Raw genomic sequence first — 144,179 nt, 5'->3', positions numbered from 1 at the left:
CTGACATTTTAAAATGTATTTGCTACCCATCTGTCTATTCTGAGTACCTCTCTGTGATTCTGAAACCTTCTCTAGTTTTCCAAACATCATACATTTCCATTGTCATTGAATTTAGATATCAAACTCCTATGTTTAAATCCAAACCATGTTTCCTGAGGATAAGAATTGACCCAACATCGGACCCTGGCATAAACCATTTTCCAGTTTCTTTACTATCAAAGTGACGTCCATTATTCCTACATCGTTGATTCCTGTCCAACTTCCAAAGCATACTTTTAACTCATACCACTGAATTATTGTGATGAGGCTGCTGTAAGGCACCTTATTAAAAATCATATATACATAACATCTACTGTTCACAAATTTCTATTTGTTATGTTAAATTTGACTTGCTTTTAACAAATTTACATCTGTTACCTCGCATGAAATTTTAATTTTACCTTGCTTTATGGATTCTCAAATGTACCCAAAGGGTACATTGCTGATTATTACCCGATTTATCCTCCTTTTCGTTCTGGGACAGAAGTTTCTTATTTGTCATCCAAATTAATACTTTGCAGAGATATGAACAAGATAAATGGATGAAATACATGGTTGTAATGAGCTGGGGAGAAAAGTAAAGGTGATAATTAGCTGCATTTGCTGAATGAATCAATAATACAATGCTTATGTTCCAAGGATATGTTCAGTAGACACCTGTAATATATAGTCAAAAGGTGTGGTCCTGGATATATAAGCTGGTCAAATAAGTGCAGGAGATGCTCACATTGAATTCCTGTGTGTTCAAAAGTTACATGTTTATTCATCAGTAAATGTAATTGTATATGTATGAAAATAATACCAGGGGAATACAAAAATGAGCTTTATAAGCAGTTAATGAGAATTGCATTAACTGGAAGATCTAATTGTAGGCTACAATAACAGTGTTTACAAGCAGCCTGGGTAGAGGCAAGATGATGGCCTTGATTCTGTGGGGAGGCAGAGGAGTGGGAATGGTTTCTGTTCAGCGAGAACAGAGTGGTCGATATTGAAAAGCTGTTTATTATTTTGAATCTTCACATACACATTTCCTTTTTGGTGAATTGTGAGCAAGTGTCATTGGACCAAATGTCAATCCATTGAACCACATGAAGAATGCTCTTTCACAGCTAACAAGCTTGGAAGTGACACTTGAATCGAAAGTTTGGCTTAAGGTGGGGATGCATTTGACAGGAGCTCACGTTTAGAACTTGCTGACCAACCTACCCACCCACTCCCACCCTATGCCGGTGAGATTTTGTTACAGTTGCACATGTGAGTCCTTCAAGCCCAAAGTGGTCTAACATAGAAAAGGATGCTGTAGGAACAAAGTTGGACTTGAAAGCATTAACTGATTTTGCTTGGCAAGCTTCACTTATCAAGCATAAAAGGACTGTTCCTGAAAGACATTAACCAGTGTCTGAACACATTCCTGAGTCATTGTACTTTGTATTAAGAACCTGACACTAAAGTAACATATATTTACTCTTGTGTTGACCTTGAAATTTTGTGCCCATCACGTAACTTAGAAGTTATATAAGTAGCTATTGAATTATACATAGTAATCCTTACCTGTTTAATTATGATTGAGTTTCTGTTATGATTATGTTTTCTGAGTATAACATATGGAAATCCTTCTCCACTTGGTACCAGTAGCATGACAAATGCCAGAAAGAAGGATTAGATGTCTTGGCAAATCTAAATGAGATAAACAACTGGGATCAAATGAATCTCTTGAAGAATGTAAAGAGTGTAGGGGGCATTCTTAAGAGGAAAATCAGGAGAGCAAACAGGGGATTCGGGATAGCCTTGCCAGAAGAGGTTAAGGATAATCTGAAAAGATTCTACAAATATTAAGAGCAAGAGAGCAACTAGAGAGAGAGTAGGGCTTTTTAAAGATCAATTACATCACCTTTGAGTTAAACCACAGGAGATAGGAGAGATATTAAATGAATATTTCATGTCAGTTTTTACTGTGGAGAAAGAAGTGGAGGCTAGAGAACTCAGAGGAATAAATATTGATGTTTTGTAAACAGTTCACGCTACAGAGGAGGAGGTGCTGAAGGTCTTAGAAACAAAAAGGTCGATAAATGTCTAGGATCTGATCAAGGATATCCCAGGATGTTGTGGGAAGTTGGGCAGGAAATTACACGGTCACTAGCAAACATATCTGTATCATCTATAACTAGGGGTGAAGTGCCAGAGGACTGGAGGTTGACTAATGATATTCCTTTATTTAAGAAAGGCTGTACAGAGAATTATAGACCTGCAAGTCTGACATCCATGCTGGATAAGTTGTTGGAGGTGATTCTGAAGGAGAGGATTTACATTCATTTGGAGTGGTGAGAGCAAATTAGGCATAGTCAGCATGGTTTTGTGCAAAGGTAATCAGGTCCCACAAATTTGTTTGAGTTTTTTGAGGAAGTAACCAAAAAGACTCTTGAGGGTATAGCGGTAGACATTGTTTACTTAAACTTTAGAAAAGCCTTTGACAAGGTTCTGCACAGTAGACTCATCAGTAAAGTTCGATCCCATGGGATTCAGGTTGAGCTTGCCAATTGGATACAAAATTGGCTTTACAGTTGGAGATGGAGGATGATGGTGGAGAGTTGTTTCTCGCACTGGAGGCCTGTGACCAGTGGTCTTCCACAGAGATTGGTATTTGCACCACTTTTGTTTGACATTCATATAAATGATTTGGATGAGCGTAGAGAAAGCATGTTAGTAAATATAAAATTGGTGGTACAGTGGACAGTGAAGAAGGTTATCTAAAGTTACAAAGAGATCTTGATCAATTGGGTCAAGGGGCTAAGGAGTGGCTGATGGAATTTAATTTGAATAAATGTGAGGTATTGTATTTTGGTAAACGAACAAACAGGGGCAGGAATTAAACAATTACTACTGGGGACCTGGATAGTGTTGTCAAATAGATAGACCTAGGGGGTACAGATTCATAATCCTTTGAAATTGGTCTCACAGATACCAGGATGGTTAAGAAGGCATTTAACACATTTGCCTTCATTGCTCAGACCTTTGAGTATAACAGTCAAAAGGTGTGGTGCTGGAAAAGTACAGCTGGTCAGCTATGATGATAATGAATGGTGGTGCTGGCTTGAAGGGCCGAATGGCCTACTCCTGCACCTATTGTCTATTGTCAGGCAGCATCTGAGGAGCAGGAGAGTCGACGTTTTGAACAAAAGCAATTCATCAGAAATGTGAGGGGGTGGGGCCAAGAGTGCTAAGAGATAAATGGGGGAGGGTTGGGGCTGGGGTGAAGATAGCTGGGAATGCGATAGGTAGATGAAGGTCGGGGTGATGGTGATAGGTCGGAGAGGAGGGTGGAGTGGATATGTATGAAGGAAGGGTGACAGATCGGACAGCTCAAGAGGGCGGTGCCAAGTTGGAGAGTTGGATCGGGGATAAGGTGGAGGGGGGGAGATGAGGAAACTGTTGAATATAGTTTGAGTTTAGCAGCTGGGATGTCATGTTGCAGTTGTACAGGACATTGGTGAGGTATCTCCTGGAATAGTGTTTGCAGTTCTGGTCACCATGTTATAAGAAGGAATTACTAAACTGAAGAGGGTTCAGAAAAGATTTACTAGGATGTTGAGTTATATAGATAGGTTGGAAATATAAAATACTTACCTTATGAATCAGCGGAATCAGACATGGGGGCTGCTGGGTAAGTGAACTAATATATTTTTGCAGTGGCGAAACCTGAAACACTATACGTGTAGTGTCTCTCATCCATCCTTCCCCTCTAACCGAAACAAAAGCTCTGGAGGGTTGGTAAGGTTTTTTATCTCTTTTGGCAATTTAGAGCAGAGGGGATGGAAGCTAGGGTAGTTGCATGCTCCTCTTGCAGGATGTGTGAAGGAAGGGTCACTATGAGTGACCACGCTGACTTCACCTGCAGAAGTGCATTCAACTCCAGCTCCTCACAGACCGCGTTAGGGAACTGGAGCTGCAGCTGGATGAACTTCAGATCATTCGGGAAGCTGAGGGGATGATAGAGAGGTGCTATAGGGAGGTAGTCACATCTAAGTTACAGGATAAAGGTAGCTGGGTGACCATCAGGAGAGGGAAAGGGAATAGGCAGACAGTGCAGGGAGCCCTGTGGCCATTCCCCTCAATAATAAGTATATGCTTTGGATACTGTTGGGGGTGATGACCACAACCACATGCCAGGACTCTGGCACTGAGCCTGGCTCTGTGGCTCAGAAGGAAAGGGTGAAGAATAGAGAGCGATAGTGATAGGGAATTCAATGGTTAAAAGAACAGACAGGAGATTCTGTGAACACGAACAAAACTCCCAAATGGTATGTTGCCTCCTGGATGAGGGATGTCTCGGATTATGTCTACAGGATTCTTCAGGGGGTGGTGAGCAGCCAGAAGTCATGGTACACAATGACTTAGCTAGGAAAAGGGGTGAGGACATGAAAAGTGAAGAGAAGGTGTTAGGTTGGAAGCTAAAAGGCAGGACAAGCAGGATAATAATCTCAGAGTTGCTACCGGTGCCCAATGAGTGTAGGAACAGAGAGCGAGTGCAGCTGAATGTGTGGCTGCAGAGCTGGTGTAGGAGAGAGAGCTTTAGATAATTGGATCATTGGGATACTTTCTGGGGAAAATGGGACCTGAAACTAGGAGAACAACTTATGATTATTTGGAAAAGCACAGCTAGACTAGAGATAGTCAGCATGACTTTGTGAGGGGCAGATCTTGCCTCACAAGTTTTATTGAATTCTTTGAGGATGTGACAAAAGACATTGATGAAGGTGCAACAGTGGATATGGTGTATATGGATTTTAGCAGGACGTTTGATAAGGTTTCCCATGGTAGGCTCATTCAGCAAGTAAGGAGGCAATGGATGCAGGGAAATTATGTTGTCTGGATACAGAATTGGCTGGCCTATAGAAGACAGAGAGTGGTAGTTAATGGAAAGTATTCAGTCTTGAACCTGATGAACTGTGGTGCTCTGCAGGGATCTGTTCTGGGAGCTCAGCTCTTTGTAATTGTTACAATAACTTGGATGAGGAATTGAAAGGGTGGTAAGTTTGCTGATGACACAAAGTTTGGTGGAGTTGTGGATAGTGTGTGTAGGATTGCTGTAGGTTGCAATGGGACATTGACAGAATGCAGAGCTAGGCTGAGAAGTGGCAGATGGAGTTCAACCTGGAAAAGTGTGAGATGATTCATTTTGGAAAGTCAAATTTGACTGCAGATTACAGAGTTAAAGGCAGGATTCTTGGCAGTGTAGAGGAACAGAGGGATCTTGAGGTGCACGTCCATAGATCCCGCAAAGTTGCCACCCAAGTTGATAGGATTGTTAAGAAGGCATATGGTGTGTTGGCTTTCATTAGCACAGGGATTCAGTTTAAAAGCCACAAGGTTATGCTGCAGCACTATAAAGCCCTGCTTAGACCACACTTGGAATATTGTGTTCAGTTCTGGTCGCCTCATTATAGGAAGGATGTGGAAGGTTTAGAGAGAGTGCAGAAGAGATTTACGAGGATGTTGCCTGGACTGGAAGGCAGGTCTTATGAAGAAAGGTTCAGGGAGCTAGAGCTTTTCTCTCTGGAATGAAAGAGTATGAGAGGGGATTTAATAGAGATGTACAAGATGATGAGAGGCATAGATAGAGTGGATAACAAGAGACTTTTTCCCAGGGTGGAAATGGTTATCACAAGTGGACATAATTTTGAGATGATTGAAGGAAGGTTTGGGGAGATGTCAGAGGTAGGTTCTTTACACAGAGAGTAGTGATGCAAGGAATGCACTATCAGCAATGGTAGTAGAGTTGGATATATAAGAGATATTTAAACAACACTTGGATAGACACAAGGATGATACTAAAATGAAAGTAAAATAGTTTGATCTTAACATAGGATAAAAGATCAGCACAACATTGAGGGCAGAAGGGCCTGAACTGTGCTGTAATGTTCTACCTTCTATGTCCTACATTCAAACATCTGAAGTCTATGTCTGTATCAAGTAAATCTGATAACATCTTTACAAAGACTAATCTATTCACCGAGCAAAATCCTGCCAAAATGGCCACTTGGGATATATGTGATTAGTTAACAGTGTCCTCCACTCTTCAGCTGAAAAGATATTCATGCATTCATTGGCTAGAGGTCTGAGCTGAAAATAGTGTAGAGCTCAAGGAGAACATCTTGAACCTTGATAGATGTTGACACAAAAAATGCATCACTTTAAGCAAAGTGATTTCAACCTGGATCTTTCTCCCGTGTCAGGAGTACAGAATCTGGACAATTCCCTCCTTGGCGGGCCTGAATTGAAATAAGATGCCCCAGAGATTGGGATTCTCATTCTCGGGTGACAGGATTCTCTGAGAGTTGACTCCAGAATAAGTGCCACTTCCCCTAAATCTCTGACATCCTTTCTGCCTGCCTCTGCACCTCTACTTAATCCTTATAAGACTTCAAATTCTCCTTAGCAAACTACGCCTATGTATAAAACCACCATGACTACTTTTGTCAACCTATGTCTTCTAGTCAACTATCATAATGCCAATCGCCCCCATGTCAATTATGTCTGTCTGCCCATTCCCCATGGCCCTTCACAAACCCAATGTCCAATTAATATGAATTCAAGCAAACTCACCAGCCTTTGTCCTTATAGCGACCATTTGAACCCATCTAATGTCAACAATAAGCAAATGTCAAGACTCATGCAGAGATGAAATAAACTATTGTTCTAAGTATTTGTTGCACATTTTTGTTTTTAAATATGAAGCAATCTAATTCATTAAAAACAAATTCACTACTTTTATCATGCATTTAACTGCATAATACCCAAAAATTAACAATATTTCATGTAAGTTCTTTACAATAATAAGAATTAGCATTCATAATCCCATTTCATAAATCCATAGCCATTTGTAGCTGTCAGTCAAACTGTAAAATGAGAGGCAACGCAATAGTGTGATAATGAAAAGTAGTGAAATCAGTCATGCAGCACTTGTCTAATAATGGTGGCTTTCAGACTGGCATCAGAGACAAAAAAAAACTGCAGATGCTAGAATCCAATGTGGACAAACAGGAGACTGGAAAAACGCAGGAGGCCAGGCAAGATCAGGAAGTGGATAAGTCAACGCTTTAGATATAAACCCCTGTTCAGGACTCTGAAACATTGACTTCTCCACCTCCTGATGCTGCCTGACTTACTGCTTTCTTCCAGCCTCCTGTTTGTCTACTTCAGGCTAATGTCAGCTTACTGAGTGACAAAATAACATTTTTAAATAAAAGTTCAGATAAGCTTTTTTTCAAATGTTTAAGGCCTGGAATTTTATATGCCTTGACACTTCTGACAGTTCCACTTGTCAGTTCATCTTGACATGTCCTCTTGGCATTTTTGATAATCTTTGACAGTTTCTCTCGGTATTTTTGCCAGTTCACTTTACATGTTCTAAAGAAGTTATGCCCATTTTATTCACCCATTTTAACAATTCCAAGAGGCACCCTAGCTGTCCTGAACAGCATTATACATCTCCGAAAGAGCAGCTGACTTTCTGCAAAGGTATTCCAGAAACATATCCAGAGGGGCATGATACCTCTAAAATGGTACCCTGGCTATCCAAACTAATTAATAAAGAACAGATCGGCTCCTGTTAAGTCCAACCTGCACATACAGCGTTTTACACAGCCTGGTCAACAAAATCAGACAAGAATGGAGGCAGCTTCTGATTGAAATGGTCAGTTGCTTCTGAAATGTGTGAATGAATGAAATACAATCAACTTCCATGCCTGCTCCCACAGCAGTGGTAAATGCCCTTCAGCAGTTTTCAAAACAATGAGGAGGCAATCTGTCACCACCAAAATCCAAACCTGAAAAATTGAGAAACAATTGCAAAATCAACAGAAATTTAATCAAATCAGCTACATAAAGAGAAATAAAGAGAGGGAAACAATCATTGAACAAGAAAAGCAACAAAGAACATTACAGCACAGGATCAGGCCCTTCGACCCTCCAAGCCTGCGCTGATCCAGGTCCTCTATCTAAACCTGTTGCCTATTCTCTAAGGATCTGTATCCCTTTGCTCCCTACACATTCATGTATCTGTCTAGATACATCTTAAATGACGCTGTCATTCCTGCTCCTATTATCTCAACTGGCAATGCATTCCAGGTACCCACCACCCTCTGCATAAAGAACTTTCCACGTATATCTCCCTAAACTTTTCCCCTCTCACTTTGAACTCATGACCCCTCGTAATTGGGTCCTCCAACCTGGGAAAAAGTTTCTTGCTATCCACCCTGTCTCTACCTCTCATGATTTTGTAGGCCTCAATCAGGTCCCTCCTCAACCTCTGTCTGTCCAATGAAAATAACCCTAATCAACTCAACCTTTCCACATAGCTAGCACCCTCCATTCCAGGCAATGTCCTGGTGAACTTCCTCTGCACACTCTCCAAAGCATTCACTTCCTTTTGGTAATGTGGCAAACAGAACTGTACACAGTATTCCAAATGTGGCTGAACCAAAGTCTTATACAATTTTAACATGACCTGCCAACTCTTGTACTCAATACCCCGTCTGATGAAGGAAAGCATGCCGTATGCCTTCTTGACCACCCTACCGACCTTGTTGCCACCTTCATGGTACAATGAACCTGAACACCCAGATCTCTCTCTACATCAATTTTCCCCAGGACCTTTCCATTTACTGTATAGCTTTGGATCTTCCAAAATGCTTCACCTCACATCTATCTGAATTGGACTGCATCTGCCATTTCTTTGCCCAACTCACCAATCTATCTATATTCTGCTATATTCTCTGACAGTCCCCTTCACTATCTGCTTCTCCACCAATCTTAGTGTCATCTGCAAATTTGGTAAACAGACCACAAAATCATTTATGTATATCACAAACAATAGTGGTGCCAGCATGGATCGCTGTGGAGCACCACTGGTCATAGTTCTCCATTTTGAGACACTCCCTTCCACTACTACTCTCTGTCTCTAGTTGCCCAACCAGTTATTTATCCATCTAGTTAGTACACCCTGGACCCCATGCAACTTCACCTTCTTCATCAGCCTACCATGAGGAACCTTATCAAATGCCTTACTGAAGTCCATGTATATGACATCTAAATCCCTTCCCTTACAAATCAACTATGTCACCTCTTCAAAGAATTCTATTAGGTTGATATGACCAGGTATGACCTTTCCTGCACAAAACCTTGCTGACTATCACTGATAAGCCCATTTTCCTCCAAATGGGTATATATCCTATCCCTCAGTATCTTTTGTAGCTTCCCTACCACTGACATCAGGCTCACAGGTCTGTGATTACCTGAATTATCCCTGGTTCCATTCTTCAACAAGGGCACAACATTAGCAATTCTCCATTCCTCTGGGACCTCCTCTGTGTTCAAGGATACTGCAATGATATCTGTTATAGCCCCAGTTATTTCCTCTCTTGCTTCCCTCATCAACCTAGGATAGATCCCATCTGGACCTGGGGACTTGTCCACCTTAATGTCTTTTAGAATACCCAACACTTCCTCCCTCCTTATGTCAACTTGAACTAAAGTAATCAAAGATCTATCCCTAACCTCAACATCTGCCATATCCCTCTCCTCAGTAAATGCTGATACAAAATATTTGTTAAGAATCTCACCCATTTTCTCTGACCTCACGCATACCTTTCTACCTTTGTCCTTGAGTGAGCCAAACCTTTGCCTAATACCCTCTTGCTCCTTATATATGAATAAAAGGCTTTGGGTTTTCCTTAACCCTTCTCATTAAGGACATCTCATGACCCCTTTCAGCCCTCTTAATTCCTCATTTCAGATTGGTCCTACATTCCTGATAGTCTTCCAAAGCTTCACCTGTCTGTAATCACCTAGATCTTATGTATGCATCCTTTTTCCTCTTAGTTAGTCTCATATTTTCACCTGCCGGCCGTGGTTCCCTAATCTTGCCATTTCTATTCCTCATTTTTAGTGGAACATATCTCTCCTGAACTCTGATCAACTTCTCTTTAAAAGCCTCTCACTTATCGAATGTGGATTTCCCTTCAAACAGCTGTTCCCAATCTACATTAACCAGCTCCTGCCTAATCTTGGCATAGTTGGCCTTCCCGTAATTTAGCACACTTCTTCTAGGACCATTCTCGTCTTTGTCCATGAATATTCTCAAGCTTATGGAATTGTGACCACTATTCCCTAAGCAATTCCTTACTGAAACTTCAACCACCTGGCCAGGCTCATTTCCCAACAGGAGATCCAGTATGGCTCCTTCCAGAGTTGGACTATTTGCATACTGCTCTGGAAAACCCTCCTGGATGCTCCTAACAAATTCTGCTCCATCAAGACCTCTAACACTAATTGAATCCCAGTCAATGTTGGGAAAATTATTTCTCTACACATTTGTAACTCTTTCTCATGCTCGTGTTGGGAGGCCTGTAGTACAGCCCCAATATTGTTTCTGCACCCTTCCTATTTCTGAGCTGTGCCCATATTCCCTCATAGCTTGAGTCCTCCAAAGTGCCCTCCTTCAGCACAGCTGTGATATCCTCTCTGGTCAGTAATACAACTCCTCCACCCCTTTTACCACCCTGTCTAATCCACCTGAAGCATCAATATTCTAGGATATTTAGTTGCCAATCATGCCCTTTCCTTAACCAAGTCTCATTAAGAGCAGTAACATCACACTTCCAGGTACTAATGCAAACCCTAAGTTCATGCCTTACCTAACACACTTCTTGCATGAAAACAAATACACCTCAGACCACATCCCTCTGTGTTCATCATTTACTCCCTGCCTACTCTTCCCCTTAGTCATGCTGACTTCATTGTCGAGTTCCTTACAGGCTTTAGTTACTACCTCCTTCCTGTTCAGTAACCTCCTCTTTTGGTTCCCATCCCCCTGCCACATGAGTTTGAACCCTCCCAGCAGTGTTAGCAAAAGCACCTCCAAGGACATTGGTTCCAGTCTGGCCCAGGTGTAGACCGTCCAATTTGTAATAGTCCCATGTCATCCAGAACCAGTCCCAATGTCCCAAAACTCTGAAGCCATCCCTCCTGCACCATCTCTCAAGCCATTCATTCATCCTGCCTATTCTTTCATTTCCACTCTGGCTAACGGGTGGCACAGGTAGCAATCCTGAGATTACTATCTCTAAGGTCCTACTTTTTAACTTGGTTCCTAACTCCCTAAATTCTGCTTGTAGGACCTCATCCTGTTTTTTTTTTAACCTATACCATTGGTATCTACATGCACCATGACAACTGGCTGTTCAATCTTCCCTGTTGAGAATTTTCTGCAGTCAATCTGAAACATCCCTGACCCGTGCACCTGGGAGGTAACATACCATTCAGGATTCTTGTTTTCGACCACAGTTACACCTATCTACTCCCCTTACAATTGAATCCTCTATGACCATAGCCCTTCCACTCTTTATCCTGTCCTTCTGAAAGCGGAACGAGCCACAGTGCCATGAACCTGGCTACCGCTGCCTTCCCCTAGTGAGCCATCTCCCCCAACAGTATTCAAAATGGTGTACCTATTTTGGAGGGAGATGACTGGAGAGGACACCTGCACTGCCTTCCTCCTCTTTCTTTGCGTTTTGGTCACCCATTCCCTTTCTCCCTCAGCAATCCTAATCTGAAGTGTGATCAATTCACTAAACATGCAATCCATGACCCACTCAGCATCATGTATGCTCCAAAGTGAGTCCATCCACAGCTCCAGAGCCATCACGTGGTCTAACAAGAGCCCCAGCTGAACACAGTTCCTGCACGTCAAAGAGTCAGTGACATCAGCCGTGTCCCTGAGCTCCCACATTGAGCAAGACGAACATAACATAGATCTGAGATCTCCGACAGTTTTTACTCTTAAGCTTTATCTAAATTGAGACTAAAGTTATGAAAAAGGAATGAAAAGTATTTTTTTGCCAATCACATGATAATATTTTTAAAAACCCAGAAAATCCTTACCTTATCAATACACCACAGAGTCCTTTATTTTGGTTAGAGGAGGAGTGTAGGTGGGAGACACTACACAGGTAGTGTCTCGGATTCAGCCACTGCCCAAATATTTTTTAAAAGGTTTGTTTACCTTCCTGGCAGCCCCCGCTCCTCGTTCTTTCCGCCCTCGCTGCAAACAAAATGGAAGCCACAGACTCATGAGGTAAGTTTTTAAACAGTTTGCTTACCATTGGATTGAGATAAGGAAATATGACAGAAATAAACACTAGTGTTCTTTCTAACATAACTTTGTTTTAAATCTTTAGGAAGAATTTAGAGTTTGCAAGAATGAGACTGCAATTTTAATTGTTGCTTTTCTAGGTCAGAGATATCAAACGTCATCAGGTTAATTATCACATGATTTAGAGAACACTTAGTTACCAGCTTTAACTTAATATTGTGTCCTCCATTGACAATTAATGTGCAAATTCAGCATCTTTTAAAAAAAACAAGGTGGTTTAAGAGATAGATGCCTTTTTTTTGTGTTACAAGTGTCAGAGCGGTGTAAATTGACAAACATGTTCTTGAGCTTCACACAACATGGCACATTTTTTAATCTCTTGCATATGCTGACTGATTTATCACAGCAATGGCAGGATTCATCCAGAACTCCATTATTTTTCCAAACAGATTACAGATTATCTGTCTATCAGTTCCAGGAGGAGTTTTAATATTGTGTAGCAATCATAAAGTCAATCAATCAATCTGTCAAGACAACAACAAAAATAGATGTTTCTAAATTAGAAATAAAGCAAAATACATACATCTAAACAACCTATTTTTTAAAATAGAACTTTGGGTAAGAAATATTGTAATACCTCTAAAATTGTTGCATTGAATACTTGATAACAAATACTCTGAAAACAAAACCAAGGAAAGGCAAACAAGCAGTCCTGAAGATCGATGAACAGGGATGGGAAAACAGAAAAGGAAATAAAAGCAAAAGCTGCAAAGTGAAAGAAAGGCGTTAACTGTGAAGATGACATGAGAATATTCTGCTTGGTGAAAAGAATTTGATGTGCAAAAAGGATTCCAGAGACAAGTATTCTCAAAGGAGATTTCTGAGGTCCTGTAAGATCATCTTGCCCAGCTGGGTACCTATTGGGTACCACACTGTCACTTTGTGGTGAAGAGGCATCTGGATTGGGGTCAAGGTACCTTGTCCCTGTTACCTTGCTCTTTGAGCAGAGCAGTAATGGAGACCAGATCTAAAAGTTGAAGTTCCAAATTGGAGAACTGCCAATGATGGTATAAGGCAAGAACTTTCGAAAGCTGATTGGGGGCAGATGTTCACAGGTAAAGGGACAGCTGGAAAATGGGAAGCCTTCAGAAATGAGATAACAAGAATCCAGAGAAAGTATATTCCTGTCAGGGTGAAAGGGAAGGCTGGTAGTTATATGGAATGCTGAGATGACTAAAGGAATTGAGGGTTTGGTTAAGAAAAAGAAGGAAGTATATGTCAGGTTTAGACAGGATAGATCAAGTGAATCGTTAGAAGACAATAAAGGAAGTAGGAGTATACTTAAGAGGGAAATCAGGAGGGCAAAAAAGGGACATGAGATAGCTTTGGCAAATAGAATTAAGGAGAATCCAAAGGGTTTTTGCAAATACATTAAGGACAAAGGGGTACCTAGGGAGAGAATAGAGCCCCTCAAAGATCAGCAAGGCAGCCTTTGTGTAGAGCCACAGAAAATGGAGGAGATAATAAATGAATATTTTGCATCAGTATTTACTGTGGAAAAGGATATGGAAGATATAGATTGTAGGGACATAGCTGGTGACATCTTCCAAAATGTCCAGATTACAGAGGAGGAAGTGCTGGATGTCTTGAAACGGTTAAAGGTGGATAAATCCCCAGGACCTGATCAGGTGTACCCGAGAACTCTGTGGGAAGCTAGAGAAGTGATTACTGGGCCTCTTGCTGAGATATTTGTATCATGGATAGTCACAGGTAAGGTGCCGGAAGACTGAAGGTTGGCAAACATGGTGCCACTGTTTAAGAAGGGCGGTAAAGACAAGCCAGGGAACTATAGACCAGTGAACCTGACCTCAGTGGTGGGCAAGTTATTGGAGGGAATCTGGAGGGACAGGATGTACATGTATTTGGAAAGGCAAGGACAGATTAGGGATAGTCAACATGGCTTTGTGCGTGGGAAATCATGTCTCACAAACTTGATTGAGTTTTTTGGAGAAGTAACAAAGAAGATTGATGAGGGCAGAGCAGTAGATGTGATCTATATGGATTTCAGTAAGGCGTTCGAAAAGGTTCCCCATAGGAGACTGATTAGCAAGGTTAGATCTCATATAATACAGGGGAAACTAGACATTTGGAAACAGAACTGGCTCAAAGGTAGAAGACAGAGGGTGGTGATGGAGGTTTGTTTTTCAGACTGGAGGCCTGTGACCAGTGGAGTGCCACATGGATCGGTGTTGGGTCCTTTACCTTTTGTCATTTATATAAATGATTTGGATGCGAGCATAAGAGGTACAGTTAGTAAGTTTCCAGATGACACCAAAATTGGATGTGTCGTGGACAGCGAAGAGGGTTACCTCAGATTACAACAGGATCTGGACCAGATGGGCCAATGGGCTGAGAAGTGGCAGATGGAATTTAATTCAGATAAATGCGAGGTGCTGCATTTTGGCAAAGCAAATCTTAGCAGGACTTATACACTTAATGGTAAGGCCCTTGGGAGTGTTGCTGAACAAAGAGACCTTGGAGTACAGGTTCATAGCTCCTTGAAAGTGGAGTTGCAGGGAGATGGGATAGTGAAGGCGGTGTTTGGTATGCTTTCCTTTATTGGTCAGAGTATTGAGTACAGGGTGTGGTGGAGGCTAGTACAATTGCAACATTTAAGAGGCATTTGGTTGGATATATGAATAGGAAGAGTTTGGAGGGATATGGGCCGAGTGCTGGCAGGTGGGACTAGATTGGGCTGGGATATCTGGTCGGCATGGATGGGTTGGATTGAAGGTTCTGTTTCCATGCTGTACATCTCTATCACTCTATGACTCTATGATGGAGTCCAGGTCCCCGTTGGTGAAGAGAAATGCCATCTTCCCTTTTTCAACAACGCCTTTAGATTTGTGCAATACATTATGGATGGTGGTTGACAGCTTGTACTGTTTCATCTGATACACAGCTGGGAATTAAGTACGCTGTCAGTGGTGTAAATCCCAAAAGGCTCTTTGGTGAGTACTTCCATTCATGATGAGGTCAAGATATAACTTGATCGAGGCATGGTTTGGGCAGTGGAATGAGATAACTCACTGCCGCTCACAGAGAGAAGAATTGTATGAAATTGCCCAATATTGATAATTATCCCATATTTGTTAAAACTGGACATTCAATTCAATGAATAAAGACTGGACTTGAAAACTAGTCCCAGTAATAGTATCCATGAAATAATTATTGATTGTCATGAAAACCCATCCGGTATCACTATAATAATTTCAAGAAATAAATCAGAAAGAGGTTAACTGTTCACTGCCCTCTGAAGTGGCCTGAGCAAGCCAGTCTTTTCAAAGGCAATTATGCACACAGCATCAAATGCTTGCCTTTTCAGTGATTCCTGCATTGACATGAAAAAGAAGAAACAATGCGAGAATTTCAACAACCTATTTCTATGATTCTCACAACACCAGAAATCATAGGATTAACTAATTTGATTCTTCGTCGGTGATACACTGTGTAAATTCAACCTGTAATGCTTGAGTTGCAATGTGAAGCACAGAAAAGGTTCTTCTCCAAAGCCAATAAAAAATATTGATCGCACTCTAACAGGAAAGACCCTTCCCTGCTAAGGCTGTACATGTGTATCAAGAGAATAGCATTTAAATGTCAGAGACAGCCACAGTATTGATTGTCACTGTGATAAATGGATCAGACTTCATACATCCATCATTATCACTAACCAGCAGAAATGTCAATTTTCAGATGAATTATCCTCCTTGGATTGACAGACGTCAGTGTGTTTTTCAAAATGTCAACATTTCAGATTTGCAAGTCTTAGCCCCTCTCAAAAGGTGATTGCAAAGAAACACTGCCCACTGTCAACAAAATACTTGGCTCCTTTTCATTTTTTTTTGATTCAGAAGGAAAAGTGACCTGAAATAATCATAAACTGCGGTTTGTGATTGGAAGCCAGTGAACATGCAACCCTTGACCATAAACATAGAAGAAATATAGGTCAGGAAAGATGGTTGGAGATTATGAGTGGTAGAATCAATGTCAAATTGCAATTTTCTTAACAGGAGCCTGTTATTTTCAAGGGGGTATGGACAAGAGCAATTACATAACAAAGCACCTTTGGAGGTGTTTAAATGCAGCTGATGAATCTTCTCTCGTATCATTTCCATCTTTGGTAAGTTATGATTTGGTAGGTGGAAGTGGCGAGCAGCCTTCCACCACTGATTAAGCATCTTCTTCATCTCACTGCTATGGATCAGACAAAACACTCTCTAAATATATCAAGGAGATAGCCTCAACCCTAACTTTAATCTTATTTACGGGCAAGCGGAATGTGTTCTGCTCCAGATGTGATTCGATTGGTCACATTACTAATCTTTAAGCAAAATACACTTTATTCTTACAGTACAGTTAAAATACAAACAAATAATAGAAGAATTGATATAACTTTAACTCTATTAAAATACTTAGTAAATAATAATATATAATTTAACTACTACTCACCAACTATTCCAATTTAACAGCATTCCATAAACACAACCTTGGTAAAGGTAAATTCAACAACAGATTTCCCTCATTTGTTATCTCATCCAATCCAAGAATTAATCTAACAGCTGAGAGACAGCTCAAGCTTTTTGCAGCAGCAGAGAGAGAGAGAGAGAGAGAGAGCTGTATCTAGCAGCTTCAACACCAAAACTCCTACTTCAACAAATGAAAGCAAATCTAAATCTTTAGGTCCATGTGAGCAAGACTCCACCCACTTATGCTTCTTTTGTCTAAGTTTTTTTAAAAAAGCAATTTACTCTGCTCCCATGGAGCAGACACCTTGGCACCAGATTGACAACATTCTCTCTTCAATAGAAATAGGACAGAACAAGCCATTCTTAAATCTACCAGCTGAGTGAAATAACTCTCACTGTGTCAAGAGTCCTCATTGATATTAATGAAAGCTTTCCAATAGTTTATTCATTATGAATAGATTGCTGAGAAGAGTCACAAGTCCCACTATAACCTGGTGATATACATTGGAGTTGCGCCAGAGGTTGACAGCTTCCCAGTCACAGAGCATATGGCTTAATACCAAGGGATTGTGCCAAAATTTTTTAAAAAGCTGGATGGGTATTACACATCTATACCCATTACTCCAAGTGAATGTAATGATAAGAAATATCGAGCCAGCTAGTGATTCCACTGTGTCAGATTGTTTTTATATATATACATTATACAGAGGCCAGGTCTGCTGTTCTGCTGGGTAAGGTTATTGATCTCCAGTATTTTCTGTAAGTCATCCTAGTTTCTGCTTTCACCATAATCTGACTAGTTTCCTTAAAAGTCTACTTTCTTTGGAATGAAATAAATCTGAAATAACTTTGTTTTGGCTGATGTATAGTTTGTTTTTTACTCATCTGTAAAGGAAATTGATGAAATTTTGTCTGGTATATCACGGATGCTGACTGAAAAGTCTTACTCTTTTGAGAATTTTATTTATTCTCATTGAACTAGTTATCAAACTCTGGTAGAACTTCTTCAAAAGTATCAAATTCAAAAGATAAGCCTTTTATGACAGAAATTAGGAGGATTTCTTCAGCCAGAGTGTGGTGAGCCTGTGGAATTCTCTGCCATAGGAAACTGGTGAGGTCAAAACAATGAAGACTTTCAAGAAAGATGTAAATTTAGGACAATCATTGCAAAAAAAAATCATCAACCAAGCCACACCAACATGAATCATACTCTGCTCACAAAAACAAGAGACGATTGATGAACATTCTAGCACAGATAAGCAAGGACAAATGAACTAATAATTTGATGCAGGACAATCACCCTTTGGATTCATAAATTTATAAAACTGTGAATAGCAGCAATTTAATAAATTATACTGCAGTGAGCACACAAGACGAGTAAATGATTGGATCTTTCATTCTGAAGAAGGGTCACTGGAATCTTAACTTCAGAAATGGTTATTTTAGTTCTCTCTCTCCAGATGCTTCCAGGTGCCCTGAGTTTCTCCAGCAATTTCTACTTCACCTTCGGCTAACTTGTTAGATTTTTCAGTTCATCTCTGGCATCCTTACCTTAAATGCTTGTTCACATTCTAATGCTTGTTTTGAGCTTCCCTTTCTCTTTCCTGAAACTTCAGCCATATTGTCACCCTTTCTGTCTCTACCAGCCATAATTAGTGTTGGGTAATAACTCTTGGCTGGCTACTTCAATCAGTTTCAAATTCTAATTCCTCTTGTTCTTGTTTCGCATATGGACAGAGTTCCAAATGCTTCATCCTGGTAACACAGGCTGCTTTGTCTTGTTGGGTACTTTTATTTGTATTCTCCTAATTACAACTCTCAATTGTCCAGTGCTTCATTGATCCTTCCTTAGTTAAGCCTTAACTTTCTGAACACATCTTTGTATTGAAATTTACTATATTGAGGGAAATGTCTGGAGTTGTTTCCTTTTTTGGAAGATTATTTCAAATACTGCAATTTCCCTCTTAGCTTCCAATTGCTTTTAACATCCAATTCAGCTTATTTCTAAAACTTGGACTGTAGTGAGATCTGTTCTTCAGAAGTGTCACTGGACCTGAAATGTTAACTTTGGTTTCTCTCCACAAATGCTACCAGACCTGCTGAGTTTTTCAGGCAATTTCTCAATCTGTGCCAGTTTTTGGCTTGTTTGTAGAGAATCAATCCTTTGATATCGATAGATAAGAGAGGTACATTGAACTATTTAATTTTTTTTTGCCTTTGTTCGCTCTTTCCTTTGTCATCAATCCCTTAAGGGGTTTTCATATTCTGTTCTTTGACTGCAATGGGAGTTGTGAAATTCCAGAAGGATGGATTCCAAGCTCTGTCCTTGTAACTGTTAGATCCGAATGAGATGGGCGGGCACTATTTCGGTCAGATAATTGATTATTTGGTTAATTGATTCAATGCCTTTCCGCCCTCCGTTCAGGAGGCTAGGCAGCAGCACATCGCATATGAGACCCCGCCTGTCCCCCATGCCCTGTCTGTCCCCAAGTCCCGTCCAACACCACCTCCTGCACGCCCCCAAACTCCATCCAATACCGCCCCCACCCGCCCCTGCCCCCGCTCCCCACCCTTCCCAACCCCATCCAATGCCACCCCCCTTACCCACCACCCCCAACCCTGTCCAACGCCGCAACCTAACCCCGTCCAACACTGCCCCCCGTCCACCCCGCGCCCTCTCTAGGGGAGATGGACTGGGCACCTACAACAAGATTGAGTCTCCAAATAACTAACACACACACACACACACACACACACCTTTTTACTGCAACCTTTTGACAGGTTCCACCTTTGCCCTGTACAGGACAATGTGGGAAAGATTATCTGGGGAAGTGGGGTTTCGGGTACACGCCTGTGTACAACTCCATGAAAAGTGTGGGGGGGGGAGAGAGAAAGAGGGAGGGAGGTCAGTTGTTTGGAGGTAGTGCCTGGGGTCCCATTGATATCCAGGACTGTTCTCGGCAGCATTTCAGTAAGCTGAGTTTACTTTTAATCAATGTAAATAAAAGACGCCACTGGCGTTGGAAGCTTTCGATGTAATGTTTCTATCAGGACCTCAAGATCTCCTTCGGATAATCTGATATCCAAATAATTGATATTCTGATAATTGAGGTTCCTCTGTACTCTGTATTCCTGATACTCCTTTCAAAGTGAATTACCTCACACTTTTCCACATTAAACTCCATTTGCCACCTCTCAGCCCAGCTCTGCAGCTTATCTATGTCACTCTGTAACCTGCAAATGCTTTTTGCACTATCCACAACTCCATTGACCTTAGTGTGATCTGTAAATTTACTAACCCATTCTTCTATGCCCTCATCCAGGTCATATTTAAAATGACAAACAACACTGACCCCAAAACTGATCCATGCGGTCCACCGTTAGTAACTGAACTCCAAAATTAACATTTCCCATCAAACACCACCCTCTGTCTTCTTACATCTAGCCAATTTCTGATCCAAACCGCTAAATCACCCTCAATCCCAGGCCTCCATATTTTCGGCAATAGCCTACCGTGGGGAACCCTATTTCTGAAATCCATATACACAACATCAATTGCTTTACCCTCATTCACTTGTTTAGTCACCTTCTCAAAGAACTCAATAAGGTTTGTGAGGCATAACCAACCCTTCACAAAACCATGTTGACTATCCCTAAACAACTTATTCTTTTCAAGATGATTTTAAATCCTAATAAGGCTCACAGGTCTATAATTACCAGGGCTATCTCTACTCTCCTTCTTGAACAAGAGGACAACCTTTGCCATCCTCTAGTCTACTGGCACTATTCCTGTAGACAATGATGACATAGAGATCAAAGCCAAAGGTTCTGCAATCTCCTTCCTAGCTTCCCAGAGAATCCTAGGACAAAACCATCCAGCTCAGGGAACTTATCTATTTTCACACTTTCCAGAATTACTAATACATCCTCGTTGTGAATGTCTACCCTGTCTAGTCTAATAGCCTGTATCTCAGTATTGTCTTCAACAACATTGTCTTTTTCCTGTGTGAATACTAATGAAAAATAATTATTTAGTGCCTCTCCTATCTCTTCACACTCCCCACACAACTTTCCACTTACTGTCCTTGACTGACTCTAATCTTACCCTACTCATTCTTCATTTCCTGACATACATTTAGAAAGTTTTAGGGTTTTTCTTGATCCTACTTGCCAAAGACTTCTCAGGTCCCCTCGTGGCTTTTCTTAGCTCTCTCTTTAGGCCTTCCTGGCTAAATTGTAACTCTCAAGCACCCTAACTGAGCGTTCATGTCTCATCTTTATATAAGCCTCCTTCTTCCTCTTGACAAGAGATTCAACTTCTTTAATACACCATGGCTCCCTTGGTCGACTGCTTCCTCCCTTCCTGACAGGTACATACTTATCAACAACACACAGTAGCTGTTCCTTTAATAACAGGTGAATGAGGGTAAAGCAGTTAGGGACAGCGTGGTGGCTCAGTGGTTAGCACTGCTGCCTCACAGCACCAGGGTCCCAGTTTGATTCCAGCTTTGGGCAATTGTCTGTGTGGAGTTTAAACATTTTCCCTCTGTCTGCGTGGGTTTCATCTGGGTACTCTGGTTTCCTCCCACATTCCAAAGATGTGCAGGTCAGGTGAATTGGCCATGCTAAATTGTCCAAAGTTGTTAGGTGCATTAGTCAGAGGGGGGTGGGTTACTCTTTGTAGGGTCAGTGTGGACGTTTTGGGCTGAAGGGTCTATTTCCATACTGGAGGAAATCTAATCTAATCTAAAAAAAAAGCTCCACATTTCAATTGTGCCCATCCCTTGCAGTTTCCTTCTGCATCTTAAATCTTGCCTATTCACATCATAATTGTCTTTCCCCCAGCTATAACTCTTTCCTGCGGTATATACCTCTCCCTTTCCATTGCTAAAGTAAACTTAACCTGAGTCTGGTCACTATCACCAAATACCAAATCCCATGTGGCCTCACTTCTTGTTGGCCTATCTACATACTCTGTCAGGGAACCCTCCTGCACACATTGGACAAAAACTGGCCCATCTAAAATACTCGAACCATAGCATTTCCAGTTAATATTGGAAAGTTAAAGACACTGATAACAATTGCCTTGTTACTTTCGCTCCTATCCAGAATCATCTTTGTAATCCTTTTCCTACATCTCTGGAACTATTAGGAGGCTGATAGAAAACTCCCAATAGGATGACGTCTCCTTTCCTGTTTCTAACCTCAGCCCATACTACTTCAGTAGATGAGTCCTCAGGCATCCTTTCTGCCACCGTAATACTGTCCTTGTCTAACAATGCCCACCACTCCCTCATTTACCATCTCCCCTGATCTTACTGAAACATCTAAATCTCGGAACCTGCAGCAACCATTCCTTCCCTGCTCTATCCATGTCTCTGAAATGGCCAAAACACTGAAGTCCCAGTTACCAACCCATGCTGCAAGGTCATCCCCCCTTTTCTGGATGCTCCTGATGTTGAAATAGACACACTTCAAACCACCTTCCTGCTTGCTGGAACACTCTTGCAACCTTGAAACCTGATTCATGACCTCACTACTCTCAACTTCCTGTAAAATGGAGCTACAATTCAGGTTCCCATCCCCCTGCTAAATTAGTTTAAACCCTCCCAACGAGCATTAGCAAATTGGGCCCCACTCCCTAGGATATTAATACTCTAGGATATTAAACCATCCCGTTTTTAGATGTCCCACCTACCCCAGAATGAGCCACAGTTATCCAGGTATCTGAATCCCTCCCTCCTGCACCATCCTTGTAGCAATGTGTTCAACTCCTCTGTCTCCCTATTCCTCGCCTCATTAGTACATGGCACAGGTAACATCTTTGTAATCCTTTCCTTACATCTCTGGAACTATTAGGAGGCTGATAGAAAACTCCCAATAGGATGACAGGTAACTCTCTTTGTTCTGGGTCTAAGCTTTTACTCTAGCTCCCTGAATTTCTGCCTAATATCTCCATCCCTTTTCCTACCTGCGTCGTTGGTGCCTATGTGGACTACAACTTGGGGCTGCTCCACCTCACCCTTAAGGATCCCAAAAACACCATCTGAGACATCACGAACTCTGGCACCTGGGAGGCAACACACCAACCGTGAGTCTCTCTCGTTCCCACAGAATCTCCTATCTGTCCTCCTAACTATGAAGTTCCCAGTGACTAATGCTTTACTCCTTTCCCCCATTCCTTTCTGAGCAACAGGGAAAAACACTGTACCAGAGACCTGTAACCCATGGCTTATCCCTGGTATATTATCCCCTTCAACAGTATCCAAAATGATTTACTTGTTATACAGGGGAACTGCCACAGGGGTTCCCTGCACAGACTGCTTCTTACCTTACCCCTTTTAACAGTCACCCAACTATTTTCATTTCATTTTAAGATGTTTTAACAACAATATATTACATAAATCTAAATTATTGTGAATCCAATCTTCCTTCTTCTTACGTTATTTTTCTGTACTAAATTGGAATCTGATACATACCAAAATCCCCCATCATCCGACTCCCAGTTGTCATTCTCTGTTTCCTTCTCATGGTGTGATTTCCAAATACTCAAGCTAAGGTCCCTGATGTCCCATTATCTTTGCCATGCCATTATCAGTTCACACTTTGTCATAGAGTCATAGAGATGTACAGCATGGAAACAGACCCTTCAGTCCAACCCGTCCATGCCGACCAGATATCCCAACATCATCTAATCCCACCTGCCAGCACCCGCCCCATATCCCTCCAAACGCTTCTTATTCATATACTCATCCAAATGCCTCTTAAATGGTGCAATTGTATCAGCCTCCATCACTTCCTCTGGCAGCTCATTCCATACACGTACCACTCTCTGTGTGAAAAAGGTTGCCCCATAGGTCTCTTTCATATCTTTCCCCTCTAACCCTAAACCTATGCCCTCTACTTCTGGACTCCCTGAGTCATGGAGGGAAAAACATCTTTTAACTAAAGGGTGCAGGGAAAAATATAACTCATGCCATACAGTAAGGGTCCTTTACTTCAACTAGAATTGCACTTAGTACTCTTGAAACAGACTTCATAACTTTAATAACTCAAAATACGAGAAATCCAATTTTGTTTGAAATGTTCAGTTGTATTCAAGCACTGGAAGTTTTTTTTCTTGAATTAATACAGGACCGTTAGCAAAAGAAGGAGGCAATTCAAACCCACTGGCCTGAGGTAGAATTCAATTTAAATCATGGTTGATCTACATCTCAGCTTCATTTTCCTGCATTCACTTGATAATTGAACTAAATTGTCCAAAAAAAACTCAGCACTGTACATACACAACATTGCTTTCATAATACAGCAAGGTTTTCAAATGCTCAAACCAATGAAAATCATTCACGTTATTGGGTGTTAAATAAGGAACATTAAAAAAAACCATATTGAAACATAGTTATGCAAATATACGAGCTTCTCCTTTGGAAGAAAATGAGAAAAACCCAAACTGATCTGTCAATAATTTCCTCAGTAAGATTAAATCACCAGAGAATTGAAATAAGTTCATTCATTCTTCTAATTAATGTTCATTTTTCAGCATTGAGTCACATCTATTTCATTGAGTAAGATGCCAATAGTTAAAACAAATACAAATCAAAAATACTAATTGAAATCTCAGGGGGTCTCTTGGTGGTTGACAACTGTGAATAGCACACAGCAGTCTGAATTTACCAATATGCAAAGATTCTGTGAAGCAGTAGGTGCTGCAAAGAAATAATTATTCCTTTATTAAGTTACTAAGGACTAATTTACTGAACTACTTGCTAATTTACTGTTCAACACTTCAATGACTGCATGAATATTCTGATGTGTTAAGGAGATGGAAGATGAAGAGGATGTTCAATTGGTTGGCCATGTTATAAAACACAAACATCAGACATGGAACAATATGTTGATTAGTGTTCCTCATAATTTCCTATTGGGTTCTCTCAGCCCATTTTCTGATCCAGGACTGAATTTTGAATATCAGTATTGCAAGTTCCAAATGATACTGCACATTGACCTTGATGGTACATTTCATGAGACTCAGAAAATAAGAAAAATCATGGATGAGAAAATATAATTCAAATCATTGACATTTATTCCATTGCTTGCACAATTCTTCTATTGCAGTTCCTAATGCATTTAGAATGCCTGTAATGGGCTTAATTGTAGCATTCTGTCTTGCTAATATTGCTAACATGTATTACTATTTGAGTAAGGGTTGTTGTCCTTAAATTTGTCTTAAGATAAGTTATATGTTATAGAAAAGCAAAGTCCTCTCATGGCAAACATTAGAGTAAATGAGTTTCTGTGTGTCCAGATGATTTAATATTTTATATGTTTCTGTTGGATCCCATTAATTACCTTCTTTTTGAAGAACAATTTATTTCTTTAAGATTTCTTTAAGACTGGTATCAGTTTTTACTCTTTCTCCAATGCACATACAAATATATTTTCTGGATTTTGGGCAAGATTGGATAGGTTTGGCATATGGATTGTAAAGTTATATTAAGGCTACATCTCTCAACATTCTATTCTCAAAATTTTAATTATTTTGCCGTATTGCCAAGAAATTGAAAGTGATAAGTCTACCATGATTCTCAAATTACTTTCCAAGTCTTTCCATGCCAGTTAAATTCAATTCAATGCGTAGAATTAGCCACTTTTCCAACTATTGTGCAACCTTTCACAAGCATCAAATTTAATTCCCCTCATACTTATCAACTTTGTTAACCAATGCAAACCCATCTGCAACCCTATTGGCACATCTTAAGTCCCAACAAATCTTCTATTCGGGTATTATAAATCAACTTTTACAAGCTATATTGGTTTTCATATCCAAGGCACGAATGTAGTTTAGAAACAATAATGCAGCAAATGCTGACAACTGCAACTTTCTCTTTATGAATCAATGCTGTTTCTACTTAGGCTCTTGTTATGTTGCTACTTCTTCAATAATAACATCTTGGAAAGATACAGATAGTTTGTTTGTTTTCTAAATCTATGTTGCTTCTAACTACATTATGATATGGTATGCCATGACTAATCAATTTCATTTCATAACTATTTTTGAATTAGGGGATCAAAGGTGTGCATGGGATCCAATGGCATGGGCTGGGTAAGCTTCCAATATGTCTCTCTCTCATTCTACTTCCTCATGTCATTTTTTTCTATTGACACAAGACCGAGTTATAGGAATTACCTAGAAAGAAGGAAAAAAGAAAGAATTTCACTTTTCATAGCCACCAGAGATCTCTAAAACTGCTTTACAGTTTATAAAGTACTTTTTGAAGTGCAGTCAATACTGTGGGAAACACAGCAGCTAATTTGAACTCAGTAAATTCCCATCAACAGCAATTTAATAATGATCAATTAATCTGTTTTTTTTTCTGATGTTGGTTCTGGGATAAACATTAGCCAGAATGCATCAACATATTATCACTGGAGTTGATCATTTAGTTTCTAAAGCCTGTTCTGCTGTCGAAAGCTGATCACCTACCTTCATACTTTTATCTCACTCCATGCCTACATTTCTTGTCATTTGTGTCTTGAAATCTATCATTTGTTTGCCTGACACTTCCTCAATCACTGAGCTTCCAAGGTTCTCTGGAGTAGAGAAGCTGAGCGATTCACAACCCATGTTTGTGAAAAGAATACATCCTCCTATCATTCTTAAATAGCTTGCTCCTTATTCTGAAACCATGTCCCTTTGTTCTGGATCCATCTCCCCAATTACTTTGTCTGCATCTTTGACATCACCTTTAATTCTTCCAAACTCTAGTGTATACTTGACCCAATCTTCACAATCTCTCGTCATCAGATAGTTTCACCATCCTGGACTCTCTTGTTCTTCTTCAACATAATGTTATTGGATCTTCCACATCAACCAGGGCAAATGGATCCTGGTTTAACATGTCATCCCACTGGATTATCAGCTTTGATTTATGATCCAGCTCAGCAGTAGGTCTTACTGCAACCTTGTAATATAGAAATGGGAGTGCTACAGTATGAGCCACAGCTGACACACAAGCTTAGCATGTGTCCCTTAATAAACATAAGTTCAAGATGATCTGCGAGTGAAGAACAGTAATTATGTTAGCAGAAATGGGCGAGAGGAGATTCATTCAGGATTTTTAAAAAGATTGTTAAGTTTTGATAGTCTAAATAAAAAGGAGGTTATTTTGGTTGGAGAATTGTAAAGGCGATTATTAATATAAATTCTTATATAAAGTGAGGTGGGAATTTGAAGGAAGCATCTTTATTTCAAACCGTTAAACCATGAAAATCATTACCTCCGGAAACGGTGAGTTTGAAATCATGCACCTTTCGAAGGACTGATTAGATAATAATTTGTGATTGGGGGAAATGTGTGCTAATGAAGAGATTACAGGGCAGTGGGATTTATTTTGCATCATTCTGGCACAGAGCTGTTACAAAGGGGATGGGCTGACTGATTTTATTCTGCTATTACCTTCATGGCTCTCTATGCCTCAAAGCTCTTACTACTATTTTACTGAACAAAAATAGTATTATGTGTCTGGTCTCACCACCTCCACAATACCTGTCATCACCAACTCTGTGAAAGTACAAGTCAAGGAAGATGAACGATGCTCTGTTCAGGACACATTTGGCATACCTGGGTCCTCTAGGCACAAATCCCCTTTCGGTTTGCCTACCAAAAACTCCAAGGTCAACAGGTTCAAAAATAGGATGGGCTCCCTCCATTCCAATTGGACAGTTTGAGACTGCAACATAGGATGTGGTGGTCGAGTAAGGGAAAAATAAAACTGTATAAGCTCACATAGGTGACACAGGTGAAAGCTTAGTGTAAATATATTAGTATATTTTTAAATATATGCGTATTTTCATGAGCACGTTACTATTATTTTAGTTGCAGTGGCCAAAATGATTGTGCATCCTAAGCACCATGTAATGTTCTAAGCTTGCCTGTGCAATAGCTTTCCTTTCTACAGCGCCCAGACTAACAAGAAACTTTGTCAAGAGGGAATGAAGGACCAGCAGGTATTATGAAGGTTTCATCAGCATATGACCTTAACTGTTATAAACAACAGGAAATGTGCAGAAAGACCAAATTGGTAAGCTGTGTTTGAAGTTGTATTTAAACAGGAGATGCTGGTCTCAGCAGCATCAAAGTATTTACAGTCAGTGAAAGATGAGTTCAAGAAATTCAGTTCCATTAAATGAGGTTCATAAAGAAGTCCCACTGCAATACTCTGCAGGTTGCTGCTGCAATCTAGTGTGTAGATGCTGTTCGTTTTGAAGAATTTATTGTCTACAGCTGTCATATATCCTTACCAACTGTCACATAGCTGTCTTATGTCCTGCAGCTGTCCAGAGCAAAGCATTCAAAAATTAAATTGCATCCTCTCTCTGTATTGTGCTCTGTCAAACCCCAGACCTGACCTGTGTGGGAATCCAATGTGGAGGAGACTTCTGATCATCATTGACCATAATGGATAAAATTATTGCACTGCAGATACTCTGGAGATCATAATATAGCACTATTTGTTGATAACATGTGGCACCATTGCCTGGCTTTTTCTCATCTGAAGGACTGGAAGATGAGGGACTGTGGGATCTCCTGTGTTTTCTGTGCATCACCAGAGCATGCTTTGCTCAAAACTCTGCATTGAGAGGCTGCTCTGAATCTGTTGGATGTTGATTCTGATGCTGGGCTTCAAAATACATGTGCTCCTCATCCATTTCTGTGATCACTCTTAATGCAGTGGCTTTGTAGATGAGAACAGCTGCAGTGCCTGGATCTATTGCAACTAGTTCCAAAGAACCTTTTGTAGGCAACAACGAAAAGAAAGCAACTGTTTTGTAATCTGATCCTTCAGTCACAACACACATAAACAACATTTAAACAATGTCCTCAAGATATTGGGGCAAAGCGCTATCGCATGTAATGTGTCTAGATCATTGAAGGTAGTAGGAGAGATGGAGAGAGTAGTTAATGAAGCACATGTGTATTTGGCTTTATTAATAGGGGCACAGAGTAAAAGAGCAAGGAGATGATGTTTAACTTGTATTAGACACTTGTTAGACCTCATCAGGAGTGTTATGCACAGTTGTAGGTGCCTCATAATTGGAAAGATGTGAATATATTGGAAAGATGCATCATTTCTGCCTACTCTTGCCTACAGAGCTGATTTGTTCACTTAAAAAGGCTCCTCAAACATTTATCCACAACTTTATTGTTGTTTCAGCCACTGCAACATTTTCCAGTTTCCACTGCCATCCTCCCAAAAATGATCTGAAAACTATCCAATTCTTCCTTAAATGAAAATCCGATCAGTCTCTAGCTTCTTCTGTCCATTGAACTTGCTCTCACATTGAATAACTTGTCCTTTAAGTCTAATAATCTTCCCTAAAAGAAGAATTTTCTAATGGTTGCTCCTCACTCATCATCGACATACTGTTTCTTTCCCCCTTGATTTCTCTGTGCAAAATCAGGAAATGCAACATCTGCCCTTTTGCTTTCTCTCCATCATTCTTTTTCCAAAGGAGACAACAATTTATTGTACTTGTTCGAATTTGTTGCACTGTGTCTGCTGCAGTGGATATGGTTTCCTTTGGGGAAAACAAATGCAGATTTGCTGATGACTTTGCATGATACTTCGAGCAAGTAAAACAGAATGATACTGAGCTTCCTGAGACTGCAATTCTCGGCACTTTCCCCACTCAAAACTCTCTGTCTTTGTCATCTTGCACTGTTCAACACAGCTCAATGTAAGCTCAAGAAAAAGTGCTTTACCTTGCACACAACATTTAGTTCAACAACTTCACATCAAAATCACAATCCAGGTTTTCAAAACAATTGCTGATAAAAGCTAAATGTAATGATTCTGCTTACTCCATTCTCACCTTCAAGCTGATTGGCTTGGATTTTTATCTTTGTGGCAGGTGTCTGGAATTTGAAAATATCCCTGCTAAACTTGCCCAATGGGGGAGAAAGGATTTTTGACAAAAAGTGTGGTGCGGGACAAGCACAGCCAGTCAGGCAGCAGCTGAGGAGCACGAGAGTCCACGTTTCAAGTGTAAGTTCTTCATAGCGTATGCATGAAACATCAACTCTCCTGCTCCTCGACTGTTGCCTGACTGACTTTTCCAGCGCCACACTTTTTGACTCTGATCTGCAGAATCTTCACTCCTTACTTTCTCTGAGAAAGGATTTTTATTTGGCGTGGGAGAGTAGATGCTAACAGGATTTGATCCTACCACCTGTCTGTCAGGGCAGCCTCAGTGGTCTGGGATTTTGCCAATGTTGTAATGGTGACAGCTCGTTCAAAATAGCCCTGTAGCTCTCTCCTGGCTATCCTCACCACCCACACACTGCCTGTAACCCATTTAAGACAACTCATGACTCACTCTCCTTCATAGCTTTAATTCTAGCCATACCAAGCCTTGTCCCTCCACTAACCTCATGGCTCTTTACAACATCCAGACCAAGCTGTGATAATTCCATGCCCTTTTGCTCCATTCACACTTATATAGACCAACATAGTCTTTAGAAACAATAGAATTGGTTAAAAAAAATGTTTTTGGACTGTAGTTATTCATAACTACTTACAAAAACAACATTCATCACAACCCTCTAAAATTGTCAATCATCCAGACCATTTCAAGTACCGATTATAGATATTACATCTGCTTGATTAGATTAGATTACTTTACAATGTGGAAACAGGCCCTTCGGCCCAACAAGTCCACACCGACGTGCAAACCACCCATACCCCTATATTTACCCCTTACCTAACACGATGGACAATTTAGCATGGCCAATTCACCTGACCAGCACATCTTTGGACTGTGGGAGGAAACCTGAGTACCCAGAGGAAACCCACGCAGACACAGGGAGAATGTGCAAACTCCATACAGTCAGTCGCCTGAGGCGGGAATTGAACTCAGGTCTCTGGTGCTGTGAGGCAGCAGTGCTAACCACTGTGCCACCGTGCCCTCTTTAGCCTGTGCAAATCAACTCTGTACAATTGACAGAATAAATAAAAGAGATAAAGTTGCCAATTAACAATGTTATCCCTGGGATGTAGCTGTTTCAACACTCTAGTGGGTATCTAGGCTTTCAACTTAAAAACTGTTGCTTCTCGAACTATTTAGATGTCTGGTAAAAAACCATGAACCTGAAATTTTAACTCTGTTTTTCTGTTCACAAATGCTTACAGATCTGTTGATTATTTTCAGTCTTTTCTGTTACTTCTTATGCATCAAGTGTTATTCAAGTTTTATTTTTGAATGTAAAATTCCAAAGATTCATGACCCTTCAAGAAAAGAAATTTAGTCCTTATCACCATCTTAAATGGACAATCCTTTAGTATTTCTCGGCCAGAGTGGAACAGCCAAAGAATGTGCATGAACATAATGATGGAAATAAAACTACATCGTATCATGATAATTTATATTGGAGAGTGATTGCATAGTATTGGCTGAGAGCTGCACCATCAACTTGAATATAGCTGTGTTCTCAAAGTTCAGATAAATATGTCAAAATAGTGTAAATTTAACAGTTATTATATATTCAGTGAATTATTTCAGCTGGGACCACACAGTGATGCACATAGGTTGTATATTATTTCAATTTATTGTCTTTTTCCCAGGTAAGTGAATCTCCAAAGGAACATGATCATGGCCTTCCATATGAATCAATCATTTAATTTAAAATAGTGATTCTCAGGCATAGAATCACAACATTAAATGAGGACGTTCTCCAGGTGGAATCCTTGATTATTCAAAGTCCATCAAACTGTGGCGTAAGTTGCAATTTTTACAATGGTGCCTGGTGAGGGGGCAGGTCCTAAATGTCCTTCTGCTGAAATGACACCCCCACATACTGTAGGCATTGTTATGAAACAATGGTTGTTTAGGCATAGTTATCCGCACACCCAAAAAAAAACTCCCCCTGCGTCTCTGCATCCCTCTCCCCAACTAGGTGGATATGTTCCTTTAGGAGTCATCCCACCAAAACCTCGTAGAATCATTACAAATTCCCATACTTTTACACTCTACCCTTCTTGCTATAAAAACCAACATCCCTTTACCTACTTGTTATATGTGTCTGCTAACCTTTTGTTACATCACACGTGAAATAAAGTGTCAAAGCACACTGGGTGCCATCAAATTCTTTGATACAGCAAAGCCTGACAGCTTTCCTGGAGGTCTGGGACTGAATGGTTGTCGAGAGCACCCTTCCAGGTCATGGTTCTGCTGAATGGGAATTTGTTCACATTTGACTTTAATCCATCTATGAATTGCAGTGTGGCTGTCAGATGTAGCCTGTGCTTCAATGAAGCCAGACGTTAAAAGTTGAAGGTTGCAGTGAGCTTATATTTACCACTTTATAGCTGTCAACCTTCTGGGATTGTCTGGAGATCTGCAGAAATGAAATATTAACCTACAGAACTTGATTGGGTGCAACCTAGGAGAACGATTACAGCAATACAATATAAATGGAGCTTTTGGCTTCAGTTCCTTGAATGTTTCCATTTATTGACTGTAACAAGATTGGAGATCAGAAAGAAAAACATCTTGACAACCAAGAGTCATCCAATCGGATAATGAAATGTCTGTTTCCATTTGCGTAAGAAAGGTGGCGAACCATGAGATAGAGTGTTTCAGGTCTCCAATCGATTAATATTGGATATATGACGGTGCAGGCTGAGAGAATTGGGGTGGTAGAATTGATGGAGGGGGAGGACCAGATGGAAGAATAAGGTTAGTTGATGAAGCCTCGATCAATACAGAGTTAGCAGCTGAATCTGTCAGTAGAAATGACTTTCCACAATCAAGGTTTCCACATCTCCATGGCTACTTATTTGTAAATCCCTAGCCTGTCTCAGTAGATCCTTCTCTAAAATTGTCAGGTAGCTATGGTGCAGACTATGGAAATGATTAGTGAGGAAAACTGGATTGGTTTCAATGATCTCTGGTAGTTTTATCCCCATCTCAAACTCCCCAGTTCCCTTGAATGCTTCACAGCAGCCAATCTTTTTTCCACTGCATTCACTCATTATGAAGCCATTACACTACTTTCAAAGTTTTGCCTTTCTAATTTACACAATGGGAACCTTATGAGCAAGGGTGAATTTTGCAAGTAGGCTGATAAAGATAAACTCTACACTGTTTGAGCTGCTAAGATAAAAAGAAAAGCCCTGTCATTGCTTTTGGAAATTGTCCCAGTTTTCAACTCAAACATTGCCTCAAGCAGAAGCATAATTCACACTTGTTGTCTGTTTAAGTGCTCTTTGGATTTTAAAATGCTTGAAAACAAATTAATCAATAATGCTGCAGAGTACAGAGTAGCAGAATGAGTCAAAAGGAAAGATTGACAAGAAATATACTCTTTGTCATTAAGCAGATATATTGGCAATAAATGTAACCAAGACAAGGTCTCAGAATGTTGTGCAATTTTCATCCAAGTATTGTGCTTGCAATTGAGTGAAATTTGTTATTTTGACAGCATCACTATGTCAGCAATCGAGGGTCGATCAATATTTTCACAGCAGTGCTGTGTGGTGAATAAGTATGGGTCCTTATGTTCACAGATGAAGTGTGCTGACATTTGAGAAGATTAGTATTTTTGGAGCAGGGCTAGATTAGAAATCATTAAATCGTGGTCTGCACTAATGATTACTTCTGATCTTATTTCACAACCACCTTGCAGACTCCAGATATTATCATTTACACTGCAAGCAAAATATATGCTTCTTTTATAAGACGCTGTGATCCTTAACAGCTTCTTGTCTTTGTTGTTTTTTTCTCATTTCTGGAAACGCTGAAGAAATTTATTCAATTGGTATGAGTAATGTGTAATTAGAATTGAATAGATAAATACAATAGAAAAGCCATTTCTTCTCTTTTGTCTTCCATTCATCACTACAACACATTATTTTCTATAGGGTAAAAACAATGACTGCAGATGCTGAAAACCAAATACTGGATTAGTGGTGCTGGAAGAGCACAGCAGTTCAGGCAGCATCCAACGAGCAGTGAAATCGACGTTTCAGGCAAAAGCCCTTCATCAGGAATATCCTGGTTTTCAGAACTAAGTATCCAATTGTCATCAGCTTACTGTCTGTTCAGGCACTGTTACTTGAGTATATGGAAGCATCCCAGTCTTATCTGTACGTGATTGGCAGGACAGTTCCTTCTCCTGGAGCCTCACAACTACTGTTATACGTGGCATTGTGACTTAGTGGTTAACAATGCTGCCTCACAGTGCCAGGGACCTGAGATTGATTCCAAACTTGGGTGACTCTCTGTGTGGAGTTTTTATGTTCTCTCTGTGTCTGCCTCGGATTCCATCAGGTGCTCCAGTTTCCTCCCTCTATCAAAAGATCATAGAATCCTTACAGTATGGAAACTGGCCATTTGGCCTATCAAGTCCACACTAACCCTCTGAAAAGCCACCCAAACTTGCCTCAACTCTGTCCCTATATTTCCCATGGCCAGTCAACCTAGCGTGCTCATCTTTGGACTATGAAAGGGAACCAGACCACCCGGAGGAAACACACACACACACACACAGTCACCCAAGAGTGGAACTGAACCCAGGTCCCTTCCACTGTGAGACAGCAGTGCTAACTACCGAGCCACTGTGTACTCATGTACTCTCATAGTAACTCAACAATCAATGTCATTACTTTGATCTTAGGGTTTTAGAGTCATAGAACTGTAGAAAATTGGTTTAAAATCACACCACTGCAATACTGGGAATCGAACCTGGGTCAACTACACGAAAGGCAGCTATGCTCCCCACTATACCAGCATTGCACAGCCACACACCACTGCACATCCTGATGTGCTGGCTAAGTGGATTGTCCATTGTAAATGGTCCCACAATGTGCAGGCTAAGTGGATTAGGTATGGTAAATGTGGGGTTAAGGGAATAGGGTGGTGGTGGAGGGGGAGAGCTGGGTCTGGGAGTGTCTGTGTAGACGTGATGGGCTGAATCGCCACTTTTCACACTGTAGGGTTTTTATGTCTGAAAGTCTCAGGGGAGTAAGCTTCAGTGAAATCCATGGGGTGAACTTTATCATGGCTTAGCCTTTCCAACCTCTCCCATCACCAGATTGTCTCTCTCCATTGCAAGGCAACCATACAGTAGGACTACGGCAAATTTACATTATCTTTATAGCCTGTTTCCATGCTGTCTGGCCTGTTCCATAATATATACTTCTATGACTTTTGCAACGTTTAAAAGACATTTAGACAGGTGCATGGATAGGAAAGGTGAAATAACTGGTATCCTGTTACCAAGTCACCCTTTATTTACATGACCAGCCAGATTATAGTCAATCCTTAGAATGAGGCGACCTTTTGATTCTCCTGTTTATATCTATCAGCCAGGGCTCCCTGATTGACCCAGGTTAACAGCCCCAGTCAAGGATCTTGTAGTCAATGAGATCCACCATGATTCTAATCACTACAGCCCTCTAAGTCCAGGGATGTAGACTTGTTCTCTATCTTTTAACTTCTTCTGGAACATTTTTTCCCCAGGTCCGGTTCCTCCAACTCTGACCTCAGACACGGGCAGTGTGCAGTTGATTGTAAATGTATTACAAAAGGAATAGGAGCAAAAGTAGGGTATTCAGTCCAACAAAACAAACTTCCTGCTCTGCCATTCATTAGGATCATGGATGATCTGGTTGTGGCCCTAACTTCACTTTCCTGCCTCCCCATTACAGCTACTAATCCTATTTTGAAGGCTCAGATTATAAACACAAACCACTTGATATTTGCTGTAGTTTAGCCCTTGTGCTAATTAATTGGATTGCTCTTTTGTAAGTGGCTTAAAGGTAGATTAAATTCTCTATAATACTGCAGTTTTTCGTTTCAGCAGCTGTGCAAGATGCAAAGCAAGTTAGTTGAGGGAAACAAGATCTTCACATGATTTTAAGATACGCAAAATAAAGTATTTACTTCATCTTCTAATGTTAACCGCAAAGAACTTCCAATGAACTTGCTCATGAATGATTAATAAGCCCTTAAGCCAATCAGTGTGATCTCAATATTCAAAGGAATTTTGCAACTTATAACCTTCTGCAAACCTTGAAGTGGCAAAGCAATATCATATAAATTAAATTATTAGATATTATTGGATAAGATATCCTGGGCTTTCACAGGTAGTGGTTAGATAAATTAAGCGAATCCTCTGTATAATTTAGTTTTTTCTTAGGACAATTAGTCACCATTTTCTATCAGTTGCAATATATTTCCAGTCAAATACCAAGCATTTTCCTCTTAGTGAATTAAATTGACATTGTTAAATGATACAGAAGATTTGGTATCTGTCTTTATTATTCATCTATAACACTGATAGGTGGTATTCAGCTTTATATGAATTTTAACTTAGTGTGCTGCCAATAAGCTTGAGCATTTGTCTGCCAGTTAATTTAGGTATTTTTGATATGACTTACAATGTGCGCACTGCAGAGCTGAAATTCCAGCTTTTCAATCTTAAGGGACCATCATTCATGTTAAGGTCAATCACTTGCTGTTTGCAGTGCATTAATTATAAAACTCGTTTCCATTCCAGTAGTAATAGTTTTAAAATACACATATAATATGTAACAAGTAAAAAAGTACAAACATCTAGTTACCATTCTGACATATCCCCGTTCAATGAAGAATCATTGATGTGGAATCTTGGGCTGAATTTTATTAGGGGAGAACGTGAAAGTTTGAGGTAGAGACAATGTATGTGGTGGAGGGGCATTTGAGTTAAAACTGGTAAAATTGACAGCCTGTCGTGAAGCTGGCTCTAAACCAATCTTGACTTTAATGCATTGGGCTAGTAATCAATCTTTGGAGGGTCCAGTTGCATTTTCCATGTTCTGAACGCTTAATTAAGGCATGATTGACACACACCTCCCCAGACACTTGAGTCTACTGGTTTCAATACTTCCTGCAACTTTCCATGGAAACCTAAGTAGGTATAAAATGTCACACTAGGAGTTGGTGTGGTGGACATGGGGGAATGGTTAGTGGCTGACAAATGGGCTAAAACAAGCTTAGTCACCTGATTCCCCCCATTCCACAAGATCATGGCTGATCTGCCCCAAGCCTGAACTTCTTTCTCATGTCAGTTCTTCATAGCCCTCAACTCCCTGATATTTCAAAAATCAGTTTACCTCCTCTTTAAATACTTTCAGTGATCTAGCCTCCACAACTTCTGGAGTACAAAATTCAGGACATTTAGTGCCCTCTGAGAGCAGAACCTCCTTTGCATCTTAGTTTCATACTTTGCAGCAAAAATACAAATTGCAGGAGAACCTCAGCAGGTCTAGTAGCATCTGGAGGAAGAAAGCAGAGTTAATGTTTTAAGTCCAGTAACTCTCCATCAGAACTCTGCCACAAAACCAAATTATTTCTGCCTTATCAGGGCTTTCTCGTTCTATCTGATTTGAATCACCACAAATGCTTTCAGAAAGGATTAGATAGCTCTCCTTCTGCATATTCTTGAAAACAGTTTAAAGTCAGTCAATAAGCTAAGTAATTGACTAAACTCCACATGGCGTTTGAATGAATCTCAACTAAAGATACTTTAAATTCATGGGAGAATTATTAATGCACATTCTGAGAATTGTTGCCCCTTGTGAGCATTGTAGGGACTTTGTATCACAGTGAGTTCCAGTTTGGTTAATCATTGACCCCATAGTCTTTTCCACCATTAGAATGCCATGATTCTATCCCTTTAATGTTATATTGTTGTTATTTGGAGATATGTTAAATTAGAATAATAAATAATTTGTTGGCAGCATATGAGTGCAAAATAACATGCCTGCGTTAAATTAATTATGTTACTCAGTATGACTGCAAATTAACCAGTCCTAATATTTGAAGCAACTATTCCCAATTACCTCCTGAGAACATGTAGGTTAATATTTAATGCTAAAAGATAAAGAAGGGAATTCTAATTGCACAATCGTGTTGAAGACATCAACAATTTTAGAACAATTACTTTTTAATATGGGGAATAAAAATCAGAAGCCATCATACAGACAGATGTGAGCCAGCAGCAGTACTTTGCCACAATAACAGCTGATGTGAATGAATCGGCTAACATACCAAGCAATAATGATTTATTATCAAAAGAATTTCACCCGAAGTCTTTCATGTAATGGCTTGAATTTCATAAGAGTGCTACTAATATTGTGATTTATGGAAGGATAGTATATTTTCTCTAAACTAAATTAATAAATACTAAAATATTCCTAGTCAGCAAGTGGGACTCTGTGCCAACTGAGGCAGAGTGCTTTCTCAAATGAGAAATTGCAGGGATATTTTAACATTTACACAGCTGAGACAGAGCTTACATTCTATGAAATTTCATTGCACATGACCACGTGATAGCTGCTGCATTATCACTGCAGTGTTAAAACTTCATCAGAATTTAAATGAACTAATTGTGCTTTATTTATTCCAGCCCCAATAATTGAAACATTATCATGTGCATCTATGTATTGCACACATTTGCACTTTGATAATTAAAAAGCCACAACGGTTAAGGCCTGGTCAGTTTTCTCCATAATATGTTACCATTAGTGACATGCACATACAAGAATAAATTATAGTGCAGTTCAATCATTGTAATGAAGACTAGATTCCAAATTTTTAAAACAAACAAGTTGCTTGACAATTAAATGTCACATCGTATAATGATTACACAAATGATGAACGTAGACACAGACGATAAAAAAATACCAGGCATATATCAGTCACCTTTGTCACAATATGTTAATCATGCTGGTATTGGAGTGGGGTAGATAAAGTCAAAAATTACACAACACCGTGTTATCGTTCAACAAGTTTATTTGAAACCACAAGCTTTCAGACCCCTTCTCCCTCTTCAGGCAGCTAGTGAGAGAGAATATATTGGACACAGAATTTATAAGTTTAAGATCAAGGGGTTATGCAACTTATGCAAATATATTGAACAAACCTAGCTAGCTTTAGTCAGTTAGAATGGAGGTGCAGGTTTCGAATGATTAGTATGTCAATTCCAGAATTTCTTTCAAGTCACTGCCCCAAGAGGTGACACCTCAGGTCAAACAATGCATTTTAGGTGTGCAGCCTTGTTTCAAGTCCGAATGTGTCTCAACCTGGAGTCAGACCGGTTTCATTTCCAAAGTAGGAATTTATAAAATGTCACATTGACTGACTGTCTACAGATCATGTGCTTTTTGAACAAAATAGGAAGTATTTGCAAATGCAAATTCATCCTAGAGGTATATATGTGTTTGTGTCTGTGTGTGTGAAAGGGAGAGAGAAGATGTGTATGAGACGGTGTGTTTATGTGTGTATGTTTGTGTTTGTGTTTGTGATGAAGAGTGAGTGTGTGTGTTTGCATGCACTTGAGAGGGAGTGTGTGTCAGTGTGAGGGAGTATATGTGTGTGAGAGTGTGCATGTGAGTTTGCACAGGCATGTCAGCGTGTGTGAGAGTGTGTGTGCTTGAGACAGAGTGTGCATGAGTGTGAGGGAAGATATGCCTGTGAGACAGCATGCGTGAACGTGAGTATGTGTGTACGTGTGTGTGTAAGAGAATATGTGTATGAAAGAGGATCTGTGTGAATGTGTGTGTGTGTTTGTGTAAGAGAACGTGTGTGTCTGTGTCTGTGTTTGTCTGTGTGTGTGAGTATGTGTAGTGTGATGGGGTCACCTGTAGTGTGACAAGAACCCAAGATCATGTTTGAGGCCGTCCTCATGGATACCGAACTTGGCTATCAGCCTCTGCTCGTTAATTGTGTTGTATGTCTCGAAGTCTGCCTTGGAGGATGTTTGTCCAAAGATCCAAAGCCGAATGTCCTTGGCCACGAAAGTGTTCCCTGACTGGGAGGGAGCATCCCTGTCTAGCAATTGTTGCATGGTGTTCATTCACCTGTTGTATTCGCGTCTGTTTGGTCTCACCAACATACGATGCTCGGGACATTATTGCCTGCAGCGAATGAGATAGATAATGTTGCCAAGTCACATGTGTAGCTGCCATGCATGTGGTAAGTGGTGTGCTCAGTGTAAAGGTAGTATCCATGTCTATGCTTTGACATGTCTTGCAGTAATTGCCATGACAGGGTTGTATGGTGTTGTGTTTGATGTTGTTCTGACGGCTGGGTAGTTGCTGTGAATAGGGATCTTGCATCATATCACATTGCAGGTGACCCCACCACACTATACATTTTTTGAAACACACACACATATTCTCTCTCCCTCTCTCGCTCTTTCTGTCATACACACAGTCTCTCACAAACACACAACACGCATACTAACACGCTCACTTTCTCAAGCACACACACTTTCACATGCACACTCACACACATATGCTCCCACACACTCACATAGACACAAGCACATGCACACTCTCTCTCTCTCTCAAGCATGCACATGCACACCTACACTCGCTCTCTCACATATACATGTGCGCACACATATATAAATCTATGGGGTGAATTTGCATTTCAGATTTGTATTCTTTCTATTTTGTTCAAAAAGCATATGATCTGTGAACAGTCAGTCAATGTGGCATTTTATAAATTCCCACTTTGGAAATAAAACCAGTCTGACTCCATGTTAAGAGACAGACAGACTCGAAATAAGGCCTCACACCTAAAATGCATGGGGTGTCACCTTTATTCTGATAAGACCTTAGGTTATCTTGGGGCAGTGACTTGAAAGCAATTCTGGGATTTACATATTAATTAATCAAAACCTGCATCTCCACTCCACCGAATTAAAGACTTAATAGCCATTTTGGTTTGTTCAATGTATTCACATAAGTTGCATGACCCTCACAAATTCTGTTTTTGATGTATTTTCTCTCACTAGCTACCGGAGGAAGGAACCAGCGCTCCAAAAACTTATGGTTTCAAATAAACCTGTTGGACGGTAACCTGGTGTGGTATGATTTTTGACAATATGTATAGGTTGATCTGCTTGGTGTAGAGGAGCTGACAGAATTATATCGTCTATACAAGTCCATTGCCATCAGCTAAATAAACCTATATTATTTTCTTACCATTTTTTTTCTTAAATTAAGGTGGTTTGTAATTGGAAATCAAGACACATTCCACTGTCTTGACAAGCTCTTCCTGTGAAATGAGACAGATTGTTGTTCCCTACCAGGTAAAATCATGTATTCACAGGCTTAATTAAGATGACCTAGAGTCACAGAACATATGCTTTGATTGAGCAAGTGGGTGACTATCAAACACAGTTTACCCCAATTGAGTAAACAAGGTGTTGCAAATACTTCACAGGGGCCAAAGAAACATATGACTTTCTTTTCATGGGACTTCTGCATAATAGCATCAACTTTTCCTCTTACTGAGATATATCATTAAGTATAGATCAGAGATTGTTCCACGAGGAAAACTGTAACCTGTATGTCCATACATTTTTATTAACAGACATCATCCTATGTAGAAAGAGGAAGAGAAGGTTGTTCAACTGCGAACAAAGCCAAGTCAAGACACCATCAATGGCTGGGGCACATCAGAGGTACAAATGAGAAAAAAAAACTTTTTCCACTAAGTGAACAGTTTAGGTATGGAATGCATTGCCTGGAAGTGTTGTGTAGGCAAGTTCAATTAAGGCTTTCAAGAAGTTATTGGATAATAGAGTCACAGGATCATAGAGGTGTACAGCACGGAAACTTACCCTCGGTCAATGAACGCACCACCTATATGCACTCACGCACACATGCCAATCAAATATCCTAAACTAATCTGATCTCATTTGCTAGCACCTGGCCCATATCCTTCTAAACCCTTCCTGTTCATATACCCATCCAGATGCCTTTTAAAGGTTTTAATTTTACCAGACTCCACCACTTCCTCAGGCAGCTCATTCCATACATGCATCACACTCTGCATGAAAAACGTGCCCCTTAGATGTCTTTAAAATTTTTCCCCTCCCATCCTAAACCTATGTCCTCTAGTTCTGGACTCCCCCACTCCAGGGAAAATACCTTGTTTATTGACCCTATCCAAGCCCATCGTGATTTTATAAACCTCTATAAGGTCACCACTCAGCGTCCGATGCTCCAAGGAAAATAGCCCCAACCTATTCAACGCCTCCCTATAGCTCAAACCCTCCAACCCTGGCAACGCCTTTGTAAATCTTTTCTGAACCCTTTCACTTTTCACAACATCCATCCTATAGCAGGGAGACCAGAATTGCACACAATATCCCAAAGGTAGTCTAATCCATGTCCTGTACAACTGCAACATGACCTCCCAACTCCTATATTCGATGCTCTGACTAATAAAGGAAAGCATACAAAATGCCTTTGTGATGATGTTACTTTTTTAACAAGGGTATTGTGTCCTTGGCTTTTTTTTCAGAGAGATCATAAAAGATGCAGACACTGAAAAGTCTAGGTTGGTTGGGTTTTAGGGCCAATTTCATTACAGTTAACCGATACTGCCTCAGGAAAATGCTTTCAAGTTTAAAAAAAACATTTGTACAATGAAAGGGGAGTGGCCAGTTCTTCCAACTCAGCATTTTCTGGTTTGATTTGATTTGTTTTGGCTATCTGGCTATTCACTGAAAGCAGTCAGGCAGTTTGAGGTTGCTGATCCAAGAAATAGCTCCATGGAAGTGGGTGTTCCATAGTGCAATCTCTATCTCTCTTATAAGACCCTGTGTTTGATTTTACCTTTTGTGCCAAGGAGTGTTTATAGGGATTGTTGAAATTTAAAAAGCATCATTAAGTTGGGATGATCTATTGGATTCTTAGATAGGTTAACTTATTTTGTATTCTGTTTTTTTTGTTTGTATTTCATTCGGTAATCTTGTAAACAAATTTTGTTTAAAACTAAGTGGTTTAACCAGCTGTAGCCTTCCTGCAATATCCATGTTACACCTGTTTAAAACAATTAGCAAACTTAGGGTCTGGGCTACTTTCTTGAAATACTTTGAGGGGATCTGGCCTGGTCAATAACACCTTCTTCACTATCTTTTCTACCTTTGATTCCACTTTCAAGGAACTATAAACCTGAACTCCAAGGTCTCTTTGTTCAGCAACACTCCCCAGACCTTACCATTAAGTGTATGCGTCTTGCCTTGATTTGCCCTTCCAAATTGCAGCATCTAACATTTATCTAAATTAAACTCCATCTGCCACTCTTCAGACCATTGACCCTTCTGGTCAAGATCCCGAAGTAATCTGAGGTAACCTTCTTCACTGACCACTGCACCTCTAATTTTGGTGTCATCTGCAAACTTGCTAACTCTCCCTCCTACGTTCACATCTAAATCATTTATATAAATGATGAAAAGCAGTAGACCCAGCCCTGTTCCTTGTGGCACATCACTGGTCACAGACCTCCATTCTAAAAGGCAACCCTCCATCACCACCCTCTGACATCTACCATTGAGCCAGTTCTGTATCCAAATGGCTTGTAATAATTTGGCTTAAAAAATAATATGCAAGTTATGGAGGAAAAGGCCGAAGATTCGCACTCGGAATAATTCTCGTTTGAAGAGCCAGTCCATACGCAATTAGCCAAATGGCCCAGGATCACCATGGTGTTGCTGTAAGGATGCTGTGTACTCATGGTTATGCACTCAGCTCATGGACTGGACCAAATTATCTCCAGCCTGTTAACTTGTGCCATATTAGGAGAAAACATTCAAACTGATTATTGATGCCAGTGACATCGGCGTATTGCAAACTGACCAGGTGTTAGTCAAATAGTCAAAGGAACTGACAATATGTTAACAGAAATATTTAGCAGTGATGGAGTTATTGAGGTTTGTGTTGCTGTGCATCAATTTAGAAAGTATCCAACACCAATGTTGAAGAAATTGTTATTCATACAGACCACAATCCTTTGATATTTAGGGGCAACTTAATGTCTTTTTTGGTGTGATCACAAATCACACAACTCCAGGTTATAATCCAGCAGGTATATTTGAAATCACAAGCTTTCGGAGTGTTGTTCCTTCATCAAGTGACAAAGGAGCAGTGCTCTGAAAGCTTGCGATTTCAAAGAAACCTGGTGTTGTGTAACTTTTGACCTGTCCACCCCAGTCTAATTCTGGCACCTCCACATTTTTTGGTAAGGGTTAAACCTCTGTACAGTTTACAACATTATTCATGTGCCTGGAAAAAAAAAGTTAAAACACATTTTATAAAGACCACATCTGAAAGAAACTGAGTGCTGTAATGTAAATAGAATAATATAAAATTATGGTTGTTATTATAACTCATTATATATTTAGTGTCAATGCAATAGAACTCTTAATGCATTATAGAAACGGTGTTAAAATATTTTTGACTGGAAATGACAATGTCTCTTAAGGAAACATTTTCATTCTTTTGGGCTAGGTGGGTTGACATATGTGCGATGTAAAAACAAATGACAATATATATGTAAATGTTCCATTTTGAATTAGTGACATGTGTGTTGATCTATTTCTGGTAAAAGGAATAAAATTACTCAGTTCAACTGGTATGTGTTCAAGAGTGAAAGAATGAAGGTCTCCAAGAATATTAATGGAAGTTTGTTTATATTGTGAATGCATTTAACAGGAGAGAGGAAACATTGTGTGTTTTTAGGTTGAAAATCATCAAGGATTGATTTTGCTGACAAAAAAATGCAGAGTTTGAAAACATTTTGACAGTTCAAAGGAAGCCTGATTGACATTATTTGCAAGTGTAGGTTCTCTTAGAAAAAAAGAAAGAGATTGGTCAGAGCAGTTAAGGACATACGCATCTCTGTGGAACAGTGTTGTTTGTATAAATGTCCAGATTAGGTTAGAAATCTGCACAGAGTATTCGAAGCTAAGAAAATCCAAGAATTAGTTTTTACTGTACCTGTCTCAATTATAGAAATAATCACTTAATTGTGTAGAATTTCAGTATGTGTCTTTTTCAGCAATACTGAAGGCCTGCACCTGAAGAGTGTAAGGAATCAAAAGTAAGGCTTTATTTTGGAAAATGATGAAAAATCAGTTAAGTCAAACCTACAGATATAATATGGGAAGGAAATGTCCCTGGAATTCAATGGAATTTAAAACAAAGATTTTGGCGCCTAGATGAGATTTTCTTTTGGGATGCTTGTTCAAAATATTTCAAACTATGCTTTAGTTTGATAGCTTAGTTTGGTACTTTTAATTTAAGCCTTTTGTGCAATAAACTTCTGTTTTACTGTTTAAAATAGATCTATAGCCATGCATGCTCAAAATGTTAGTGAAAGATTGCTATATTAAAAAGAAAGAAAATATGATCAATCAAGTCAGATTTAATTCTGGTATCCAACTTGTTCAGCAGTAATATCAAATGAAATTATAATAGATGCAAGATGAAAGGCTTTCTCCTAATGTCTCATTTTAACAATAATGAAATTACAGAATGATTGTGATAGTCAGAGAAGGAAGGACATATGAGCAGCTGCCAGATTGCTCTTCCAAAAAGAGTGGATGAGGGATGGAATCAGTCAAAGGCTACTTAAACTTCTGAAAAATGTCTCTGATAAGTTACCAATAAGATCGCATCCTTCCGTATTGGTGATATTGAGTTGGAATCAAAGCTGGCGAGAAGGTCATACGTAAAATGTAATCACAGATGGATTTGGTTCTGTTTGGAGATTATCGACCAGAGATAGTCTGAAAAGTTCTGTATTTGACTGTTGTTGTTCATAATTCTTGTTTTGTTTGTCAAATTTTATTTTCTTACCTTCTTGTGAAGCAATCATTCTAATACTGTTTGCTTGGGAACATCATGGAAAAATTTCCTCAAGTTGGAAAAACAACCATTTAAAATTCAGCCATTTTTTTCTGCCTTCTAACAATGCTGCCCATTGTATCTTTAATTTTTCTAGCAAGTCCACTAATAAGTACTAATGTACATTTATTCAGAGTTCATGAGTACAACTTCAAACATACTATCTCACCAACCCTATTTATTACTTCACTGAACGATTTGAACAAATTCCTGAAATGCAATATGCTTTTAATACCCAGGCTAACTTCCATTTACCAGCATATAACATTCTAATTACTGATAATTCTGTCCCCTTGATAGTCTTTAAAAGTTTCCCTACCACTGCTATTATGCTAAGTTTTTGTTATTATCAGATTTGTTGCTTTCCCAGTTTTTGAATAGAGTTGTAACTTTTACAATCCGTCAGTTCTTTGGCACCAGTCTGATGAAGAAGGAAGACTGAAAACTTATGGTTAAAACTTCTGTAATTTCCATTGTCCTTTCCTTACTTATTTAGGAAGAATCCAATCTAGTCTGCACTTTCTACCTTAAGTGCTGTCAACCATTGCAAGTACTTTATTTCCATCTTTTTATCTTATCCAATGTTAATTTTGTTTCCTCTGTGTTGCCACCTGATAGCATTCTTCTCTCTGGTGATGTTTGAAGTGAAGTATTCATTGAATACCTCAACAGTGCTCGCAAGAAAAAGAAACATATTGCTTTTCTGCTTTCTAATCAGCCTTGTTCTTTCATTTACAGTCCTTTTTCCTAAAAAAGAAAATATTTTAGCATTCCTTTTGTGTTAGCTGCTAATCCATTCCTAAATTACCCTTTGCTGCTTTTTGTTGTATTAAGCTTAATCCTTTACTGTACAATGAACCTTACCTTCTTCATAAATGTTAAGAACTTTAATAAACTTTAAGAAGTGAGTGTGCTAATGAACCAGGAGCTAGGGTGTAGGTCATGTGACTAGCAGCCACTGTCAGTCAAGTCTGGAATCGTGTTTATCTGTACTATCCTCTTGACAACATAAGGAGAAAGTGAGGACTGCAGATACTGGAGACCAGAGTTGAAAAATGAGGTGCTGGAAAAACACAGCAGGCCAGGCAGCATCCGAGGAGCAGGAGAATCGACGTTTCAGGCATAAGCCCTTCTTCAGGAATGAGGCTGGTGTGCCAAGCGGGTTGAGATAAAAGGTAGGGGGGAGGGAATTTGGGGGAGGGGCACTGGGAATACGATAGGTGGAAGGAGGTGAGAGTGTGGGTGATAGGCCGGAGAGGGGGTGGGGCAGACAGGTCGGGGAGAAGATTGCAGGTCAAGAGGGCGGTGCTGAATCTGGGAGTTAAGACTGAGAAAAGGTTGGGGGAGGGAAAATGAAGAAGCTGGAGAAATCTACATTCATCCAGTGTGGTTGGAGGGTTCCTAGGCGGAAGATGAGGCGCTCTTCCTCCAGGCGTTGTGTGGTCAGGGTCTGGTGATGGAGGCCCCAATGGATCCTTCCATATCTGTCGCAAATTCACCTGCGCTTCCACACACATCATTTACTGTATCCGCTGCACCCGATGTGGTCTCCTCTACATTGGGGAGACAGGCTGCCTACTTGCGGAACGTTTTAGGGAACACCTCTGGGACACCCATATCAACCAACCCAATCGCCCCGTGGCTGAACACTTTAACTCCCCCTCTCACTCCGCCAAGGACATTCAGGTCCTTGGCCTCCTCCATCGTCAGACCCTGACCACACGACGCCTGGAGGAAGAGCATAGGAACCCTCCAACCACATGGGATGAATGTAGATTTCTCCAGCTTCCTCATTTCCCCTCCCCCCACCTCATCTCAGTCCTAACCCCCGGATTCAGCACCACCCTCTTGACCTGCAATTTTCTTCCTGACCTCTCCGCCCCCACCCCTCACCGGCCTATCACCCTCACCCTCACCCTCACCTCCTTCCACCTATCGCATTCTCAGCACCTCTCCCACAAATTCCCTCCCCCCTACCTTTTATCTCATCCGCTTGGCGCACCAGCCTCATTCCTGAAGAAGGGCTTATGCCTGAAAAGTTGATTCTCCTGCTTCTCGGATGCTGCCTGTCCTGCTGTATTTTTCCAGCACCACATTTTTCAACTATTGACAACATAACTCAGTTCTTCAAATAAACAGAGCCTAGGTCATTTATTAGATCTGAGCAAGATCGGTAACTATGTGTTAGGAAAGTTCAGTAATAAAAAAAAACGTCCTTTTTGTGATTTATTTTAATTTTTATAGCTTTAGTCCTCTCTGGAGCTTTAGTTTTGAATGCCTTTCCTATCCTCTTTCCAGGGATTTGCTTCCATTGCATCCAAATTATGTCTTGTTTTGAAGCCTCCCTTTGTTCAATTTCTGTACTTATACCGCTTTATAATACAGTCCACTTCAGCACAAAGTCCCATTTTCAATTACCTAAATTATTCCTTCTGTGGCTGAGTATTTTTATCATCATTGTTCTTTGTCCCTTTCCTCAATTTTTCTGTCTGATGATATTTTAATGATTGTTTTCCTAAAACCTGGCCATTTAAAAAAGCATCATTTAATCCACTTCACTCTCACAACTAGTTACCTCAATTCTTCTATCCATGTTGGACTGGAGACACACTGAACAAGAAAATTCCCTTCTGCATATTTAGAAAATTACTTCCTCTGTTTTCCCTTTGCACTGGAATAATCAACAATTTTTTTTTTGAAATTCCATTTCAGAACAAACACTAAATTTTGTTCACAATATATAGGAAATAATTGGTAATGAAGAAAGCAATTTCATGGTATCTGTTCAAATCTGTTACTACCCAAAATATTGCTTTTTGAAAGAATTTTTTTATTTGTGAGGAATTCACATTAATTTTATTGAACCAAACACTTCTGCGTTATTTGAAAATGTCTTAATGTTGCTAATAATAGCACAGAGTATGATTAATTGAGAGGACAATTCAGCATTCTATCCTTGCCACTGGCTAACTGTATCAAGAGTTATAGTCAATACATGAAACAGCCATGATCTTGAACATTCAAATATTTAGGGTGCACAACCGCATACCCAAATGAAAATAATTATTTTGATATCCATGTTGTTAATAGAGCTGTCAATATGGAAACTATATATGGAGACAATTGGTTGAAATCTCCAAAAATAAAATTTGTGGATTTTTGGTGCAGCTTATTCATTAATAATTGAAGAACTGACCCTTGTCAGAATAAGCCTGTCAAAGCATTCTTTAACTCCCAAGAGGATAAAACTTTCCAGTCAAAATCATTGTCAGCCTAAAACTTCAACTAAGAAATATATCAGTATTAATCAAAAGGAACTTAGCCAGCATTACTAGCTATAGACTGGCACCCACAATGAATTATCTTACTGTAGAACTGATCAAAAATCCCCATCATCCAAAATACTGGACCAAAGCTCTGGATTTTTCAAAGCTTTTAAAAGTAAAGGGTGCAGCTGAGCTGAGCTCTGGGAAAAATACACAGACACAGAGATAGCTGCTTGGAGCCATTGTTCAGCCAGGAATTCCAATTTACACCTCCACTTGAATAAAGTAATTAACCACACCTAACACTCTAGACTGAAACTAACTTTTACAACTCGGTGTACCCAGCAGTGACTGTATGGGGCCTGCACAGATACCGGATATTCAACTTCAATCAATATTCATTCAGACAAACTCCTAACTATCAGGAAACCAACTGACTTCAAAGAGAGCACAGTAACACAATGGCAAGTGCAGACTTGGCACAAAGCTAAGGGACCCACAATCAGTATAATTGCAGGCCGTGACCTCACCAAAGAGACCTCTTCCCCCAGCCATCTCCAGAAGAGGGATCCCAAGCATCTATCTCCGAGAGCTATTCCCTAGCAGCTATCTGCAAGAGGCATTCCAAACAGAGATCCCCAGAAGAAGGATTCCAACAGTCTAATTCCAGCAGATCCCAATAGTAATTCCGAAAATTGCCAACACAAGGCTATTCTGAACCAAGGGAACAAATGGAAACTGACTACAACCAGCAGACCTAAGAACTGACAACCTCTGAAAACCAATGACAAAGGTTTCAGACGGATCCTGAGGTGAAAACAAGGCCCGCAAAGCCACAAGAAAATAAGGAAATCCTGATAAATCCAACATTCATCCTAACGCACCAGCAAACTCAAACCAGACTGAAGGCCTATCCAGCCTGAAGTCTTTGTTCAGGCAATGGGTATGGCAAGCAAGAATAACCAGGTGTATTTCAAAATTTTAGTGGTGAGCTTAAAATTCCGAGACCCCAAAGTTTCTCACCTAGTTAGTGGGAGGGGCAGGTGGGTAGTGACAATGCAGGGACCCCAAGAGTAAGAAGTCTGAGTAAAGACTATGTGATTAAAAGTGCTGTATAAATTCCAATAGGGTTTAATCCATGTTTAATTTAATAGTGTGTTTAATTACTGTCCTCTATATAACTGATGGTGTTAACTTCACCGTTTAGTGCTTTTACCTAGATTTCTTGTGTTATATTTACCTTTTGTCTTGTAGGTAAACACAGAGATTCTTTTGCCCTGAAACACCTGACTACTGCCTTCTTTATTTCACATTCCCTAAAATAAGTCCAGTATCTATAACGAACCACCTAAAATCAGAAAATTACTGATTGCAAACTAGGGCTTTATACTATCTGTTAGACATTTTCAGACGAGCAGAATTATCTAAGGATAGAACACATCTGCAGGCATATTATCGCAGACACAACTTAGTACAGTGAAATGTTATTATCACCTTGTATCCAAATGTAAACATTTTAATACATTGTTGTGTTTTTGCTAGTTTGAGAGGAATTAAATATGCAAGTATAATCTTTAAATAGTTGCTTATAAATGTTTAATATAACATTTGATTCTCAATTAAATTAAAGTAATTTGTACCATATCACTGAGTATATGGTAATTAAAGATACAGCAATGATAATTCTACTCTCTATTTACATGCAATCATTAAATCCACTTTATGAAATAATTAAATATTCAAACAAATATATGAAAAAGATTGTACTTGCAGTCCAGTATAATTTCTAAAGTATATAGAATATCTTTGTCTCAACATATAAGAAGACATCTCAAGAGAAGCATGCCACCATAGAACATTGTCCTTAGTCAAAATAGGCTTTTATTGTTTATTGTTAAACCTTATGGGAAAAATAATTAGTAATGGATCATAATAATACCAATTTTCATGAGGTTTGGTTCAGTGCAAATGACCTCACGGGGTGAAGGTTAGTAAGGTCATTTTAGATATTTCTTTGTATTACGAGCAAACAGCCTGTTCCTAGCATAGTTTCAAATTCTCCCACTGCTTATGCTCTGTATTAAATGTAACATTAACCACTGAATTAATTTGGTGATTTTCTTTTACAAGCTTAATTTACTTTACAAATAATAAACATCATTTTCTTGCATTTATTTGCTTTTGTCCATCAGTTCTGAAATGTTCCGACTAAATTGAAAGGGTTCACTGACAGGAGCAGAAAGGGTTAGCCAGATACATATGAACTGCTAACTGAAGGTTAAGAGATTGAGATACAAAGAGTGGCTATGTCTATTTATTTAATGCATCTCATGGAGTCAGAGATGTACAGAATGGAAACAGACCCTTTGGTCCAACCCGTCCACGCCAACCAGATATCCCAACCCAATCTAGTCCCACCTGCCAGCACCTGGCCCATATCCCTCCAAACCCTTCCAGATGCTTTTTAGATGTTGCAGTTGTAACGGCCTCCACCACATCTTCTGGTAGCTCATTCCATACACGTACCACCCTCTGCATGAAAAAGTTGCCCCTTAGATCTCTTTTATATCTTTCCCCTCTCACTCTAAACCTACTTCTTCTAGTCCTGGACTCCCCCATCCCAGGGAAAAGACTTTGTCTATTTATCCTATTCATGCCCCTCATGATTTTAGAAACCTCTGATGTTACAGGGAAACAGCCCCATCCTATTCAACCTCTCTCCATAGCTCAAATCCTCCAACCCTGGCAAAATTCTTGTAAATCTTTTCTGAACCCTTTCAAGTTTCACAACATCCTTTTGATAGGAAGGAGACAAGAGATACACGCAATATTCCAAAAGTGGCCGAATCAATATTCTGTACAGCTGCAACATGACCTAAAGGAATAATGTTCTGAAATTTTACTTTTTCAGCCTTTCCTGATGCATGCACACATTTGAAATATAAATATGTATTTCGGATTATTTTTAAACTATTTGTTTCAATGATTAATAAAAATGTTCAGTACAGCATTGGGATTGACACTTTATTGATGTTGCTTGAACTAAGTCTATTTTAAAGCAACCAAGAATGATGTGATTTGAAGAGAAAGTCAAAACAAAATCACTTTACAAGTTTTTTTTCCCTCTTCCCCTTAGTGTATTCTTATGAATTCATAGGGCTATTTCCTAATAATAGCGAAAGAGAGACTATTGGATTTGGTTTGATCTGAGGGTCCCCATGCCTTCTCAAAGAGAGTCCTCCATGATAACTTCAGCTAGTGTGGGATTTGAACCCATGCTGTTGTTTTGCAAACCAGCATGAGGCCCATTGAGTTCACCAATCCCCTGGTGTGATGACTTTTGTTTGCTAATTTTGTTGTAAAATGTCCTTAGGCTATTTCTTGACACCAAAGTTAGTCCATAAATACTTGCCAATATTGTCTGTGATGTTTAATTTAGGTAAATATGATTGACAGCTCATATAGAGGTAGTTAAAATGCAAGTAACTAGCTGCGTTTGAATTCAAAGCTGTGGCATAAGGTCATTATTTGTAAATAGCTAAATGTTGAAGTTGCATTAAACTCCATCCTGTTGATGATGTCAATGCAGTTAAAGGCAATTGACCTCCTCCTTCAGAGAAGTTACCCAATCAAAAATTAATGATTTAAGCTAAGTTTGACAAAACTTATAACAATGGACATTTCACTTATTTTAAACCAGAGACAGGAAAAAGTGTTACTGTCTCTCACTTGAGATACTATGGCTGAAGAAACAGATAGTATGGACGACAAAGGATGAAATTACAAAATGCAAGTGGAACTCCTACCCAGGTTAAAAGGATGCTACAAGTAACACTGCAACACAAATGATGTATCAAAACTGAAAATGTTGACAATGAACAGTCCTCAGTCTTCAGTCTTCAGTTATCTAACCTAATTATCCTTGCAGTGACAGAATGCAATTCAACTTGTTCCAAGAGACCAAGTGATTCAAGTACAAGCTATTGCTGAACAAAGGCAAAACTGGTAGAAGATTTCAGTGAGATTCCTAGAACCCAGAAAGATAAAATAATCCAATGAGATTACCCACAAAGACATAAAATATATGTTGCAAATGGTCAAGAGGAAACAGTCGCTAGCAAGCCAAAAGAGTTTCAACAAATTCAACAAAATTGTATGAGTAACCAAGACGATGTATTTGAAAGGATAAACTGGAGACACTTAGCCATTGTGTAGAGAACAACCATGGCTCAGTCTGTGTTGTGTTAGCCAGAGATCTCAAAAGATATTAATGGACATGAAAGCAATTGCTGAATGGGAAAGATACAAAGATCAGCAAAGAGCCAAAAAACAGTTTATAAGAGCAATTAAAAGGGATTGTGAAAGGAAACTAGCTAGAAACATCAAAATTATTAAGAAGAAATTTCATGGTTACATAAAGGGTGATGGATTGTCAGGAACAAAGTTAGCCCACAAAAAATTGAAATTGGGGATGTTATCAGTGAGTGTAGGAAAATGCCAACATATTGAATAATTACTTTTTCTCAATATTTACAGTGGAAAAAGGAGGATAACTTGCCGGAAGTCCCAAGGAAATTATTATTGCATTGGGACCAGGGACAGAATGCAGTTAACTAAGTAAAACATCAGTGATGAGGAAATTAATGGAACTAAATAGCAACAAATCCCCAGGACCTGACACTTTCCATCTGGGTGTTTTAAAGGAAGTAAGGGAGCTCATTTTAGATGCTTTAGCCATCATTTTCAGAGTTCCCTAGATGCAGGATTCATCAATCTGGATTCGAAAAATGCATGTGTCACTCCACTTTTTAAGAAGACTGGAAGAAGAAATCCAGAGCATTATAGACTGGTAAACCTAACATATGTGATGGGGAAATTGTTCGTATCTATAATCAAGGGTGGGGTACCCAGATAGCTTGAAAATTTTCAGTTAACCGAGGAGAACTTTGGATTCATGGCGGGGACGTCATAACTGACAAAGCTCATTTAATGTTTTGAAGAGGTGACTTAGGTAGTGGACAGGGGAATGCATTTTAATGTTGCATCCATGGATTTCCAGAAGACATTTGATAAAGTTCCATTTAAGAGACTTAACTAGGGTTATAAACCCATGGAACTGAGGTCAAGTTACTAACATGGCTAAGAAATTACTTAAGTAGCTGGTGACAGAAAGTAGCGATAACACATTCGTACTAAAACTGGCAAAATGTGACCAGTAGTGTCCCACAACAAAATGTGTTAGGAGCTCAACCATCCACATTATATTTTAACAATTTGGCATGGAAAGTAATACATCAAAATTTGCTGATGACATAAAGTTAGGCGGCATTGTACATTGTACAGAGAAGAGCATAAAATTACAAAGGGATAATGATAGACAGACTGAATAGGCAAAACTGTAACAGATGGACTTCAATACAAGCAAGTGCACGCGGTTATCCACTTTAGACTGAAAAAGGATAGATCAGGGTACTTTCTAGATGGTATCAAGTTAAATACGGTGAAAGTGCAAGGATGCTGGGAGTTTCAGGTGCATGGATCTTTAAAACATCATTGAGTATTCTGAAGAAGTAATGAAGAGGATTGATGAGGACAGAGCAGTGGACATGATCTACATGGACTTCAGTACAGTGTTCGACAAGGATCCTTATGGTAGACTGGTTAACAAGGTTCAATCACACAGAATAGAGGGAGAGCTAGCTATTTAGATACAAAACTAGCTCGAAGGTAGAAGACAGAGGATGGTTGCTTTTCAGACTGGAGGCCTGTGTGACCAGCAGTGTGTCACAAGGATTGATGCTGGCTCCACTGTTTTTTCACCACTTATATAAATGATTTGGATGTGAACATAGGAGGTATGGTTACTAAGTTTTTAGATGACATCGAAGTTGGATGTGTAGTGGACAACAAATAAGGTTACCTCAGAGTACAACAGAATCGTGATCCAATGGACCAATGAGCCAAGGAGTGGCAGATGGAGTTTAATTTAAATAAATGTGAGATGCTGCATTTTGGAAAGGCAAATCAGAGCAGGATTATACAGTTAATGGTAAGATCCTGGGGAGTGTTGCTGAATAAGGAAGACCTTAGAGTGCAGGTTCATAGCTCCTTGAAAGTGGAATCACAGGTAGATAGGATAGTGAAGAAGGTGTTTGGTATGTTTGCCCTTATTAGTCAGTGCATTGAGTATAGCAGTTGGGAGGTTATGTTGTGGCTGTATAGGACATTGGTTTGACCACGACTGGAATACTGCATGCAATTCTGGTCTCCCTGCTATAGGAAGAATGTTGTGAAATTTGAAAGGATTCAGAAAGAATTTACAAGATTGGAGGGTTTGACCTAAGGGAGAGGTTGAATAGGCTATTTTCCCTGGAAAGTCAAAGGTTGAGGATGACCTTGTCGAGGTTTATAAAAATCATGAGGGGCATGGATAAGGCAAATCGACAAGGTCTTTTCCCAGGGGTGAGGGAGTCCAGAAGTAGAGGACATGGGTTTAAGGTGGATGTGAAAGATTTAAAAAGGCTTTAAAGGGCAACTTTTATCATGCAGAGGGTGGTGCGTGTGTGGAATGAGCTGCCAGAGGAAGCGGTGGAGGCTGGGACAAATACAACATTTAAAAGGCATCTGGGTGGGTATATGAATAGGAAGGGTTTGGAGGGATATGGGCCAAATGCTGGCAAATGGGACTCTACATATCTTGGATATCTGATCAACATAGATGAGTTGGACTGAAGGATCTAAATATTTCTATGACTTTATGATTGTATAACATACCAAAAAGCAATGGAAAGCTTGACTTTATATCTGGCAGACTCGAGTAAAGAATGCAGAACTTATGTCGCAGTGATACAAAACTCTGGTTTGCCTGACCTAGGCTACTGTGAGTAGATCTGAGCACCATATTTTCGGAAGGATATATTGGCCTTGGAGGGAGTACAAGTTAACTCATAAAAAATGGAATACTTTTACAAATCGACTGAACTTCAGAGCTATAGTTATGAGGTGGGATTATATAAATTATATGAATTTAGAAGGTTAAGGAACAATCTGATTGAAGCCTTCAAGATATTAACTGAAAAAAAGACAGGATAAAGATAAACTAATTCCACCATTAAGTGATTCTAGATATGGGTAGTGTAGTCTAAACTTTAGGGCCAGACCATTCAGGAGAGCTGTTAGGAAGCATATCTACACACAAAACATGATAGATGTTTGGAACTCATACACAAAAAGACAATGGATCCAGATCAGCTATCAATTTTAATTCTGTGATGAATAAATTTGTGTTAAGAAAATCTATTAATGGATATGGACCAAAGGGCAACCAATATGTAATTAGACCACAGATCAGTCATGGTCTTATTAAATAGGCTTGAGGGGTTGAATGGCTTACTCCTGTTCTAATGTTCCCAGGACATTGAAGCCCTGATAAACCGTTGTAAAACCTGTGACTACACAAGATTATCAGGTCTAGAGAATACTTGTATCATTACTGAAGGTGGCTCAAGAACAGAAATTAGCAAAGTTTTGAAGAAGATGCAAATATTGATAACATGATGGATCAGCATAACCTATTTGATCTCTTTGAGGAATTTCTGCATCATATTGTTCAGAAAACAAAACAGAATGATTAGCAAACTGATAGAGCAGATTTGACATTGACATCAAATGATGAAATGGCACAAGTTAGGGAGCAACATTTCAATACTTCAGCTTCCAAAAAGAAGTAATGATGTCCCTGACAGAGATACAACTGAGTGAGCATGAATGCTGCAGAAAGTGAGGACTGCAGATACTGGAGATCAGAATTGAGAGTGTGTTGCTGGGAAAGCACAGCAGGTCAGGCAGCATCTGAAGACTCCTCCTCCCACTCCATCAAGGACCTGCAGGTCCTGGGCCTCGTCCACTGCCAAACTGTTATCATCCGACGCCTGGAGGAAGAACGCCTCATATTCTGCCTTGGGACCTTGTAACCACACGGGATCAATGTGAATGTCAACAGCTTCCTCATTTCCCCTCCCCCAACATTAGCCCAGTCCCAAGCCTCCAACTTGGCATTGCCCTCCAGACCTGTTCATCACTCCCCCCCCCCTCCTATCACCTTCTCCCTCACCTTCATCTACCTATCGCTTTCACAGCTACCCACCCCAGCCCTTTCCATTTATCTCTCATCCTGGCCCACTAGCCGCATTCCTAATGAAGGGTTTATGCCTGAAACGTCAATTCTCCTGTTTCTCAGATGTTGCCTCACTGGCTATGCTTTGCCAGCACCACACTCCTCCACTGCAGCAGAAACATGGCTGAGAATATAAACATGTCTTGCACAAAGAAGGACATTCACAGAGCATGAATGAAAATAGCCAACCTAATCAACAGGTTGAATGAAAGAGTGTATATACTTCAACTAAGTTGTATTGCCAGAGCAGGGCAAAAAAATTGCTTAAATCAAATGGAAATGAGCTGCATCCAACTCTATTGAAGCCAGACAAATGTCCATAGATTCAGGCATTGTCAAAAAGAAGAAACTGTCTGGTCTGTACATCTATAACCCTGATCAAAAGAAAATACTTGTTTAAATCAAAAAGTAATTGCCTTGTCCAGAAATTCAAGATACTTTAAAGAAGGCAGTGCTTATTTTAGCAAAACAATCATATTCCATGATTTGGAGATGCCGGTGTTGGACTGGGGTGTACAAAGTTAAAAATCACACAACGCCAGGTTATAATCCAACAGGTTTAATTGGAAGCACTAGCTTTTGGAGCGGTGCTCTTTCATCAGGTGATTGTACAACTATCTGATGAAGGAGCACTGCTCCGAAAGCTAGTGTTTCCAATTAAACCTGTTGGACTATAACCTGGCACTGTGTGATTTTTAACTTTATTCCATGATGGACATTGATGGGAATAAGTGCCCCCAGATGATGCTATAACTGCTGACATAAGCAATAAGGAGTTCTTCTCTTTTGAAAATTCAGATTCAAGTTCCTCCAAATAAGGTTACCGATCAACTACCTGCTTTGGCTGGAACAGCATCTTCCACGAAGGACATACAAAAGAGATAAGAACTTCCAGTAGAGAAATGGCTCATAGGCTAATGCAAGATTAGAATCAAAGTCAACGTTCTTTAAGACAAGGACTGGAAATCAAATTATTCAAGAATTGTGCAACCTCCAGACCACTTACATCTGTGAAGTCAGAGTTTCCAGGGCATGTGGAATAATGGTGAATATAAAAATAGTTACCTGCATGAATTTCTATGTCTTAACAATGGGTATAAAAACTTGAGGGTGATATTGTCATATAAGATATTGTTTCTGATAGATTTAATGTTTATATTGCATTAAATGCCATCTAATTGATATCATCATTCGGTTTCAGCAGTTCTGATTTTGTCTACTCTACTGTAGATCCACATTGACCAGGACAATACAACAATGTTTTTTGTTTGTGTATTCATTGGTGTTAAGTTTTCATTGTGCATCTCATTAGTGGTAACTCAGGGGCAGTGCCAGCCATTACTAATTTTGGGTTAACACTGCTCGACTACAAGGTTTAAGCATTCAGTTAAACATAAACTGATTTCATATCAAGCCAAGTTAATTTCAATTTGTGTGACCATTGTTAATTGGTCTAGAACTTTCCTTTTTAATTAAGTTAAAGAAAATATGTGAGAACATGCTTACATGACATCATATTTTTAGGGTACATGAACTGGATTGTTTAATTGAGAACATTTCTCAAATAAATAAGGAATTACAGTTGTTGCACATGCATTATGAAGCATTGAATAGGACAGTCAAATTTCTCTGCTCCTGGCCAGGGTTAATATTCTGGCTTGATGTTGAAGGTAGAATGGGGGGGATATGGAAGGCTTTGAGGTAGCAGATTGTGTTGGAGTATGATTCTGCTACTGATGGCTCACAGAATCTCAGGGAAGCCAGTCTTGAGTTGCTAAATCTGCTTGAAGTCTCTCCCATTTAGCACGTTGTTAGCACCACACAACAGGATATAGAATAATATTAATATTAAGGGGTGAACTTGTCTCCAAAAGGTCACTTTTACCAATACTGTCATGTGGCAGACGGGTTGATGAGGATGGAGTTCAAGGTCAAGTATGTTTTCCTCACCATCTGCTGCAGACTCAATCTAGCAACAATGTCTTCTTGGACTCAAACAGCAATCAATTGTGCTGCTGCCAAGCCACTCCTGGTCAAATAGCAACTGCAGAAGGGTTTAATTGCATTATACTAGAGAACAGTTGGCCATTATCATACTAGATCAAGTAGGCCTTGTAGGTTCCAGCCAGGAGAGAGAATCACAGCAGCAAATCTATCAGATAGCTCAAACAATTTGATGTGTGGATTCATCTGACAACAGGCTTCTTCCTCACATGCTCAATAGCTATCATTAGAGTATCACTGCAATAAAGAACAATTGAGATTGAAGCTGCCTAAGCCATTCATGTGGAAAGGGAATGCTGCCTTTTAACTAACTACAGCTTTTGACTGACCCAAGAATAGTGTACATCCTCCCCCAAAAACATAGTGGGAATGCCATAACAATTCCAATCCTGCCTTAAATTAAAACTTCTGAATGCAAATCTCAGGCCGGCATTAGATTTCCATTGTCTTCAGCAAATTCTGCTCTGCCATTAATTCTTCAAATGACAGTAAGCCAAGGTCAGTATCAGCATGTTGTAAAAGCAATTACCTTGTCCAGAAATTCAAGATACTTTAAAGAAGACAGTGCTTGTTTTAGCAAAACAACCATATTTGCATTTGAAGGATCCCTAACACTTGCTTCCCTACATGGTCATATAGACTGGGCTTTACATTTTTAATTCTGTTCAAAATTTGACGACGTGAAACAGAGAAAATCTCAAAAAATCAGAAAAAAACTTTTATTCAGACAGAATTCAGTAAAGTATTGATCTGACAGCTTTGAATCAGAGTACCTAAGCTGCCTCTAATAAGTCGATAGATTTCCTACATGGCAGAAACAGACCATTCAGCCCAACCAGTCCACATAGACCCTCCGAAGAGCAACCATTTCCTCTCTGACTAATGAACCTAACACTATGGGCAATTTAGCAGAGCCAATTCACCTGCCCTGCATGTCTTTGGACTGTGGGAGGAAACTGGAGCAAACACACGCAGACATAGGGAGAATGTGTAAACAGCATACAGACAGTCACGCAAGGCTAGAATCGAACCTGGGACCCTAGTGCTGTGAGGCAGCAGCACTAACCACTGAGCCACTATGCCACCCATATCTATAGAAACCTATTATTGTTTTCACCCAATACTTATTTATGCCAACAGTCTAACTTTCTTTGAAGTTGCTGGTCACTAAGTTGTCAAGATCATGGATATCTCTGAGTAATAATAACAACTGTTGTTACTGAGAGTCAACAGGTAACTCTGTGAGGACTTCTAGTAATATTACTTTCTCTTTCCCTCTAAGTAATGGATTTTTCAATAAAAAAGACAATTGTTCTTTGCTATTTTTATTAAAAAATATAGAAATATCTCAACTTCATATTTATTATATTTGCAACATGAAGTTTAAGTGCATGAAATGTGCAAAATTTCTATTTCAGTGATATTGGATTTCATTGGAATCAAATTTACAAATACATTTACAGAGAAGCTTACTTTAAGGAAATGATCTTTAACAGACAACCAGTGTTTGATACTCCAAATCACAGAAACATTACTGAGAGCTCAACCCCATTTTGAACAGTTCTGACCCAATCCACTGTTTACCTTTTACCATTCAGAGATTTTTGAACGTAAAGAATGTTACCACCATGGTAGCTTTGATTAAATTTTCAACTCCTCATGTTGCAAGTAACAATGTGTAATGAGCTTTACCTTTAAGTCCTTGGATGCTTTGCTGCAAATCTTGAGTTTAGACCTATCCCACTCAAAGACACCAATTCCACATCATCAGCTTGGCAATGTCAACAGAAGCAAATTTCTTTCCTGTAAACACAATGGATCTGTTGCAGCTCACTCCTGAATCTGTCTCCCTCTGTCTTGCTTCCTGGATTTCAGTCCCCACTTCAGCCTGGGTTCACGGTTCCTGGCTCTGCCACATCCCCCACTTCAGTCCATTTGTAAAGTTTATGGCTCCATCCCAGATGCTAGTCTCTTTTCTGAAGGGGTGCACAAAGCCTGAACAATTCCTTTCCCCAGCTGTACCCCCCTACCATTGCCACCTACTGGTCAGGAGCCAGCCAATCACTGTAATGAATCCAGTGCTAGTGACACAGTGCGACCAGTGCATTAAACATATTGGTAAATAAAAGGGAATTTTTTTTCCCCACTTTTCAATTCAGCTTTTTGAATTCCCTTTTCTTGCTATTTAAGAACAATGTAATTGAGACCTTCTAAAATTAACTATTCTGTAATTGTGATTGGTTTGTAAAAAGCAATACTTCAAGTGCCAGCGTTTCTTGGAAAAAGCTTTCACGTTGATTATTGCTTTACTTTTGCTGCCACACTGTGTGTATTTAGTATATGGGGACTTCTTCTATTTTATTTAAGAAATTCCTTAACTTCTGAACTTTTAGCAACTTCTCTGATATAACCTTATATTGTTCTGCATCATATTATGTTTGATAACTTCATTATCAAAGTTACATTCCAATGTAAATGCAAGTTATTATTATTGGGAGAAGAATCAAAATACTGGTCCAGCTAACTTATCACCACTTTGATATTTGTTCTGATATAGATACAAGCATCATTTTCAATTTATGTCAGCCTGATTACTGTCAGTTCTTGCTGCTGCTCATCAACCAGAGGTGGCACAAAATTGGGGACACCTATTTCCAATGACACTTACAAAGGTCCACCGCTCTTATTTCAACCTGGAAAGCAGCTTTGGAACCATTTAACAGTGATAACCTGTGTGATTTACACTATACAGGATATGAAATTTATAGATTTTGCACTTGAGTGTTTTCTCTTCCTGATTAAATCACACCTCCCCATTAAGGATGCTGTTGCTAGACTTGATAAGCAATGCGGAACTTGAGTTCCCACCTTGGAGTCTGTGAGTTGTGTGTTGCACCAAGGTTTCCAGCTGATAGTTCACTGGGTGCCAAATAACTCACAGATCCTTTATTGACTCATCCAAGCAGCTAATGAGCTTGTGTTATACTGTGCTCTCCCATTTGCACGGCTTTTGAACACTGCTTTCTGCATGTCAAAACCATTCTATATGGTGTCAGACATTTTGACAGGTTATGTTGTTTGACTCATTTAGTGCCGATAAAAGTATTACAATAGATTGAAAATCAGTTTCAAAAAAGTGCAAACATATTGCATAAGTTTGTAAAAATAATTGATTGCATGTAAATAATTATATAACATATACAGCAGCAAATCATCCAGCCTAACAAGTCCAGTTTGGTATTTATGCTCTTTGGATCCCTTCTTTTGTTCCAACTATATCATTTCAGCCACACTGTATATTATTCTATCACTTTTTTTCTCGTATGCGATTTTTCAGTATAATTTAGAGAGATACAAGTTACTTTTTAAAATTCACTCACGGGATTTGAGCATCTCTGGCTAGGCCTGCATTTATTTCCCATCCGTAATTGCCAGAGGGCTGAGTAAACCATATTGCTGTGGGTCTGGAATCACATATAGGCCAGACTAGAGAGGGAAGATAGATCAAGATGGGTTTTTTTCCAATAATCAACAATGGTTTCATTGTCATCATTAGCCCCTTGATTCCAGATTATTTTGTGAACTCTGCCATGGCAGGATTTGAATCCAGGTTCCCAGAACATTCAACCTTGATCAAAACCCATTCACACCTACTCTAACCATTGGACTTCAGAAGAGAACATCAGAACAGAATGAAAATCATAGACTTTGCATGGAGATAAGATGTCCATGGTCAGTAAAACTTCTGGCCCCGATCTCACCTGAGCATACAATCCAAACAAAAACTTCCATACAGGGGTCTTTTCCAGACACCTATGGCAAGAACCTCAACAACCGATCAACTAAAGACAGGTAACTCAAAGTAACGACCAACTCAGCCGAGTCCTCAGACACAACCTGAGGTGAAAACCCAGTTCGCCAACACAGCAGAAAGTAAAGAAAACCAGGTACTCACCCGATAGAGCCATTACCACATCAGTGGACTCAACCCAAACTGAAGAACCTACATGTTCCAAAGTCTTCATCCTGGCTCCGGGTACAAGCCAGAACAGTCAGGCGCACTTCAAAACAGCATTGTGTGTGTTGCATATTAACTCCCAAGACCCCAAAGTTCCAAACTAGCTAGCAGAGAGGAGAGATGGTTAGTGAGAGTATGTTGGGTTCCCAAGGTTAAGAATTCTGATTAAGAATCTGAAATTAAACACCATTGTTTCTCTGTTGGATAATGTTCTAATAATGGCACATTCTTTTCATGATGTATTTTAAGTACTAGTGTACCCCTGCATTTTCATTGTATTGTTTGTTTTAGCTTCTTAGAATTTATTGAGTCACCCATTAGCAGCATTACCTATTTTCTACCTTAAATAAATACAGACTACTTTCACCCTTAAACACCTGTCTACTGTCTCTTCATTCACATCCCCATAAGTAATTACTGAGAAGGATAGATGGAGTGGATAGCTAGAGACTTTTTCCGGGATGGAAATGGCTATCATGAGGGGGCATAATTTTAAGGTGATTGGAGGAAGATTTAGGGGAGATGTTAGAGACAGATTCTTTACACAGAGAGTGGTGGGTGTGTGGAATGCACTGCCTGCAGTGGTAGTAGAGCCAGATACATTAGGGACACTTAAGTGACTCTTGAATAGGTGCATGGAAGTTAGTACAATGAAGAGTATGTAGGTTAGTTTGCTCTTAGAGCAGGATGAAAGGTCAGCACAACACCGAGGGCCAAACAGCCTGTAGTGTGTTGTACTGTTCTATGTTCTATGTTCTCTAGGTCCAAAGCTTAGAACCAGGGCTTTGGGACTGTTTCAAACCACTTTAAAGATCAGGAAAATAACTGATTACAAACAAGGCCTTGCCAAGAATCACTGGATTTTTGTTTGAAAAGTGTATGTCTCTTCCAATGTCAACTGAAGTAGTAAGGTGGCACAAGTACATTTTACAAGAAGGATTTTCCAATACAAAAGGAATAATGTCTCCACAGGCTTGCCTTCACCATCAAAATGAGCTTGTCTGACGCCTCAGCAACTCTCCAACAGGATAAGTGAATATGTCAGATTGCCGGTTCAACCTAATGAGGATCGTCATGACATTGCTGTCAACTGATAAGCTGCTGTACTCCAGGTACAGACAAAATGAAGGAGGGGTTCTGCACAGACCTTTAGTAGCTCTTAGTTCAAGTCTTGTGGAGAATGATTATTTCTCAAAGTGTGCCACTGGGAAGCAACAAATAGGGTAAGCAAATTGCAATGGAACATGACCTTGCCATAACCAATATCCTGTTCTGTCAGTGAGTTAAGAAAGACATCACAACAAGTCCAAAACATTGGCACTTGTTCCATTCTCTGATCATTTGAGAAGGGACTGCAGCAGTGTCCACACCCACCCAGACTAAGACAGGTAACAGTGACTGCTGGACTAATCTCTGCTTTATTTGATTTACCATCTTTGTCATCCTGGCCCAGAAACGATAGATGTAACAGGCAATGTTGAAAAAAAATAAAATGAAAGACCCCAAAGATTCTACTCAGATGATCCTTCTGTGTTAACATCTCACTGACAATCTTTCAAGATTATGTCATCTCCCTCCTAAGACCCAGAGAAGTAGGAAGCAAATATAGCTATCCCCGCTATCCGAAAATGTAGTGTTCCTGTGAAACCTTTCGTAAGCCGAAATGGCATAAAGCAAAGAAGTATTAGTTAAGATGGGAAAAATTTTGCCTTTCTTCATAAAAGCGAAAATCCTCTTTGGACTTCTTTGATTAGTGAAAATGTGTTCTAATGTAGGTCTTTTGTAAAAGCGAAGTGGTGACAGCAAGCATTTGAAAAGCGGGGGATACCTGTACAGAAAGCATGTCAGAATACTCAATTTTTGTCAGATAAAGCAATTCCACACACAAAAAGAATTCCTAGAGGAATTCAAAATTTCTGCTGTGAAAAGATTGAGCACTTCAAACACTTTCACTGACTTAAATTGAGTCAGTGCAACTGACTTTTTGTCACACAAAGAAAATCTTCCAATGAGGAGAACATTCCTGGTAAGGGAAATATACCTGAGAACGATAAAATCTGAAGAATTACAGACAAACAGCAGCAAAGTAAAAATACCATCTTGGAATCAAAGAAGAAAACAAAGATTCTAGAGAGTTACACTAAAAGTGAAAGACTTTGAGACATGTTTTAAATTAGACACTGGCGCAGAGTTTACAATGTTAGCTGACAGATTGTCATGGTAGGTGTCCAACCAGCGAAAAGACGATCTTCAAGTATAAGCTCGCTATCATATTTAATCACAAATGATGACAGACTTTTCATTTTAAAGATCAAAGTATTGTTTTTTTTTAAATAGCCACATACAAATTATGTCTTCTGAAAATAATAGATGCAGTGTTGCAAGATGACAAACGAACAGAATTTTTAAATGAATTTCCATCACCTTTTCAAGGTTCAAGATAGTTCAAATAAGAATATTACTTCATAATACTTCAAGATACCAAGACAACATGCTTATCCGCTTCGAAGAGGGTACCACACCCATTCCTGAAGAAAGTTAAAGCACACGTTGACAAAACTTATAACACAGGGGAGTACGCTCACTTGTTATAGACCCAAGATAGTGATTGTCAGAGCTGGGAATGGCATCTGGATGGATATATGAACAGGATGAGTTTAGTGGGATATGGGCCAAATGGTGACCATTAATTTAGGATACCTGGTCGGCGTGGATGAATTGAGTCAATGGGTCTGTTTCTGGGCTGTACATCTCTATGACTCCATGAATCAAGTCAAATAATGGATCTCAGCCTATGCTGCAGAACTAACGCAATTAATTAAGACAATCTTGAGTTTTATGGACAAAGTATACAAAATTGAAATTATATTGCTATTTGATCAGACTGAATATAACTTCACAGGACTACAGAAGAGTGAGAGACTTTGAGCATGACAAATGGAAACAAAAGAAAATGATATAATTCAAGACACAGAGTGAAGATTTTATGATAATTGGTGCTAGGCTAAAAGGTTTGGATCAAAGATTGGAAATCAGAAGATGCAGTTCTCAGAAATGTAGAACAATCATAGTCTTATATTGTTTGAAATTCAGTGTGAATATATAGGAAAAGAAAATCATTATTTCTACTAAAATAAAGGAGAAAGAATGATTCTAATTACCACAAACTTTGAGTTAATAAGAGCAGAACTATCAATTATCTTGCAATGTGATCCTTGAGCTACAAAGGCAGTGGAAGATCATCATTTTCGTTTAGCACTAACAAGAACAAGATCAGAATGAGTTGTGAAATTCCACAAAAAATTGAGCTCTGATATTCGGACTTTAGCTGCATGGGGTGGGATGCTGTAGTGGGTTGTGGGGAGAGGAAGTGTGATTTGGTCAAATGGAGGATGCAAGTAGTATAAAATAAGTGTTGAAACTCTGTTTATGTAAGACTTGAGAGAAACCAGGAGAGAGAAATAGTATAATGACTAAGCATATGTTTGTGACATGATGATATAGGGCTAACATCAGCTGTCATTTGCCATTGAAACCTTGGGAAGAGAGGATGGAGCACTTGTACCAGAGAGCTGTAATACTGAATTCTACATAATCGTTTGTAAATAAAAGATGTTTATTGAAAGTACAGAGAGTCAGACAACAGCCACTCTTAACTCAGACAAAGGTACAGTACATATAGATTGTGAATGGTACAGTCTAAAACAACAGGTTCAAAAATCAGAATTGAACCCCAAATTCATAGTTAAGCAGAACCAATGATGGTTATTTGACAGAGGATTTTATTTACAATCCATGGTGCCAGTTTAACGACTGGTTTAACAAAAACAAAAGGGAGAAACTGCTGATTAGGGCAAAATGTTTACAAACAGGAAATGTCCTCAGGTCCAAACAAAGATGTGGCTGTTAAAGACAGCTGTACAGCATAAAATCGATGACACACAAAGCAAATAGTAGACAGTTGGAGTCTGAGAGATGCAATAATTGACAGAGAACAAAGACCTTAGGAACGTAGGAACAGGAGTAGGCCATTGATTCAATTGAGTTTACTCCATCATTTCATACAACTATGGTTGATTGGATATTTCAATGCCTCTTAACCACACTTGTCCAATAATATCTTCCCCCGTTGATAATCAGATATTTATCAAGCTCTGCTCTAAATATACTGAATTGAATTGAATTGAATTGAATTGAATTTATTGTCACGTGTACTGATGCACAGTGAAAAGCTTTGTCTTGCAAGCAATACAGGCAGATCACAGAGTTAAGTAGCATAGATAGTAAATAACAGGTAAACAGCAGCAAAACAAAAACAGGTACAGGCGAATGTGAAGAGTTTGTGAGTCCTTTCAGTTTCATAACAACAGTAGGGTAGAAACTGTTATGAAAGCAGCTGGTGTTTGTGTGCAGGCTTCTGTACCTTCTCCCCAATGGTAGAGGTTGTAGAAAAAACATTGCCAGGGTGGGATAGATCTTTAAGAATGCTGGTGACCTTTCCTTGACAGCGGGTCTGGTAGATGGATTCTCTTGATGGGAGGTTGACCCTTGTGATTGTCTGGGCTGAGTTCATCACTCCCTGTAACCATCTCCAATCTTGAATGATACAATTGCCTTACCAGGTAGTGATACATCCAGACAGAATGCTCTCAATGACACACCTAGAAAAATTGGCAAAGGTATTTACTGTCATGCCAAATTTCCTCAGCTGCCTGGGGAAGAAGAGACATTGTTGAGCCTTTGTAACCAGTGTATCCATATGGAGAGTCCAAGAAAGCTTGTTGTGGATGACCACTCCCAGGATCTTGACACTCTCCACTCGTTCCACCTCTGTGCTGTTAATGTGCAGGGGGCATGATTAATATCCCGCCAAAAGTCAAAAATGAGTTCCTTGGTTTGGCTGGCATTGAGAGCTAGCTGCTTCTCATTGCATCATTTTTCCAGGGCTTCCACCTCCTATCTGTAGTCTGTTTCGTCGCCATCTGAGATTTGACAGACTATGCTTTGCCATCAGCAAACCTGGAAATGGCATTAGTCTGGTATTTGGCGAAGCAGTCATTGGTATACAGTGAGTACAGGAGGGAGCTGAGTACACACCCCTGGATGGCTCCAGTGTTGAGTATTAGTGAGGATGAAATATTGTTCCCAATCTTCACTGATTGTGGCCTGTGGGTCAGGAAACTGAGGATCCAGTTGCAGGCCTTAGTCTGAGATCACTAAGTTCAGTAATCAGTCTCGAGGGAATGATAGTGTTGAAGGCTGAACTGTAGTCAACGAATAGGATTCTTACATCGCTGTTCTTGGTGTCCAGATGTTCCTAGGGAGAAGTGAACGCCAAGTGATATAGCATCTGGAGTGGATCTATTAGTCTGATAGGCAAATTGGATTGGATCAAGAGTTTTGGGGAGGCTGGAGTTGATTAATGCCATGACCAGCCTTGCAAAGCACTTCATGACAACCAAAGTTAGGGCCACTGGGTGATAGTCATTGAGATATACTGCACGAGCCTTCTTAGGCACAGGGATGATGTTGGCCCTCTTGAAACAGGCAGGGACAATGGCCTGCTGCAGGGAGAGATTGAAGATGTCTGAGAAGACCTCTTACCAGTTGATCTGTGCATGCTTTGAGTGAATGGTCTGGTACTCCGTTTGTTCCCATCGCTTCCCTTGGATTGGCATGAAGGAAAATTGATTTGACCTCTGATGCAGTGAATGTTGGGGTAGGTTCGTCTGGACTTGTAGGAAAAGGTGTTACCTCTCCACTGAAATTCTGCTTAAAGCGAGCATAGAAGGTGTTGAGATGATCTGGGAGGGATGTATCATTGTCTGCGATCTTGCACTGTCTCTTTTTAGAACCTGTGATGTCATTCAGAAATGAACTTCCACAGTGGGCAGGGATTTCAAAGATGCACAACCCTCTAGTTTAAAATAACCTCATCTCAGTCCTAAATGGCATCTTCCTCTGACCCGATCACTACAGAAAGTCATGAAAAATCCTTAGACAACAGCCTCAAAGCTTACGGTTTCTACCACATAATACCACAAAGACACCAGGTGTGCAAATGCCACCACCTGTGCATTCCCCTTCAAGACACACATCATCCTGATTTGGAACCATGTCAACGTTCCCTCAAAGTCACTGGGTCAAAGTACGGCAACTCCTTTTCCAACAGCACCATGGATTAACCTAGAGATTACTTTTGAGAAGCTAGAGTTTCAAGGTTGCATTATATTATGTTAGCAGGAATGTTTTTGGGACCCTCTTGTGACGTAGTGGTAATGTCACAGGACTAGGAGGCCCAGGTTCAATTCCCATCCTGCTCCAGAGGTGTACAATAACATCTCTGAACAGGTTGATGAGAAAATAGATTAATATAGACTGTAGTGTTTCCAGAAGGGGACTCACCATCGCTGTCTGTCTGTGCCACAAACCTGCCTGGTTTTGCAGGGGCTACTGGGAGCAGGACCTGCTGAATCAATCACTTATCTGAGGATGCAACATTGCTCCTCGAAGGAATTGAAAATAACACATTATTACAATCCTTCTTTATTCATTGTGCAGTTTTTGTTTGCTAATAACAGATCGCTGCCCCAATCTGTTTCCGTTTGAGTGAATTGGCTCAGTTAATTATCTGAGTCAATTAGAAAAGCCTAACAACCAATTTTTCAAGCTGGAGACAGATCTGAAGTGTGGCATGCTCATTTACTGAAAGATATATGAAGATGCAAGTCTTTTAAACTGTCTTGTTGAAGTACAAATGAGTAAAGGACATCGCGGGTACCGTTAAATTACACCATCAATTGGTAACAATTAGATACGTTTTAGAGTTACAATTTCATGGTAGCAGAGTTAGAGATTTGTAGCGGCTTACATACTCTCTGTGGACCATTTTTGAGGAGCTTACCAATTTGCTAAAGCCAGTCAAACATATGCCACTTAATAATTGGATTGCAGCTTAGCCTCAGTTAGCAATGTCAACACAATTTCATGAGCTTTGCCATAGTGCAGGATAGGTTCTGTCAGGTTGAAAGCTGCCCAAATCTGTCTTGAGGTACAAGCAGTTGTAAAGAGATTACTTTTGAGAAGCTAGAGTTTCAAGGTTGCATTATACTATGTTAGCAGGAATGTTTTTGGGGCCCTCTTGTGATGTAGTGGTAAGGTCACTGGAGTAGGAGGCCCTGGTTCAATTCCCATCCTGCTCCAGAGATGTACAATAACATCTCTGAACGGATTGATGAGAAAATAGATTAGATTTTTTAAAAAGCTGCAATGGAGAAAACAACTGATTTGGGATTGTTGCACAGGCTGGTACGTATAACAATAAAGGTAAAGAAAATTGGATGTCAGCAGCCATCTCTCTTGGCTAATTACTGACCTAAGCATGATAGTTTGAAAGAAAAGTTACAAAATTGCTCTCATGCCATAAGTTTGCAAACAAATTCCTGCTACTACAGATACAGTTCATATTCTGATGAAGATGTGCGAGTGATTATTGTTTAATCAAACGAGGAAAACAACAATATATTTAAATTTAAATTTAGCTTTAAGTGGCTAAGTCTTGGATATTCATACAAGATTAATGTAATGAATCTGACATGTGCATGTTACCTAAAAGAAAAGAATTGTATTTATAAGCACCTTACATGACTACAGAAAATTACAAATAATAAAATACATCTGAAGTGTAAACACAGTTGGAAACTGCATCCAATTTGTGCACATGGTCCCACAAATAGCAAAGAGGTAATACATACGTAATTAATTTGTATGATATTGATTGGGAGAAAGAGTCAGGACAACAGGAATTATTCACCTATTCTTCTTCAAGTTAGTGTCATTTCTTTTCTCTCAAGGCACTCAAGAAAGTAGATCTTCTGCTCTCCAGAAGATACCATCTTTGACAGTGTAGCACTCACTGTGCTGTATTGAGGTTATAGTCTTGATTTCTTTGCTCAAATCCCAGAGTCAGACTCAAATTCATATCCTGCAGACTCAGGGTTGATAACATTAGGATGTAGATTAAAACTGGTACTTAATCATCACTGGATCAATGCTTGGCAATTTTTCCCCAGTAAACTGTCTTTAGTGCAATCAGAAATTTGACTGAACTTTCCATCCCATACTTAATCAGAGAACAACACATCACAGAAGGAAACTATTTGTTCCACCAAACCTGATTATATTTACCCTCAGCTCTCTTTGTTTATACTTCCCCTTTAAAATTGTATCATTGTTCACATTACCTCTCCTTGTTCTTCCTATAGAATGTGTAATTTCATATTTTCTGTGCCAAAACTTTCCACCATGTGTCCGCATTAAACCAGAGTGTGTGGGTTCTCCTGAAGTCTCTTACTATCTTCTTTACTCGAAATTTGAAAACATAAAATTGTAACCAGCAATCTTTGTGACTGTCACCTGTATATCCAAGCCATTACTGTTCATCTATTTTGAAAAGAGTAGCTGATGTCTTTTCTAAATATCAATTAATTTTGTCCCAGTTTATGCTCCATACAAATTTCCCAACAGCAAATGTTAAATGGTCTGTAGTTGCCTTGTGTATTTCTCTTTATATTGAACAGGGATGTATGTCATCTTTTATTCCTGAAGCACCACCCAACATTCTGGGATTGATAACCTATGATTCATCCCTATCAGACAAAGATGGCTGGTTTTCTTCGAGGATTGTCAGCCTTCTGAATGCATCTACTTTTTTCTTTTTCTATCTACTAAAAGGCTTTAACTGCAAGGGACACTCCATCTAACTCAAAAACACTTTTAGGATATGTTTCTGCCATCACTTACAGGAACGTTGTTGCCATGTGATTTACCTTCCATGACTGAGAATCCATTAAGTAGTTCATCACCTCCACTCAATACTTTCAACTGCTTCTCTGTGCAGACCACAGTAAAAAGACAGCTAATTCTACCATTATCTAGTTAGATTATCACTGTATAAATACACCAAAAATCATTACACAGCACTCACCAACACTATCTTATTTACCCTGATTCTTACTTTGACTAATGTTTGCTTGTAATCTAGATCACTTGTGAAAGGCAATCCCAATGGGAGCAGCAGGCAGCAGATGCTGAAAGGTTGTAGAGGCTGGTTCAGAAGTCCTCCTTGACTTTGAGCGAGGTCTGGTTCAGATTGCACCATGTCAGCAGATCAACTTGGACATTGGCAAATCTGCTGGTGTAGTGATAGGGAAGCAAGAAATTATACAGTCGACTCCAGTAGCTTCCCAAAATACTACCTTTGGATTTTCTCAATGGATCAAAGTGATCGAGTGGCCCTTGGGCTCTGATAATCGCTTGAGTAGTGCCATCAGGAGTTCATGACTCTCGCTAAGGCCACCAATGAAGGCAAAGCTGGGGAATTGTGGGGGCACAGTCGGACCCTGACAAACCTTTTCTTCTGTACGTAATGTGTGATTTGAACACACAGGAGGCCCAAAAATCATGAAGCAAAGATGAAACAAAGAACTGCGGATGCTGGAAATCTGAAAGAAGAGCAGAAATTGCAGGAGAAACTCAGCAAATCTGACATCATCTGTGGACAGAATTTATGCTCAAGACAATCTCTCTTGCCAGATCTTTTTTATACATCTCAAATCAGTGGCTCAATAGTTAGCACTGCTGCCTCACAGCGCGAGGGACCTGAGTTCGATTCCAGCCTCGGGCGACCGTCTATGTGGAGTTTGCACATTCTCCCTGTGTCCGCGTGGGTTTCCTCCGGGTGCTCCAGTTTCATCCCACAATCCAAAGATGTGCAGGTGAGGTGAATTGGCCATGCTGAATTGCCCATAGTGTTCAGGGATGTGCAGGTTAGGTGCATTGATCAGGGGTAAATATAGGATAATGAGGTAGGGGAATAGGTCTGGGTGGGTCACTCTTCAGAGGGTTGGTGTGGGCTTGTTGGGCCAGAGGGCCTGTTTCCACACTGTAAGGATCCTATGATTCTACAAAATAGTTAATGTTCAAAGATGGGATAAAGAAAATCTTTCCAGGACACTCTAAAGCTCCTTTTGAAGCATGGCAACTTCTATATTAATGATTAGAAAAATTTTCCTACTAATCATTTAAAATGGCAACAACTTCTCTATCAACATGCACCACACCTTGCGCATCAGTGCCTTTTTGAAAGTACAGGCGAGCGGCAGAGAAAGAAAGAAGCAAAGCAGATGCTGCACTCTCAATTCCACTACATTGTAAAATGTCCCATTACATGTATCCAGTGATATTCAGTACTTAGAAAGGACAGACAAAAAGAAAAGGTAGTTGCATTGTTGTTTAAAAGGGATATAAACAATATCGAGGAAAGAAATCAGCTCAGACAATGTCGAATCTTTGTGGGTAGAATGGAAGTATATGTGATGATGCTGCTCTTTATATCAAGGTTATGTTGTCCTTGAGATCTTTTCCAGAGAGGTTGTAAATAAATGCTTGGATGCGTTTTAGGACCAGTTTGATTTTAGCTAACAGATACTGCCTCAGGCAAAAGGCTTTTAAGTTAAAAAAAACTTGCACTCTGTATTAGACTTAAGCGATGTGATTAGTGTTAAGAAACAGTTGAAACTTTCTAACTATGACTACATCAAGATGACGGGTATAGTACAGCAATTTAGTGCAATACTATAGGGAACAGGGACAAACTGAACTATGGGTTAAGGAATGAGTTGATCCTGGTGCAGACTTCCAATCAATGGCCAACCCCATTCCAAGCCAAATAACCAGATTATAGCTGAGAAAATCTAGTCTAAAATCTAGGTGATCCATGATGAGACTCATGGTCCTATCCAGTCACCCTCTCAGCCTGTAGAAAGTGGAGGCCATGAAAGTGTCGATAGGTTTGTGTACTCTGTTATAATGTGTAAAATGCTTTCAAGACGAGACTAGTAAGGGCAATAACAAAGTATGGCCGACAAAGCAGAGGCATTGTAGGTGGGATGCATTGTAGACATATCACGAATGACAGGTATTGCACCATAATCAGTCGCAAGAAATAGATTTATGATATTGGAGAGCAGGCTTCAATGCTTGGGCAGAAAAACAATCAGAAGGAATTCAAACAAAGTTGTGGGGTAGGTCACTAATCTGTGAAACAATACATGAAACACTTAGAACCAAAGAAAGGTTGGCAGTGGGTTAGTACTCATGAGAAATTGAGCCAGTTTCCACTTGGTGCCTTACCAACATTCAGTCCACTGTTCCTGATTTATACACATAATTCCACTTTTGACCGCAATCCACCATATACACATGTGGACAAGCTCTAGTACACATCTATTTTGTTCCATGGTTGCAGAGTAAAGGACACAATAAATCATTTCAAATGCATTTAGTGGAAATAATGAAGGTTGGTAGGTATGATTTTACTAACAGAATAAATAGACTGCAGGCAGTAAGCCATGAACAAATGGATGCAGATGACAGAATGAATTCAGTCATCAAATACTACTCACTGTAACTATATTGAAATTATACAGCAGTTTATTAAACCCTGATGTTTAAATAAAGAATCCATTTAACTCAGCAAGTTAAAGCATCCAAGTGATTTACTACACTACTTTAATTCCAGCAACTTTTCTGGCTTCAAATAATTGCCTTTGTTATTACTTTTGAATCCTCTCTGCAGAGAATTTATTCTTCCTCTTGTTTGTAACTAGTTCATGTTATTCCCTGATAAAACATTCATTACTTAGCTCAGCTTCGACTATTTTGGATATTTGTCTTAAAATTTCAACAGATGTTGCTATGAATGATACTTGTCTTCAGACTTCAGAATGTTTTACTGAGTTTTCCATTCACCTCTTTGTATTTGTTACTCCAATGTTCTAATTTTGCTTATTTCATTTTCTATTAACAATTGAGAAGACAATGTCTGTTGCTAGTGTTCTAATCCTTAACCTTTCAGACTTGATCTTTCTATTTTACAGCATTATATTTCCACTCCTTAGTCATTCAAAAATTTCTGCATCTCAGCAACATCAAGGTTTGGCAGCCAAAAGTTTAAAAATTGAACTACTTAAAGGTAACCGTTTATATAAATTTGGAAAAAGAAAAGGTGTCACACATTTTAGAAATATTTTAAAAGTGTACTTTAGCAACTCCAGAGGCTATAGGGATGAGAGATTGGGTAACCCAAAATAGGCAAGACCACAGGAACCTTACATATCCTAAGCTCGGATCAGTAAGTTAAAAGAATTTTTGGGATTGGTCCACAAATGTTAGTTTTGTAAGTGATTGTTGAGGGTAACCTTAGGAAATTTTACTTCACTTTGACATGAGGTAAGCTAGTGCAGATAATACCGATGCAGTTTGGAATGTCATGATTTCATTACCTGGACGTGAAATCCATATTTTCCTGTTTAGTCAGGGCTTCTCAAGTACCCTGCATCATTTCTTGTATTTTACTTTAATATCTAGGGAGTAACAACTCTGCTGGTCATTTATTTCGCTTTTCATACTTTGCCTTTCTTTTGTGCTAACTATTCTTATAACAATGTTTTGCTTGATTTATGATGATTTGATTTATTATTGTGACATGTACCAAGATACAGCAAAAAGTATTGCTAACCAGCCAAATCATACCTTACATAAATACATCCGGGTAACAGAACAGAATGCAGAATATATTGTGACAGCTACAGAGAAAGTGCAGAGTAGGATCAACTCTAAAATATGAGTTGTTCAGCCTGCGATTTAATGTCTACTGTGTTCACTGAAGGTATTGTTTGAATTCTTTTCCCTGTCTAGCTAATAGCATTTGAGGTATAAGTTGTTAATTATACCTGTGTATTGTGCTACTCAGATACATATACATCACCACAAGCAGTGAGACATATCATACAACTTTGTCCCTTTTACAACCTTGTGAAAAACTTAGCCAGAACAGTATTTCATGTTCCAATGTCTTCCATACTTCAGCAAACTCTGTAAATCTAAATAATACCAAGAATATTATGGTGTTGCGATCTATTCTGCTTCACAAATCATATACCCTGAGCAAACTTAGCATTGGTTGAGTCATGGGACTTTGTGGACTGTGTGGCTAAATGGTAAATTGACTTCAAAGAGAAGAAAAAGTCAGGGGAATTCAAAAGTGCTTTCTATCTTTCATTTTCAACATCAAACTAATTCTAACCAATGCTACAGGGACAAGATACCAATATAACTGTTCAGGCCTGTTCATGAATTTCAGGTTGTTTTGAATTAAACAAAGTCAAGCGTACACCTTTTCACCCCTTGTTAAAGCATCAGAGATTTGAAATACTAAAACATGGTTTAGCTCCTCTTGAGCACAGCCTTGATATGACTGTGGTGGATTTTAATTCAAAAGCGTGATAGAGGCCTGGTTCTGGAATTATAATTTGCGTACATAATAGAGACTGTCAAGCCACTTTATCTAATTAAAACACTTGAAAAACCTATTCTGATTAATGTCCTTAAATGTCAGTTTAAAGCTGCTTAAATCACAAAATGGGAAGAAGCAGAGTTCGTAAAAATTGAAAAGAAAATTGTTTAAAAATGGCTTAATTGAAAGGTGGAAGACAAAAGAGAAAGATGTTGAAAATTTGTGCATTTTGTCCAACGAATTAATCCTTTGTCCTTCACAGAGCCATTTTGTATCATCACAAATGAATTAAGATCAAGAGGCAGACATTGAACAGCACAGAAATTATGAGTGCTGAGTTCAGGCTGATCTAAAGGTTATGATTCTTACAACTTTCGTTTTCATTCATTCATGGCATATGTGCATCTCTGGCCGGAGCAATGGTTATTGCCCAGCCCTAATTGTGCCAAAAAAGATGTTGGCGAGCTGTCTTCTTAAACTGATACAGTCTTTGGGATATACTCCCAGTGTTGTTAACAAGGATGATCTAGGATTTTGACCCAGCGACACTGAAGGAATTATGATTTGTTTTAAGTCAGGATGATGAGTGACTTGGAGGGGAACTTACAGACTTTGTGGTCCTTATGAAAATACTGCCTTGTCCTTCTAAGTGATAAAAATTGTTGGTCTGGAAGGTGCTGTTGAAGGAGCCTTGTTGAGGGACTTCAATGTAACATGTAGATGTTAGATATTGTTGCTACTGTGCATCAATGTGAGGAGAATGCACTTCCTTGCCAAAATTAATTTACATGATACTATATAAAACACTTGCAAATTAAAGTATACTTGGTAATTAAATAGCAAAACTGATTTATTTTATCAAGATAGTTGACTCATATAAATGCAAGTGAAAGAGCCATTGCTGCTCACTGTTTCAGAAAGTGGGCAGTTATTTATTGTGTGCAATGAAAGTGTTCAAACTGACAGGAAGATAATTCCTTATCCTGGTGATTCCTTGGTCTAAAGCCTTTGTCTGAATAGCAAGACACCTTTGAGAAAATTGCACATTCAGTTGAGGGGTACAGTACATATTGCATTGTCCTTGGGGTGAATAGAAAATAGAAATGACAGTGGACCCATTCTCCACCCCTCCTACTAAAAAGCCACCATATAATTATGAAACATTTAATTAACAGCTGTAATTGGTATTGACAGTACATTCATCGTACTGAGTTGGGGTATGTACCTGAAAATGGTTTCCCTACCACTATTCTGCCCTTTATTGAACTGAGAGGAAAGTCTTCATCAGCTTCCAGAAGTGATAAAGTTCCATACAATGAAATGAGCTGTTGTGATTAAACTACAATTCTTAATTGTTCTCAATTTTTCTTAATCAAATATATTTCCTTATTTCTATTTCCCCTCTTCAACCAACACCAGCAATCAATGTGTTTCTCTGTTCTACAAAAATACAAGTCTTCAAAGCTACCCTATTGCAAAAGGGATACACACTGAAGGTGGAACATACTTGAAAGGAGAATGAAAAGCTGCAAATGAGAAGCTGCAAATCAAAAATTTGTTTCATGTAGCCACATTACTGCACAATTTCCTTTTTTGTATTAGAAACTAATGTCTGTTGCATTTGGATAGCATTGCTTTGTCCTATTTAATGAATCGAAATAATATTCAGATGTATAATTAGAAAACTGACATGATTGTCAAATTAGTGGTAATTATACTTATCTTTATGCACACATACTTCAAGGACATTTTGTTAATATGCACTTGATTCAATATTCCAAGGCTATGATACAGTTCCTGTTTTAAATTCAAGGTCCTTGACCACAGGGAGATCCATTTTTTCCTGTATTGTCTAAAACCGTCATGCCATTTTTTTCTTTCACATCTAAGTTTTGCATCACTGACCTGGAAATGCTTTCAGAGTCAGGCTGTTTTCTGATCTTATTGACAAGTGCGTTGTTAATTTTCGTTGTCATAAAATAGATTCAACCTGAAAATATTTTTTTCTATTTTTTTAATAAGTGACCAATACCACTGAATAAGTGTGATTGCTATTCTGGGAAACTGCATCACCGTAAAAGCATGGGTGCTATATGGTATTGATCAAGCTATTCATGTAACTGAGGCAAGTGATTAGCATTGTATTTTTTATCATTAAAAATATGCATATCTTTGCTGGGAATAGATCTGCTTAATACTAATGATATTACACCAACACCAGATATCACTCAGACCTTCCTGTTGATGTGTGATCAGTCATTATGTGTCTCTGGATTTTTTTTACAATCCATTATGGATGCTTTTAACAGTGATCAAGCAATATATATTGTTTGATATTTGCAATGCCTGTAGGGTAGGTCACTGCTCCTATAACTCATCAGTAACTGGTATCAGTCTTTGAAAGTCCTTCATCAAAATGCATCTAAAAAATGACATCTGAAACAGACCAGATTTTACATTTCTTTCAGTTCTTTTGGTTTTTATTCCCAATTTTACATAGTTGTTTTGGTAGACTCTATTCATCTAGAAATCTTAACTTGGTATGAAAGGAAGTTAACTAATTTATTTCCTTTGACTATTTTATGACATACACTAATCTTTAAACTATTTGCAAAAGAATTTGTAGAAAGGAATGTGCTAATTCTTCAATGTTATCTTCATTCTGTATGTGAATTCTCAAAGCCAAGAGTTCAAGGAGAATTGCATTTCAGTGAAAATGGTTCTGATTCAAGAATGGTGGCAAGAATGGTGCTTTTTAGCAGTGTTTCACTTCACAAGAGGGGATTTTGCAGGTTCCACTAATACCCTAAGGCTGCAGAACAGTCCTTTTCATCTCTGAAATGTTAAACCTAGTCCTGATTATTCTGGAAAAATGTTTACGAATTTTCAAATTCATTATTATCATTTTAAATACTGTCTAGTTTTTATTTTCTGCATTTTTGATTATGAACTAACGTGGAAAAATAACAGTTTTAAAGCCATAGAGCTTTCTATCAATGAATGCAAGTCACTAATGCGGATTGTAAATAGCTGGAATCCAAGGATTGAACCCTGTGGCACCGCACTAGTTACATCTTACCATGCAGAAAAAAATACATTTACCTTAATTCTTTGTCATCTGTCCATCGGCCAGTCACCTAAGCTAAATTATCCCTAATCCCATATGATCCAATTTTGTGAACTAACTTTTTGTGCAGCACCTTATCAAATGCCTTCTGGGTATATTACATCTATAGGATCCCCATTATCCACTTTGCTTGTTATACCTTTGAAGAACTCTAGCAAATTAGTCAAACATGATTTACCCTTCACGAAACCATGCTGATTTTGATGGATAGCATTTTCATTTCCCAATGTACTGATATTGCTTCCTTGATAATTGATTATGACACTTTCCCATCAACAGATGTTAAACTAACTGGTCTGTAAGGGTGGTGCCAAGTTGGAAGATTGGAGTTGGGATAAGGTGGGAGGAGAGAAAATGAGGAAACTGGTGAAATCTACATTGACCCCATGTGGTTGTAGGGTCCCAAGGCGGAAGATGAGGCTTTCTTCCTCCAGGCGTCGGGTGGCTAAAGTTTGGCGGTGGAGGAGGCCCAGGATTTGCATGTCCTTGACAGAGTGGGAGGGAAGCTAAAGTGTTTGGCCATAGGGCAGTGGGATTGTTTAAGCGTGTGTCCCAGAGATGTTCTCTGAAACATTTTGCAAGTTGGTGTCCTGTCTCCCCAGTGTAAAGGAGATGACATTGAGAGCAACGTACACAGTAGTTGATGTGTGTGGAAGTACAGATAAATCTCTGTCAGATGTGGAAGGATTCTTTGCGGCAATGGATGGAGGTGAGGAGGGAGGTGGTATAGGTTTTGCACTTCTTGCAGTGGCAAGGAAAGGTGCTAGGAGTGGAGGGTGGGCTGGGATGTGTGGTGGGGGGAGGGGGTATGTGCACTTAACAAGGCAGTTGCAGAGGGAATGGTTTCTCCGGAAAACAGTTAGGACTGGGGAAGGAAATATATCTCTGGTGGTGGGGTCTGTTTATACATGGCGGAAATGTCGGAGGATGATGCAATGTATCCGGAGGTTGGTGGGTTGAAAGGTGAGGACCAGGGTTTCAGCCTTTGTTATGATTGGAGGGGTGTGGTTCATTGGGAGTGGTGCAGGAAGTAGAAGAGATGCCCTGGAGGGCATCGTCAACCACGTGGGAGGGGAACTTTCAGTTTTGAAGAAGGAGGATGACCCGACCATTATCCTTCCACTGACACACTCATTCGTTTAGCTAAACTAGTCCTCACCCTCAACAATTTCTCCTTTGAATCCTCCCACTTCCTCCAGACCAAAGGGGTAGCCATGGGCACCCATGTAATCCCCAGTTATGTCTACCTCTTTGTCAGGTACATGAAACAGTCCATCTTCCACAGCTACACCGGCACCATTCCCACCATTTATGCTGCTAGATCGATGACTGTATCGGTGACACCTTGTGTTCCCTCGAGGAGGGTGAACAGTTCATTAACTTCACTAACATCCCGACCTTAAATTCACCTGGACCATCTTGGACACTTCCCTTCCCTTCGTGGACCTCTCCATTTTCATTTCTGGTGACCGACTCAACATGAACATCCACTTACAAACCCACTGATTCCGACAGCTCACTGGACTTTATGTTGTCCTTGACCTTGCTGTTTAGCCATGGATTTTTTTTTAACCCCCTTTACCATGTTTCTTTCTCATTGGGATATATTTTAGTTGTGAGGAATTGAGTAGCTCCTTGAACATCTGCCTCTGCTCATCCACTATCTTGCCATTTAGGCTTCCTGCCCAATCTATTCAGGCCAAATCTGTCCTTATGCCTATGTAATTTCTTTTGTTTAGTTCCAGAACACTACTGTGGGACTCCACTTTCTTACCCCCAAACTGTATTTTGAATTCTTTTATACAATGGTTACAACTTCCTAGAGGATCCTTAACTATGATGCTGTCAATTGATCGTTCCTCATTACACAATACTAAATCCAGAGCGGGCTACTCCCTGGTTGGGTCCACAACATACTACTCCAAGAAACAATCTCTAATACATTCAATGAACACTGCCTCCAGGCTACCCTTGCCAATTTGACTCTTCCAATCTATGTGCATGTTAAAATCACCCATGAGTATTGCTGTACCTTTCTTGCAAGCTTCTCATATTTTCTGGTTTATACTGTGCCCCACTGCCGAACGAGTGTTTGGGGCTTTATAGATTACTCCTACAAAGTACTTCTTCACTTTGCTATTTCTTATTGAGCCAATGTTTTATTTTTATTATTATGTATCTGTGCCTGTGAGTGATCAGGGATTTTAAAAGGTGGTTACGGTTTTAATTAGCAGAGCAGCACATTATTAGCTCATAGCTGCTTAATAGTGATTAAAATATACTTATTTATAATAAATATAATTCTTGTTCAGTATGGAAAACTGGTCAGTGCTTTCCGTTGACTTGATTTCAGCAGACAAAAAAGTTGTGCATTTTGATTAAGGTATTAATTTTGTGGTGACCCCGAGAGTGGTAGTGCATGACAATCAGCACACTTTCCCAAGTGGGCCATAACATACTATTTATTACTGCTGAACTAGAAGTGAAAATTTCTGACCTTCCACTACAGTGTGAATTTCTAATACTTGACTATGAATACACAGATACAATATTTATGTCCAGATTTTCACTTTCACATGAGGTGAGGGAGACAGCCTAGCAGGAGATATGTCATAGTGCTCTGGCACTTTGTTAAAGATTATTTTAAAAAAACAATTGCCCTCAGTCTTTGCATACTCTCCCAAACCTCCACATGCATTCTCTATGCCCCATTCATGACAACCATGTCACCTTATATCTATATCAGCCCCCATGATCATTCAGATCATCCATGCCAACCAATGCACCTCCAACAATCACATCTGCTTTAATAGCCCAAACATATGCTCCCCTCCACCTACCAAACCTCACTCTTATATGCTGTAGGAAGTTGAATGTCCTTTCAAAATAAAATTACAACTCTTATAAGGCCCTAAATTGCATGCTGGGTATATTGGCCAAATGAACAGAATTAGATTGGCAGGAGACTGGAAGAACACAGTAGGCCAGACAGCATCAGGAGGTGGAGAAGTCAATGTTTCAGGAGTAACCCCTTCTTCAGGAAAACCCATTGCCTACGCTGCTGGACCTGTTATGTTCTTCTAGCCTCTTCCCTTGTCTACTTGGGAATTAGATTGGGCCAGACAGGTATGTAAGCCATTTACCAAGATTGATTATATTGAACAGGTGTTAATGAGAGAGTGGACATGAGATATTAATACAGGAAACTTGCAGGATTCACTGTCAAATCGAATCAAGCTGTTCAGATATGGAAGTCATTCACCTTGATTGACTCAATTGAATAGATTTTGATGGGACAATGATGTAAGATGGAAGAATAGATTCAGTGGAACTGTTTTTCAGATAACCTTGCTCCTCTGTTTGGTTTAATCAATAGGGAAATTACAATCTCCAATACTATCTTTTGTAGCACCCTTCCTGGGACAGAAAACCAATTTACATGGAGTAACTAGTTATGTTAATTACATTGTTATATCAAACTGCTGTTACTAAATGATAGTGAGCTGCTAAACTGGGGGTATGACTTGGAGAACTGCATATAAAGAAGCCATTCAAATCTGAAGGACTGATGGTCCAGAGACAGCATCAGCATCAAAAAGCAGCAACCTTAGGAGCACGAAGAATAGCCTCAATGTTAGTTCAACCAGTTGTAATCAGGTTAGTATGTACTTCTTTACCATCTTGCATTTCCAAAGTAGATCTAAAACCAGTATGAGGACATAATCATTTAAAGAAGTGTAAGATTATTCAGGAAATTAGAGGGAAAGACAGGTTACATAGAATTGCATGTATAAATCTTGTTTCAACAACAATAAACCACATCTCCTTCTTCATGCAAAATGAGTTCCAACAAGCAAGCAAGTAAATCATACACAAAAGACGCTTATCATGCCAATTCACCCATTTCTGCCATGGCATGATATGTAGACCAATGATGACATGAGACAAATTAAAGTCTTTTAAGACAAATAATCTTTAGATAAAAAAAGTTGCCTGAAAAAAATCACTACATTGAAATTAACTTCATCCATTAAAAAAAGTAAGAATCGGAATTTGAAGTCCCACTTCGAAGAGCCTATAATTTCTTCAACCTGACAAACTTATGAACTGAATAGCACCCCAACTGTGATTAGAGAAAATTACAAAATCAGTCATGTGGTATTAATACTATAATGAAAAGTTAGGTCAGTGGACAGAGTGAACTAGTGAATGATGATTTGTGTTTTTAAAATTAAGTAGATACTTCAAGTTAAATAAAGGTCAGAGGTTTCAAATGTTTTTACAGCTTGACATTTCATTTTGACAGCTCTGTTGACACTTCAGTTTGTTCGTTCCTTTTGATAGTTCTGTTGACAGCTTTCTTAACAGTTCGAATGAGCTTGACAGTTCCAATGTCTTAAAGCACTCATTTCACACTTCATTCATGTCTACTTTTAACAATCCAAAAGGGTTATCTCTCTCTCAGGGCACATTACATCTTCAGAAGGGTCCTTGACATTCCCTATATCACAGGATCAAATCTAAAAGAAGTACTTTACCTCTCCAAAAGAATACCCTATCTAACCAAAAACTCCACAAAACATTATCATGCTCCTACCATGCCTAATTTGCACAGGTCACTTTTTCTTTTACAGACCTGAGATAGGTTACCATTGTTTTGTGTTCACAGTTCCTCTCTGAAAAATAGACCTGCAACTTTGAGGCTGCCACAATAGTCTTATCTCCCACCAAGCACCCAACTGTGTGAAAATGGTAGGTGATTTGTTCAGGAACAGTGCTTTTGGATTCTTAACAATGGAAAGCTTTTCATCATTGCAAAAATGTAGGTCCAAGTATGATCATGATTGTCAATGCATGACAATTAATAGAAAATAAATTACAAGTACATTTGGAATTACTTTCTTATATTAACTCACTAATATGATTAAACATTCATGGTGTCAGAGTAACTTGACCAGCATCTGTTAGAGTACTTTAAACAGAATAATAAAGAAGTAAAATACTGAAACCAAATCAATGAGCTTTCTACAGCGTCATGCACTTTATTCGTTACACTGTTTCCCTGCATCATTGTTTTATCATGGGATGATAATTTAATTAAAATAGCTCAAAGTCAAAATGTTGGACACTAGAATGTAGTCATTGCACAGTTCTGCAAATTTATACTTTAAAATGAACCATTCCTAGCTGGAAGTAATAAAGACATTATTGCTTTCAGTGCAGGATTTATACAATGAACTCTGCTAGTCCAGTGAGGTCATTGAGGCATTTGATACTTTAAAGGAGGCTATTTAGTCCATTGGTTGCATATCATTTCTTGGTGAAAGAATAAATTCAGATCCATTATACTCCTCGATTCTCAAAACTCATTGAGATTATTTTTATCAAGTACTCGCTCAAACTATTCTGTTTTGAGCGACAACACTGATATCTACCTGGCAATCTACCTGGCTGAAAATTGTCCGGCTACGACTTATCCAATAAAAACACAGCAAACCCAACCTGACCAATTGCAGCCACACCAAGCCACTTATAATCATCACCAGATTGATGGAAGGGATTGTTAACTATGCCATCAAGCACCACTTGCTCTTCAGTAACCTGCACATTGATGCTTAGTTTGCATGACACCAGGCCTATTCAGCTCTCGGTCTCATTATTGTTTTGGTTCACACATGGACAGATGAACTGAACCCAAGGACCTAGGGTAGAATTCAACTGCAACCTCCCAGATACTGTGCGTGACACTATCAGCCAAGGTGGAGATTAATGTAATATGAATAGTAACTTCTAAAGATTCATTTACTCACACAACAGCAAGTAAAATGTATACCACACAAGTGCCAGGCAATGATAACCTCATTGAGAGAATCTAACTATTGATATTCTTTGCCATTGCCATCACTGAATTCCACATTAACACATCCTTAGTGTTGTCATTGATAATAAACTTAGAAAAATATATCAAAGGGAAAAAATTATGTGCTAAATCTTGAATGTATCATTATAATAATATATATTTCATGAAGAATGTTGGTCTGTATTTAGAATAACTACTTTTGCAGATTCATTGACATTGGGACCAAATTATAATTATCTCAGGAAGAAGTCATAAGAGGCCTTTTGAAATTCAATGAGCATTTCCAAGGGTGAACATAAAGTCCTTGTAATTTTTTTCTTGGGGATGTGATAGCTCTTGCTATTTCACCAAAAGCCTGAAAGAATTCGAGCCTTGCAAGCTAATGACTGAGTCAACTGAAACATTCATGACCTCGACTAAAAGACTAGTAGTGAATCTGTACTCCATACCTTGGATAACCCATAAATTAATATGGAAGCATGATTCAACAGTTTTGGGTTCACAGCTACTTTAAGTTCTGAACTGTAAATGTTCTGAATGTTTGGCTGTGAGCCACAATTTTGTGCAGAGACCATGAAAACAAGATTTTGAAGCAGTTACTGCTTCTCAACAAGGAGATAGGAGGAAGCTTATCCAGGGATCATCTGTGGAAACAGACTACCAAAAGGGACAACTAGCAGTGTCAAAAAAACCTTAACTCACGCCAGGACCTTTTCTGATTGGACCATCTGTGGAAGCAACTTCCAACTATTTGACTAGAGAGGCCACCACAGTTGTTGAATTCTGACCTAATGTTTCAGCCCCTTCCCTTCAGAAAAAGAAGCAGTAGAAGTTGGCCTCATTTTCAACTTTATATGTAACTGTTATCCTTAGTCATGTTAAATGTATATATCTGTATTTTAGAACATAGAAGAGTACAGCACAGAACAGGCCCTTTAACCTACGATGTTATGCCGAAGTTTAATCCTAATGTAAAATATAAAACTTAACCTACGCACCCCTCAACTCACTGCTGTCCATGTGCCTGTTCAGCAGTCGTTTAAATGTCTCTAATGACTCTGCTTCCACCACCACCGCTGGCAACGCATTCCATGCATTCACAACTCTCTGCATAAAGAACCTACCTCTGACATCTCCTCTATGCCTTTCCCCTAATATCTTAAAACTATGACTCCTCGTACCCGTCAATCCTGCCCTGGGGAAAGATCTCTGGCTATTGACCAACTATTCCTCTCATTATCTTGTATACCTCGATTAGGTCTCCTCTCTTCCTCCTTCTTTCCAGAGAGAAAAGTCCGAGCTATTTCAATCTTTCTTCATAAGGCAAGCCCTCCAGTCTAGGCAGCATCCTGGTAAACCTTCTTTGCACCATCTCCAAAGCCTCTGTATCTTTCTATAGTAGGGCGACCAGAACTGGACACAATATTCCAAGTGTGGTCTCACCAGGGACTTGTAGAGCTGTAGCAAAAGCTCGCGGCTCATAAACTCAATCCCCCTGTTAATGAAAGCCAAAACACCATATGCTTTCTTAACAACCCTTTTCACTTGGGTGGCAACTTTGAGGGATCTATGTACTTGCACACCCAGATCCCTCTGTTCCTCCACACTACCAAGAATTCTGTCTTTAATCCTATATTCAGCATTCAAGTTCAGCCTTCCAAAATGCATCACTTCGCATTTATCTAGGTTGAACACCATCTGCCAATACTCAGCCCAGCTCTGCATTATGTCTATGTTGCACTGCAGCCTGCAATTGCCCTCGATATTATTGACAGCACTTCCAACCTTTGTGTCATCTGCAAATTTACTAACCCACCCCTCGACCTCCTCGTCCAAGTCATTTATAAAAACTACAAAAAGCAGAGGCCCAAGAACAGAGCCCTGCGGGACCCCACTCAACACTGACCTCCAGGCAGAATACTTTGCATCTACAACCACTCTCTGCCTTCTGTCAGCCAACCAAATCTGAATCCAGATAGCCAAATCTCCCTGTATCCCATTCTTCGTGACTTTATGAATGAGCCTACTTTGGGGAACCTTATCAAATGCCTTTCAAACCACAACTTCTGTAATGATTGGAACTAGTGGATCTCAATGACTATGAGAATATTGATCGGGATTGTTTACCTGGGCCAATCAGGAAGTCCTGGCTGACCAATATGAACAGGACATTTAGAATCTCCTCAGTTCAGTAGACTAACTCTGAGCTGGCTGGCCACAGGCAGTATGTTGTGCATATGTAAATAAAGGATGACTTGGTGACGGGATACCAACCTCTATGTATTTATTTCAACTTCATTAATTTTCAAATAAATAATACTCTGTATTGCGTGCAATCTGTAATACCTTATCAACCTCAAATGCTGAAACGAAAATATATACTTATGGTTAGAGAAGCAGTCTCCTTGTACCTCCAACAGAGTTTCAGACTTGTAACAAATATTTTCCCATTCTGTCTTCCTGTTCTCATGCCATAATGCAGTCCTTTGTCTGTGGCATAATTCCTTCTTTGATGTTTCTTTCACCCAATATGAGACAATCACAGTTCACAAGATTTCTCCCTAACTGGTTTGCATTCATTGATAGGAAAGAAATAAAAGCACAGCTAAATGATTCCAAGTGATCAACACAATGCAAGAGTAAATAATGCAACATGTAATGGACTCACCCTGTTATTTGATCAAGATTCTTGAAAGAATGCTCCAACTATTAATTAATTGCATTATTAGTGACCTGTGCCTACAGATATCACTTCAAGCCATAGATAATGGAGAAATGTGAGTTGACCCAGCACAGGTTTAATTTGATATCTCAGTCTGGCTAGGATTTAATGTGGCGTTGGTGGCTCTACCCATTAGCTGTAAAGTCAGGGGCAAGCCCACCTCCAATAAAATTGGGAGGCTTGACTAAGGCTTTGATGTCATCTTCCTGTTTCTGTGTTATCTCCAGGACCACTTTATAGACTATGGATTTAAGCAAGGGTAAAGGTACTGCAGTAATCCAAAGACTGCGGAAAAAGATGTAACTTTTTTTTAAAGCAAGCTACTGAAATTTAATGCCAGAAGTTACATGACACCAGGTTATAGTCCAACAGTTTTATCTGAAATCACAAGCTTTCAGAGCGCTGCTGCTCCTTCATCAGGTGAAGTGGAAAAAGAGTAACACTTCGAAAACTTGTGATTTCAGTTAAACCTGTTGGACTACAACCTGATATTGTGTGATTTCTGACTTTGTCCAACCAGTTCAAGACTGGCATCTCTACATCATGGATTTTAGTGTGTATAGTATCGACAAGGTAGCCTTATTTAAGCAGCTCGACACCTCTAGGTGTGCGTCCAGAGCAGTTACATTCAAATCTGAACTTCTAATTTTATTTTCAACCAGACCAGTTATCTGTGTTCAGGAGTACTCAACATAGTAACACTTTCTTCATTGTTTCGTTGACGAGTGGTTAGAGCTTTGTTTTTGAACAGCATGGCAGAAATACCCAGCCTGTGAAACAGAATTTATCTCTCTCATTCTCCCTTCAGTGCATGGAGAAATAAAATAAAATTTCAAACAGGTACTTATTCTCTCTGTGTATTTCCTTCCTGTAAGGAAAATCTTCAGTGACACTGAAAAGGAAGGTCCTCAGCTGGATAAGGAAATGTTGAGAATCTGAATGTCCATTATCTCATGTCCTCATCAAAACGTCAAAAGGAATTGGAAACTGAAGAAAAACATTTTATCAACATCTGTAATCCAGACTGCTGCCTGATGTGGGCTTCATTTACTTTTTTGGAGCTTACACACACATAAAGTTTGTGTCTGTGGTCTCTTTGTGTTTTTGTTAATACATGTATGTGAATTTTTAAAAATGGGATAGAATTTAAGGTCTGGAGAGTTATAAATGTACACATTCATATTTATTTCTTTTATTGGTTAAAAACAATGCTTATTGAATAAATAGTTGTTTTCTTGCCATGTACAGAAATGTGATGAATATTTTCTTTTAACCCAAATTCATTAGTCAAGTAAACTGGGAGTTTGGATAATTGGATTAAAACATCTCACATATGTAATGGATTCAGGAATAGTACAGCTTCATTTCTAATGCACTACCCCAGTGATTCATAGTAGGAGACAAATTTGGGTTATATGTTGGGAAAATACCAAGATTTCTAATGGAAACATCTACATGGGATGGCCAAACAATCCCGGCCCTTTCTTCAGAAATCCCATGCAAAGGCCAGCCAAAACAACCAGAAGTGAGAAAAACCGTACCAATTTTACTTGCTTGTGGTATGACTTTAAAAAGCACACATTGAAAAGAAGAGTCTTCAAAAGGAGTGCAACATATTATCTCTGTGGAGAAACAGGTCATGCCAAGAAATCTTGCAAGTCTCAAAATGCTTTTGCTAAGGATGAAAGCGGAAAGATATAAAAGGTACCTAAGGGCCAACTTTTTCACGTAGAGGGTTGTATGTGTATGGAATGAGCTGCCAGAGGAAGTGGTGGAGGCTGGTACAATTGCAGCATTTAAAAGGCATCTGGATTAGTACATGAATAGAAAGGGTTTCGAAGGATATGGGCCAAGTGCTGGGAAATGGGATGAGATTAGATTAAGATATCTGGTCGGCATGGACGAGTTGGACTGAAGGGTCTGTTTCTGTGCTGTACATCTCTTTGATTCTATGACTCTACGACTTTATTAAGCAAGTAGATCTGTTACAAACATCTGATAATATAACAGTCCATGAGATAAGCAGTAAAGAAAACAAGTAGCCAATGTTCAGGAGAAATTAAGGCTCCTGACAAGACTTTCTGGCCAATGATAGGTGAGATAAGCACCTTCAAAACAAAATTTAAGACACATTCAGGGCCTACAGTTTCTGTTTTAGCACACCATTTTGAATGGCTTGCACTAATTTTCAAATTCAGGTAACCCATATTAAACTAGAAAATCCAGAAGACACAGAGATGGAAATGAAAGCTCAAATTACCACAGATGCTCACAACAAGGAAAACAGAATGGCTGAAGCTCTTATGTGTTTGAGTATCAGCAATTATCTTTGCTCTGCAGGGAAAACTGTTTAATGTTGGATCTTTTACTGAATCATACAAGAACACAGTGGGATACTTTCTCAGTTGTTCCCAAGGCTTGGGAAAGCTGATTCTGAAATATCACATCACTCTACCTAGAGGTGCCAAACCAAATTGCTTTTTCACTCAAGGAGGGTACCATATCTCACAAACATAAGATCAATGATGAAATTGATAAGATGTTAAATTGGGGTGTAATTTCACCAATTACAGAACTGATCAAATGATGTACAGTGCTAGCAACAGTCCCAAAAGTAAATGGTGAGACTTGGCTTTGTGTTAACTTAACAGAGTTTGACAAAATGATACAAAAGGAAATCCATCCTATCATCTTTGGATGACAATGTAAGAAATTTGTCAAAGGACCTTTTTTTCACAAATATGGGTACCAACAATGGATTCTGGCAAACACTATTTAACCAAGCACCAACACTGTTGATCATAATTTTATGTCCCCAGGTCTAAATCAGTTTCCATTTTTTATTCCAAGAAATTTTACAATGCACAGTGACCAATATTATACAAAGCAAAGAAATACTAATTGTCATATGGATGATGTGGTAATCCATGATGCTACGAAAAAATAACATAATCAGTGAATTCATGAAATGTTAAAGGCATTGCAGCAAGCAGGACTTACTCTCAATGACAAATGTAAATTTTGCAGTATAACTATAAACCTTTGAGGTTAGATTGTTCAGGACAAGGCGCAATAGTTGACCACCAGAAGTCCAAACACTAAAAGGTTTTGGGACATGCAAATAATCTTTGGCATGGTCAACTAAATGGTAATGTTTCGACCAAATTTATCAACCATAAATGAACCATTTTCGCAAAATACTTGAAAGAAATGTTCAAGGTTGGTAATCAGCTACAAAACTATGAAAACCTTCAAGGAGATTGAAGGAAGTGTTCAGTTCTTTAAACAAATTGACACACTGTACTCGGAAAACACCCTATAATTGTGGCAGCAGATGCACATTCCACAGGGTTAAGAGCTATACTCTTGCATCTCCAAGATGATATCAAGATGAAACCAGTTTATTTAATTTCTCAGTCTTTGATGGAGGGAGAGGCTGAACAGGCTGGGGCTGTTTTCCCTGGAGCGTCGAAGGCTGAGGGGTGACCTTATAGAGGTTTACAAAATTATGAGGGGCATGGATAGGGTAAATAGACAAAGTCTTTTCCCTGGTGTCGGGGAGTCCAGAACTAGAGGGCATAGGTTTAGGGTGAGAGGGGAAAGATATTAAAGGGACATAAGGGGCAGCTTTTTCACGCAGAGGGTGGTACGTGTATGGAATGAGCTGCCAGAGGAGGTGGTGGAGGCTGGTACAATTGCAACATTTAAAAGGCATCTGGATACGTATATGAATAGGAAGAATTTGGAGGGATATGGGCCGGGTGCTGGCAGGTGGGACGAGGTTGAGTTGGGATATCTGGTCGACTTGGACGGGTTGGACTGAAGGGTCTGTTTCCTTGCTGTACATCTCTATGACTCTATGACTCTATGCAGCCATTGAAAAGGAATCTTCAGCCACAACATAGACATGAGAACAATTATTTGATTATCTCATTGTGTTACCAGTTAGGATCCAGAGAGATCAAAAATCTTTGGTCACACTCCTATATTTCAAATAATGTTTCATGATACTATCTCAAATACAATATTTTTGACTAAGATTAATGTGATATAACTTGGCAAGTGTATGTCCCAGGGAAAACAGAAAAATATTGCTGTCTGTCAAGAGCTACCTTTAATTAAGTTAAATAGCAAGATATTTCATTGGTAAAAGGATATTTGTCCACCTGAGTAAATATTTTACTGGTTTTCAAGAAGTAGTTAGATGAGCAGCACAGGTAAAAGATGGAGATTGCAAGCAAGTCAGAGCATACTGACAAAAAGGTTGATCTGAATCTCTTCCAGACAATAGATTGTCTTAAGAGAACATTGTGAGCAATCAAAATACTTAGTAATAATGGATAGTCAGTCATTTTCAAAAGAAGTTTTGTGATCCTGAAAACAATGTGTAAAGAGATACTTCAGAGACTCCATGGAGGTCATCTAGATATCACAAAGTGCATAGTCAGTGGTTCAATGATCAGTATGATGCCTTGGGAGTTACAGCTGCCATGAAATTGCAGTCTGCCATAAACAGTCAAATAATGACAGCAGTCAGTACGGGCATGGGATGGTGTAGTGGTAGTGTTACTGGATTAATAATCCAGAATGCCAGTTTAATGATCTGGGTTTGTGAGTTTGAATCCCACCATAGAAGCTGGTAAAATGTGAATTTAGTAACAAGCTAGTTCAGTGGTGACTACGCAACCTTGTTAATTTTTGTCAAACCCCGTTTGGTTTACTACTGTCCGAGTCTGTGACTCTAGGCTCACAGCAATGTAATTGCTTCTTAATTTCCCTCTGGACAATTAGTGGCAATAAATGTTGGCCTGATCAGTGATGTCCACATTATTAGCAAATTAAGAAAAAATCTTTTGATGCCTTGAGTCTTTCTGGCCAGAGTTTGTTAAAGGTTAGACCCAGATTTATTTGACTTCAGAAGAAAAGTCTCTACTATTGCTTTAGATTCTTATTCACGATGTTTGGAGATTTGCTGACTGCATTTGGATGGTTACTGGGTGTACTTCTGCTTCCATGTGTTACATCTTATTTTCCAAAGAAGAAAATACAGATAAAATCAAGGGCAATTATGGCTGGACAACAAATTCTGGTCTTGCCAGTAATGTCAACATCCCGTTAAAGTAAATAATATAAGTAAAGAAGGTGGCCACTGAAGTACTTGACAGGTTAAAGAATGAACACAGAGGATGAATTAGATAAACAAGATATATAGTTATTGTCATGGAGGTATGCAGTACAGAAAAAAAATGCTTTTTGGCCCAGTGTGTCCACAGTGGTCAAAAACAGCTACCTAATAGCTGCAATTAACACTGATAAGAGACCACCTTGGGTGAGATACAACTCAGGATTGATTCCTGAAGAAGGGCTTCTGCCCGAAACGTCGATTCTCCTGCTCCTTGGATGCTGCCTGTCCTGCTACACTTTTTCAGCTCTGATCTCCAGCATCTGCAATCCTCACTTTCTCCTACAACCAAGGATACTAAGGGAAATTAGGGCAGAAACTCCAGAGGAACTGACACTAATCTTCCAATATTCCTTAGTTACAGGCATTGTGCCAGACACTGAAGAATTACAAATGGTACACTCATTTAAAAAAAAAACTGCAAGGATAAATCCATCATACAGAGCCCAGTCAATTTAACCTCAGAGATAGGGAAAAGTTTTATGGATGATAATTTTTGACAAAATTAGTATTTGTAAGAGAGAGGATTTTTAAAATTCTTTCATAGGATATGGGCATTGTGGCTATGAGAACACTTACTGCACAAAGCAGTTAAGGCCTAACCACATTGCTGTGGGTGTGGAGTCATTTGCAGGCCAGACCATGTAAGGACAACAAACCTCCTTCCCTAAATGGCATAAAATAAACTCGATGGACTTTTACAGCAATCGACAATAGTTTTATGGTCAGCATCAGAGTACCTTTTTATTCCACAACCTTTTTTGTTGAATTGAAATTTCATCATAGAACATAGAACATAGAACATAGAACATTACAGCGCAGTACAGGCCCTTCGGCCCTCGATGTTGCGCCGATCAAAGCCCACCTAACCTACACTAACCCACTATCCTCCATATACCTATCCAATGCCCGCTTAAATACCCATAAAGAGGGAGAGTCCACTACTGCTACTGGCAGGGCATTCCATGAACTTACGACTCGCTGAGTGAAGAACCTACCCCTAACATCAGTCCTATATCTACCCCCCCCTTAATTTAAAGCTATGCTAGTAATGTGGCATTCAAACTGATTTCCCTGAACATTAGCCTGGGGTTTTGGATTGATAACCTAGTGGAAAAACATTATGTTACCACCATAACTGAAGAAAGTCAATCTGGACTTGCTAATGTGTTTAATCAACTTGTTGAATATTTGATTAAACAATCTACAGAGGGTGAATGAGGCTAATGTAGTTAATATGGTGTACATGAATTTACAAAAAGGCATTTGATGAAGAGCAACATGTTCAGTTAGTTAGTAAGAGTATTGCAGAGTTCCAAAGACTTATTACCAGAATGCCTGTTTTTCTTGATAAATAATAATGACTATGTATAATTACAAAAATGGAGTTAACTCAAAACTTGCAAACATCATGAACCATATACAAATATGATAGACAAAAAGGCCTTTGCTTATATTTAGTGATTTCCGTGACTCCACGAGAATGTTAGCAAGGAATTTCAAGAGGGTATTGAATGGTCTGATGGAATGGGCACACTCATTGCAAATGAAATTTAATACAGAAGAATATGAAGTTATGTATTTTTTGAAAGAAAAAAAAAGGTGAGATAATATAAACCAAAGGTGCAATTCTAAACAAGTTACAGGAATAGGGGCACTCTGGGCTATGTACCTAGACAGAGCACTGAGAGAGAAATTGTTCCCTTTAGTGAAAGGGTTGTGAACCAAAGGAAACAACTTTGAAATGTTTGGGAGAAGAACTAAGAGTGATCTGATTAAAAAATGTGCTGCATATTGTGGGGTTAGGTCAGGGATGCCTAGCTCACAGGCAGTGTGAAGGTGATTCAATAGTGATTTTAAAAGCAAATTGGAAAAGTATCTGAATAAACAAAAATGTTCAAGGTTACAGGGGAAAAAAAAGGCATTTGGACTAAATGTTCTGTTCTTGCAAAGAAACAACTCACCAAACTGAATTCTTTTCTTCTGTGCTGTAACCATTCTATGGTTATTCTACCTCAACTAATAATGGCAAAACAGTCTGTTATTTATTAGGACCACTTCTTGTCTCTCTGACAAATGAACTTTTACTGATCTCTGCTTTGATCTTCTGAAATACATTCTCACATTTTGGCTATACAGAACAACATTCCTTTGTCTTCATTGAATTTTACCCTGTGTTAGCTGAACATCTTAATTGTTTATTATTGATTCTAGTGAGAGTTCTGGGTCTCTCTCAATTTCTTCATTTGCGATTTCAACACCATTCACGTGGTTTCTGTATCAGCTAATTTGCTTTTCAGTGCTGATATCAGTTCCAAAGATCAACTGTACTGACATAATCCCATTTACTGCACTGGAACAGCCAGAAATCAAGCCAAATGAATACTTTCAGTGGCTTGTAACTGACAAATTTTAATAACGTGCAATTATTTAAAGAGAAAGAGAATATATAATTCAAAGGAGGGGGATGTTTTTATTATGAGTCAGTGGATAGGATCCTTCCTTTTGAATCTGATCCCATAGTTTGTAACTCTGGAATAGTATCTTCACAGAACTTGATGCTCAAAGAAAAGTAGAGTTCAATTTCTCAGTAAGGTTTTTCCAATCTTGATTGCAATAATAAAATCAGAAAACCAGAATAGGCCACAATATGTCACAAATATCAACACATTTGTGACACCTCAAATACAATTGCTATTCCGCTTATTTATTTCTGGTGAATCGTTGAGGAGACACTAGCTTGAAATATATTTATTGTCACAATTATTATTTTTACATAATTTAAAACAGACATAGAGGAATGCATCTCTAATTCAAGCTAGTCACTTAAGAAAAGGCATCTTTCGCTGAAGGCTGTGTTTGTGACTATGCCATTGCAAGGTGGAGCACCGGGCACAGGGCAACAAAGTCACAGCATCAGAACTGAATTGATTCCTCTGCCCAGATCAATCCAGGTGTTGACCACACTGACTCTCTGACATCAGTCCTCAACTTTATTGTTAACAGTTTTCTCCCTCCAGCAGTTATGTTCCTAAAAAGACTTTACTGATCAGCCTCTGCTCAGGGTCTTGAAAATGGATGAACAGAACACATATCCACTTTTTTTTTAGTTTAAAGTGGCACAAAGGAATCATTAAAGACAAAAAGGGATATATCTGGATCACATGTAGATTCAGACTATAAGACCATAAGACAAAGTATCAGAAATTAGGCCAAACAGCCCATCGAATCTGCTCCGCTTATGGCTGACAAGTTTCTCAACCCCATTCTCCTGGCTTCTCCCTATAACTCTTGATCCCTTTGACAAACAAGAACCTATCTCAGTCTGCTTTAAATACACTCAATGACCTGGCCTTCACAGCCTCCTGTAGCAATGAATTCTATAGATTCATCACTCTCTGACTGAAGAAGTTTCTCCTCAGCTCTGTTCTAAAAGGTCTTCCTTTTACTCTGAGGCTGTGCTCTTGGGTGCTAGTGTCTCCTACCAATGGAAACAGTTTTCCAACATCCAGTCTGTCCAGGCCATTTCAGTATTCTGTAAGTTTCAACTAGATCCCTCTTCATCCTTCTAAACTCCATCAAGTATAGATCCAGAGTTCTCAGACATGCCACATATATTAAGCTTTTCATTCTTGGGACCATTCTTGTGAATGTCCCATGAACACACTCCAGGGCCTGTACATCCTTCCTGAGATATGGGCCCCAAAAGTGCACAATACTCAAAATGTGGTCTGAACAGAGCCCTATAGAGCCTCAGAAGTATATCCTTGCTTTTATATTCAAGTCCTCTCAGAATAAATGCCATCATTGCATTTGCCTTCCTAACTACTGACTCAACCTGCAAGTTTACCTTAAGAGATTCCTGTACTAGAACTTCCAAGTCTCTTTGCACTCAGACTTCTGAATTTTCTCCCCATTTAAAAATAGTCCATGCCTCTATTCTTCCGACCAAAGTTCATAACCTCACAGTTTCCCATATTGTTCTCCATCTGCCACTTCTTTGCCCACTGTCCTAACCTGTCCAAATTCTACTGCAGTCTCCCCGCCTTCTCAATGCTACCTGCCCCTCTAAATATTATTGTATTGTCTGTAAACTTCGCCAGAATTCCCTCAGTTCCTTCATCTCAATTGTTATTGTATAAAGTGAAAGGTTGTGGTCCCAACATGGAGCATTGTGGATCACCATTTGTCACCAGCAGCCATCCTGAGTAAGACCCTTTTTTCCCCACTCTCTGCTTTCTGCCAGACAACCAGGCTTCTCTCTATACTAGCACCTTTCCTCTAACACCATGGGCCCTTATCTTACTCAGTAGCCTGCTGTGCAGCACCTTGACAAAGGACTTCTTGAAGTTCAGATAGATAATATCCATTCATTCTCATTGATCTAACCTGTTCGTTACTTCCTCAAAGAATTCCAACAGATTTGTCAGGCCTGACCTCCACTTGATGAAACCAGGTTGACTTTGTCCTGTTTTACCAAACTCCTACAAGTGTTCAGAAATCTGATCCTTCGCAATGGGTTCCAGTATCTTATGCAAGACTGAGGTTACGTGAATCAGTCTGCAATTTTCTGTATTTTGTTTTACCCACTTTTTAAATAGGGGTGTCACATTAGCAATTTTCCAGTCCTCTAGGACCCTCCCTGACTCTAGCGATTCCTCAAAGATCACCACTAACGCCACCACGATCTCTTCAACTATCTCCCTTAGGACTCTGGGGTATAGTCCACCTGATCCAGGTTATTATCCATCTGCAGGCCATTCAGTTTTTCTAGCACCTTCTCCTCGGTGATGGCCACTATACCCAGCTCTGCCCCCTCACTCTCTTGAAATTTTGGGATAATATTTGTGTCATCCACCGTGAAGATTGACACAAAGTAATTATTCAGTTCCTCAGCCATTTCCTTGTTCCCCACTACTATCTCTCCAGTGTCATGTTCAGCAGCCAATGTTCATTTTTGTTTCTCTTTGCCTCTTATCTATCTAAAGAAACCTTTCCAGTCTTCCCTTATATTACTGGCTAGCTTATCCTCATATTTAATCTTTTCCTTCCTTATTTCTTTTTTTGTTGCCCTCTGTTGGCCTTTGTAAACTTCCCAATCCTCAGGTTTCCCACTGCCCTTCACCACATTATATGCTTTCTCTTTTACTTTTATGCTATCCCTGACTTTCCTAGTCAGCCATGGTTGCCTCATCCTCCCTGAACCATGCTTCTTTTTCCTTGGGATCAGGCTCTGCTGTGTCTGCTGAATTAGTCCCAGAAACACATGCTATTGTTGTTCCACTGTCTTTCCTGCTGGGGTCTTCTCTCAGTCAATTCTACCCAGAACCTGCCTCATGGGTCTATAGTTGCCTTTATTCAGCTATAATACCGTGACGTCTGATTCTATCTTCTCCCTCTCAAATTGCAGAGTAAATTCAACCATATTGTGATTACTGCCTTCAAAGTGTTCCTTCACCTTAACCTCTCTTATCAAGTCTGCCTCATTGCACAACACTAAATCCAGTATTGCCTGTTCCCTAATGGGCTCCAGCACAAGCTGTTCCATAAAGCCATTTCATAGACATTCCACAAATTCCGTTTCTTGCAATCCGCTACCAACCTGATTTTCCAGTCCACGCAAGTGTTGAAATCCCCCATGATCACTGTAACTTTGACTTTCCTACACATCTTTTCCATCTCCTGGTGTATCTTGTGCCCCAGCTCTTGATTATTGTTTGGAAGCTGGTACATAATTCCAACTATGGTTTTTTAACCTTTGTGGTTCACTAATTCTACCCACACAGATTCTGTACCATCTGACCTTACTTTCCTTCTCAGTATTGATTTTATTTCAGTTCTTACTAATAAACACCACCCCATCTGCCCACTTAAAGCTCAAGCTGATTACATGATAGACCTCGTAGTCTGCTGAAGCACTGCAATTAAGATAAAAAAATCTGTTATTTTTATCTGGTTCACTTCAAATAAAATGCTCTGCACATACAACCGATTGAAAATTGCATTAATTGGAATTGCGCATCAGTCATGGTAAAATAGCACAAATACAAGGCTGTACACCTATAGAGCATTACATCTTAACCAACAGCAAACAGATACACTCCACTTTGATTTGGAGCACATACCCAGTCGTAGCTTAGACTTACAGCTACAGCGACGCAAGCACAGTATCATGGAAATTGTTTTTGCTTGTGGAGGGGTCTCTGGATGCATTCTTGAATACAATGGGGTGCTACTTTCTTAATTTATTTTAGCAGAATATTGAGTCTCCATGGTGAACATAGTTTGCTATCAGCATGCAAAATATTGCTTAGAAATTGAGACGTGTTGACTACAATAATGAGGAGTGCAGCACCAATATGTTGACATAAACCTCGGTTCATAATATTTTCTTCAGTTCATTGTCTTCCTTTCATATGGTCTTTCAGTATGCCATGAGACTCACAAAGAGAGAATGTGTCTCAGCTTGCTTCCAGGCATTCTTCATTCCTGCTCTGAATCAATTGATAGATCATGCAAAAGATAAGCCCATGATAATTCTGCCACTGATTTTCTCGAGTAACCACTTTGTGGATAAAACTCAAGCAGATTAGATGATAGATCTGGTAGCTTGCTGAAGCTCTGCAATAAAGATAAAGAATCTGTTATTTTTATCTGGTTCACTTCAAGTAAGATGCATTGCACAGTGAACAGATTGAATATTGCACGAAGTATATTTTGATTGTGCTAATCCCTTTGTCTGCATTTTTTCTACAATCCAGCTGGACAACATTCTACATTCAAGTATTAAAGAGGAAATTTTGCCTTATGTCTCAGAATGCATGAATACAATTAATAGTCTTCAAGTATCTGATTGCTCCTAATGATCACAGCCATACTTTCAGTGCATTGGAAAGTAAATATCAACAAATTAATCTTATGGAAGTGGAAACATAGAACTTTCAGAATGGCACCTATAAAATAAGATGCTGCAAGACCAGACTAGTTTTAAAAAGTGATCAGTTTATGAAAAACGTTACCATAACTATGATGTGGGGACAGGCTAAACTCCAAATAAACCATGGCAGGATCCTTGTGGCTGTCATGCTTGTAGGATCAGACTATTTTGAAGGTGACCAAAATGATTCTTCAACTTCTAGGGCAACTCAATCCGAGTTGGTTATTCTGCAGAGTTCCAAGGCCTTCCTCCTATCTAAGCTGTAGAAATAATTATCCGGCCATTGGAAATTCCAGGCCATCATGTTTCTAATTTTTTCCAGTTTGGACAAAAGTTTAAAGATGCTGTCACAATCAGCTGGGTATTTCCAGCATTTTCTATTTTTTATTTTGCTTTCTAAATTATCCTTTGAAACTAAGGCCCAGACTTATTGTATGAATTATGGCAAAACATTGAGCACACACTGTCTGCTTACTGCTCTGTAATTTACAGTGACTTCTGAAGTCTGCACTTGTGCAGTTAAAAGTGGTAATCTAAAAAATGCTGCTAGTGATGGTATGATTCTCCATTGGATGCACAGTTGAAGTTCTTGCTGATTGCAATCAAATGTAAATCATTAAACTGATGAGAACATTCCTTTTTATACAATTAGACTCACCAGAAAAGAATGTGAAAATGTTACATGTTGAATATAATGTTGCTGTGATTTAGACAATATATTAAACTCATGATTACTTCTGTAAAATCTCTCTGGCTTTCTAAAAACTCTTATATTTGCAGAATGCTAAATTCCTCAATCCAGTTAAAAAAGCTCAACTTATTTTTTTTCAATGCCAGATGTTTCCCTTTGCGGAATTTCTCTTTTTATTTTAATCCCAAACCTATATCTCTTTCATTTGGTTCACTCTAAAAAATTAATCAAAGTGAATGATAATCAATGAACATTACTTTGTGGCTTACTGTCTGTAAGAATACTTCAATATGATTCGTAGCTTAGCTATGTCAATGACTTTACTAATGTTGGATGCCAGGAGATCACCTTAGCAATAATGTCAAACTAATGTGGAAAAAAAGATAATAACATCATTAAGATGGCTAAATGTTTGTTAGATTTTTCTTTAAGGTTAACAATGTGTGCCATTTCTTCACCACTGTTCACAAAATCCAAGCTCTAGAGTCAACCTTTTTTTACACAAGACAATGCAAAATGGAGTAAGGGCTGTTACAGAGATCTCTGTTGGTGATTAAAGTTTGACAACTGGCAAAGGTAACAATATTAGCCCAATATTTCAAACAGTATAGCTGTTTAATTTTAGTTTTGAATTGCAAATATCAGGAGAGCACAGCTACACTACCCCATAAAGCCACTCCAGACAGAAAAGGGGGAGATATCTGATGAACAAGAAACTTCTTTAATGGAGAAAGGTTAGAAACTGGAACTTCCCAACAGAAGGTGCAGTTCAGATGAAACATGGTGAAGGATGAGACTGTGGAGAACAGACACGAGCATTGAACAGTTGAGCTGAACAAACATTTTTATTCTGCTGTAAATACTTTGTAAGACTACTTAAGCTTCAAAGAAAGATTGGTTCAAAGAGATTGTGTGCATCTGAGATGAACTGAATTTTAATTGGCAGTTTCTTTAAATTTGTTATGTTTTGCTGTTTCATCCTGTATTGTACTGAGGTAGGTTTCTCACAGGCTGCCACAGCAACTGGTTGTAGTCAGTGAGGGTCCACTGACATGTTTTGAAAGTTTGGATTAAATAACTAGCAAATGAAGCATGTACTGACTGTATCAGTGATTATTGCAGTAGCTAATGGGGAAATTTGTGGATGGATTAAGAGAAGCAGAAAATAGAAATTGCAAATTAAAGTTACAGTGCAATGACCTTGTCATATCCCCTTTATTCCAATATGAAATGCCATGCTATATCTGCTAACAATATTACAAAAAAATTATTATCACCCTTCCTGTCACATCTTGGTATATACCATAAGTGCAAAGTACTTATTCATATTTTTAAAGTTGCAATGGGTGGCACAGTGGCCCAGTGGTTAGCACTGCTGTCTCATAGTGTCAGGGACACAAGTTTGATTCCAGCCTCCAGTGACTCTGTGGAGTTTGCATGCTCTCCCTGTGTTTGTGTGGGTTTCTTCCGGGTGTTCTGATTTCCTCCCACAATTCAAAGATGTGCCGATTAGGTGAATTGGTCGTGCTAAATTGCCTATAGTGTTCAGGGATGTGTAGGTTCAGGGCAACAGGTTTGGGAGGGATACTCTTCGGAGGGGCAATGTGGGCTGAAGGGCTTGTTTCAGCACTGGAAGGATTCTACATAAAAGTTGTCTTCAGATATCTTGCACTTGACTGGAGAATTCATACTTTAAATAATTTCAGTTGTAGCGAATTTTGAGAAGATTTGTAGCTCACTTTGAGGTTCTAGATGGAAGTTTGCTTGTTGAGCTGGAAAGTTCATTTTCATCACCATAATAGGTAACATCTTCAGTGAGCCTCCGAATGAAGCACTGGTGGTGTAGCCTGCATTTTGTTTATATGTTTGTGTTTCCTAGGGTTAGTAATGTTGTTTCCTGTAGTGACATAATTTCCTATGGTGATGTCATTTCCTGTTCTTTTTTTGAGGGGCTGGTAAATGGGATCCAAATCAATGTGTTTGTCAATAGCGTTCCAGTTGGAATATATGCTTCTAGGAATTCTCATGCGTTTCTCTGTTTGATTTGTCCTAGGATTTTTGCACCAAAAATCTTTACTCACTACTGCAACAGACCATGAATGGACAGACAGTAAAACAAACCATAGATATTAGACAGCAACAAACACAGAAAATGAAAAGACTAGACCTGCAGAAAAAAAAACTAGTCAAATTTACACAAAATGACAGCACTGACAACACAGGAGCATGGATAAAAAAACTTACCTGACCGACCTTTAACAGACATTGACAAAGCCGTCTTAGTAAAAGGATTAAATTGCAACATTCAGGATGCAGAAAAGAAAGAGTTCTTAGCAGCATTAGAAACAACAGTGAAAGACAACTAACTCACAGTAAAAACCCATCAAACCATCAGAAAGGAAGTCACACCAACATTAAGCAGGAAAAAGGAAGGAAGCACACTCAATACATAAGAAAGGAAAGTACTAAAAGACTTAAAAAAGATAAAAACATTGTTATCCTATCTGCAGACAAAGGACACTTGACAGTCATCTTAAGTCAAAGAGATAACATTGAGAAAGCAAATGCACTACTAGCAGATACCAACACTTACCAACAAGTGGTGATAGACCTGACCCCACAACATGAGAACCAATTCACAGCCCTACTCTTAAAACTTCAGAAATCTGGAGAAATAAATAAAACCAACTTGCAAAAAATGAAACCAGACAGATCCAACATGCCATGCTTCTATGGATTACCTAAAGTTCACAAACCAGGAGCCCCTCCTCAGACCCATAGTCTCGCTACCTGGAACACCAACTTACAGAATGGCCAAGGAGCTACCCCAAAGATGAAATTACTTACTAGAAGACTCATGCCACTCTATCTACTCCACCCAAGAATTTCTGTAGACCATCAAAGACTCCAAGATAGAAGAGGATGAAATAACAGTCTCCTTTGACATAACAGCCCTGTTCACATCCATCAACATCAACCTGGCCAAGGAAACACTGACAACACTATTAGAAGAACCAAAGACACATACAACAAATACACCAACTTCATCAACAAGGACAGTATCATAAAGCTAGTGGACCAATGCCTTACCAATGACTTCACCTTCAACAACAAAACCTACAGTCAAACCAATGGAATACCCATGGGATCTCTGATATCAGGGTTCTTAGCAGAGGCAGTAATGCAGAGACTTGAACAAACATCTCTGCCAACCATCCAACCTAAACTTTGGGTCCACTAGGTGGATGACACCTTTATCATCACTAAATGAAATAAATTAGACAGAATCTTCAAGCCCATCAATAATACCCTGACTGGCATAAAATGCACTAAAGAGGAGGAAAACAACAACAAACTGCCATTCCTCGATGTTGCAGTAGAGCGTACAGCCAATGGGGAACTTCAAACCAGTGTTTCCAGGAAAACAACACATACGGACTAAATACTGAACTACAGCAGCAATCATCCCAACATGCACAAATGAAGTTGCATTAGAACATTATTGTAATGAGCCACCACACAGCAGCACAGAGAAACTATGCAGAGCAATGGAAAATCACCTATATAGTGTCTTCAAAAAGAACGGGTACTCAATGAACACAATCCGCCAATTTCTGAACAACAAATCCCAACAAGCAGACAGAATGTATCCAGAAACCCTCGCCACTCTCCGCTACATCAAAGACATCTCAGAAATGACTGCCAGACTACTCAGACCCCTTGGCATTATGGTAGCCCATAAACTGACCAACACACTAAAGCAGCAGCTAATAGACTTGAAAGACCCAAACCAACAACAAGCAAAACTAATGTAATTTACAAAATACCTTACAAGAACTGTAACAAACACTACATTGGACAAACAGGCACAAAATTAGCCACCAGGATACATGAACATCAACTAGCCACAAAACAATATGACCCACTCTCACTAATATTCTTACATATGGATGAGGAAGGACACCACTTTGACTGGAACAACACATTCATCCTCGGACAAGCCAAACTGAGACACACACACAAGAATTCCTAGAAGCATGGCATTATGATCGGAACTCTATCAACAAACATATTGACTTGGATCCCATTTACCACTCTCTGAGAAAATGAACAGGAAATGACATCATCATAGGAAATGATGCCACCATAGGAAATTACATCACTAACCCTAGGAAATTTAAACATATAAATAGAAAGTGGGCTACACTACCAATGCTTCATTCGGATGCTCACTGAAGATGTTACCTTGTATGGTGACAAAACATCTGATAACGAATCTTCCAGTTCAGCAAGCAAACCTCCAACCAGAACTTTTAGTTGGCTGCATACATATTGCCTGGTAAAGACAAAGCAACTCAACCACATTAATCAACAGTTCAATGTATTTTTGTTCTTTGTGATGTCTTCACACTAGCTGTGAAATCTAGGCTTGAAGTTGATAGTTCAATCAGTTCTCAAAATGATAAAACATGTTGAGCTTACATAGAATGTTGAATCAGACATCAAGAGTTTGTAAAAGGTGAGTGGCAGGCTACCTGTCAACTTAAAAGAGAGTTTTGTTTAATGATGTAAGATAATGGTGTGTTGTCAAAGAGACTTAAAAGCAATTGCCAAGTTAAATTGTGCAGGTAAGCTCATAAATTATTAACTGTTTACTTCAGAGAATTGGTTAAAAAAGCATTTCTTTCCCAGAGATATTAATGCCTAGAGTTCACAAGGTCCTTCACAATGCCTACAGTCTCAATCATTCATGGAATGCTTCAAGATGATTCATTGAAGTTGAATTTGGATGGGACAGTAAAACTTACAAGACTAAATCAGCTGCCCTACTTATCTTTTGAAGTCATGATGAATAATTATTAGCCAACTTTGCACTTTCAAATAGTTGCTCACAAAACAAATTAACTAGCCTAGTGTGCAATAAGGTGAGCACCTTTCTATTAATTACATATCATTCTTAAAGAATCAAAAACATCAGTGAAATTTAAAACTTATCTCAAGAATCAGCAGCATCCCACAATTGTGTAATCAAGTTGTTAGCCTGAGTGCAGGCAAGGAGGGGGCAGGATTAAAGGCTTAAACTGAGGTGCTGTGGTTTTCTTTGTACTAACATATACCTCAGTGACTCAGATTCTCATTGAGATAAACATCTGGAAGCTTATTAACAACTAACCATATACAGAGGAACCTCGATTATCCAAATGAGATGGGGGGGCACTATTTTGTCCAGATAATCGATTATTCGGTTAATCGATTAAATGCGATGGATACATCATTTTACTTTTAGAAGAAAGTACTTACTACTAGCTACTGAGACTTTCTGTGATTCTTGGTGCTGTATATTTCACCCAGAACATTTAATGTTGCTGGTGTCTTTCCCCAACTCAGCTATTGCTCATTGAAAGGCCTCACTGTGCATGTGGAGTCCCCCAACCCCCAAGAATGAAGCACTTACTCTATCCACTCCAAGTATGGCCTTGATAAGGTTCAGGCAGCAGCCTGGAAGAAAACAGCAATCCAGGCAGCATCAGGAGGTTGAAAAGTCAATGTTTCGTGTGTAACCCTTCTTCAGGTCCTGAAGAAATGTTAACTTCTTCAATTCCTGATGCTGCGTGGCTTGTTATGTTTTTCCAGTCTCCTACCTGTTTACTTTGGATTCCAGCATCTGCAGTTTTTTTTGTCTCGAACCAACTTTGATAAGATTAAACATGATAGGCTGCTCTCGAAGATTACATGGAATCCAGGGGGAGCTGGCAATTTGGATACACAGTTGGCTTGATGGTAGGAAGCAGAGGGCAATATTGTCAGACTGGAGGCCTGTGATGAGTCGAGTGCCTCCGGGGTCAGTGCTGGGTCCATTACTGTTTGTTATCTTTATCAAAGATTTGGATGAGAATGTACAAAGCATGATTAGTAAGTTTGCAGATGACACTAAATTAGGCGGTATCTTGGACTGTGAGGAAAGCTATTGTAAATTCCAACAGGATCTTGATCAGCTGGTGAAGTGGGCTGAGAAATAGCAAATAGAGTTTAATTTGGATAAGCGTGAGGTGTTTCATTTTGGAAAGTCAAATCAAGGTATTGTAGTGTATTGTCCACTCATCAAAGCTAGAGTGGTGCTGACTGTTAATGGTATCCCCTTTCATTTTCTATCATCTCCCAAGCTTGTGCATTAACATCTGCCCTGACTGCCAGTATGCTGCCTCCAATCTCTAAAATTGAGTTTCTTTGCTTCCCTCCGCAGAGGTGACCCTTAAAGAGTCCAATTTGACTTTTAGTATATGAAGCCCCAGGCCTGAATATGGACCACCCCCTTGAATAGACTTGGGAAGATAGTCCTGATATTTCAGTGAGTAGACCCTTTATTGATCTCTGTGCGGCTCTCTGACTCATTTGTAGAAATTCCCTGGATTGGTTAGACTGATTCACTGGGCTGACAATGACCCACTTCCTAAACTAGACAGGTATGAACCGCCTGACACTGACTTCCCCGAGTGGTGAGCTGACAATGCCCAAGTGCCTGGATTGATAGTGGATGCTGTCCTTGACTTGGTAAGCTGGGCTCCCCTGCCTGAAAGGTGTCTTCTTTGACTTGAGTAAGGATTATTCCCCTTTGCTGTCGGTATTTAGCCATTTGGTTGAAGTGTATGCAATGTGTTTGCTGTCTATACAGCAGGCGTAAGAGGCAGGTGCAAAATTGATGTAATATGATACTGTACAGCAACATGTCCACTGTCTTAACCAGTAATAACTGAAAGCATGAGAAGCTGCATGACTTGTTTCTGCTCTGAGCTGTCAGGCAAGGCAGAAATTCTTTGACTCTTTTGGCTCTGGATGAGGGAGCAAAGCATAAAAAGGCAAGACAGGCTGGGCAAGACCATGAAGCTGTAACATTGAGATAGATAAAAAGTAATTGGGTGCTGAGATAGAAAAAAAGGAAATGGACTCTGGTCATATCCATGACATGGGTGCCTGTCACTGAGTGCAAGTGTCCTGGCAGCAGCATTGCAATGAAACATAGCATTATATTCCAAAGTGCAGCATTAAGATGCAAAATGGGTTGGAGATGTACCATGGCGATGCAGTGAGGCTGGTACACATTTTTATGGAAGGGGGCAGTAACAGGCCATGGAATATTTACTGACATGTTAGTGATTGCTGACCAAGATGGAGGTTTAGAGGGATAATCAAAGAACTGGAGTTGCCAGGTAACAATGCTGATTTTCATTTTGGGAATTAGCGACACCTAATGGGTGGCATGGTAGCACAGTGATTAGCACTGCTGCCTCACAGCACCAGAGACCCGGGTTCAATTCCTGTCTCAGGCAACTGTCTGTGTGGAGTTTGTACATTCTCCCTGTGTCTTCATGAGTGTGCTCCAGTTTCCTCCTATATTCCAAAAATGTGCAGGTTAGGTGAATTGCCCATTGTGTTAGGTGTAGGTTTCGTTTCGGAGGGTTGGTGTGGACTTTTTGGGCCGAAGAGCCTGTTTCCACACTGTAAGTAATCTAATCTAATTTTTGTTTGATGGATGACAGAATGGAAATATACACATAAATAAGGTGATATTAACTAACAATGAGATATTCATGCAGACTGATACATGCAAAAATGCCTGTCCCTGCTCACTAGTGAGAATTCTGTCTTAATATTCGAATCATCGTTTGAAAAGTAGGCTTTTTGCTCCTAATATTGAGAAGGTCCTCACTGCCAGTCTCATGTAATTTTCCCAACGTTCTTATAATGCCCAGATTGTTCAATACTTAGGAAGACTCTGCCCAGAGAACTAGTTATCCACAGCCCCAGATTAATGTTTTGGTGAAATGGAATTGAATTCCATTATGCAGATGGTGAAATTGAAATTTAGTAAAATCTGCAATGAAAATACGTTCTAGCTGTGACCATGAGACAATTGTCAGTTGTTATAGCATGCATTATGTCTATTGAGGAAGGAAATTTCCAATTCTTATTTTTCTAGCCTAAATGTGACTCCAGACCCATGGTAATATTTCTGTCCTCTGAAATTGCATAAAGAGCCAGTCAGTTCAATAACAACTGGAAATGGGTGATAAATTTCAGGCTTGCCATTAAATCCAACATCCCTTAGAGGAATAAAGAAAAACATGCTGTGATATCAATTAACTGTCTGAAAAATATAGGACCGTTCCTTGATCTGTGAAATAATAAACATAGGCTAACCATGTTATGAGCCAATGTGTTTTCTCTTGCCAATGTTAAGCCATTGAAAGTTTGCCACCTCCACACTAATAGCAAACAATGAAACATCTAAAAGTCATGGGCAACATTAGATTGGAGAGGTGAAAACCGAGAAGTCCCAGTGAGATGGAATTGTAATTAAAGGAGAGAAGATTAAATTTCATTTAATTTACTGCAAAGAAGGCACTGAGTAAACTCCCTTGTTCTTCCAATGTGATAAATATTTCATGTGCGCACAAACAGGCAGATGGATTTAATTATCCAGCTGAAGTTCTGCACCTTGATAAAGCAACACCCACTCAGTACAGCTATGACTACTTAGCACAGCAATGGCCACTTCGTACAGCAATGATGTGTTTACCTTGATTTTCTGCTCAAGTGCCTGAATAGGCTCTGAACCCAGGTGGCCTGGCTCTGAAACAAGACTGTAATTGAACCATTTCAAGGAAATAATTCACCAACCCATTTCTGCTATAAATTATAACAGAAATGTTGGGAGGGTATAAGAAATACACTGTTCCAATAAGAGTGAAATTAGGGTTAAGGCCAAGTTTGCATTAACCATCGCCAATACTGTCACTTCTATACTGTCTTAACTTGCAGCCTTCAGGCACGTGTACAGTCTGTTCTGCTATAACACGGTAATTGCGTGTGATCTTGTGTTATAAAAAGTTGCGCAAGAGAAATAATGGGGCCTATGGGAGAAATAGGGTTGGGGCAAACTACCAAAAATGTCAAAACAAATTGAAATAAAAATAGGGGTTAGCCTAACATAAATGATAGCACAGTCTATGTAAATGTTAAAAGCAAACATTTTCTTGAAAAAATGCAATAAATGTATCACCTTAAGGGGTTTCTGAGTTTGCTGAATCACATTACTGTATTTAAAAAGGGGCTGAGGGTCAACATCAGAATCATCATTACTTACAGGTGCAGTTCTGGGTGTAGGGTTATGACAAAAGAAAATATTTAGTCCAGAAGTGGATGGCTGTGGTTCATTGTCCTCAGACTTTTCTTGGGGTTTGCTATAAAAAAGCATCTCATTTTTGCTGTTTTGCCATGCTTCTTCTTTCATGAAGAAGCTGTTCATAGGGTGTCAGGTAAGACTTTATGCCATGAACAGCAATCCTGCTGCATTCTGCATTGTCGTTGTTGTCTACTCAGAGCTGCAACTGCTTCTCAACTTCCCTCAGGATAAAAGACAAAAGAGAAGTGGAAAGTTCTTATGGTGCTTCATCCTGGAGTTCATATTCTTCATCTCAAGCATCCATTTCTCTCCCCAGCAACAAGTTGTTGTAGATCAGCTTCCACTTACAAATCCAACTTACTTTGCAAGAGCGACACAATGTTCTTTGATTGGTGGAAGCTCCTCTGATGATTCAACGCCTTTAAAATCATGAACAAAATCTGGGAGAAGCTTCTACCAAACTGCATGCAAGCAGTCTTTACTGACATCAGGCCAGACCTCTACAATGATGTCAATAGCATTCCTAATGTTAGAGCTCTTCCAAAATTGAATAACACTGTCCTCATTATCCCCCTCACTAGCTGCAATCAGCTTCCTGAATGTGCACCTTAAAATAATAAACTTTAATAGCTGCTAATGCATCCTGGTCCATGGGTTGAATAAGAGTGGTTACATTCAGAGGTTGAAATAGCTCTGTGATGTTATCAGAAACTTCACCAATGGTGGGAGGATGGCTTGGTGCATTGTCCAGAATGAGGAGAATCTTGAAATCCAAATCTTTTCTCCTGCAATAATTTCTAAAAGTATCCACAAAAACATCAATAATAAACTTAGAAAACAATTGCTCTATCGACCAACCTCTTTTATTTGACCTGAAGTAAACACCTAGAGTGGACTGAAGGTAAACAGAGATGAATCGCATAATAGCCAATGGGAGTTCGCGTTCTTAAAAAAATCACTTACCAATCCAGTTGACGAAATGCATATTATAGGAGAATGATCTATACCAGTTAGAGGAAACAGGTATTCATTCCCTGTTCACTATAGTTTGAATGAGTAATAATCTTCATCAATAGATTTTATTTCCATTGTGGGGTAGAGTCAATGTTAATTCTATTTAGGAGTGAGAAGTACAACTTGCCACACATCACAGTGGTAAACCACAGGATACAGAATTTCTAGGTAATGGAAGCATGGAAAATAAACATTTGTCTATCAATGCATGCATTGAATCTAATGCTGTAATTGCAAATGAAGAAGGGTAAAAGTGTAGGACTAGCAAAGAAGCCTCAAAATAGACTGTTAGCACTTCTGATTGCTATTCCACCACCTTTTCCTTCTATCTAAAATTACTAAGGGCAGGCATTCTGACCTTATAGCCTCTGACAGATGTAATGAATTGAACTGTCAGAGAAAAGGCAAATGAGGAATTGGAATTCGCTATCACTGAAGTTTTAAAGTATTACTTTGAAATCAGAGATAACACCAACACAGAAATCTGGAAGATGATGATCAAGGTGATGACTTAGAACAAGGAAACTGGGAGCTTCCAATGAGCATGTGAAGATAAGGTTATTTATCTTGTAGACCTCAGCACATCTTAGAATAGTTTAAATTGATCTGTAGATGCAAAGATGAATGAGGTGGTTGTTTTCTGAACCCTCACAGAGAATCCAATGTTCTTTGATGATTCCCTATTAATGCAAGAACAAGGTGAATGACCAAAGTTTGAAAATAAAAAAAACAAATGTTTTTTTGTTTCTTTATTAGATCTTTTTACACAACTGACAAGTGATAGGAAGGAATCGCTTTGTTACAACTGAAATAAACAACATTATTATGTCAACTAACCAAGTTGTAACTCTTTTAGCACTGAAAAATTATGAGCAGTAATGAATACAATAAGATTTATAAACCAGAACATTCTGTCAGTGGCAGTGCTAACCCTACCTCTAGTGAAATAATAATGGCACAAAGTAAACAGTAAAGAAAATGTCAAGAAAACTTGATATTACCCACTCAACCATCTTCCTACACCTACACATTTGTGGAGGAAATGTAGCTATGTTTCTATCTGTCACCCATAATGCAGCTTACAATCGCAGGTAGAAATGGAAGCTTCTACTGCCTTTCACAATCATCAATGGTTTATCACCGTCCACAAAAACTTGCCTACAACAAACCATTTTCAAAACAGGCTGCGAGAATGTTTGTTTGCATGTTGCATTCACAGTGTAACATGCAAAAAATTGTTTGGATTTTATTGCTTGAAAATGTTTGCAGCTTCTCAAAAGTAAAACTGAATATATTTTGGTGAGTAATTCCTACTCCTTATCCTAAGTAATTTTAGTGCTCAATATATATCAATTAAGCAGAGTAGCATTGAAAAGACACTGATATAGGGAAGATCACCACAAATATTAAGACATGGACATTACTAGTAGATGAAGGCATCCAGATCACAAAGACAGAAATGATACAGAAATTAAGCAGAACTAGAATTAACTGATGGAAGAAGTATATAAGAGGGTTATATTATAAAGGAAAATTCCTCAATAGTGGCTAATACACATAGCACAAATGGTGTGCAAATCCCCCACAAATTTTATTATCTCAATATTAATTCATCCTGACAGGAAGAATTGAGTAGGAGTTTGGGTTTAAAGTCTTGTGATCCTGTCTTTAATCTGTTGTATCCTTGTTGCTATAAGATAAGCAGTGCTGTTTCAGGCATGAAGCAACTAGCTCCCATCAGCAAGAAGCTCCTAATTAAGATCCAGTCTCAGCGAGATATCTCATCTCAATGATACTATTGCCTATTGGTACTGTAATATAACAAAAGAACAAAAGGACAAAAGTGAAGTAGAGGACAGTAACAGGCTTTTCAGCCCTCCTAGACTGTGTTGATTATCATGTGCTAACTAAACTAAAAAACAAACCTTCTGCCGTTACTTGGTCCATATCCAGCTCTTGCCTCCTTATTCATGTAACCATCCAGATGCTTCTTAAATCTCATCAACATGCCAGCAACAACTTGGAGGTGGCCTCAGGATAATATGTTTGGGCATCAGAAACTTTCTTGAGCAATGAATGATCTGCAAATATACAAAGGCCACATCTTTGGGTGCAATAAACCATGCTAAAGGGTTACTCATCCAGAGAGATTGCCCTAACAAAATTGGTCATTCTTTAATTTTAAGTTTTCAGTTGACTTATGAAGGCACTTCCATTTTGAGACATTCAATTTTTGGCCTTTCTACATCATGCTGCCAGCTGGTCATTGGGGATGTCCCTCTCATTCAATCTCCCAGCTGCCACATTGAATTCATGGAAAACATGGAGTCAGCCAATTAGAAGCTATGGGATGGGGATTACCAACTCAGAGTCTGTGCATGTGTTTGTGACGTCTAGCTCCTGACCCACTCCTGATCATGGGGAGGGAGATGTGGCTTATTGTTTCTTTCTCTACAGATGCCGTCTGACCAGTTGAGCATTTCCAACATTTTCAATTTTCATTTCGGTCTTGAAAAATGTAAACAGATGGTAGAATGCATGGAACATGAGTTCATTCACCATCAGCCCACAAACCTCTCAAATCAGCCATCTTTGTGCCCTGGCTGCCCCTCAATCATACAATGCAAAGTCATTCCCAATTTCAAGATGCATGGTAACACCTACATCAACCAGATTGCCAAAAGGAGAAAGATAGGTTGGCGTCAATTTTATGGATCAACAACAACTTTCAAATCTTTTCACTGATTTCTTTCCACTGACTTGATCTGAGATCATGGGAGCGGCATACCTTCTGCGGGCAGTAGACACCTCAATTTTTGCGTAGTGTAGGTTAGTGTTTAGTGTTGGAAACCTCACTTGTACTGAAGTACTTCGGAGGCCTGCAGTCACTCAACACTTTGGTTAGCTATGTTTAAAAGTCTTAGGGAATAGCCCTCACCAAATCTCATGGAGATCACAGGGTTCCAGCACAATACGTCAAGGGCAACCTCCAATACTAGTCCAGGGGATTAGTCACAGTTAGGTGTCCAGTTAGAGGGTTCTCCCTCAGGGTTCAGTCCCTATGCAGTCCAGAGAGTGGGTCACAGACAATATTGTGACTCGATAGTAGCCAGTTGAGGGAGGGGGATGGGGATGGGGGTGTGGTGGAGATGGGGGAGGATGGGGCTAACATGGCAGGGAGATAAAAGTCTTCAGTCAGGAGTTTGGACACTTCTCACTTCTGGCTGACTGGTGGTTTGCACAAATGGATGGGCCATGGTCATTCCATTGGCTCCAACAGCTGACACTAAGAAGAAAGGGGTGAAAGGGTATCAAGAGCAGCTGATGGCACCAGAATGTGACTCAGAAAGTTAAATCTATAGGTCTTGCGCACTGTGGGGAAGAAGGATGACAGTTGTGAAGGGGGAACAGTCTCTGCAACTAGTAGGAGGAATACAGTAAAGAATGCAAGGGAAGGTGGACATTGGGGGAGGGTGTTTGCCCATGGTCAGGAGCACCTGGTTTGGTCGGAGACCTGGAGACAGGCAAAGCCTTCAGAGTTCAGGGGCAGGCCTTCTACAAAAGTGATTTGAATGTTTGCAGACCTACCTACACTTTGAGGTATGAGCTGTAAGCTTGGGCGTGAAGGGTGTTCACTGTCACTTTCCATCGTGCTGGGGATTGAATGTGTGAGTGGGGAAGGAGACAGCTGAGATGAGACTCAGAATGGGCAAGTGACGTAACTCGACCTGAGAGGGATGGGATTGCATCACCCCGAGATATTAGGGCTTGAAAAGGGAAATAACATGTCACACAAATCTATGTATTGCACTGCCCCTGTCAGAGAATCACTGTCACATTCCCTGATACATTTTGGAAACATCCTGAATGGGCAGATATCCAGTGAGGTATGAAGATACTTCACAGTACATGGACGTGTGTGGTTCCTGTTCCCTGTACACTCAAATGCATTGCCCCACCCCATGTATGGCATCTCAATTCTCCAATCATTGTTGAACAACTCATTGACAGCTACACTTTTGGAGAAAGAGACCAAAAAAAGAGTAGAGGAGAGATGTTGTCTGAAGGATGGTAAAGATATCAGCATGATCCAGTGTGATGTTTACACCTAGTTGCTCTTACTTCCAAAAGATGAGCAGGTCCTGAACCCATATCATTATCAACTGTGGCATGAAGTGATGCTTGTTGCTACATATGGCCTCTCCTCTAACTAGGTGCCTTGTTGCACTTTTCTCCCTCCTTGTGAGGAAGACACAAATAGGCTGCGTGCCAGATTACACACCTCCTTTCACTATGTCTTCAATCCTGGGGCACTGGTCTGTGTGACTTTCCAGCGGACCCTGAGTGTGCTGGATCAGATTTTCCATGGCAAGCACCAACCAGCCCATGAAGGCAGACAATCACATGATTTTCACTACTGCAACTCCTCGGCAATGCGGGCCTTTGTAGCCCACATACCTGACTGCCATTCTTGTCCCTCCCTGTGCATGTAGACAAATTCCCCTCCTGCCTAGTGTTGACCTGGTCAACAGCAGTCTTCCGAGTATCAGAAACCTGGGGTATTACTTCCTCAGCCAGCTGCAGAGATGATGCAGTGAGGTGCTCACTGGATCATGTTCCCACACTCTTTCTGTCTCATCTAACCATGAAGGTGAGGTGTCAGTATCTGGGCTGTATGGAATGCTGGAGGCAACCTTGCTAAAGCTCCCTTTGAGGTCTCGGTTTGTCCTTAGAGGTATAACTATTGCTGCTGGTGCAACTGAGCAAAAAATAATGAGATGCACTGAGAGTGTTCTGAAACAGGAGAAAGGTTATGCACGGTTTGTATTGTGGAGATGGAGTGGGTGAGAGCAAGTGAGGGAAAATATTGCAGGGAATATCAGATTGGTAGACTTGAGTCTTGGTGGGAGGTAGCTGCAACAGTGGAGAGAGAGTTAGTGTGTGGTAGTGGAGAGAACAGTGTAGCACTTACTTTGGCACAGCAGAAAAAAGTCACTCGACTATCCGTGGTACTGCTGGGCATTTTTCCATACTGTAGAGATGGCACCAATCTATGTGGTAATGCCTATCAGGGAGCCAGGGTCTGATGGCAAACTGCCTATGCCAGTCTTGCAGGAAAAGGAACCCTATCCTTTTCTCCATCCCCTTTATCAGAACCTTCACATTCCTGTCAGAGAACCACTGAACCATCTTCCCTTTTTCTGGTACCTTCTGGAAATATTCTTGACTGAGCAGGGTAGCTTCAGAATGTCAGTACTTGCTTGGATGCATAACTGCCTTTTAAGGTAGATATCTAGTGAAGGATGAATTGATCTGAAAATAGCAAGTGGTAAGATGGTTCCAGAGTTGAATGAAAGGGTGCCACACAGATGGAGTGATTAGTTAATGCAGTGAGTTTGATAAGGTAAGATGTGATGAGGAAAAATCACTAAGTTTTGTGATGAAAATCCCTCGAGAAAACTCAACGTAAATCAGACTAAGCTAAAAAACATAATTTCAGTCCCTCTAAGTATAACTTCTCTTCATTCAACCTTTTGATCTTTTGCCAATCTCTTTCAATCAATGTTCTTGGTTCTCAAACCTGCTACCATTTGGAACAGTTTCTCCAATATTTATTTTGTCATAAGCATTAATCACTTTGAACACATCCACCTCCTCTCTTCTATAATGAGGACATTCCTTACTTGGCCAATCTATTCATACAATATAAGTAATTCATTTTCGAACTATTACTGCAAATCATGTTTCACCCTTTCAATGATCCAGAAATGGACAAGATATGCTAATTGCTGCTGAACCAGTCTGCTCCAAAGGATCATCATAATTCCCTTGCTTAAGTACTCTGTGGATCTATTTACAGAGGAACCTCAATTATCCGAATACCAATTATCCGAAGTAGCTTTCAAGGTCGTGAAAAAACGTTACGTCAAAAAGGTAAGTGTATTCGATTTACCTGTACTGAAGAAGATGTGAAAACACTGGCAAAAACAAAGAAACGTAAGCAGCTCAAGCATCAGCGACTGGATATTTTTCAGGTAAGGGTTTTTGTACAGCCCTTTGCAAAAGTAAGTGTTTTACAGTATTCCCATCACTTCAGGCTGCTCCTTTAAAAAAAATGGCCAAGAACATAAACGCATGCGTGAGGTGGGGCTTCTGTCTTTCTATCATGAGACTGAGTTCCCGGAACCTGATACCGTAAATGGTTTTGCGATCATAGAAGCTATTCAGGACCTTGTTTAATGCTGGAATTTCATGATATGGGTTTAGTTCCTCTCATTTTAACCTATAATTTGTGGACTGCAAAGATTAGTTTGTTTAAATGGCAGACTCATTAAAATTATAGAATTAAACAAATTCTCCGGTAGTGCAAAGCATTAGACCCTGTTTAATCTAAAATCATTTTCCAAATAATCAATTATCCGAACGAAATACTGCCTGCCCATCTCATTCGAATAATTGAGGTTCCTCTATATAAAGCCAAACTCCTCTGTAACTGTTAACAATATTCTCAACTTGCCCTCCAAGGATTTATGCACATATATCTCCATGTCTCTGTTCATGTGCCTTCTTTGGATTTGTACTTTTTAGCCTGTGTTGCCTTCCCTCATGCTGCCTGGCTAAAATTATCACTTCACATCTCTCTTTAATAAATTTTATCTGCCATGAGTCTAGTTATTCTACCAGCTTGTCCATGTTCTATTGAAATCTATCACTGTCGTTATCACAGTTCACAAAACCTCCAAGTTTTATGTTATCTAAAAACTTTGGAACTGTGCCCTGTACATCCAAGTCTAATCTATGATACTAATATCTATCAAGGAAAGCAATGATCCTCGTCCCAATCTTTAAACAACATTTCTATACATGTTCCTCCAGTCCTAATGTTTTTTTATTCATTTGTGGGACTGGGGCATCACTGGTTGGCCAGCATTGATAGTTATCTCTGTTTGAGGAGAAAGTGAGGACTGCAGGTGCTGGAGATCAGAGCTGAAAATGTGTTGCTGGAAAAGCGCAACAGGTCAGGCAGCATCCAAGGAACAGGAGAATCGACGTTTCGGGCATAAGCCCTTCTTCAGGAAGGGGCTTATGCCTGAAACGTCGATTCTCCTGTTCCTTGGATACTGCCTGACCTGCTGCGCTTTTCCAGCAACACATTTTCAGTCATCTCTATTTGCCCTTGAGAAAGTGGTGTTGAACTGCTTTCTTGAATCACTGCAGTTCACTTGCTGTGGATTGACCCACAATGCCGGTAGGGATGGAATTCCAGAATTTTGACCCAACAACTGTGAAGGAACGATAATATATTTCTAAAATAGGGTGGTGAGTGGCTTGGAGGGGAACTTGCAATTGGTGGTGTTCCCAAGTACCTGCTGTCCTTGTCCTTCTGGGTGGAAGTGTTTGTGGGTTTGGAAGTTGCTGTCTAAAGAACTTTGGTAAATCTCTGCAGTGCATCTTGCAGATAGTATACACTGCTGCTACTGAGCGCCGATGGTGGAGGGATTGAAAGTTTGATGATGTGGTGCCAATCAAGCGGGTTGCTTTGACTTGGATGATGTCAAGCTTCTTGAGTGTTGTTGGAGCTTCACCCATCTAGGCAAGTGGGAGTATTCTATCACACTCCTGATTTGTGCCTTTTAGATGATGGGTAGAGTTTGGGGTGTCAATAGGTGAGTTACTTGCCACAGTGTCCCCAGTCTCTGACCTGTTCTTGTAGCCACTGTGTCTATGTTGGGAGTCCTGTTGAGTTTCTGGTCAATGGTTCCCCATGGTAGGCTACTGCAAAAAATACGGAGGCATGGAATTGAAGGTGAGTTGGAGGTTTGGATTAGGAATTGGCTGGCTGGAAGAAGTCAGCGGGTAGTAGTTGATGGTAAAGGTTCATCTTGGAGTGCAGTTACTAGCGGTGTTCCGCAAGGATCTGTTTTGGGACCATTGCTGTTTGTCATTTTTATAAATGACCTGGAGGAGGGGCTAGAAGGTTGGGTGAGCAAGTTTGTGGATGATACGAAAGTCGGTGAAGTTGTTGACAGTGAGGAAGGATGTGTCAGATTACAGCAGGATATAGATAAGCTGCAGAGCTGGGCAGAAGGGTGGCGCAAATGGAGTTCAATGTAGCTAAGTGTGAGGTGATTCACTTTGGTAAGAGTAACAAAAAGATAGGGTACTGGGCTAATGGTCGGATACTTGGTAGTGTGGATGAGCAAAGGGATCTTGGTGTCCATATACACAGATCTTTGAAAGTTGCCAACCAGGTAAGTAGTGCGGTGAAGAAGGCATATGGCGTACTGGCTTTTATTGGGAGAGGAATTGAGTTCCGGAGTCCTGAGGTCATGTTACAGTTGTATAAGACTCTGGTGCGGCCGCATCTGGAGTATTGTGTGCAGTTTTGGTCACCATACTATAGGAAGGATGTGGAGGCACTGGAACGGGTGCAGAGGAGGTTTACCAGGATGTTGCCTGGAATGGTAGGAAGATCATATGAGGAAAGGCTGAGGCACTTGGGGCTGTTTTCATTGGAGAAAAGAAGGTTTAGGGGTGACTTGATAGAGGTGTACAAGATGATTAGGGGTTTAGATAGGGTTGACCATGAGAACCTTTTTCCACGTATGGAGTCAGCTATTACGAGGGGGCATAGCTTTAACTTAAGGGGTGGTAGGTATAGGACAGATGTTAGGGGTAGATTCTTTACTCAGCGAGTCGTGAGTTCATGGAATGCCCTGCCAGTAGCAGTGGTGGACTCTCCCTCTTCATGGGCATTTAAACGGGCATTGGATAGGCATATGGAGGATAGTGGGCTAGTGTAGGTTAGGTGGGCTTGGATCGGCGCAACATCGAGGGCCAAAGGGCCTGTACTGCGCTGTATTCTTCTATGTTCTACGTTCTATAATGGTAACCCAAGGATGTTGACAGTGGGGGATTCAGAGATGGTAATACCGTTGAATGTCAAGGGGCGGTGGTTAGAGTGTCTCTTATTGGTGATGGTCATTATCTGACATTTGTGTGGTGCAAATGTTACTTGCCACATGTCAGCCCAAGCCTGAATATTGTCCAGATCTTGTTGTCTTTGAGCATAGACTGCTTCAGTATCTGAGGAGTTGCAAATGGTGTTGAACACTGTGCAATTATCGGCAAACATCCCCACTTCTGATCTTATGACAGAGGAAAGGTCATTGATGAAGCAGCTGAAGATTGTTGGGCTTAGAACACTATGCTGAGGGCTCCTGCAGAGATGGCTGACCCTCCACAACCAAAACCATCTTCCTTTGTGCCAAGTATGACTCTAACCAGCGGAGTGTTTGCCCCTTGTTACCCATTGATTCCAGTTTTGCCAGGGTTCCTTGATGTCATACTCAGTCAAATGCAGCCTTGATATCAGGGGCTATCACTCTTACCTCACCTCTGGAATTTAGTTCTTTTGTCCATATTTGAACCAAGGCTATAATGAGATCAGGAGCTGAGTAACCTTGGCGAAGTCCAAACAATCATTTACCATGATAATTGGATGGATTATTTTTTAAAAATTGCTCCACACTACCACTGCACCAAAAAGGGGCCCAGCAAGAGTGCTTGTATTTTCCCCAAATCACTGGTGGCTGTTTGTATATCTATCAAGACACAGTAAAAAAGACACTACATGCAAAAATTGGTTGAACTTGTTATTGTGTACAATAATATAAAATGGATGATAGCAATTAAAGCTGCAATATGCTTTGCATCTCTCCTCATTGTAACCAATAGAAAAGAAAATTGCAAGAGATGCATAACAGCTGTTAATCCGATATCATCCATTTCATACAGATGCCCAAACTCTGAATCAACTACTACTTTAATTGCTTCCATATTTGTTGAAATTATAAGTAATTTTATCATTGCCATATTAAAACACATAAAGGTGGAGAAAACCTTTATCAGGATCAGGTATACTCCAGAACCTTGTAGGAAGTTAGGGAAGTGATTGCTGGGCCCCTTGCTGAGATATTTGTATCATCAATAGTCACAGGACGTTGACTAATGTGGTTCCATAGTTTAAGAAAGGTGGTAAGGACAAGCCAGGGAACTATAGACCAGTGAGCCTGACGTTGGTGGTGGGCAAGTTGTTAGAGGGAATCCTGAGGGACAGGATGTACATGTATTTAGAAAGTCAAGGGCCAATTAGAGATAATCAACATGGCTTTGTGTGTGGGAAATCATGTCTCACAAACTTGATTGATTTTTTGAAGAAGTAACAAAGAAGATTGATGAGGGCAGAGTGGTAGATGTGATCTATATGGACTTCAGTAAGGTGTTCAACAAAGTTCCCCATGGGAGACTGGTTAGCAAGGAATATTCAATCTCATGGAATATAGGGAGAACTAGCCATTTGGATACAGAACTGGCTCAAAGGTAGAAGACAGAAGGTGGTGGTGGAGGGTTGTTTTTCAGACTGGAGGCCTGTGACCCGTGGAGTGTCACAATGATCGGTGCTGGGTCCACTACTTTTCATCATTTATATAAATGATTTGGATGTGAGTGTAGGAGGTATAGTTAGTAAGTTTACAGATGACACCAAAAGTGGAGATGTAGTGGACAGTAAAGAACGTTACCTCAGATTACAATGGGATTTTCATCAGATGGGCCAATGGGCTAAGAAGTGGCAGATGGAGTTTAATTTAGATAAATGTGAGGTGCTGCATTTTGGGAAAGCAAATCTTAGTAGGACTTATATATTTAATGGTAATATCTGAGGGAACGTTGCTGAACAAAAAGACCTTGGAGTGCAGGTTCATTAGCTCCTTGAAAGTGGAGTCGCAAGTAGATAGGATAGTGAAGAAAACATTTAGTATGCTTTCTTTTATTGGTCATGGTATTGAGTACAGGAGTTGGGAGGTCATGTTGTGGCTTTACAGGACATTGGTTAGGCTACTGTTGGAATATTATGTGCAATTCTGGGCTCCTTCCTATCAGAAAGATGTTGTGAAACTTGAAAGGGTTCAGAAAAGATTTCCAAGGATGTTACCAGGGTTGGAGGATCTGAGCTACAGGGAGAGGCTGAACAGGCTGGGGCTGTTTTCCCTGGAGCATCGAAGTCTGAGGGGTGACCTTATAGAAGTTTACAAAATTATGAGGGACACGGATAGGATAAATCGACAAAGTTTTTTCCCTGGGATCAGGGAGTCCAGAACTTGAGGGCATAGGTTTAGGGTAAGAGGGGAAAGATATAAAAGAGACCTAAGGGGCAACTTTTACACGCAGAGGGTGGTATGTGTATGGAATGAGCTGCCAGAGGATGTGCTGGAGGCTGGTACAATGGCATCATTTAAAAGCCATCTGGATGGGTATATGAATAGGAAGGGCTTGGAGAGATATGAGCTAGGTGCTAACAGGTGGGACTAGATTGGGTTGGGATATTTGGTTGGCATGGATGAGTTGGACCAAAGGGTCTGTTTCCATGCTCTATGACTAACTATACCTCCTATGTTCACATCCAAATCATTTATATTAATAATGAAAAGCAGTGGACCCAGCACCGATCTTTGTGGCACACCGCTGGTCACAGGCCATCAGTCCGAAAAAATAACCTCTATGACTCTATGACTCTGTGAGGTGAGGTCCCGGAAGACTGGAGGTTGGCTAACCTAGCGCTACTATTTAAGAAAGGTTGTAAGGAAAAGCCAGGGAACTATAGATCAGTAAACATGATATTAGTGATGGGTACGTTGCTGGAGGGGAACCTGAGGGACAGGATTTACATGTATTTGGAAAGACAAGGACTTAGTCAGCATGGCTTTGTGCATGGGAAATCATGTCTTACTAAGTTAATTGAATTTTTTGAAAATGTAGCAAAGGGAATTAACAAAGGTAGAGTGTTGGACATGATCTATATGGACTTCAATAAGGCATTCGACAAGGTTCTGCACTGTAGATTAATTAGCAAAGTTAGATCACATGGAATACAAGGAAAACTAGCCATTTGGATACAGAACTGGTTCGAAGGTAGGAAACAGAGATTGGTGAGGGAGGGATTTTTTTTTCAAACTGAAGCTTGTGAACAGCGTTGTGCAACAAAGATCAGTGCTGTGTCCTCTGCATTTCATTATTTATATAAATGATTTGAATGTGAACGTCGGAGGTATAGTTAGTAGGTTTGTCAATGACACTAAAATTGAAGATTTGGTGGTCAGCGAGGGTTACCTCAGGATAACCTTGATCAGATGGGTCAATGGGCTGAGGAGTGGTAGATGGGATGCTGCATTTTGGAAAGGCAAACCATGGCAGGACTTATATACTTCACAGTGAAGTCCTAGGGACTGTTGCTGAAAAAAGAGACCTTGGAGTGCAGGTTCATAGTTTCTTGAAAGTGGAGTTGCAGGTAGATAGGATTGTAAAGAAAGTGTTTGGTATGCTTGCCTTTATTGGTCATTGTGTTGAGTACAGGAGTTGAGAGATCATGTTGCAGCTGTACAGGACATTGATTAGGCCACTTTTGGAAGAATTTGTTCATTTCTGGTCTCCCTGCAATAGGAAGCATGTTGTGAAACTTGAAAGGGTTCAGAGAATACTTACAAGGATGTTGCCAGGGTTGGAGGATTTGAGGTATGTGGAGAGGCTGAATACCTAGGGCTGTTTTCCCTGAAGTATCAGAGGCTGAGGGGTAATCTTTGTCAAAGTGTATAAAATCATGAGGGTCGTGGATAGGGTGAATAGCCAAAGTCTTTTCTCCAGGGTTACTGAGTCCAAACCTAGAGGGCATTGGTGTAAGATAAGAGTGGAAGCTTTAAAGGGAACCTAAGGGGGAAAGTTTTCACACAGGTGCCCGATGCAGATTGTTCACATCTCTGAGGCATAAAGGACCATGAGGACCATTTCTGCCAGGTAAACCATCATTTTAGTCTTGGTTTACCTGACCTACAAATACTCCTTTTATCAGTGAGTAACTGGTGAACTGGCATGGTGAAGTTGATGATGAATTTTGTTTCTATGACTGTCTTAGTCAAAAGGAGACTTGCAAGACATAAAAATTGGTTCACATATTGACCATTGATTTCAATGAATGAGGGGAGTTGTTGTGCTTTCAGAGTTAGACAGCTAGATAGTTTTCTGGCCATTTAGTGAAAGGCCCATTTTCTCATATGCTTCGAGGAAGGAACTGACAGTGACCTAGAACTCAGTTTCTGTATGCATATACATGTAACATCTGCATCATGAAGTTAATAAATGAGATTGGAGTAATTTCAGTTTGGGATGAAGACTGTAGAAAGATCATTTTTCTGTCTCACATGTGAGGTTATTGTATTGGAGTGAAGTCACAGAATTGCATAGAAAAATGTGGCCAAGAGAACTGATGAGATGACATACCCTTGCTTGATTGGAGAGCTGACTGTTTGTAGCTTTGTGGTGATTTTGTAGGTGATTTGCATGTCACCGTGGTGCAGGCAGAGGATAATGATACAGAGGGCAGGAAAGTTGAGGAAGATTCTCAACAGAGAATTCCCAGCCTTTGTTGTTGTCAAATAGGTACCTCTTGATGGTATTATGGATAACCCATGCCAATCTATTGATAATGTTTGAGAGTAGACTGTTAGACCAGTAACTAATCTGTATGGATTTTTCATTGCCTGTGGACAGGACAAGCTGGACAAATATTCATATAGTTGGGTAGGTAACAGTGATGGGATATTCCCATGTCACAGCTTTAGATGATTTCCTACATTCAAGGCACTGTATGAACAGAAGCTATTATTTCTGTGTATACTAACCCTGTCTCCAAAATGACTCTTTGTTTACTCATGCACTATGCTAGGAGTGGAGCCAGATAGGTGAGTTGATGGGGTGGAGCAGGGACAGTAGGATTATATGGATTTGTGTGCTCATGGTAGGGGTGAGGGATCCTCAACAAATGCATGTTGAGATGCCGATATGGATCACACTCAGGAGAAGCAAGTTGGCAATTGCCATGTGTTAATTGCTCAGTTCAAGTGATATTAGTGTTGGCTTTGCATTTAAGTATGTATCCCCATGCTTCCTGAATTCACCAGTGAGGACAAGGTGGCAAATCATTTGCAAACAGGGAGGATGAAGATAAAACCATTAAAACAAAATCACCAGTAAGGACTCAATTGCTTCAGTTGCTTTCCTACCAATTTGTGGGAAAGGGATTTTTTTCATAGTACTTGAACTATACAGACCTTGGACTTTAAGAGATCAGATCTAGCTTTTGGAAGCTATGATTTGCGATCAACCCAGACACACTTACACTTCCTTCTAGCAATTCCATGTCAAACACTGGTGGAGAATAATTCAGTTTAATTAAGAAGGGATGCTATCAGTCGGAGGTCTCAGTACAGCCATTCATGTGCACAGTCTGCACACAGTCCAGGGGCTTTGGCAGTCAGTTATCTGCTTGGACTGTTAACTTTTAGGGGACACGACTGACTCCAACCCGGGGAGTGGACAGCAGTCAGTTCTGTGAGGCCATTGCAAACAATCTGGGGAAATCACATTATCTTCAGTTGGGAGCTGTGAAGATAGCAGTCAGGGGTCTGGTCAGTCAAGTTTGGGCAACTTGTTGAAATCAGTCAGAGGTCCGGGGTGAATACAGTTCTGGTATCTATTTAACATTGAAGGTAGAGAAAAAAGAGAAGGTATACGGCAGTGAAAGGATTATTGCCCAAGATGCTGGGGGAGACAAGACTGAGGAGAGGGAAGCAGAGGTAATGCATAGAGGTGGTGACAAGTTAGCTTCTCCAGTGAGCACTGGGGGCAGAGTAACAGTCACTTTGAGAGGGTGGTTACACAGGATGTAGCTAAGTACGGAAAACTGCATGGTCTGGTGGTTAAACAATGACCAGAGTGAACAAATGCCCAGGTGCAAAGTGGCCTTTTAAGGTTGGCACCTGGATACCATGTCCTTTCATCAGATATCAATGTTACTCCAGGGCCAGTGCATTGTAAGTAGGAATAGTATTGGGTGAGAGGACCACGACAGGGGTGGAGTGGGGAGGTATGTAATGAGATGCATTTGATAAGATATTGCAAAAAAAAATCAATACAACTGACACTTTGCCAAAAAATGTAAGATTTAGTCCATAGTCATTTAGGATCTCACAAAAACATTTGAAACCGTGATTTTATTACATCTCTATCAGATACTAGAGATTCTCAGCTGTGCTTCTAAACTTTACAGCCTCACAGTAATTTGATAGCAATGTATATTCAGGTAATATTCAGTTTTTTTAACCTATCTTGTGGAGAGAGCAGCAGTGATGGCATCAGGGCATTGCAGCAGGTCAGGGACCAGAGGGGAGTGGACCGCAGTGGCCAGAGCAGAGCAGGATGGCCAGCAGTGACGGGCCCATAGCAGAATGAGATGGCCAGTGAGCTGTGGGCCTGGAGTGGGATAACCATTCGTTAGCGGGCCCAAAGCAGAGCAGGATGGTCAATGGGCTAGGGGCCTGGAGCGGGATGGCCACTAGTTAGTGGGTCCACAGCATAGTGGGATGGCCAGTGGGCTGTGGGCTTGGAGCAGGACGGCCAGTGGTTAGTGGGCCCCTGGCAGATCAGGTTGGCCAGTGGGCCATCCTCAGCGGGATGGCTGCCAGACTAGGCCTGGTGCGGTCAGCTTGTCACAGATGATGGTCAGCAGCTTGTGAGCTAGTTGGAGTTGGCCAGCAGGGGAGAGTGAGGCCATATGTATGCAGTCCCCAGCATGGAGTGACTACAGGCTATCGAAGGAATATAATGTTCATCTTTTAACTTTATTTTCCTAATTTATACTATGAAGAACTATAATGAAGTTGAACTTCTAGCTTTTTGCTTTATTTCTCTACTTTTTACCTAATCTATTTTAGTCCTGTCGATTTGTAACTGTGTAATTTGTACCTAAGATGGCACTGTGTATGGAGACATTGTAGACTTTTCATTGTACATTCGTACTTGAGTACTCATGAATATAAAACTTCATTCTAATTCTAATTGAGGACTAAAAGCCAAGAGAAGAGTAGGGAGTGTTCTAATCAGGAAATGTCTGCATTCATTGTACATTTAAAAGAGCAAATCCAAAGGCTTGTGAATAATCTGTCCCAGGATGACTGTCTCAACTTCTCCCTTACCATCAATGCCAAGGAAACTGCAGCTATGGGATAGGATCTTGTGTGTCTGCCGATGGAATTAGATTACACCAATAGAATTAGCCGCAAATTCTTCTACCTTGGATCCATAATGACAAAGAACCCTCGAAGAAGAGCTCAGTACATTCATTAGAAAGTTAGCAACCGATTTTAGTCGATGAACAAAACCATAATTAAAAAGCAACAAAGTGACCAAAGCATCACAATGTTTGCATCCTTGGCAGATTTCTGAAGCCTGTGCATTTTAAAATCACCAAGAAAAATGGCTCACCAATTTCTATTTCCAGTATCCATTATGTATTCTCTTGTCAAGACAATTTTACCAATTAAGCAATTTTATCAAGTACATCCTTACTGGACATTCTTGTGCTCATCAAGCAAAGGCATCACTGACTTAAATGTGTGCGCAAGATGAAAGATGACCATATCCCCAAGAATATGTTCCTTAGGCAAGTAGCCCATTCCGAGAGACAACAGGTTGATCAAGTCTCCAATTCGAAGATGCTGTCAACATTGAAAACCCTCAATCTCCAATGACAGTTGAAAACTGGCAAAGCATCAATGCAAACGGAGATGCTTGCTGCAGCTGGAACGTTACCTCGACTATAACACATGGTTCCAGAAGCTCCGAAGTAGACACCACCCCCGCAAACAAAGTGCCTGCAGAGATTTGCCCAAAACTGATAAGGCACAACTTCACGCCTTTACTTGTGTCAGTCTGTACCTTTATAAATACAGCAGCAGGTAACCTCATCTCACCTCAGTAAAGTTCTGAAGTTGTAATCCCCTCACAGATTAAAAGTCATCAGTAACACTTCAAAGGAAAGCAAGGTATTATCCCCGGTGTCCTGCCTAATATTATGCCTGATAACGACATCACAATAACAAATTATCTGATGACTATTAGGTTACTACTTGTGGAAACCTACTGTAGGCAAACTGAATGCTGCATTTTGTACAACAGTAAGTACACTTCAAAAGAACTTTACTGGCGACAGTGCAGATTGAGACAAGCAGTAGTCATGAAAATTATTATATAAATGCAAGTCTTTTGTTCCAGGACAGGTTTTGTTCTACAATTTAAAACTTCTTTTATGTTATCAATGTGCATTTAAGTTATTTAAGCCTGACCTGCTGTGCTTTCCCAGCAACACATTTTCAACATTTAAGTTATTTACAAGGTGACAAATTGCTACAACATGTGAGTACAAATGTTGAGCAACCTGACATTTTCAGAAAAACAGATACCAAATAATCCATTTAAAATGCAGAGAAGGAAGTTGTGCAGTGGAACATTTGGATTATAAAGTACTCTCAACAGCTGTATACTCGTGGCAACATGGGATATTCACTGCTTGAATTTTTACTTGAATAAAGACATTCTGGATTTTTAAATCTTTTGACATCTTATGACAAGCATGCTTTTCTGGTAAAAGTAAAGACAGACTCTTTTGTACTCTTTTCTACCATTGGCCTAATGCATACAGTTAGGTTATTGATCATCGTGGCAATGTGTTGTGTTTTGGAAGGGGATAAAAGATATTTGTGGGGCAACAATGTTACTCTATTGTTATAATTACCGTTATGTGCTGCTTAGAAGACCAAAGGTCATATACTGAGGAGGAGGTTTTCAGGTCCTTTTTTTTTATTCCCTTTTCTTTCAATGTTCATCCCCACTGTTTATTATCTAAGCAGAAAGATAAATGATCAAATTGTCTGGAACCATATTCCACAGGAGTCAAGACTATGTCGGTGGTGTGGAAAAAAATTAGAGAATGTAAGAACAATTTTTTACATACCTATTGTGGTGAATCTTTTTACACTTTCATATAGCACCTTTAATGTACTGAAATGCCCATAAACTCTTCACAGGAGTGTTATCCAGAAACTTTGATCCCAAGCTATGTAAAGCGATATTGAGGCAGATGACATAAAGCCTGGTTTTGTGCAGCATCTTAAAGGGAGAAGGAGAGATCGATCAGAGGATAAATTTAACAATTAAATTTCAGAGATTAAGGAATCAACAGCTGATGGAAATGACATCAATGTTAGGGCGATTGAAAGCATGTATTAGCAAGAGGCCAGAACTAGAAGGAATCAAATGTCTTGGTAAACTGTAGCCTGGAAGAAGTTAAAGGTGGGATGATTCTATGGGGTGAGGGGGCTGGTGTTCATGGGAAGATAAAGAATTCGAGTCATTTGAAAGAAATAATTAGAATTTTAAAACCGATGTGATGTTAAATTGAAAACCATTGTAGCCCGACGGTGATGATGGTGAACTTTGGTACTTAATGCGTGTGTTGTAGCCTAGAGCAGAAATAAAATTTTAAATTTTGGTTTTGCCAGTGGTGTAACGACTAGAAATCTACTTTGCCTTAGTGCTTCAGCAAAAAGTAGATTCAAGTTGTTTCGAGATTACTTAATTATTTCAACATTTACTGACAATGGTGTGAGATCTACACACTGAATGGAATGTTGGCTTTATAGCTAAAGGAATAGAATACAATGGAAAGGAAGCATTGCTGCAACTATGTAAGATATTGGTGAGACAGCACCTGAAGTATTGTGCAGAATTTTGGCCTGCTTATTTGAGGAAAGATGTAGTGTTATTGGAGGCAGTTCAGAGGAGGTTCACTAGGTTGATCCCAGAGATGAGGGGATTGTAGTATGAAGGAAGATTGAACAGTTTAGGCCTATACCTCTGGAATTTAGAACAATGAAGCATGATCAAATTGAGGTATTCAAGATGATAAGATGTGTTGATACAGTAGATGTGTTGTCCTTTTGATTCCTCTTGATTCAGATTCCCTACAGAATGGAAACAGACCCTTCAGCCAAACAAGTCCACACCAACCCTCCAAAAAGTAAACCACCCAGACCCATTCCCCTATCCTATATTTACTCCTGAACTAATTCACCTAACACTATGGGCAATTTAGCATGGCCAATTCACCTGACCTACACATCTTTGGATCGTGGGAGGAAACCCACCCAGACACAGGGAGAATGTGCAAACTCCACACAGACAGTTGCCTGAGGCGGGAATCAAACCCAGGTTCCTGGCGCTGTGAGGCAGCAGTGCTAACCACTGAGCCACCATGCCATGTATCTGCAAACACAAATTTAGCATGGCCAATCCACCTAACCTGCACATCTTTGGACTATGAGAGAAACCCAGAGGAAACCCAAATAGAGAACCTGCAAACTTCACAGAGACAGCTGCTCGAGGCTGGAATCGAACCCAGGTCCCTAGCACTGTGAGGTAGCAGTGCTATCTGCTGAGCCACCATGCTGCCCATGGTGGGGTATCCTTGTGAGGCATTCTAGGGTGAGAAGTCATAGTTTAAGCTAAGGAATAGCAAATTTAAAATGGAGTTGAGGAGAAACTAATTCTCCCAAGGAGCAGTGTATCTGTGGAATTTGCTACCCCAAAGTGTGGTGGATGCTCGGACAGTAAGTAAATTTAAGGAGGAGTTAGACAGATGTTTAATTGGTAATGGATTGAAGGGATATGGAGAGAAGGCAGGAAAATGGGGGTGAGGAGCAGATCAGCCATGATCGAATAGCAGACCAGACTCAATGGGTTAAATGGTGTATTTCTATTTCTATATCTTATGAACTTATGAACTTAAAATAAAACATTAAAACATTTACATCCGTCCTCAGCCAGACCTTCACATTTGGGAAGAGGATATTTGTGTCAATAAGCATCTTTTAATTTCAAGCTTGATACAGGGGTAAGTGTCATAATAATAGCAGACAGGAAAACACATTTTGGACACTAAATACAATGTTAATACATTGAAAGCAGTTTAGAAAAGATTTATTACATGAATACATGAAATGAAGAGATTGCTTTTTGAGGTAAGTCTTAACAGGCAAGGCTAGTCTCCTGTATAATATAGAAGTGTCAGAGATGACTTAATTGAAATGTTTCAGATCTTGATGGGGCTTAACTGGGTGGATGTCAAAAGCATTCTTCCTATTGTGAGACAATCTAAAATGAGAGAATTATAATTATAAAATGATTGATTAAACATCTAAGATAGAGATGAAAATACTTTATATTCTCTCAGAGGTTGTGTGTCTTTGGAATTTCTTTCCTCAAAAAGCAGTGGATACAAATTATTCAAATAGTTTTTAAGCCAGTGGTAGATAGATTCTTGATGACCCGAATGATTAAAGGTTGTCAGGGTATGTATGAATGTAGAGTTGAGTTTAAAATCAGATCAGCCATGAATTCACTGAATGGTGAAGCAGACTTAAAGGGCTGAGTGGTCCACTATTGTTCTTTGCTTCTACTTGTAAATAACAATAAAACTACACGGTCTAGAATCTATAACATTGAGGATTAAAGTGTTGCTGCAACAGATTCACCAACATAAGGGACTTCAGATAGTAAAAGAACCTATCCATACAGTGAATCCATACAATGTGGCCTGTTATCACACTGTAGGGGTTCCATAACTTCTAAAATCACAAACAACAATTTTCAGTCTTGAGCAGGAATGCATGTCTTGTCTTCAATCTTCTTGAAAAGAACAAAGGGATTCAAGAGCAGAAGATGAAGAGATCATTTGAACCAGATTTCTCTAAGTTATTCAATGGAGTAGGGAATTTCAGTACTGAATACAACATCACACTGAAGAAATATGCAATATTATGTCTCCAGACACCCAAATTTCTGTTCATGATTCAAGTACCAAAGCACATTGCAGGGACGACCACAACAGGTGTCAGTTCCCTAGTTTTGAAATCAACCAAATAGTGCTTTGAAATATTACTATACCCCCAAACCCTAACACGAACCCTAAGCCTAATCCTAACGAGATCATTCAAATTTGTCTCCACAAAAATCAGGTCAAGAAGGCATTGTCAAAAGAAATGCATCTTTGTCCACGATAGGCAGGATTTTATCTAAATTATTTGAAAATCCAGTTTTCACAAAATTCAAATTGGTGGGCGGCATGGTGGCACAGTGGTTAGCACTGCTGCCTCACAGCGCCTGACACCCGGGTTCAATTCCTGCCTCAGGCAACTGCCTGTGTGGAGTTTGCACGTTCTCCCCGTGTCTGCGTGGGGTTCTTCCGGGTGCTCTGGTTTCCTCCCATAGTCAGGTGAATTAGTCATGCTAAATTGCCTGTAGTGTTAGGTAAGGGGTAAATGTAGGGGCATGGGTGGGTTGCGCTTCAGCGGGTCGGTGTGGACTTGTTGGGCCGAAGGGCCTGTTTCCACGCTGTAATGTAATCTAATCTAATCAATGCAAACTGATTTTGTTGAGGTGCCATTAGACAATCAAAATTTCTTCACACATTGATCACTACATTGGAAGGTTTAGCTTCAACAGGTTGTCAGTGGAGTCCAGAGATTTTTCAATGGACTAACTTCGACATTTTACATGGTCTTCAAGAAGTCATATGCCACATGAGTGACATGTTAATTCATGGAAAAATTGTCAAACAGCATGATCGAAGAGTGTACACAGTCTTAAAACACTTACCAGCAGAATTGCTCACTCTTAATTGCAAGTGTGAATTCTCCAAGGAATTTATTTACTTTTTTGGACAACTGTGATAATGGTAGACTCATAGAAAACCGGTCATTAAGGAGCACCTCATGACAAATTCAAATCACAATTTACAAATATTTTTAGGAAAGCTAAGCCTGTTGCAAAATTCCTGCCTTAATTGGATACTCTCCAGAATCCTTGAGACACTGAAGAAAATGCACAGATTTTTTGGAACCCACATCAGGGCAATGTTTTTTAGCAGATCAAGGACATGCTGACCACTGATAGCTGAGACTCCTACAATCTGTCCTTCTGCTGCAGGCTTATGAGCAGTCCACTTCCAGGACCAACCAGAGCTATATTATAAGCATGTCTACCATGCATCACGGGCATTGCCAGATACAGAAGCAAAATTGCCCACAGGGCTCTGTGGGAAGTTAGAGAACTGATTGCAGGGCCCCTTGCTGAGATATTTGTATCAGAGGTCGTCACAGGTGAGGTGCTGGAAGACTGGAGGTTGGCTAACATCCTGCCACTGTTTAAGAAAGGTGGCAAGGACAAGCCAGGGAACTAAGACTGGTGAGCCTAATGGTGGTGGGTAGGTAGTTGGAGGGAAACCTGAGGGACAGGATGTACATGTATGTAGAAAGGCAAGGACTGATTAGGGATAGTCAACATGGCTTTGTGCATGGGAAGTCATTTCTCACAAACTTGGCTGAGTTTTTTGCAGAAGTAACAAAGAGGAATAATGAGAGCAGCGCAGTAGACGTGATCTATGTGGACTTCAGGAAGGTGTTTGAGAAGGTTCCCCATGGGAGACTGGTTAGCAAGGTTAGATCTCATGGAATACAGAGAGAACTAGCCATTTGGATACAGAACTGGCAGGAAGGTAGAAGACAGAGAATGATGATAGAGGATGATGGTGGAGAGTTGCTTTACAGACTGGAGGCCTATGACCAGTGGAGTGCCAGAAGGATAGTGCTGGGTTCATTACTTTTCGTCATTTATATAAATGATTTGGATGTGAGCATAAGAGGAAAAGTTAGTAAGTTTGCAGATGACACCAAAATTGGAGGTGGAGTGGACAGCGAAGAAGGTTATCTCAGATTACAACAGGATCTTGATCAGATGGACCAGTGGGCTGAGGAGTGGCACATGGAGTTTAAATTAGATAAATGTGAGGTGCTGCAATTTGGGAAAGCAAATCTTAGCAGGACTTATACACTTAACAGTAAGGTCCTCGGGAGTGTTGCTGAACAAAGAGACCTTGGAGTACAGGTTCATAGCTCCTTGAAAGTGGAGTCACAGGTAGATAGGATAATGAAAAAGGTGTTTGGCATGCTTTCCTTTATCAGTCAGAGTATTGAGTATAGGCATTGGGAGGTCATGTTGCTGCTGCACAGGACATTGGTTAGGCCACTTTTGGAATAGTGCGTGCAACTCTGGTCTCCTTCTTATCGGAAAGATGTTGTGAAACTTGAAAGGATTCACAAAAGATTTGCAAGGATATTGCCAGGGTTGGAGAATTTGAGCTACAGGGAGATGCTGAATAGGCTGCGGCTGTTTTCCCTGGAGTGTCAGAGGCTGAGGGGTGATCTTATAGAGGTTTATAAAATCATGAGGGGCATGAATAGGATAAATAGACCAAGACTTTTCCCCAGGGGTGGGGAGTCCAGGGCATAGGTTTAGGGTGAGAGGGGAAAGATATAAAGGAGACCTGAGGGGCAATGTTTTCACGCAGAGAATGGTACGTGTATGGAATGAGCTGCCAGAGGAAGTGGTGGAGGCTGGTACAATTGCAACATTTAAAAGGCATCTGGATGTGTATATGAATAGAAAGGGTTTGGAGGGATATGGGCTGGATGCTGGCAGGTGGGACAAGATGGGGTTGGGATATCTGGTCGGCATGGACAAGTTGGTCTTAAAGTCATCATGGAGACAGATCACAAACTGTAAATCTCACTACTTGATAAGAAAGAATTACCAAGGATGCCTCAGTACATACAGAGATTTTAACTACACCTTATTAGTTGGTATATGTGCAGGAAAAATGGGGTGACAGGCAAACCAGTTATAACGTTTATACTATAACGTTTGTTCATAAAACTAAAGCATATAATCAGTCCATGGTGGCATAATGGCTAGCACACCGTAAGAGAGACAAAGAATATGTAACATCCATTTGTATTGTACTGAAGGTTGGCCAGGCCAAGAACCCAATTAATTGGCCACATAAAACTATTTTGAGCACCTATGATTTACTAAAGCATGTTGAAAGCTTTTAACTCCAGCTTCGCTTCAGGAAAATGTCGTTGACATGATACACATGGGATCCTTGGTGGTCACAGAATACAGGGTCCATGGTGCGGTGGTGTCAGATATCCAAAGTGAATGACAGTCTCATAGTCAACTGTTGAATGTACACTATTCATAAGCCACAGGAATGAAAGCCGCTGGTATCTCCCAGTTTCCCCACAGGACTGTGGGAATGTATGGGCACAGATCAATTTATTATTGAAAGGACATCTGAACCTGTTGCCATTGGCTATATTTCACAACAGGAAGAGATGAAGAAGTAACACATCAACACTTTGGATCCAGCCATCAGGGTCTTGCAGGAAGCATTTGCAATGTATCCGTGATGCAGTTCTTTTGGCTAACAGACAACCATTGCTGCAAAATCGTTTAGCCAATTTACAACTAGTACTGGATTTGAACATGCGATAGTCTCAATGCGATATCATAATCAAATGGGAAGCTGAATTGGAGTCTGGACGTCAGCTTGCTTTTGAAGGAAAATGCTGACTCCTTTACAGCTTTCCTACATTACCGATCCATTCCACATGAATATGATCTATTACCATCAGACTTAGCCCTCTATCCTACCCACAAAGTTGACTTCACATTTACACCCATGGGACTGTCAAGAAATATACAGAAAGGAGTACTCCTAATATGCTCAGCAGGCTGCACACTATAATATTCTGGATTAGTGGTGCTGGAAGAGCACAGCAGTTCAGGCAGCATCCAAGGAGCAGCGAAATCAATGTTTTGGGCAAAAGCCCTTCATCAGGAATAAAGCCTGTTTGTCCTGTTCGGGTCCAAACTCTGCTGGTTTTAAGGTGGTCCGGAGTCCGTGTGGGATGAGTTGGTTATGGAGGCAGGCACTGAGGAAGCAAATGTGGCTGTGGTAGTGAGTTTGTTGCACGACCTCGCACACCATAATAGCCATTTCCATGTGAGACCGTTGACTCATTTGGTCCGATAGTGTGGATACGGGACTTGAGCAGGAATCAGTCATTCAAGGAGCTGAAGACTTGTGGTGAAGATGTACAATGGAAGGAAGTATAAAAAGGAATCATTGTAGATCAATTGTCCACCACTGTTTGATTGGGATGAAGCCGTGAAAGACACCTTCAGTCCTCACACTGTCATGAATGGAGTCAGAGTCAACATTCTGTAATGCAGAGATCTACCAATCTTCCAAGTCTGAAGGCAATGCATTATAAGATCATCAGACCACTAAATATAGGAGCAGAATTAGGCCATTCAACCCACTGAATCGGCTCCACCTTTTGATCATGACTGATGTCTACTATCACATCTGGATAGTAGTAACAGGATAGGTCAGAGTCAGCATGGATTTATGAAGGGGAAATCATGCTTGACTAATCTTCTGGAATTCTTTGAGGATGTAACTCTGAAGATGGACGAGGGAGATCCAGTAGATGTAGTGTACCTGGACTTTCAGAAAGCTTTTGATAAAGTCCCACATAGGAGGTTAGTGAGCAAAATTAGGGCACATGGTATTGAGGGCAAAGTACTAACTTGGACTGAAAGTTGGTTGGCTGACAGGAAACAAAGACTAGTGATAAACGGCTCTATTTCGGAATGGCAGGCAGTAACCAGTGGGGTACCGCAGGGATCAGTACTGGGACCGCAGCTTTTTACAATATATGTTAATGATATAGAAGATGGTATTAGTAATAACATTAGCAAATTTGCTGATGATACTAAGCTGGGTGGCAGGGTAAAATGTGATGAGGATGTTAGGAGATTACAGGATGACCTGGACAAGTTAGGTGAGTGGTCAGATGCATGGCAGATGCAGTTTAATGTGGATAAATGTATGGTTATCCACTTTGGTGGCAAGAACAGGAAGGCAGATTACTACCTAAATGGAATCAATTTAGGTAAGGGGGCAGTACAGAGAGATCTGGGTGTTCTTGTACACCAGTCAATGAAGGTAAGCATGCAGGTGCAGCAGGTAGTGAAGAAAGCTAATAGCATGCTGGCCTTTATAACAAGAGGGATTGAGTATAGAAGCAAAGAGGTTCTTCTGCAGCTGTACAGGGCCCTGATGAGACCACACCTGGAGTACTGTGTGCAGTTCTGGTCTCCAAATTTGAGGAAAGACATTCTGGCTATTGAGGGAGTGCAGCGTAGGTTCAGGAGGTCAATTCCTGGAATGGCGGGATTACCTTACATTGAAAGACTGGAGCGACTGGGCTTGTATACTCTTAAGTTTAGAAGACTGAAAGGGAATATGATTGAGACATATAAGATTATTAAAGGATTGGACACTCTGGAGGCAGGAAACATGTTTCCGTTGATGTGTGAGTGCCGAACCAGAGGACACAGCTTAAAAATACGGGGTAGGCCATTTAGGACAGAGATGAGGAGAAACTTCTTCACCCAGAGAGTGGTGGCTGTGTGGAATGCTCTGCCCCAGAGGGCAGTGGAGGCCCAGTCTCTGGATTCATTTAAGAAAGAGTTGGATAGAGCTCTCAAGGATTGTGGAATCAAGGGTTATGGAGATAAGGCAGAAACAGGATACTGATTAAGGATGATCAGCCATGATCATATTGAATGGTGGTGCAGGCTCACAGGGCAGAATGGCCTACTCCTGCAATTATTGTCTATTGTCTGATATGTTTCTGAACCTCATTCTCCTGCCTTCTCATACCCCTTGATCCCCTTACTAATCCCCTTACTATCTATGTCTAGATTAGAGTTATGCTGGAAAAGCACAGAAGGTCAGGCAGCATCTGAGGAGCAGGAAAATCGACGTTTCGGGCAAAAGCCTTTCATTAGAACCTATCTATCTCTGTCTTAGATACTCTCAGTGGCTTGGTCTCCAAGGCCTTCTGCGGATGAAGCTATGCCCTCGGATCCTAGCCTCTCCTACTAGTTGAAATATCTTCTTGATATCTCTAATTGTTTTAGCCAGGCCTCTAATTGTTTTATAAGTTTCAATGACATAGAGTCATAGACACATAGAAACGTACAGCACACAAACAGATATCCCAACCTAATCTAGTCCCAATTGTCAGCACTTGGCCCACATCCCTCTAAACCCTTCCTATTCATATACTCATTTGGATGCCTTTTTCGTTGTTGTAATTGTACCAGCCTCCACCACTTCCTCTGGCAGCTCATTCCATACACTTACCACCCTCTGCATGAAAAAGTTGCCCCTTAGGTCTCTTTTTTATCCTGATGAAGGGCTTTTGCCCGAAATGTCAATTTTCCTGCTCCTCGGATGCTGCCTGACCTGCTGTGCTTTTCGAGCACCACTCTGATCTAAACTCCTTTTTATATCAGTCTGCTGTCACCCTAAACCTATTTCCTCTAGCTCTGGACTCTCCCACCCCAGGGGAAAGAATTTGTCTACTTATCCTATGCATGTCCCTCATGACTTTATAAACCTCTATGAGATCACCCTTCAGTCTTCGGCGCTCCAGTGAAACAGCCCCAGCCTATTCAGCCTCTCCTGATAGCCCAAACCCTCCAAACCTGGCAATATCTTTGAAAATCTTTAATGAACCCTTTCAAGTTTCACACCATCCTTCTGATAGGAAGGAGACCGGAATTGCATGCAATATTCCAAAAGTGGCCTAATCAATCTCTTGTACAGCTGCAACATGACCTCCCAACACCTATACTCATAGATTAGGTTGGGATATCTGTTTGTGTGCTGTACGTTTCTATGTGTCTATGACTCTATGTCATTGAAACTTATAAAACAATTAGAGGCCTGGCTAAAACAATTAGAGATATGAAAGCGTACCAAATGCCTTCTTCACTATTCTATCTATCTGTGACTCTACTTTCAAGGAGTATCCTCTTCCTTCATCTTTCAAAATTCCATTGAGTACAGACCCAGAGTCCTCAATGTCTCCTTAAATGACAAAGCCTTCATCCCTGGTAGCACTCTTGATAAACCTCCTCTGGAGCCACTCTAATCTCAGCATATCCTTCCCAAGACTTGGGGCATTCTGGGAGAAGAGTGAAACCTCCAAGCTCTGGGGTAGTGGTAAACATTAGCATGTACACAAATATTAAATATTAGTAGTTAGTAAAATATAGCCTTCATTCCAAGCCACAAAGCACCAAAATTTGGAACTATATCATCATTACTTCACCACTGAGAGTTCAATATCCTGGCACTCCCCTTCTAACAACACTGGGTGTTCTTACACCCTAAGAATTGTGGTAGTTCAGGAAAACAGTTCAACAGCAGCTTATCAAGAGGAATTAGGTATGGGCAATTAATGCTGGACCAGCCAGTGATGCCACATCCCATGAATGAGTAAAATGAAATTCTTGCAAATGTCACCGTGTCAATCTAATTGTCGCCAAGAAACAAAGAGACACTAAAATTTACACATATCTTTAGTAAATGTGAAAATAAGCTTAATGACAATTGAATTGTCTTTTATTGATTCACTGCACAAATAAGGGAGTTAACCTGGGAAGGAAGTGAGCATTTTAAAATTGTTCCATTAAATTCCATGTTAGAGGATTATTTGATTAACAGGTCCAAGAAGAAAATATGAATCTTTTGGTTGTAATCATTTTTTTTCCCCATATGACAAAAAGTCCAGTTTGGTATGTGAGGTTAATGTTTAATCAAACGTTAAAAGTTACTATAAAGAGTAATTTCCCTTTCCTCAATACTTTATCTAGTTATAACTCAAAGCTCTTAAATAACTTCTAAAATTCCTAAAGGACTTTCTGGTAGTGTTTTTTTGTGATAAAACATAAATTAATAAGAAGCTCCCATCTCCACAGTATAATTGTATGAGCCTTGATTTGTGCAGGAGGTTGTGTATTAAAGAAATATTGCCCCAGATAATACAGAGCTTAATGTAATCATCCAAAAGGAACTGAGGTCACATAAAGTTGAGATTATTGTTCTGAAATTTGATAGTTACAAATGTAGAGACTGAAAATCTCAATTGTAAATTGCTTCTCATTGTAAATTTCAGAAATCCCTGATAGTCCAAAAATCAGTCAGGCACATTCTTGTCAGTGTATTTTGAAGATATGGTAATCATGAATAATTACTCAGACCTGTAATGAACTCCTTTCAAACTGTTATTGGAATTTACTGTACTATGGGTATAATATTGCAGTGGCTGTATTACTAAAGGGGTTACCTAAATGTTAGTTCAATTTGTACCATGGCATTTTGAGAATTAAAATTGTGTTTTTTGTTAAACTTGAAAAAGCAATGAGCAAAGATGATCCCAGGTTGTCATAAATACCTCAAGAGTGTTCTTTAGAAAATGAAATTGCCTTGCCCTAATGTAATTCCAGTCCTTCACAAAGTAGTTCGCTCTTAACAGTGCTTTGAAATTGCAGATGCAGACACTTATTTCTGCCAAAGTACCAATAGTTCAAAAGATCAACAACTTTTCAGGACCACGGGGGATAGGTGATCAATATCAGTGTTTCCAAACATGAGTAAGAAAGACGCTCTTTCTGGATACTGTGTGTATAAGTAGTCGTTCAGAAATTTCTATTTTATTTTGGCCAAATTGAAGACAGAAATGAGTGATGATACCAGCAATTGAATGATTACCACTTTCTTTCATCTATGATTTTCATTCAGGACGAGCAATTCTTCAAAAACAGTGAATAGAGAAATTTTAAAGAATTGTGTGAAAGCTTGTATTGCTATTCACTTTTCAGGATGTTTAGTCCTTCAGCCCAGAAGAAATTTTATGTAACGTTTTGATGATGAAATTAATCTAGATCAGAAAGGTCTAAATCCACAGTGCACAGGGATCAATTTTGACTAAGTGTTGGTTCTATACTTTGAGGTCTGAAGCAGGTAACAAACATAGCAGAAAAAGAATGGAGTAAAGTTTAGCTTATTTCAATTGATGTACCGCATTTCAATACTTCAATCTTTTTAATCATAGTTCTTCAATTGAATATTGCATATTTTATCAATAGAAAGACACAGACCCTTTGAAAGAATTTCCAAAGCCTCTAGAGACAGGTTGGAGAGCCAATTGAAGAAATAATGTATTGGTGCTGTTAAATGAGATCATACCTTTAGGAGCAGATTAGGTCCAAAACTAGCAGCCTGTGTGTCCAGAGTGCGAAGCCAATTAATTTACTGCACCACGACCAATCAGTTAAGGTGTTTCAATATAACCTAACAAAAGAACTGATGAATCTATAAGCAGTACATTGCTAGGGGTGGCATGGTGGCTCAGCAGTTAGCACTCCTGCCTCCCAGCACCACGGTCCCAGGTTCAATTCTGGCCTTGGGTGGTGTCTGTGTGGAGTTTGTATATTCTCCCCATGTCTGTGTGGGTTTCCTCCCACAATCCAAAGATAAGCCAGTCAGGTGAATTGGCCATGCTAAATTGCCTGTAGTGTTAGGTGCATTAGTCAGAGGGAATTGGGACTGGGTGGGTTACTGTTCAGAGGGTTGGTGAGGACTTGTTGGGCCGAAGGGCCTGTTTCCACATTTTAGGGAATCTAATCAGTTGTCAAAATGAAAATTAATCTTATGTAGGAAGTTATGGTTGCAAAGCAACTTCGATTTAATTCCAATTAAGGTTGCTACGTAATAATGAATAACATGATCTGTAACATTCATGGCAATTCTGAGAATTTAGTCAATTTACATTTGGGACCATGCAGATCTTGTTTTGATTCAATTTTCTAAACTGCAGAACAATTCAGCTAAAGCAAAGTTTAAAATGCATGATGTCCCAAGACACCTTATTAAATGTTTATTTTGGATAAGATAATTTTATTAAAAAATTATGATATTGAAATAAAAGCCAATACCTTAACTTGGCAGTTCAACACTGTAAAATACTGATGCAAGATGAACAAGAAGAAATGGTTCATTTTTCCGATCTTGCCATATATTCCCAACTGATTCATCATTGCCTGCATTTTTCAAGGTTGAGGGAAAGTCAGCCCATTTAGTCCTTTCCCAATTTTCAATCATAATTCCTCCAACTCAGTACCTATTAGTACATCAGTACTCGCTATTTCCAAAAGAAAATAGCAGAACTGGGAGAAAGTTAATGTTAACCTTGAGATCATGTGATTTTCTGACTTTTCAAGAGGGCCCATGGTGTTGTTGACATTTCGAGTCTAACTGACCCTTTGTCAAAGCTTTGACAAAGGGTCAGTTAGACTCGAAATGTCAGCTCTTTTCTCTCCTTACAGATGCTGCCAGACCTGCTGAGATTTTCCAGCATTTTCTCTTTTGGTGTAAGATTCCAGCATCCACTGTAATTTGCTTTTATCCATGGTATTGTTGTTTTGGTAATAGTATGACTGCATTAATCTACTTTTCACCTGCATAGCTTACCCTGAGCCATTCTTTCCAAAAATGCCCTCCTTTGAATAAGTGCAACATAAAAAGAAATGTTGTTTTGTCCCCTGAGTTGGGTGTTAAAAATTGTTTTTGTAATTTCGATAATTTCCATTATCTCAACTGAATAAATAATGAACAGTTTTGGGGGGCTGGATAATGTTGACACCTACATTCTCAATACGAGTTGAAACTGACTTTTGTTCCATGTTAAATGTGACATTTCATCAAGACTACTCTAGTCTACATTAAATGCTGTTGCAATTTTTTCACAATATATATTGCCAGTATTTTTATTCTTTATTCATAGCAGTAGTACAATACAGTTAATGTTGTACTTTGCTTCATTCCATTTTTATTCCGTGCGTATAATTTTTAAAAGTTTAACATTGTCTCACCATATTATGTGAGTTGATTTACTTTCTACGTGGTGTCATTTTATCACTATTTTACTATTATGCAAAAGATTTGCATCCACAGATTCTGTTTTATAGGGTTTTTTTTTGTCCTGCCATTCTTAGTTTAATCTTATTACCCTAAATGCATGACAGTGGGAAAATAAAGGTCACCAATGGAATAATTTTGCTTTCAGCATAAAATGCCAGTGGCAGACCGAAAATCCCATCCTGCATCGGGCAGTTCGACAGAGCTACAAGCATAACATCTAAAATAACTTCCTATACAAATACTGTAACATGGCATTTTTATTCAAGATGTCTATCCTCAGGAAAAGCCATATAATTTTCTGTAAGTCACAAATTGAACTGTGGATTTATGCTTATTGAGTGTACACATTTCTATTAGGTTCTGCTTTATTTATCAAACAAAACATACTTTCAACCCTCATTTACCCATTGTAGATTAGGCTAGAATCCAGAGTCTACAGGGATAGTTTCACTTGTTCCTCAGTAAAAGAAAAAAATCTTCATAATATTGGAGCAAAGACATTAAAAATATATAATTTCCATGCTCAACTGAAGTCTGCAATGATTTATGCATATAACAGGCAATCAACTGCTTCCTTTAGAATATTACCTTGCCCAGCGACACAGTAAAGATGAATATGTTTCAATAATTCTACCCAAGGCTCTTTCGAATAATGGAGCATTCTTTTGGTGGATATCAGAATATGCCTTGATTTACAACGGGCCTGGAGTGAAGAACAGGACATATTAATGCATATTCTTGATGAAAGTTCTTGATTTGTTGCTTCCAGGTATGCAAGCAAATCAAAAATCTATATGATTTCCTCTGGGCTATGAAAGGTCTCTCTCAAGACCTGCAGATTTTGGTACTGTGCTTCATTTTATTATTTGTCACATGAAAACAGCAAGAATAGTTTAATCCATGTCCTGATGGTGGGAATGAATGAGCACTTTCATTGCAGCAACCTGCATGCATCGAGTGTAATGTGAATTTTAAAGTTTGATGGTGACAGCATTGGACATGAGTGATCATATAACAGGCGTGGACAGGAAGATTGCAGTATCAGGTAACTGCAGGTGGGTTATAAGAGAGCCCCCAAGGACAAGCAAACAGGCTTCGCAGAGGTTTCTTGTGTTGCAGTAGTAATGTCCCTACCTCTGGGACAGAAGGTCTAAGTTCAAGACCCATTTGTCATGAAGGTGTGCCATGACATATCCAAACGGGTTATTTACAGATTTACAGGTTATGCAGGATGGGAACATTTACATATGTCATTAAGTGGGCATGTCCAAAGACAAAAATCACACAACACAAGGTTATAGTCCAACAGGTTTATTTGGAGGCACTAGGTTTCAGAGCACTGCTCCTTCATCAGGTGGTTGTAGTTGTGATGAAGGAGCAACACATTGTGTTGTGTGATTTTTAACTTTGTACACCCCAGTCCAACACTGGCACCTCCAAATCACGTCCAAAGACAGTATATATTATATAGGAAATGCTGCCAT

This window comes from Chiloscyllium punctatum, chromosome 9 (genome assembly GCF_047496795.1).
Source record: "Chiloscyllium punctatum isolate Juve2018m chromosome 9, sChiPun1.3, whole genome shotgun sequence".
Taxonomy (NCBI): domain Eukaryota; kingdom Metazoa; phylum Chordata; class Chondrichthyes; order Orectolobiformes; family Hemiscylliidae; genus Chiloscyllium; species Chiloscyllium punctatum.
Note: the sequence above shows the minus strand (reverse complement) of the source record.